Source organism: Gobio gobio (genome assembly GCF_949357685.1).
Source record: "Gobio gobio genome assembly, chromosome: 23".
Lineage (NCBI taxonomy): Eukaryota > Metazoa > Chordata > Actinopteri > Cypriniformes > Gobionidae > Gobio > Gobio gobio.
The window spans coordinates 39,953,149-40,066,964 of NC_137119.1; the positions used below are offsets into that span (position 1 = coordinate 39,953,149).

The 113,816-nt window shown below is 38.1% G+C and overlaps 2 protein-coding genes across 7 annotated transcripts; both read right to left on the reverse strand.

The window, feature by feature from the left end:
- Positions 1-10,566: 10,566 nt before the first annotated feature.
- On the reverse strand, positions 10,567-91,820 carry LOC307119796 (uncharacterized protein). Of its 6 annotated transcripts, none has more exons than XM_079806337.1 (27): positions 91,012-91,820; positions 80,183-80,260; positions 78,059-78,124; positions 61,689-61,840; positions 59,955-60,039; positions 58,811-58,864; positions 58,084-58,267; positions 54,412-55,132; positions 48,614-48,776; positions 48,231-48,338; positions 41,935-41,991; positions 41,739-41,807; positions 41,579-41,668; positions 32,500-32,609; positions 32,043-32,081; positions 29,072-29,813; positions 28,806-28,922; positions 24,374-28,069; positions 23,065-23,212; positions 22,339-22,444; positions 22,045-22,204; positions 20,915-21,022; positions 20,756-20,842; positions 20,498-20,663; positions 17,926-18,002; positions 17,370-17,425; positions 10,567-11,680 (listed from the first exon to the last, which is right to left on the reverse strand). In XM_079806337.1, the coding sequence occupies exons 1-27, from the start codon at positions 91,141-91,143 to the stop codon at positions 11,674-11,676; spliced, it is 7,578 nt and encodes a 2,525-aa protein (XP_079662463.1). In that variant the 5' UTR covers positions 91,144-91,820; the 3' UTR covers positions 10,567-11,673. The 6 variants fall into 6 exon arrangements, with proteins under 6 accessions (XP_079662463.1, XP_079662464.1, XP_079662467.1 ...); XM_079806338.1 differs by having other exon boundaries at positions 17,370-17,429; XM_079806341.1 differs by lacking the exon at positions 17,370-17,425 and having other exon boundaries at positions 54,940-55,132.
- Positions 91,821-93,596: 1,776 nt separating this feature from the next.
- LOC307119640 (lysosomal dipeptide transporter MFSD1-like) lies at positions 93,597-107,892 on the reverse strand. The gene is made up of 13 exons (XM_079806036.1): positions 107,670-107,892; positions 107,302-107,402; positions 106,096-106,217; positions 105,918-105,973; positions 105,369-105,512; positions 102,597-102,755; positions 102,393-102,508; positions 99,245-99,345; positions 99,047-99,158; positions 97,637-97,774; positions 97,082-97,221; positions 96,402-96,513; positions 93,597-94,184 (listed from the first exon to the last, which is right to left on the reverse strand). The coding sequence occupies exons 1-13, from the start codon at positions 107,689-107,691 to the stop codon at positions 94,056-94,058; spliced, it is 1,452 nt and encodes a 483-aa protein (XP_079662162.1). The 5' UTR covers positions 107,692-107,892; the 3' UTR covers positions 93,597-94,055.
- Between the last annotated feature and the right edge of the window lie 5,924 nt (positions 107,893-113,816).

Here is a 113,816-nt window from a genome sequence, read left to right on the forward strand (position 1 = left end):
TGTTTGACAGTTTTTAAAACTTACAGATATCAGATGCAGTTGGTCAATTCTGTAGTTTAGTGTAATGCACATATCTCTGAATGACGCCATTGACCAAGACTGGAGTATTCCTGAGAGATGTTTAATAAGTGAAGATGAGCCTGAATCAAACACACAACCAGCCTACAGGTAATGCTTCTGATCATTTACATACGCATTTATTATTAATACATACATCTACACCTCGTTATGGTCTGTCCTTCAGCAGGACGCTTCCCACTGGAGTTCAGCTCCGTCTCTGTTTCCATGGAAACGTGACAGGGCCTTCTCCTCACGGCATGGTTCCAGGTGTCCTGCATCGCCTTACTTGGGAAATGATCATTCAAGGAAAGGAAAGTATGGTGGAGGAAACGACAACATTAAGAATCTTCCCTGATTAGTTCATTACAGCAACCCTGCCACAAAACATCAACTTGTAATTATTTATATTTCTATAACAGCTCTTTAAATATCAAAATAATTAACTACAGTTAAGGCTAGACACCATACGGGTGAGCTAAAACAATCACTGTTGATTAATCACATTCAATATTTTGCATTACAAGTTTTCTGAAAAGTTACGTTTAAATATGCAAATGAGGCATTATTTAAATACGGACTCATTTGCATAAGATTCCAGAACAGAAATCTGAACACTCTTGTTTTGTTGACATATTGGAGCGGATTTTGGATATCTCTTATTATATCCATAAATCAGAACATACTGTCACAGCCAGTAAACAACTGCATGTTCAAGGAATAAAATGTAATATAAAGCAGTCAATGAATAATAAATCAACAGACCCTTCAGAATATAAAGTTTGCTGTATGAAAGTGATACTGAAACTTGAAATAAATGTATTGTAATTGAAATGTACAGACACAAATAAGAAAGTGTAATGAAATAAACACTTTAAAGTGTATTTTGGATGTTTTCTTTACACTATAGTCTGAATATTGTATTGAATATAAAGCATTAATTGTTGGAGATTTTAACATACACGTAGATAACACAAATTATGCGTTAGGGGCTGCGTTTACAGATCTATTAAATTCCTTTGGGGTCAAGCAAAACGTCACTGGTCCCACTCATCGTCTTAATCACACACTAGATTTAATTATATCACATGGAACCAACCCAACCGATATAGATATTATACCGCAAAGTGATGATGTCACTGACCATTACATGGTAACTTGCATACTGCGTACAGCTGAAATCTGTCATGTTGCGCCACGTTATCGTCCAGGCAGAACAATCCTTCCAAACACTATAGATAGATTCTCAAATAGCTTACCTGATCTGGCTCAGCTGCTCAGTGAACCCAAACAAACAGATGAACTAGAGGAAATGGCTAGCAGTATGAGCACGATTTTATCTAGCACATTAGAAATTGTGGCACCAATTAGATTAAAAAAGGTTAGAGAGAAAACTAAAGCACTATGGTACAACAGTGCTACACATGTTATCAAGAGAGAAACTCGTAACTTAGAGCGTAAATGGAAACAAACTAATTTAGAGGTCTTTAGAATCGCGTGGAAAGATAGCATGTCACGTTATAAAAAGGCCCTAAAAGCAGCCAGGGCTGAGCATCTCCGCAAACTAATAGAAAATAACCAAAATAATCCAAAGTTTTTATTTAACACCGTGGCTAGACTAACAAATAAACAAACATCGCCTGAGCAAAATATTCCGTTACAGTTTAGTAGTAATGATTTTATGAATTTCTTCACTGAGAAAATAGAAAGCATCAGAAACAAAATTGTAAATGTACAATCTTTAATGATGTCTTATGATTCAACCGCAATTATCGCCCCTCAAGAACTACTACACCGCTTTACAACCATAGGACAGGAAGAGCTAAATAAACTTATCATTGCATCTAAACCAACAACATGTTTATTAGATCCAATACCCACTAAACTACTGAAAGAGTTGTTACCTGTAGTGGAAGAGCCTCTTCTCAATATTATTAACTCGTCTGTATCTTTAGGTCATGTTCCAAGAATATTCAAGTTGGCAGTCATAAAACCTCTCATTAAGAAGCCACAATTAGATCATAATAACCTAGCAAATTACAGACCAATTTCAAATCTTCCATTTATGTCTAAAATACTAGAAAAAGTTGTGTCCGCTCAATTGTGCTCTTTCTTGCAAGAAAATGATATCTATGAAAAATTTCAATCAGGATTCAGGCCGCATCAGAGCACAGAAACCGCGCTCGTTAAAATCACAAATGATTTACTGCTAGCTTCTGACCAAGGCTGTATCTCAATACTAGTTCTACTCGATCTTAGTGCTGCGTTCGATACTATAGATCATAAAATACTATTAGATCGACTTTTTTTTCAAAAGTTTTTTTTTCAAAATTACACTGGTGTTCAGGGACAGGCATTAAACTGGTTTAGATCGTATTTATCAGACCGCTACCATTTTGTCTGTCTAAATGGGGAAAAATCAAAGATGACATCAGTAGACTATGGGGTGCCGCAAGGATCCGTGTTAGGCCCTCTGCTATTCTCAATATATATGCTGCCACTTGGTAATATTATAAGAAAACATGGAATTAATTTCCACTGTTATGCTGATGACACTCAATTATATATTTCATCACGACCAGATGAAAACGCTAAATTATCTAAACTGACAGCGTGTGTTGAAGATATTAAATACTGGATGACGTGTAATTTTCTGCTATTAAATTCAGATAAAACGGAGGTATTACCTATTGGTCCAAAAAACTGCCCACAAAACCTCTCACAATACAACTTTAACTTGGAAGGATGTCCTGTCGCTTTATCCACTACAGTAAAAGACCTGGGTGTTATATGAGACCGCAACTTGTCTTTCGAAAATCATATTTCATATGTTACAAGAACGGCATTTTTCCACCTTAGAAACATTGCTAAGCTACGTAACATGCTATCTATCTCTGATGCAGAAAAGTTAGTTCATGCATTCATGACCTCGAGACTAGATTACTGTAATGCTTTATTAGCTGGTTGTCCTGCATCATCGATAAACAAACTACAGTTAGTCCAAAACGCAGCTGCTAGAGTTCTTACTAGGTCAAGAAAATATGATCATATAACACCAATTTTATCATCTCTACACTGGTTACCTGTGAAGTTCCGTATCAATTACAAAGTATTGCTACTGACCTATAAAGCCCTAAATGGTTTAGCTCCAGTGTATTTAACGGATCTTCTATCGCCCTACAATCCATCGCGCTCTTTAAGATCACTAAACTCGAGGCTTCTGGTCATTCCTAGGATATCTAAGTCCACTAAAGGAGGGAGTATCCAGCCTCTCATGGAGACTTCAGATGCCCCAACACCTATGAAGAGACGACTCGACGCCTGTGAAGAGACGACTCAACGCCAGCTTTGTTATGGCCTAAATTAATACATGATTGTTAAACTTATTCTAACATTTTTCTTGAACATTCTCTTTCTAACATTTTTCAATGTACATTTATGAAATGCACTTTCTGTAAAGCTGCTTTGAAACGATGTGTATTGTGAAAAGCGCTATACAAATAAATTTGAATTGAATTGAATATGGAAGCAAACTCTCAAAACGTTCATGAAATAATGTTTTGCTCGTGTGTCTTGTCTTAAGGCTTAAGTTCACAATAATCAATAAATCAATAACAAACTGATATTTTGGGGTATTCCCAAAGTCCAGAGGACAGATTTGACACACACACACACACACACACACACACACACACACACACACACACACACACACACACACACACACACACACACACACACACACACACACACACACACACACACACACACACACACACACACACACACACACTCGCACACACACACACACGTCTATATTACGCACACACACACATACACACACTCACTCGCACACACACACACACACACACGCACACACGTTGTGTTTTCATGTTTTATGGGGACGTTCCATAGGCTTAATGTTTTTTTTTATACCGTACATAAATGGACTGCATTTATATAGCGCTTTTAACAGACCTATGGCCTTCCAAAGCGCTTTACATTTTGCCTCACATTCACCCATTCACACACCGACGGCGGTGTCAGCCATGCAAGGCGCCATCCAGCTCGTCAGGAGCAGCTGGGGTTAGGTGTCTTGCTCATGGACACCTCTGCACTTGGTCAGGTGGAACCGGGGATCGAACCACCAACCTTCCAGTTTGTAGACAACCTACATGAACCACTGAGCCACATACCGTATATTCTATCCCCCTACACTGCCCCTGCCCCTAAACCTCCCCATCACACACACACACACACACACACTCACTCGCACACACACTCACTTGCTCACTCACACACACTCACTCGCACACACACTAACTAGCTCACACACACACACACACACACACACACTCACACACACACACACACACACACACACACTCACACACACACACATTGGGTTTTCATGTTTTATGGGGACTTTCCATGGGCGTAATGGTTTTTATACTGTACCTACCATATTTTCTATCCCCCTACACTGCCCCTGCCCCTGAACCTGCCCATCACAGGAGACATTCTGCATTTTTAAAATGTCCTAAAATCCTAAAAATGTCCCCACAAGGACGAGGATTTCGGATATTGCCATCTTTGTGGGGAGATTTTGTCCCCATAACGTAAGGATTACCAGTCCACACACACACACTCTCTCACTCACACACACTCACTTGCTCACTCACACACACTCACTCGCACACACACACACACACACACTCGCTCACTCACACACTCACTCGAACACAATCACTTGCTCACTCACACACACACACACACACACACACACACACACACACACACACACACACACACACACACACACACTCACTTGCTCACACACACACACACACTCACTCGCACACACACACTCCCTTGCTCACACACACACTCCCTTGCTCACACACACACACACACACACACACACACACACACACACACACACACACACACACACACACACACACACACACACACACACACACACACACACACAAACACACTCGCTGGTTCTCAAAGAATATCTTACATATATGTGTTTGCAGTTATTATTATTATTATGTTAAAGTTCTGGTTGTCAGCCTTCAATCATAAAAATATGCTTAATTTCATAAGAAGTGAATAGTGTGTGTGGTTTGAATGGCAGCATGCAGTGCTGAGATGAGTGACAGACATGCATGATGATTTTACACACCAAACCCACACATGCACTTATATAACTGTGATTATAGAGCATTATAGCGGGAGACATGTTTGTATGGGCTCTGAATCCTCAGATGCTGGATCATTCTTCACTGCGGAGCAGCACAAGCGCTCTAACACACTTTCTCTCCCTCCATCTTCTCAAACAGGCCATACAAGGGGTTCCTTTCGAGATACAGATATAATGAATCATGGTTTAAATTATCTTTAACCTTTCATCAACACAAAGTTCTAACTGGTTTTATGTCTGAAATACAAGCATAAAGGAATAGTTCAGCCACAAATAAAAATGGTCATCCTCAATTCGCCCCATCATTAAAAAAACCTTTATTATTAAAATGCTGTGGCATTTTTGTGGCAGAAATCAAGCACTTTGTGTTCACAAAAGATGTAATTATCAAAATGTCAAAAATGCTACTTTTAATTCAACTAAACTACATAATAAATACCACTGGCTGTCAAAGACAATTGCAATGTGTATATTTTGTACTCTACAATGCCAATTCAGCTGAGAAAGAGTTATTACTGTTAACTAAAACTTAAACAAAAAACATTTTTAAAAAAATAATTATATTTAAAATAAAAATAAAATATATATTAAAAAAAATAATTTCAGCTAGTTGCCAAGATAACATTTTTCATTTTTGTTTAATGTACTAATATAACTCAAATTAAAACTGAATTAAAATACATATTTAAAAAATAATAATAACTACAAAACTCAAAAACACACAAAAACCAAGTCGAATATAAAAAACCATATCAATGATATTAAAAGTACACTGGACAGAAACGATCATGTATTTTCCATAACTCCACCTCATAATTCCACATGATCTTGCTCACTGGTTCCCCTGAGAAGGAAAAAAACACTATAAAGGAACATCCATGCAAATTAAAGCTGACCCGTGACTCCCCCTGCTGGACAGGGCCGGCATTACTTCTCAAACGCAATGTGTCTACACTTTTTTTGGGGGTAAATAACACAAATATTGATGTTATACATCTAAACACCATTTCAGTATTTCTACCTTCAAAATGTCACGTTTAAATCCATGTGTTTTATTCACCGCTTCATTAGCATAACTGCTAGCAATTTCTAAATGAAAACCGTTTCAAATCTTACACCAAATGCTTTTCAGTACAGATTTCTTAACTTTATTTATGCTACTACCACACCTTATAAATTATAATAGTTGGAATACTGTCTGAGTTAATGATGATGGCAGTGGTGGAGTATCAGATTACCTTCATACCGTATCATCTGCTCATCAGCTTCACCAACCACAGGCTTTATACAGGGAGTGCAGAATTATTAGGCACGTTGATTTTCTGATCATATTTTTTTTCCAGGCACATTTGACCAATTCCAAACCACAGTAATCCTAATAACTACTATTGATTTAGTATTTAATAATGTATAAGTGATATATAATTGTTCATGAAGGCTGGAAATGAAAATCACCTTATATTCAGGTGTGCAGAATTATTAGGCATGTTTTCTTTTACAGATAAATTGAGCCAAAAAAGAGATTTAACTCAGACTGAAAAGTCAAAAAGTATTAAATGCCCATGAGAAGGATGCAATACTAATGCAATACTAGACATTGCAGTTAAGGCGTGACCATTGGACAGTGAAATGCTCGTTGGGTCAGCAGGATCTGACAAAAACAGGTGGTGAAGAAAAGACACCTGTTAACTGCAAAAGAATGAAGAATTAAGGTGAAGAATTAAGGGTGAAACCATCAGGAACCCTTTAGTCTCCAGCGCCACCATTTTCCAGAGCTGCAACCTACCTGGAGTCTCCAGAAGTGAAGGTGTCAGGATCTCAGAGACTTCAGTTAGGTAAAGAATCCTAAAAAATGACCCCCACTAGATAAGAATCACAAGCTGAAGTGTTGTAAAATACATGAAGAAGGTTTTTTTATAGGCTTTATGGACAGATAGGTTGAGAATGACTCTTGAAGGACCAGCACCACATTCTCTAGTACCACTGTTTGAAGAATTCATCTTCCAGAATCTGGCAGTACGTTTTGGGAGTTCATTTTTAGTCCATCTCTGCAAAACGGACTTCAGGATGGACTAAAATGAACTCCCAAAACGTACTGCCAGATTCTGGAAGATGAATTCTTCAAACAGTGGTACTAGAGGATGTGGTGCTGGTCCTTCAAGAGTCACTCTCAACCTATCTGTCCATAAAGCCTATAAAAAAACCTTCTTCATGTATTTTACAACACTTCAGCTTGTGATTCTTATCTAGTGGGGGTCATTTTTTAGGATTCTTTACCTAACTGAAGTCTCTGAGATCCTGACACCTTCACTTCTGGAGACTCCAGGTAGGTTGCAGCTCTGGAAAATGGTGGCGCTGGAGACTAAAGGGTTCCTGATGGTTTCACCCTTAATTCTTCACCTTAATTCTTAATTCTTTTGCAGTTAACAGGTGTCTTTTCTTCACCACCTGTTTTTGTCAGATCCTGCTGACCCAACGAGCATTTCACTGTCCAATGGTCATGCCTTAACTGCAATGTCTAGTATTGCATTAGTATTGCATCCTTCTCATGGGCATTTAATACTTTTTGACTTTTCAGTCTGAGTTAAATCTCTTTTTTGGCTCAATTTATCTGTAAAAGAAAACATGCCTAATAATTCTGCACACCTGAATATAAGGTGTTTTTCATTTCCAGCCTTCATGAACAATAATATATCACTTATACATTATTAAATACTAAATCAATAGTAGTTATTAGGATTACTGTGGTTTGGAATTGGTCAAATGTGCCTGGAAAAAAAATATGATCAGAAAATCAACGTGCCTAATAATTCTGCACTCCCTGTATATTCGGCTAAAGTCTGGAGCCCTGCACTTAGATAAACACGGAAGCGACTGAACGCAGCTGCGGGTACCGAATATACTCAGGAGTCGCTACTACAGAAATGCTGGTATTGTCACATTTTTAAAATTTCAGTACCTACTTGGGACCGAAATACCGGTACTTGTGACATCCCTAGGAGAAAGTGCAGTGCCCAATATGGCGAATAAGCCCCGCCTTCTAAATTAAAGAGCCAATCGTAAAGTCACCTTCACTGCAGCTGCCGGTTGCTATAGAAACAGGCAGTGTTCTGAGACGTGGACTGTATGCACATTTAGGGTGAGTTCACACTTGTCATGTTTGGTTGGATTAAAACGAACCCTGGTGTGATTGCTCGGTTAGTGCAGTTCATTTGAACATATGTGAACGCTGCCATCCGAACCCTGGTGCGCACCAAACAAGAGGACCAAGACCGCTGAAAAGATGGGTCTCGGTCCGCTTCCAAACCAACTCTGGTGCGGTTCAATTGATATATGAGTGCAACACGGACCAAAGACATGTAAACGAACCAAAAACAGGACGTGATGTCCCAAGATGCGACACTACAAGTCAGCTGATTTGTCGACGCGGAAAGATCGGTGTATCCAAAATGAGTAGAGGACAAACGTGGAGCAACGAGGAGGTAAAGTGCCTCATCAATATATGCAGATCTTGGTTTCTGCACAACGGAGGAAATCCTGCTGCTGTTTTGAATGTTTTGAACATTTGATGAGCTCTTCGTGAGTTCTCAGCTGGTAAAAATAAAACCATATGTACACGCTTAAACTGATGGCGTTTAATCCAGCACACAGCATTGTTTTGAATGTTCGGTAAGCAGCTCCGTCGCGAAATATATGTCATAAAAGACGACCAATCAGGTTGTGACCGTATCTCTATGCCTTTGGTTCGGTAACTTTAGGTCCGCTGTTAAAAATGCCAGTGTGGACGCTAAGCGGACCAGGACTATATGTTTTGTTTTTGATTTTTGGTCCGGACCAAACGAACCGAACTACAAGTGTGAACGAAAGCCCCGTTCACACTGCCAGCGACAAAGCGACACGATCCCATTCATTTCAATGGAGTGCTGGCGACTTCCGGCGACACGAGCGACAGTGACCGTTGGCGACAGAATGTGGGCGTGTCAAGCGACAAAAGTTCAGAAATTTCAACTTTATGCAAATGGGAAGCGATTTTCGCGAGCGACAACCAATAGGAGTGAAGTCAGTGGAGTGCACGTGATCCGTCTGCTGTACTGCTACTGCGGTGTCGTGTTAAGATGGAGGAGATGTTGATTTTAGCTGTTAGCAATTTCCCTGTTCTTTACGATATGTCTCTTTGTACATACCTGTCTATGGTACATACACAGACACATTTAAAAAAAAAATGATGCATGGAAGGAGGAGGGTGATCTGCTAATGACGTTTATAGGCAACCCGTAGTGGGAACGCCCACTAGCGACATGAATCTCTGGCACTGGTGACATGCAGCGACATCATCGCTGGCGGTGTGAACGGGGCTTAAAGGGTTAGTTCACCCAAAAATGAAAATTCTGTCATTAATATCTTACCCTCATGTCGTTCGACACCCGTCAGACCTCCGTTCATCTTCGGAACAGAAATTAAGATATTTTAGTTGAAATCTGATGGCTCTGAAAGGCCTCCATTGGCTCAATGGCACTTTACACTCTCAAGACCCTTAAAAGGTACTAAAGACATCGTTACAAAGTCCATCTCACTACAGTGGTTCTAAAATAACTTAATGAAGCGATGAGAATAGTTTTTGTGCGCAAAAAAACTCTAAATAACGACTTATATAGTGATGACGATTTCAAAACAAGGCATCATGAAGCTTCGAAGCGTTATGAATCAGTGAGTCGAATCATGATTCGGATCGCGTGTCAAACGCCAAACTGCTGAAATTTGGCGATTCAAACCGCTGAATCGACTCACTGATTCATAACGCTTCGAAGCTTCATGATGCTTTGTTTTGAAATCGTCATCACTGTGTATCACTAAATATATGCAACAGTTGTTGTCAGATCTCATTGGTGATTTCAAATTTAATCGTAAACTTGGCAAACAGTTTTGGAGAATTTGATGTTTCCCCTTTCAAAGAGATAGGAGCTGCACACTTGCATTACAAAGATGGCCGCCAGGTGAAACATGTGAACAAGTGAGCTTCAGCGTCTGTTTATAATGTAGTGGGCGGGGCTTCAGATTCTAGAGAGCATTTGATTGGACAGAAAATCAGACGAGAAGCTGAAGTGCAGCGATGTCAACAAAATCATTGATCCTTAGTCCTTCACTAAGTTTGGAACACTTATATCTTCTAAATGCTAATTTTGTCATTGTTTTGGAGCATATAGATAACAGTAAGGCTAACATATTCATACGAAAACGCCAAAAAAAACCCCGTCAATTTTGATTTCATGAGGACTTTAAAGAACGAATTTATCAGTGGACTGATTCAAAAACATTTTTATTATTACAGATGCATCACATTCTCACACACACCAAAATAAAAATATTCATACAGATATGCAATTAGGTGTAGACATACCATGTATAGATAGATATAAAGATCTTTTTTTTTCCTCTATGCAGACCGAGAGTAAAGTCATTTCTCTAAAACCAAATATTTACAAAGCAAATGTTGAATATTATACAGTGAGTTTTCTTTGTTGTGTGTTCAATACTTTCTGACTTCTGGAGCAGAAGGAATATGGAATTACACGTTTCAAAACCAGAACACAAAAATCAACGACTCAAAAGTGCTTCATATTCATGCAAAGGCCAGTATTGAACATCTGAAACAACACCACCGAGGCATTCAGACGTCCCGTGTCCGGAGGGAATTACAGGAGAAGCTCACGATCAGTAGCCGAACGAACGCTTTACGCCGCAACACCCACAGCAGATATCACGTTTGGTTGCTCTATATATATATAAACCAAAGGCAACACAAAAGCAATTAAAACAGCAATCAGATTCTCCTCAGTAAACGACTGAAGCACATAATCACTCTACAAAACACACTCGCGCGAGCTCACGTTACCACGTCATCTCAAGGTTACAGTACTAGAAAGTCTGAAAAAGTGTTATCACGTACACGCACCACGTATTTACAATATCATTGGCAAAATAACATCTCTCTCTGTCAATATTCTCTCAGAATAATCCTAAAAACATCTCCCCGAAAAGACACAACAGCAGCCAGTTCTCCATTCAGAAGATGCTCAGACGAGACGTCTGTAGTGTTCAATACTGAGTGTGTTCATGTATACTGTGACGATGAAGAACAGCTTAGGGACCAACCAAAAGAGTACAAATATGAGGTTCATCAGAGTGGATGGTTGGCAAAACAACGTGTCAATATTAAAACGTAACTCCCTTAATTCACAATATTAAAACAATCAGAAAGATCTACCAACTGAGAAGATCTCAATGAAGACGAAACGAGTGTGAGAATACAAAGAGGAACGAGAGAGTGGAAGAAAGAAAGTGTTATATCTTTCTGGAGTCTTTAGTTTCGAAGAGCTTCATCCTCTCCTGTACGGTCAATCCCTCCTTCAAACTCTGTAAGAGAGAGAGAGAGAAAAGATGTTTAATTTCTATCATGTGCTCGTACATAAATGACACTTTTATGAGGAAAACTCAACTTTGATATCATTGTCAGCTGGTATGGGAAAATCGTTCTTAAAAAGCCTGGGTGAATGAACCATGTTTACCAAACAATGTCTCTGCTGTATATAATAGCCTGGATACAACTGTAAAAAAATTCTATAAATTATTAAAACTAAAATTCAATAATTTCATTGAAGAACTGAAGAGAAATGATTGAAATTCAATTTAGTTAAATTATATTCTCTACTGTATATAAGAGCCTGAATAAAACTGAGAAATAAATAAAAAAAATGCAATAAATTATTAAAATTAAATAATTTCACTAAATAAATTTCAAAAATTTCTCTTCAGTTCTTCAAATGTAATGGTCAACATACAGTTGACTTACAGTTAAATTATTTTCTCTGCTGTATATAATAGCCTGAATAAATAAATAAAAAAATGCAATAAATTATTAAAACTAAAATTCAATCATTTCATTGAAGAACTGAAGAGAAATTATTGTAATTTAAATTCAAAACTTGGTTAAATTATATTATCTACTGTATATACTAGCCTGAATAAAACTGTGATAAATAAATAAATAAAATCAATAATTTCATTAAATAAATTTCAGCAATTTCAACAAAGTTCTTCAAATTTAATGGTCAGCATAATTTAGATAAATTATATTCTCTACTGTATATAATAGCCTGAATAAAACTGAGAAATAATTAAAAATGCAATAAATTATTAAAATTCAGTAATTTCACTAAATAAATGTCAACAATTTCTCTTAAGTTCTTCAAAATTCAATGGCCAACATAACTTAAATTATATTCTCTGTTGTATATAATAACCTGAATAAAATTAAAAAATAAATAGAAATTAAATAAAATATTAAAGCTAAAATTAAATAAAATAAAATAAATGTCAACAATTTCTCTTCAGTTCTTCAAATTTAATGGCCAACATAATTTACAGTTAAATCATATTCCCTTCTGTATATAATTGCCTGAATAAAACTGGAAAAAACCCCTGCAATAAATTATTAAAACTAAAATTCAATGATTTCATGAAATAAATGTAAATAATTTCTCTCCAGTTCTTCAAATTCAATGGCCAACATAACTTAACTTATATTCTCTGTTGTACATAATAACTTGAATACAACTGTAAAATAATAAATAAAAAAAAGACAATAATTTTATTAAATAAATTTAAATAATTTCTCCTCAGTTCTTCAAATTGAATGGCCATCAATTTCATATAAATCATATTCTCTGCCGTATATAAAAGTCTGTCACATAAAAAATAAAAACCAACATATAAATAATGTTTAATGATCAATGCTAAAGAATTAGTGCTGGGGAAAAATTAACCGTGATTAATCGCATCCAAAATAAAAGTTTGTTTACATAATATATGGGTGTGTACTGTGTATAATTAGTATGTGTGTGTATACATATACACACACACACACATGCATGTATATATTTAAGATTTTTTTTTATATTTTTATTAAAAAATATATATTTATATATAAGATAAATTATATATACAGTATATACATGCAAATATTTCTTAAATGTATACATGCGTGTGTGTGTATTTATATACATACACATAATAATTATACACAGTACACACACATATATTATGTAAACAAACTTTTAATTTTATTAATCATGATTCATTTTTCCCCAGCACTAATATGATTACTTGTAACATTGCATATACATGTTTGCTTAAAACTTGTATGACTTCCCTTAAAGATATTTTCCAGACATGTTCATTCCGTTCATGTACTTTAAACTGCACTGTGGGAACATGCACATTCCTTAAAGGGACATTCAAGGGGTTTTAAACCAAAGCCTGTTTCTATATTCACTTGTTTTAGATCCATCTGTCATTGGCGGTCTGAGACTGTGGCTGCTTCATTGTGCAACATGACACCTGCACAAGACGTTCACATGAACACTCTGTACTAACTCTACACACACGGGTGTCCGCTTTCTTTATTATTACACTATTAGATGGGTCTCATTGCCTTCAAGAACTAAACGAGACACACGACACTTCATATCCTCGTGTCATTAAGTAATGAAGAATTTGAGATGTTATTTGGTGACAATTTACCCCAAGAGTACACAAAAACAGATACAAAAAACAATTCATGTTTCCCAAGAAAGCCAAAAAACGGGGTTTGAAGTAAAAAAAAATATCCTTAAACATCCCTTTAAGTTATCTAATATATTTAGGACAGAGGAACACACAAGAAAAATGACAACGACACACACACAAAGGTCTATTAAGATGGTAATTGTTTTACATGCGAGACAGGTAATGATTTTAAAATGATTATCATTATCATAAGCGTGATCTAATTCTCATCTGAATCAACGCATTTGAGTTATGGGTAACCGGCCGGTATCATCAGAGCCACGGCTGTACACATGAGGAGCACATAAGAGTGAAAATAAATGTGAACAGCTTGTAAAGTCAAGGCCGTTCAAGGGAGTCGTGCAAATATGCATTTACAAACAATTACCATCCAAACAGGGCTAAAGTCTACCTTTAAACACCGAAAAACACAAATCACACACACACAAAGCAAGAAAACTTCACCATAAAAACAGTAAGAACACGTAACATTCAGAAAAATGTGATCTGTGCTGGTTATGTGTGGACTTTATGTGACCTTCAGACTGTTGGGAAGGTGTAGGACTCATGCAGGATTCAAAGGCTGTGTTCAGGATGGAATACTAGCGTACTAAATACTGCACAGTATACAATGTACACCACCTAGCATTTAAAATAACTATATCATGAAACAGTGGGTTTTATCCCATGCTAAAACTCTCGTATGTTACATTGTTCATTTCACATTGCTTGGTGAGAGGATATCCATGATCTAAATTTGAATTTTAAAGTGCCCCATTATGCTTTTTCTGATATTACCCTCATGTAGTGTATAATATCACTGTCTGTGAATGTAACAGTTTCTGAGTTATTGAGTGCCGAAGTTATGACGTCACTTTGTAGGCCAAAACGCAGAAGTGAGTCAGCATTTTAGCCCTTCCGGTTCCCTCGCCCTAAAGTCTATGGGTTTTTTGAATGGGTTTTTGCTAAATCGCCTGAAATAAGGTCTGTGGTTAACAAAGCCTCTAAATATTTTCACGTTTTGATCTATGACATAAAACACATAAGTTAAAACCTGCTTGTGATTTTTTAAAACTTTATTGTGTCTTAAAAACGATGGTTGCTAACAAGTTGCTAAAAGGGACTACATCCTTTGGCGGGGACTTTAGACGTCATCGTGACAAACAGGCAATCTCTCACTAGCCCGCGTTTCAGCCTTATGAAGAACTTATGTGGCGTGAATAAATCGCGCTATTCGCGCAAAGTTGGATGCTTGAACATTTGGAGTTTACTCTCTTCACATGTTCGTCTCGTTGAGAAATGGCTGACATGGGCTGTGTTTACACGTCTTTTTGTGTTAAAATATACTGTTAATGTGTGACAAAACGTAGTTTTAAGACTTTTTCAGTCGATAATGTAGTTCTTTAAAGCTCAAATCTGTGGTTTATTTATAAGAAGAGTTCCTATTTGAACATTTTATCTGGTGTTTTCGGAGTTGTGAGCTCCAGTGAGTCAGCGGCGGTCCGCGCTTGTTTACCCGGCGAGAGTAAGTTAGACTTTCCTCGGCCAGTCCTTCTGACGTCTGCCGCTGGCTCTGATGTCTCTGTGGCGTCTCCAGCTATAATTCGTCTTGTGTAGATTTAACGGCCCATATTTGCTCTCATGGATCTATAATTTGTTCCCTGGCAAATCGTTTAGGCTGAGGGCAAAGTGAAGTTTCATTACTTGTTTATTTTTAGGCTATAACTGTACGTTACCGTTGTAAGTTAGCCGACTAGCACTGACTTTGAATGTTTGACTGAATTGTTTGCTTTATTTAATGTATAGCTTATTATACCTTTTACTTTTGTATTATTGATCATACATAAACTTGCATTTAACAAAAAGAGACTGGGTTGTGTTTCATGTCATTTAATGTTATCACAGTGATAATCATATTGTCTGAAAAAACATTAACAAAAGATAAATCTCATAAAGGCACGCATAAAATTAGTTTCTAACATTTTTGGAAAAAACGAATGGGCAATATTTCTCATGAAAAAGTGGATAAGTGTTCATACACAGCGCAGATCATAATTAGCAAGCGCGTTTTTTAAATAAAGTTTGAGGAAGCTTGATGATGACGTTGATCCGCGACCATGGTGTGCTGTAGTCCGTTTATAGCCTACCGTTAGCATTTTATATCTGACGGCTTTATTTAGGCTTCAAAATTTATACATTTTGGATTAATTTGTAAGGATTATCTTGATAGACAAAACGTGTAAGGGTCATAACTCTTTGTTGAACACAGATCTTATTTTTTGCAATTTTCCAAAAGTCTATGGGGAAAATGCATGGCTTTTCGATCGAGGGAACCCATGCGCCGCTAACTTCCGGGTTGGCCTACAAAGTGACGTCATAACTTCGGCACTCTATTGTCTCCTAAAAGCTGCCTTAAACGGGTCATCAGTGAATCCAGTCTCACTTCCTGCTTACGAACCAATGTAGGTTTGTCGTCTGACCACTCTGGGGGGTATTCCAGAAAGCAGGTTATGTTACAGGGTTAGTTTGCTGAAGAGGTATTCAGATGTGTTTTATATAAATAATATAGTTGTTAATATAACCAAATTTGTCTCAGTATTTTTTCATATTAATTCTAAAGAATTAGAATACATTTTTTTATTAAAAATAAGTTGAAATGTTAATTAAATTAAAATATATGTTATTTTATTGTCATATCACACATGGATCTGCATTCAATTAATTAGCATCAAACAAACAATATAATTTTTTAAAGATTACTTATTAAACGAAAAGATGATTGCACAACCACCAAATAAGTGGTTATGTAAATCTCCATTAAACAAAAGAAGAAGAGGAAGTAGAATGGCGCACTTTTTCTTAGTGTCTGTTTCCATGGTGTATCATCGATTCGTCGCTCAGTTGAGAATGTCTTGTGTGTTAACTGGGAACATACTCTGAGTTGTCTGAACTTACTCCCAGACTCGTTTTTGGAACCAGCATACCTTGAGTAAGCAAGGTTTGGGTTAATCAACCGAGAGTTCAAGGTAAATGTGACTTTAAGCTAACCTTGCCTTCTGGAATACCCCCAGAAGGCAAGGTTACCTACCAGAAGGCAGTTCTGGTAGACCAATCACAACCGACTGGGCCATCTGACCAATCAGAGCAGAGCAGGCTCACAGAAAGGCGGGGTTTAGAGAGACTGAATCCTTGAACCGTTTCAGACACTGAGAAAAGAGCTGATGCTGTAATGTATATCAAGTGTTTTTTTTACTTTGGATGCATGTAAACCTGTTGTAGGAGACTCCAAAACAAAAGTAAAAACCTTTAAAATAGCATAACAGGGGCACTTTAATTACATTTTGTGTAACAATATCAAATGTTAAAACCATGGCAGTAATTGCTTTCATGGCAGTAAAAAGTGGGATGCTTTGCATTGTGGGATACAGTATTCTGTGCAATATGCTCCATATTCCATGCTAACATAGCCGTACTCTCACAAGAGCGATAAATGCTTCACCTGTTGGACCTGATGGGGTCACAGCGGTCAGCTACCCCCGACAAACCCCTCACTCTCTGCCTGACAGGGCAACGTACACATGTGAGGACACACACACACACACACACACACACACACACACGGTTCCATACTTCATACACATAAATACTACGGCTGTCACTTTAAAAAGCGTAACAAATTAATATAAATTCTGTATTGAAGCTTAAAAAGTCACAATTACATTTTTCATTCCCTAGTGGAAAAAAGCTTCCATAATTCTGTAACATTTACTATTAAAAACTGCACATAAAATTCAAAATAAATAAATATTGCAGATGGAAAATAAGAATTTTGTCTGCCACATTTTTCACAATCTCGTGGAAAATGGATTGTAGTGGATCAATGATCCAAAATTAAACTATATATTGACTTTTTGTATAGTATAGTTTATATCAATTTTTATTTTTAATCTACTGACAGCACAAACACAAACAACATAATTTTCCACATAAATGTACAGTTGTCAATGGCTGACAAGAATGTTTATAACACAGACATACACACTTTGAACCCTCACCTTTGACCTGAGCCCACGCATCTGTCTGGATTTTTCTTTCTTCAGGAAATCTGGGTTACTCTTTGACTTCATAATGTCTGTATCAAACACAAATACACTTCAGCTCATACATACACACACAGACACAGTCAAATGTTTGTTCACACTCTAATTGTATCATTTGGCTGGAGTTTGGGCATGATCTGAGATGATCTAATATGAATTCACCGGCATCAGCCAGTAATGGAAACCGCTCGGGCGATTAACACTCTTTTGTATCAGTTGCAAAATCTTCAAATTTCAAATATTTTAGGTGCATTTTATGGAAGCTTGTTTCCGCCACAGAATAAAACAAGATAATTAAAAAAGATAACTGCGACTTTTTACCTCACAATTGTGAGTTTATATAACGCAATTCTGACTTATCTTCTCAAAATTGTGAAATATAAACTTACAATTGCAAGTTATTAAGTCCAAATCCGTTTTTTCTCAGAATTGCGAGTTTATATCTCACAATTTTTACTTTATATCGTGCAATTGCTTGAAAGAAGTCAGAATTGCAAGATTTATTGTTTATCCTGTGGCGGAAACAAGCTCCCATAGCATTTTCTGTAAAAAATTAGTAATTTAAAAAAAATATATTTTTAACAAATAATATTAACACAAAATAATCTATATAATTAAAGGGATAGTTCACCCAAAAAATGAAAATTAGCCCATGATTTACTCACCCTCAAGTCATCCTAGGTGTAACTGACATTCTTCTTTCAGACAAATACAATCAAATGTCCTGGCTCTTCCAAGCTTTATAATGGGTTGTTGGGTCATTTTTGTCCATAAAAGTGCATCTATCCATCATATAACTGCTCCACACAGCTCCGGGGGGTTAATAAAGGCCTTCTGAAGCGAAGCCATGCGTTTGTGTGAGAAAGTATCCATATTTAAAACTTTATAGACTAAAATAACTAACTACTGCCGTACGCATCGACTTATAGCGAAAGAGTAACCCTTGACCCTTGACGCCTGACGTATTGACGAACGCAGAAGCGCAGAGGAGAGAGCAAAACAAAACACCAGTCATGAATTAGAGTCTAAAACGAGAATTTTTAAAGAGAAATGGCAGAGAATTTTGATATAAGAGAAGAGGGGCTTGAGTTTGTTGCCCAGCACTATCCACGAGAGGCGTCAAAGCTTGAGATGCTCCTGTACATCGCTTCAAGGTTCACTCTTTTAGCGCAAGTCGACTTGCGTACGGCCAGGGTGACCACCATCAAACAAACCAAATGTGGGACGATTAACAAAGTTTGTGTGGGACAATGTGGGACATGTTACCGACACTAAAACATAACCTGAAACTGTTATATAATGTCTATCTAACTTAACATATGTAAAAACATTTGTATTCTGCCTTTCAGCTGATAAAAATACTTTGTTCTTTAGTCCCTCCCAGAAAACACCATTACATCACAATGTGACATAACATGTCTTTATTTTACATGTCATTTAAATTCAACATCACTGAGCCCAAAGGAAGCAGGCATCTATTTTTGAAACTGTTCTGACCAAGACCAACTAAAATCCAACAAAATAAATAATGAACAAAATGAAAAAATAAAACAACATGAAATTAGTTGATTGACAGTCTTGTATATTCATTTATATTATATATTAAGAATAGAACCAATTGACCTAATTATGCAGTAGTTTTCTGACAGGGAACACAATGAATCACCGCTCCACATTTTGATTGACAGCCGTCACAATCTACTAGTGACCGTATTTACTCCTTTCTTTTCAACCATTGGATAGGATTTAAAAAATGGCTGTACGTATTTGTGTAGGGCGGGATGTTACTTCTGACGAAACGCTGTTAAATATAGGTAAAAAACTACGGTGCTAAAATAAAATTCTTTCTTAAAAAGGCAAAAGAACGCATTCATGTTTTCTTAGTATGATAGTTAAAAACCAACAAACGGATGAAAACGCGGGACATTTTCTCAATATGCGACGTGCGGGACAAGGGGTGGTCACCCTATGTACAGCTGACCTCCGGAAGTTAGTTATTTTAGTCTATAAAGTTTAAAATATGTATATTTTTCTAACACAAACACATGGCTTCGCTTGAGAATGCCTTTATTAACCCCCCGGAGCCTAGTGGAGCAGTTATATGATGGATAGATGCACTTTTATGGACTTAAAAAATGACCCATCAAGTCACTGCCATTATAAAGCTTGGAAGAGCCAGGACTTTTTTAATATAACTCTGATTGTATTCGTCTGAAAGAAGAATGTAATTTACACTTAGGATGGCTTGAGGTGAGTAAATCATGGGCTCATTTTCATTTTTGGGTGAACTATCCCTTTAAGTTCAGTCTATATGTGCACTTCTTAATTGCTCTCTATTTATGAATATCAGCTTCAGCCACTGAAAAATCTATATTGATAACTACTAGTGCTTTTATGGTGCTTTTTTTGTCCTTCAAATCATTTTCCTTTAGTGCACTACGAAAGAGACCAATTCATGCGGATTTGAAACGCCATGAAGCTGACAGGGTTGCCATTTTCGTGTCCTTAAATCCTTGAAATGTCTCACCGTATCCAGCAGTAACGCCACTTCCTTCAGCGTCTAATTCCCCAAGAGCTTCTGTAGCAGCCAAAAGTTTCTCCCTCAGCTTGTTAATGTCACAGTCAGCTTTAGCCTTCACGATACTCAGCTCGGTGTAAATGTCCTTGTACTTATCTGAAGCATACTTCTTATCCTGCAACACACACACATGAACGACACACATCAGAACGCGCCGGCATGTGTACGTAGAGCTGTCGAAGAGAAACACGTGTGTGTGCATATTACTCGAAGTGCCGACTGCAGCTCGTCTTTGAGAGAGTTTATTTCCTGTTTGAGGTACTGGATCTCTGACTCCTTCACTCGCAGCAAAACCTGCAGCAAAACAGCATTTAGATGAAGTGCACGACACCTTTAATTGATGAAAAGGCAGAGTTTGTGCTGTACCTCCAGTTCATAGATGTCTTTGCCTTGTGTCAGAGGGGAAGCTGATTTGTCTCCACCGATGCAGGAGTGCATTCTGGTGATCTCCTCATTCAGACGATGATTTAGCTCCTAAAACACACACAAATTCATGTTTATAACATGGTGGGGAACTTTGACTTCTTAAGGCAAGACAATACAGACAAGAAACTTTGCCAGGCAAAGGCTATTTGGCTTTTCATAACGTGTTGTTTCAGATAAGTGGAAAGGAAACATCCAATATACATTTATTTTATCGCACTTTATCTATTTTATAGTCTGAAATAAGATTTTTGAGTCAAAATGAGTCAGGAATCTCCAATTTAGCAACACAAAACATTACGACTTTATTCCAATTTATATTCTGAAGGGTTTTACTGAGGGGTTTGCCTGATTTTATACATCATTTTATGAGTGAATTTTTGTTCTGACAATGTTGACAGAAAAAATATTTCTGACATATTTTCTGATTTAAGAAGTAATGAATAGAGATATCCAAAATGTACATGTATCGACTCTAATTTCAACTAAAAGAGATCTGGCTTTACCCAATGTTTAGATTTCTGTTCTGGAAATGTATGAAAATTAGTGCTTATTTAATTAGATAATGCCTCATTTGCATAATTAAACAACATTTCAGAACTTGAAATACACATTATTTAAGTATGTTAGGGCTGTCACTAACGGTTATTTTGGTAATCGAGTAATTAATCGATTTTGATGATTAATCGAATAATCTGACATTTAATCTGATGATCTGAGCAAACAATAGCCTTTAAAATGACTTAAAATACATATATAATAACAATGAGGCAATACCTTTTGGTTCAAATTAAGTATAAAAAGCAAGCCAAAATCATCTGGTTTTATAGAACAACACTGTTCAAATACACAATATAATATACATAATATAAACAATCAACTTATGTATTATGTATTATAACAAACCCATGCAGAGGGCGCCAACGGCCTGGTTTTGTTATGGTCCCACTTTACAGCAGATCAAACAATTATGATAATTTAATTATTTAACTTATAAATGTATATATATATTATATAAGATATTTTAAAATATCTTCAAGCGGCTTCAAAGTTTTCAGAAAGTTTTGTTTGACCTGGTTGTGTATATGCAGTTTCTGGTTCTCTCGCTGGCACTGCCCCAGCGCCTGTCTCTCTGCTTCCAGCGCTTGAGCCAAATGTGCGTTTTCCAAACACTTCTGTGAATACTGCTCAGACAAAACCTCCAGCTCGCGATGGATAGACTGCAACTCCTCTCTACATGGACACAATGTAAATCAAACTTCCAAACATCAAAACTTCCATTCGCTTGGTTAAAAGCATCAATGAATATATGTGAATCTTCTTAGGGACAACGATAAACGTGATTGGGTGAGGGTTTGGTGTCTTACTCATACTGTCTGTGCAGCTCCTGGATGTCTGCGCTCACACCACTCATCTGCGACCGTTGCGTTTTCTCCAGTTCTTCGCGATGAGCATTTTTCATGGCCTCAATCGCTGCACACAAAACAATCTACTGTGATGCTTCAACTCAGTGACTTAACTCATGCAGATGCCAGATAAATATCAACATTTTAATATCACATTACTATAATAAAAAGTGTGATTAATCTGATATTTACAACATGAATTAACTATAACATTATCAGGCAGCTATACACCGATCAGGCATAACATTATGATTATTGTGTTGGTCCCCCTTTTGCTACCAAAACAGCCCTGACACGTCGAGGCATGGACTCCACTAGACCCCTGAAGGTCTGCTGTGGTATCTGCAGTTTTGGAGATGCTCTGACCCAGTCCTCTAGCCATCACAATTTGGCCCTTGTCAAACTCACTCAAATCCTCACGCTTGCCCATTTTTCCTGCTTCTAACACATCAACTCTGAGGACAAAATGTTCACTTGCTGCCTAATATATCCCACCCACTAACAGGGGCCATGATGAAGAGATCATCAGTGTTATTCACTTCACCTGTCATAATGTTAAGCCTGATCGGTGTATATAATGCTACATTAAACATTACATTAAAAGACTTTTCACACTGACAGCAATTTTCAGCATCAAAGCAAACTGTAAGCAATTAATTGTCAATTAATTTTTTTTAAATTTATTACCAGCAATAGTGGCATTTGTTTCCTCCTCCAACAGTCGTTCTTTCTCCTCCAGAAGTTGCCGGATCTCCCGCTGATGCTGTCTCTGGATGTCCTCGATCACCTTCTGATGAGTCTCCTCCATTGCTGTAAATCCACGCTCACATGTCGCCTGAGATCCACAAACAACATCAGATCACAAACACAAACAAACACCAAACACAATCTCTCTATCATAGCAGGCTCTCTACTAGGGCTGGGTATCTATTGTCTTTATGGCTTGATGGTGGATAAAAAGTCTATATAATTTACTCAGCAAAGCCTATTTCTCATGTATTTGGCTGAGTCTTTGAAGAATTTTGTAATGCATAAGGCATACATTAAAATGATCATGAACTGCACATTTTACTATTACAGCTCTCAAGGTTAACTAATCGTGAAAAGTATTTATTATAGCATTATATATAGTTTTTAGACTAATGAGAAAGTTTTGAGTTCTGAAACTTAGACTTTTTATAGTACAATGACCTCTTATATGTCAAAAGATCAAGGGAATTTTGAGTTCTCAGTTCATGACCCCTTTAAATGATCAGTCTTGGGATTTTAAGATACAATATAATCTAATTATGCAAATGAATAACTTAATCAGAAAACCAATCTTTACCCAGCCCTACTCTCTACAGATCTATGGCAACTCTAACACTTCTCAAACAGAGACTACTAAAGGGTTGAGTGGCATCAAAGGGGATGGCTGAACTCATCATGTTCATCATTTAAACATTTGCTCATGAGATGAGAGATGACAGATAGCACAGGAGTGAAGCAAATCAGCATGACTGATAGGGGTTAGCTACAGCAAATTCATGCAATCAAGCTCTCACACTAACACAGTAGACAACAATGCTAACACAGCAAAAACACAAGGTATTTTGAACAGAGGAAGTCCTAAGGGAGCACAGTAAAAGTAAAGAGTAATTTGTGATAGGTCAATCAAGGTCATTGTGTGTGCTCAAGACTCCCAGTGCTGCTAATGTGCACTACAGCATAGAAAAAAAAGGGGAAAGCATCATGGTTATGAGGCTACAGGGTTGCAGTGGTCATCCCAGCTTTATTTCCAAAAACCCAACAGGCCATAAAAGACCCTGATATATATAATACATACTTCTTAATACAGAACTTTCTTAAACTTCTATAAACAAATACAATAAGCAATATTCCCAAAATGATTATCCTCTAAAACCGCTGCAACCCAAATTAGCAGCAACAGCCTAAAAACATGGCGCCATGGCAGTAAATGGGTGTGACATTATATTTGAAAGGTGAAAGGTTAAACCTTGAGGCTGTCCAAGTCTCGCTGGTACTTCTCCCTCAGGCTGGTCAGATCTCCATCCAGCGGTTTCTGTTCTAGCTCTTCTCTCATGCTGCTCAACTGCATTTCCAGCTCCCGGACTCGGAGCAGGGACTCTGAATCCCTGCACGTTACTTGATCAGATCCGTCCCCTTCCTCCATGGGACATGCGTCGACCTCAGCTTTGTTCTCCACTCTCTCGCTCATCTCCTCCAATGAGCAGATGGTCTGACTGTAGCATTCTTGTAGCTTGTGGAGCTCCTCCCTGTTGGCGTGTTCTAGTTTCTGGACCTTACCCTGAAATTCCTGCTCAAGTCTTCGGATGTGCTCTTTGTGCCTCAACTCGGCATCTTCCATTTCTAGCAGCAAGGTCTCCAGCCTGTGTTGGTTGTTTGCGGCACGCTCCATTAAGTCAAGCTCTCTGGTTATCTGCTCCTGCTCAGCCCTTCCCATCTCTTCCGCATGCCTGCTCTTCAGCTCCTCTTTCTCCTTGAGAAACGCCTCTTCAAGCTGGGTTAGGTTCTGCCGTTGCTCCTGCAGCTCCCTGAGCTTATAGGATAGTTCCCCTCGTAGCATGTCATTCTCCTCCTGCAAGGAACTTACAGTGCCAGTGAAGCTCAGATGCTCTTTCTCCACGCAGCTCTGGTAGTGCCTTTGGATGGCTGCAACACTCTCAGCGTGTTCCTGGACGAGCACTGCCATGTTGCGGCTAGTCTCCTGGCAAAGAGAAAGTTCCCTCGTGTGACCTGCTCGCAACCTACAAGCAACATATGCAACCTGCACCTGCATCAAGGCCTCGCGCATACAAACCGAGCTGGAGTCGCTACGCCATGAGCTCATTTGGATGGCATTCGCAAGTCCGGAGAGTGAATTTGTTTCCCCTTCCTCGCAGACCCTCTCAATTTCCTGAGAGAGATTGCGGAGGGCTTTTGAATGCTTCTTGAGCTCGGCAATGAGATTTTCCCAGCCCGTTTGCAGATGTGATTCTGATTCTGTTCTCTGGGATAGCGTGCCAAGTGCTAAGTGTCTATGGACAATCTCTGCCGCTAAACTTTGAGCTTCCTCCATCTCAATCTGCTCCATGTAGGGAGCAAGTTCAGGAGGAGTGACATCAGCGAGATGAGCAGTATTGCTTTGGGCCATGCTCTCAATGTGAGCATACTTTGATGCACTAACAGCATCTTTCAGAGCCATGTCCCTTTGTTTCAAGGTTTCATTTGCTTGGACCAAGTCTTTTTGAAGCTCATCAAATTTTTCCTGAAAATTCATTGTTAGATTTTGAAGTGAATAGGCAAGCTCGGCACTAATGCAGGCATTCTTGATGACATCCTGGGAAAAAGCACTATTTGCTAGTTTACCCATCTCAAGCTTGTCCACCTCTGCCACGAACATAGTCTCCAGCATAAGTTTTCTTGTAAGCACATCAGCATAAACAATTGAGAGATAGCCATTGCAGTCCTTCTTGATGTTTTCAGCATCCTTGTGAATGGAGTTTAGGGCCGACATAATATCAGAGTTCAGGTCCTGCAGAGAGAACCCCATCTTCTCCAGAACTTCAGCCTCAAAAGATAATGTTCTGGCAAACCGTTTTATATTTTCCTTCATTGATTGCACATCTGGTGCATCAAAGATCTGGCACGACTCATAGAATGTGCTGCCCTTCCTCAGGTACGTGGTGGCACAAACCAGCCGTTTCTCTACTTCTGCAAGGGTACAAATGAGAGATTCAGTCGAACTGGTCTCTTTCTGATTGCTGAGAATTTCTCTGACTTTTTCTGTGCAAGACTCTACCAGCGCCAATGCCTTCTCATATTCATCAGTGTCCTGCTCACCAAAAGTCTTGAGGGATTTCAGACTGGATTCATCCATTGGTAATTCATCACAGGTTTTAGTCGTGACGTCCTCCATGGTCGCTCTGGTGCTCAGGTGTTCCTGCAACGCTGAAAGATCAGGCTGGTCTCGTATCTTCTCAGTGAGGTGTCTGAGCTTCTCCTCTGTGGCCAATAGTTTGGTTTCCAAAGCATTTATGATAGAGATGAACTTCTCTGGATCTCTGCACTGCTGAAATGAGCTGTCACTGACTACACTGATATCTTGGGTCAGGCTCAGGTCATGCGTGTGGTCTAGGCTCAGATCTTGCGTCAGATCCAAAGACGTGTTCTCCATTTGAAATCTGTCTGCTCCCTGGGACCGGTGATAGGAATGGCACTGGATGGTGGAAAAGCGAATCCTCTGCCGCTTTACCAAGGACATTTCCGTCTCTGAGCTGCTTCTTGAAAGCATAAGTTGGGAGGGAATTGAAGATGAAGAAACATCATGTTTCATCTCTTTCAAACCCTCAAGCATGTCTTCCTGTGAGCGGCAACGCCGTATTCTGAGATCTGCAAGTCGCAGGGCATTGAGGTTTTCCTCCAGCTCAGCAATTCGATCCTCTGCAACCACCAGTTTTGCCTGCAGCTCCTGTTCTGCTCTTCGGGACTCTACCAGTCCTGGATAGTCATGCTTCATTTTAGAAAGAAGCTCCTCTTTTTGCTGCAAGCAAACTTCTGTTTCTTCTAGACTACTGCCTAAGGCAGCCATCTTTATGAGGGCCTCGCTCAAGTCCTGCTCCTTCTGTCTGATTAGTTGCTCATACATTTCCTTTGTCTGCTTCACCTCCTCTTCCTTCTCTCGTAGCACATGACTTATCCTAGCAAATTCTTCTGAGACACGCTCATACGAGCTCTCAAGGGAATGATAGTCTGTTTCCACCGTTGTTAAACATGCCTGTTGCTTTCCAACCTCTCGGTCGGCCTCAGAAATCTGATTGAGGAGTTCCTGACAGCGGCAATTAAGCTGATCACGTTCCTCCTCCAGCCTCCTCACACTCTCCCGCAGTATTTCCACCATATCTGTCTGTGCCTCCAACTCCTGCTGAAGACGATGCACTTCCTCACGGAGTCCCATAATTTGCAACCCACCACTCCCTCTCAGCAGCGCCTCCACCTGTTCTTGTGCCTCTTGCAGTTGTTCTTCTATTTCATGCCTCCTCTCTTCGGATTCTGCCAACCTCCATGTCAACCCCTGTCGCTCCCGCTCATGTTTCTCCTCCAGGCTCCGCTGTTCTTTTCTCTCCCGCTCATCTCGCATAGTCTGAGATTCTTCAATGGAAATCAGACGCCCAGTGGCCTCAGAGAGTCTCTCCTGTAACCTCTGCACCTCTCTGTGCTGGTCTCTCTGCAAAGCTTGCTGCTGTTCAAGCTGTCTCAACTCCTGGTTCTTCTCTAGCAAACTGGCTTCAACTTGACGTAGACGTTCCTCGCTCTCTCGCAGTTGTGACCGCAACGTCATCTCATTTCTGACCCATTCTTCCTCACGTTCTTGACAGCGAACCCGTTCAATTTTCAGTTCGCTGCGCATACGTGCCACAGCCTGCTCGCTCACTACAATCTCCGCCATGGCAGTCGTTAGCTTTTCCTCCAAGGCCTCGATCTCTGCCTCATGGTGTCCTATAATATCTTTCGCTTCGCTGTAGCTACGCCTCAAGCTGCTAACTTGTTGATTTGACTTATCGTGCTTCCGTCGCTGGGAATCCAGCTCGGACTTTAGATCCTGGTTCAGTTTGCTGAGGCGCTGCCATGGTGCTCGGTGAACAGAGGAAGACGCGGCATCAGACGAAGGCTTTGCAGCGGTCGTGTCACTCTTTAAGAGATTAAGAGGAAAGTACAATTAGTAACAGGAAGTCTTCTCTTTCATAGCCACATACATGATGCTCAACATCTTCTAGGCTGTGGCTGGGATCCCAGGAACGTTTGGAGTTCAATTTCCGAAGTTACATACTTACTCAAGCTTTCCACTGTGCTTTTTCAAGATAACATCAAAGATGGAGAAAATGGTGCTCAACAATGAGGGAAAAATGTGAACAACACAAAAAGGGAAATAAATGATCTAAAGAGGCTGTGGAACTACAGAATGAAACTATGAAATGCAACTGGGTCTTTGTGAATAATATAAATGGCATTGTACAGAGGAAACCGACGAAGGAAGAAACAAATGGAGTAACACTACACCAAATTATAAAACATCAACTAAAGGAAAATGAAGAACAGAGGAATGATAACACCACCATGCAAATTATGCAAAGGATGACAAGAGATGAAAGAGATAACAACAAACCACAGGTAGAAAAGCACAGCTGAAAGCTTGTCAAATGTTTACATTTGTTATCTTCAGGAAACTTGTGGTTTGGTTACAAGAATTTTAACCAAAACCCAGTCAGAGCCCAGGGAAAGAAAGACATTGCAGATCAGTTAGTACCACTCATGCTGAGAGTTTCATTAACACCCCAAAATTATATTAGTATTGAAAGAGCCACAAAAACTACAGAAGATTTTGATTTCTGTATCTTTTCTGGCTAGGCTCAGTTCTGTTTGGGTACCTGTAGTACGTATCCTTCCCGGGCATTCAGCTCTCTCCCACGCGCATCCTGAAGTTGCTCCTGTAAGACACTGTTCTGCTGCTGGAGTCTGGTTAGCTCCCTTTGTGCCTGACCCAACTTCAGAGGAAAGCAATCAGATTTGAATGAGGAAATTACACAAATATTCAGAACCGAAAAATCCGAAGAAGATAAGTAGTCGTCACATGCACATACTCATCATTTTATGATGGAAAATTAGGCAAGAAATAAATGCTGATGGTTCTTACCTCCTTTTCCAATATGTTGGTCATCTCTTGTGGAGGGACTCTTTCTCCAATAGGTACATTTGAGATGTTAGGGGAGCTGCCAGCGATCGGTATCTGCTTTTCCTCTCTGAGGGGCGTTGTTTCTACCTGATGCCACCTCTGCTCAATTTCCACTTGGACATCAGAGTTTCTGGGGGCCGCTCGGTGACCATCAACCTCCTGCGTGTCTCTAGGTTGGTCCACATCCATTCTCCCCTGTTCCTGTGGCACTTTATGGGGGAGCTTTGACGAGAGCTCAGTCATCGCATTGACTGCACTTGCTGTTGGTGCGTTCTGATGGTGGTGCACACATTCCTGCACCACTTCTTCTTCATCTCTCTGTGGCAACTTGTCAGTATGGCTGGTGGTAGTGATGGAGGACGAGGTCTGATGAGAGGAGGTGCTAGAAATGGGAGAGGATGCTGCAGAGGAGGTGGAGGAGGAAGAAGATGAGATAATGATTGAAGTGTCTGCCCTCTTCATTGAGGGTTGTCTGCTCTCGTGTTCTTGTCCTGGGCGAAACTCGGACCAGTCAAAGGTTTTAGAGCGTCCCTCTCGCTTGTTGACCCGACTCTTTTGCTCGGGAGGCGGCGCAGAATCTGTGATGTCCTCATGTGACTTTTTAGCTTCAACCACAGAGCTGTTCGAGAGTTGCGTAGAGTTAGGAGGGGGTTGGATGAAGGTTTGCTCCCCATTTGATCTGGTTCGCTCTTCTGGAAGGGAACTGTGATAAGAGAAGATACTGAATCAATACACTGAGTATTTTTAATTATTAAAATTATAAAAATGGCCACTCTCTTAATATTTGTTTTATCACAAAGAACTGTTGCATATGGCATTGTGAGTCAATCTAAATGATTACCAAAGACACACAGAATTATTCCTTAAAGGGTTAGTTCACCCAAAAATGAAAATTCTGTCATTAATTACTTACCCTCATGTCGTTCGACACCCGTAAGACCTCCGTTCATCTTCAGAACACAAATTAAGATATTTTAGTTGAAATCTGATGGCTCTGAAAGGCCTCCATTGGCACAATGGCACTTTACACTCTCAAGACCCATAAAAGGTACTAAAGACGTTGTTACAAAGTCCATCTCACTACAGTGGTTCTAAAATAACTTTATGAATCGGCGAGAATAGTTTTTGTGCGCAAAAACCCCCTAAATAACGACTTATATAGTGATGACGATTTCAAAAAACGGCCTCATGAAGCTTCGAAGCGTTATGAATCAGTGAGTCGAATCAGCAGTTTAGATCGCCAAATTTCAGCAGTTTGGCGGTTTGACATGCGATCCGAATCATGATTCGACTCCCTGATTCATAACGCTTCGAAGCTTCATGAGGTTCATAAAGTTATTGTAGAACCACTGTAGTGAGATGGACTTTGTAACGACATCTTTAGTCCCTTTTAAGGGTCTTGAGAGTGAACCGTGCCATTGTGCCAATGGAGGCCTTTCAGAGCCATCAGATTTCAACTAAAATATCTTCATTTGTGTTACGGGTGTCGAACGACATGAGGGTTAGTAATTAATGACAGAATTTTCATTTTTGGGTGAACTAACCCTTTAATTGTGGACGTAACTATACCAATATGAAAATGTGTTGTGAAACATGCACAGTGTTAACAAAGAGAAATGTGCTACAGCTGTCTAAAAACACACACCAAAACCACTGAAGACAGGATGGTTTGATTAATGGTTAGTAGGATGAGGAAAACCATCTGGTCACTGCATGGCATTCAAGCACATCAGTAAACACTCATGTGTGTCTGTGAACGGCTGCACGCCGCAGGGCGCGTTCTAAAAGTGGGCACTGATGCAATGCTATTTTTTCATCTCCTTCAAAGAATGAGGTGGTGTAACATCACAACAAAAGATGTGAGCATAAAATGTGCTGTCCAGGCCAAACTAACTACCTGCCATCCTGTTTACCAAACTGTGAATAGATGAAACTTCAAATTCTGAATGTGTTTAAATATGCCTGTAAATATATATATGTATATATATATAAATAAATTACATTTAATGCATTTAATTAATTCTTTTAAGAAAAAAAAATATATATAAAAAATGCCTCAACAGTCTTTTATCATTTGTGGATATTTTTTAACTTGTTCTGCTAAAATAAGATAACAGATCATTGAATTCTCCATATGACAGCTTTGGAAAATGTCCCATATGGGTTAGATTTATAATTAAATTAGCAGTTTAGGTCGTTACCAATTCTTTACTGATACATGAAAGTTCAGTTGCATGTCTACATAATTTCTAATTGCCTTCAGAAATGACACAGAACAAAACCATTCCCTAACTAGGCATGAAATAATAGGCTTTTTATAATGTGTCTTTATATGTTTGCTTGTTTTTTAAGTGGCCTGTCCACAATGAAAAGGTTTAATATAGGTCTAGTGTGAAGCTGACAAAATGTCCTTCGGTCAGACAGGATTTCACACGTATCATGTTGCGTCTGGTTAGCATGTGGTGTGAAACAGCTGGAATTTCAAATGAGGTAAATTGTGTTAAGTGCATTATATAAATATAATACTCAAAATCTCAAACTAAAAGCTCAAACAAAATACTAACACCACGAGGATAAATAATCTGGCCGCACACACGCACACACACAGCCGTGATGTCACACAATACAAAATAACTAAGCATACATTTTTCAAGGGTTTTCTATTTCATTTATCTCCATTCTGTTTGTGCAGGAGAGGCTGATTTTTAACACGCTATTAAAAATGAAATTAATTGTACTAAATAAACATGTTTAATCAACAGCCCCATTATAAACAGAGCAAACAGGTAAACAACACAGGAGAAAGGGAACAGGAATTACTGACATAACAGATAGAAGCCAGAACATCATGAAAGCACATCGCTACACTCAGCTGACACAACACCAGCCACAAATACACACACAGGTTAGAAGAAGAACAGGAAATGCCAACCTGGGCATAAGAACTGAAAGTTTCAGAGACACATTTTTCCTGTGGTCAGATGAACGGAGCAGAAAAAAAACACAAGAAAGTAAATTATACAGGTAAGTTAGGAACAGAAGAAAAAATAAAAATAAATAAAAGTTGGCATCCTTCCTAAGAAGAGTCAATGTGCTCAAATGCCTAAGCATGTACTGTTTATATAAGGGTGTGGATGTTTAAAGGTAAAGTTTCTGCATCATAGCTGCACCAAACAGAGCATGTCTGCCGAACATTACTTTACGGCCCAGGTGAATAGACTGAAAAAACAACTGTTGCCACTAGAGGTGCAGAAATGACACACTTCACCTTTATTGCATAGATGAATATACATTTCTTTCCTATTTAAATTACAGAGGGAAGTCTAATTTGTAAATGTTTGATTTGATGTTCTCTCCTTTTTCAAACTAAACATGATGTGAAAGCTCACCGTGTGACATCAGGAGCGACGGTGGGCCGCATGTTCTTCAGAATGGCTTGAATCCAGTTTCTCCGTATCCCAGAGGTCATGGCAGACAGTGTGAACGCCCCTTCCTTACTCTGAGAGGAAGACAAGGACAGGAATAATGAGTCGATTGATCAGACGCAAGACAGCTGATCTAAAAGAGATAATTTCTGTTCGCTTCTGATATTGCTGTTCAATTTGACTATAAGAATATACTAGCCTGGATGCCAGCCAAACTTAGCCCCGCCCACAACATTCGCCCAAAAATTTCTCCTGCGTCCTATTCTACCATTATCCAGAATAGCAGCACAGCAGAGCAGCGCCCTCTACTGTTCATGCGTGAATTTGTTTTTTTTTAACCTCCGCCTGAGGCTTATTATTTCAATTTTGGTATGAAGAGGTCTTTACCTTTACACAAAAATATAACTTTTTTGTTATAAAAAAAAAAACAAGCCCAGCCCAGGTGAGAAAAAGTTACGCAAAAGTAACATAACACATAACTTTTTTTAAAAGTAACTAAGTAACTCAATTAGTTACTTTTTAAAGCTACACTGTGTGATATTTTCCCCCATCTAGTGGTGAAAAGCTATATGACCATCCAGTGAATTTTAGTTTCTGTTCCTCTCAATTCCGATTTCGTTTTAACTCCTACGGTGGCCGATTTAGTCCAAGATTAACATGGCTTCCAGTTCGACCTCGTCCACATTCGACACGGTGCAATCGAGTGTTAAAACGCGAAAGGCGAAGCTTGAATTCACGGGTATGTCCCTCTTTGGCTAATGTACTTTCAAGATGGAGGGGCAACATGGCGACCGGCATTCGAACCCCTCACCCGTATGTATTTTCAATAGCATATTATAAACTTACGAGAATACTTTATTGCTTGAAAGAAGTAAATATACATTAATGAGCACATATATTTTTGAAAGAACTAAGTGTTTTTAGCTAAGAATATACTAAAAAAGTTACACAGTGTAGCTTTAAGGGAGTAACGCAATATTGTAATGCATTACTTTTCAAAGTAACTTTCCCCAACACTGGCCATGGCTGTGGGAACCTTGCACAAAAGAAATGACTGAAAGCATGTCACAGCCCGGCATCTTTCTCTCAGCAACAAGATTACACCACAGGAAATGGTCCAATCACATACTGGAATAAAAGTTCACGATATACAGCTCAAGTGAAAACTTGACGGATCAGACGGCGAGAGGAGATTCAGATGGGAGTTTAGTATTACGTTAGTTTATCCGTGGCATTCTCTATCCCAGGCTTAAAGATAGCAGGCTGAAGTTATATTTACAGTTGTTATTCATTTCTTGACACTGACGCCCCGCTGTTCGTCTGTACACAGAGACGGCCAACGCTTTCTGCTATATCTGACATCTCTAAAATAACTTTAAAAACAGCGCCAGGGAACCTACAGTTATTCGCCACCTAGACGAACAACACAATATCAAGTACATCTCAGCAGCTTTATTAATAAAACACAGCATCGTGTAAAGCAAACATTGACTTTCTGCATCCACCAGATGAAATTGCTTGTTTGCTATTTTGTCATCTTAAGATTGAATTGCATCGAATTAGTGTTGCTTAAATTTTAAATGCTGACAACTTTGATATTAAAAACCAAATATTTGATATAAAAAAGAATCTATTTGCCCTTTAGTGAAGGCAAAAGAGCGTTAGACAAACGTCTGATGTGTGGCATTGGACCTGTGGGGTGTTATTTTAGAGGGAAGTGATGATGTCACAGCTGCTGACAGATCAGGTGACATTAGTGATGAAACAATGCTTAGTGAGGAACAGCGTTAGGGTTACAGCTAACATCACCAGGGCTTTATTTAGGTGTGAAGACATGCCACTGCAATCCTAGTAACATATTTGTCTAGCATCAATAACTCAAGAGCGCAGGGATGGACGGCATCAACAAAAACATATGAGTTAGATCATCGAGCAGTTCTGGTACATGGATAAACGTTTGGTACGGTTGGAAAAATTAAGATTACTTTATGTTTTATGCTCACCAAGGCTGCATTTATTTGATCAGCAACACATTAAAAACAGCAATATTGTGAAATATTATCATTTAAAATAAATGTTTTCTATTTAATTTTTATAATAATAATAATAATAATAAATCGTTATTTTCTATGGTGTCTTTAAATGTACATCTTTACAGAAACAAATAAAGTACATAAAAGAGAAAAATAAACAATAAGCATTAGAGTAAAATGAATAAAAGAGAAAAAGAATGTGCAATCAAAACCGTTAAAAAATAAAACGATATAAAATTGATACAAATGTTCAATTCAAAGCTACCCTAAAAAAATAAGTTTTAAGGGGAGATTTAAGAAATGCAGGGAGATTAGCTTGCCTTATCTCAATCGGTAAGGAATTCCATAGTTTTGGAGCTAATGAGGAAAAAGCCCCATCACCCATTCAACCGCGTGAAGCCATCAATGAAAACCATCAAGGTGTGGCCTGCGGGGGCAGACTCCACACTCCAGGAAAGGTTTCTAAACACAGACTGGAGTATGTTTGCTTCTCAAGCCACCAGTGGCGCTCACACGGACATTGACTCCTACACCTCCTCAGTATTGGATCATATCAATACCACCATCGACAGTGTTACAACCCAGAAACAGATCACCACATACCCAAATCAGAAGCCTTGGATGAACAGGGAAGTACGACTCCTGCTGAAGTCACGCAATACTGCCTTCAGATCAGGAGATGCACAAGCCTACAGCGCATCCAGGGCAAACCTGAAGAGGGGCATCAAAAAGGCCAAGCACTGCTACAAGCTTAAGATTGAGGGTCACTTTTCCAACTCTGACCCTCGACGCATGTGGCAGGGCATCCAGGCCATCAGTGACTACAAACCCCCCCACTCCACCCCCGCAGCCACTGATGTCAACTTCCTGAATGAGCTAAATTACTTTTATGCTCGTTTTGAAAGAGACAACAGAGAAACTGCCACCAAGCTCAAACCCTCAGCTGACCACCCACCAATCACACTCTCCACCACAGATGTCTGCAAGGCACTGAGCCGGATCAGCGCGCACAAGGCTGCTGGACCAGACAACATCCCTGGACGTGTGCTCAGGGCATGTGCGGAGCAGCTCGCTGGGGTTTTTACAGACATTTTCAACCTGTCTCTCGCCCAAGCAGCTGTACCATCATGCTTTAAACGCACTTCCATTGTGCCAGTGCCGAAACACTCCAGCCCGAGGTGCCCTAATGACTACCGCCCTGTAGCACTCACACCCATCATTATGAAGTGCTTTGAGCGGCTGGTCCTGGAACACCTAAAAGACTCTATACCATCCACATTGGACTCACACCAGTTTGCCTACCGCAGCAATAGGAGCACAGAGGATGCAGTTTCCATGGCACTGCACTCTGTGCTCACCCATCTGGACAGTAAAAACACTTATGCACGCATGCTGTTTGTTGACTTCAGCTCAGCATTCAACACTGTCATCCCATCCAAGTTAATTGCCAAACTTGGAGACCTGGGCATCAACACTTCAATGTGTAACTGGATTTTGGACTTCCTAACTGACAGACCCCAGAATGTTCGATCAGGATCCACCTGCTCCACATCCATCACTCTTAACACTGGTGTACCACAGGGCTGTGTGCTAAGTCCGTTTCTCTACTCCCTCTTCACCTCCGACTGCAAGCCTGTGTATGGAACTAATTCCATCGTCAAGTTTGCGGACGACACTACGGTGATTGGTCTCATCAGCAACAACGATGAGACTGCCTACAGGGAAGAGATCCAGCACCTGGCCACATGGTGCGCTGATAATAACCTGCTCCTCAACACCACCAAAACGAAGGAGCTCATTGTGGACTTCAGGAAGGAGTCAAGAGGCACACACGACACCATCCACATCAATGGAATGGCTGTTGAGCGTGTCTCCAGTTTCAAGTTCCTGGGGACCCACATCTCGGCGGACATGTCGTGGACGACCAACACCTCCAGCCTGGTCAAGAAGGCTCACCAGCGCCTCTTCTTCCTGAGGACACTGAGGAAGAATCAGCTCTCCTCGGCTATCCTGGTGAACTTCTACCGCTGCGCAATAGAAAGCATCCTGACCAACTGTGTGGCAGTGTGGTATGGGAGCTGCTCTGTTGCGGAGCGCAAGGCACTGCAGCGGGTGGTGAAAACTGCCCAGCGCATCACAGGAACTCCACTGCCTGCCATCGAACACATCCAGAGGAAACGCTGCCTGCATCGAGCTCGCAGCATCCTCAAGGACTCCTCTCACCCAGCCCACAGACTGTTTTCTCTCCTGCCCTCCGGCAGGCGTTTCAGGATCCACCGGACCAGGACCAGCAGACTTAAGAACAGTTTTTTCCCCAGAGCTGTCTCTTTATTGAACTCAAACCCCCGTTGATCCACTTCCCTCATAAACTGATAACTCTCCTACCTCACATCCACCTTCACTTTGTTATTTGCACTACTGACTGTTTATTACAGTAACAACTGTTTACTTATGCATTCTGCACCACCATACCGTAACTGGATTATGCTCATCTGCACTGCCGACTGTATTTACAGTAACAATGTTTACATTTGCATTTTGCACCGTACTTCTAACTGGAATATGCAACCACTTTCCACTGCACTTTTACACTTTCTTTCAGATAGCTCTGTCCATAATTTATTGTACTAACTTAATCCACTGCTATATTCCTCATATTAGCCTAACATATTATTGTATACCTCTAACTGTAAAATTCTGTTCAAGTAATAACCGTCTGTATATTTATTCATAGTACATATTCACCTGTAAATTCTGTTTATAGTAATAGCCATCTGTATATTTATTCACTGTATATATTCATCTGTAAATTCAGTTCTACTTATAGTAATAACCATCTCTCTACTTATACATATTTATATATATTCAGAACATTTTTATGTCCTGCACTTACGCAACCATTGTATATATCCTGCACTTGCTGCTATTGCACTTCTGGTTAGACCTAAACTGCATTTCGTTGCCTTGTACTTGTACTTGTGTAATGACAATAAAGTTGAATCTAATCTAATCTAATCTAATCTAATCTAGTCTTACGCCCGTTTCACACATACTCCATTTGCAGTGCGTATATTTTCCGTACACATGTTAAAGGATTGCAGCTTTCAAAAAACAAAAACAAAGGTCTTTATGACCTGCTTTTAAAAGGGTTTAAAAACGAAAGAAAAGACGAGAGTCGGCTGCTTTTGTATAGACAATTGTAAGTTTCTAATTTAAAATGTTTGTGATTTTAGGCTATAACCGATGTTTAAATGTTTTCCCACTTGTGTGAGCTAAATCTAAAGTGCTAGGCTATATAAATATAAAGTAATGAATTGAATAAAACGTTGGGTAACACTTTAGAATAATGGTCATTAGTTAACATTAGTTAATGTATTAACTAACATGAACTAACCATGAGCAGTTCATTTGTTACTGTTTTTGTTCATCTTTGTTAACGTTAGTTAATAATAAAACAGCTGTTCATGGTTTGTTCATGTTAGTTCACAGTGCATTAACTAATGTTAACAAGAATTTAATAATGCATTAGTAAATGTTGAAATTAACATTAACAAAGATAAATAAATGCTTTATAAGTGTAGTTCATTATTAGTTCATGTTAACTAATGTAGTTAACTAATGTTAACTAATGACCATTATTCTAAAGAGTTACCAAACGTTGTTTAAATGTACTACGTTAAAACGTGACATCTATGAAAGTGTAAACAAAGAGAACTGCAATTCTGACAAGCCATGTTCAGTAACAACTTTCGGATTTAAAAAAAAAAAGAAAAGAATAAATGCTGTGTTTGTGGTATACAACCGCGGATCAGTTGCGCGCTGCAAATGCAGCATATATGAAAGCACAACAGCACGTGCTGCTCCTGCACCACGGAGTATGTGTGAAACGGGCATTAGACGAGTTTTCAGAACAACTAAAAGACCAGTTTCAGATGAACGAAGGTTACGCGTAGGAGTATAGGTTCAGCTCAGACAAATATTGAGGTACCAACCCATGTAAAGCCTTGTACGTAAGCTTCAAAAATTTTAAATCAACCCTAAACTTAACCGGGAGCCGATGCAAAGACTCCAAAATAGGAGTAATATGATCTCTTATCCTAGTAGATTCTAGCAGCCGAATTTTGAACTACCTGCAATTTGTTTAGGGTAGCTTTTGACACCCCAGCCAACAAGGCATTACAATAATCAATACGTGTAAACACAAAAGTGTTAATCAGCAACAGAAAATGAAAGCTTTGGATGTAATCTGGCAATATTTCTAAGATGAAAATGAAATGTATTCCTGGGATGCAAGTACTCCAGTCCATGGAACCTTTCCATTGCATACAAAAGGTTTATAGAGGAAAAAGATTCTTCAGATAGAAGGTTCTTCATACTAAGAATACATACATCACTTTTGGAAACTTTATTTTTAAAGGGCAATTGACACTGCGCAGATAAACGCCAACAAACAAGTTGGCCATCGGGATGTAGAAGTTTATGAAAAATGAACGTCACGTTCACACTGCCCCAACAGACACTGCCAAACTCGAGCACCCACAGAAAATCACAAGATAATCTCCATTCATTTAAACCCATAAAATAAAAGATTGCAACTTTCAGACACGACTTTCTTCTCGTTTTATAGTTAATTTGAGGCCGTTTGTAATGTTGAGAGCGCATTATTGTAATGTGAGAGTGCATCCATGTAACGAATCTCTAGCCTCGCTCTACCCTCCTACGTACTTCTGCTCAATTTTCATTTTCCTTCAGTACTATTCCTTGCGGTATATTCTCTGGGTTCTCCAGTCAAATTTTAACAGGTCCAATCAGCGAACAGAGGGAGTGGCTGAGAACGATGACGTTGATGTCGTGCGCTAGTTTGAGATGACATACGTCATGACCAGACGTTAGCGATTGGTTATGGCCAGAGGTGGACAGTACCTAAGTACATTTACTTGAGTACTGTACTTAAGTACACTTTTTGAGTATCTGTACTTTACTGAAGTATTATTTTTTAGGGAAACTTTTACTTTAACTTCACTACATTTGAAAGACAAATATCGTACTTTTTACTCCACTACATTTCTATCAAGTTCCTCGAAGTCGAAAGTCGTTTCTGTAGCAGCTTTGCAAGTCAGTGGATACATTTTTTCTTTTTTTTTTCTCTCGACAGCCTATAAGTTAACACTTTTGTAGGGTCATATGAAGTTTCCCAACTTTTTTAAACACTGATCAGTTTATAGCAAAATGGAGGAAGAAGGCTCCTTGGCTAGTGTGTGCACCCATGGCCATATTAGAAAGTAAGTTTCAGTTTTCTGAAAAGATTAAAGATCAGTTTCGTTGACATACACTTGATGAATGTCTCATAAAATGTTCAAAAATGTAAATGATCTGGGAGAAAGAGAAGCATAGACGTATGGATGAATCTGAAAAAGCATGATGAAAGAGCTCAGTTCAGTCTGGTTTTTGTGCCTCTCAGATGCCAGAGCACGAGTACTGAATAGAACTTTCTTTCGCGTTTTTTTCCGCACTTAAACAGCCTGATACACACAAAATGTCAATTTTCATTTTGGAAAGTATTCACGTAAACAAAGTTGATTATGTCTTAAGTGAACGTAAACAGTTGGGGGAATATCGGATGTGTATCAGTGTATAGGATTTGTGCATTCTGCCTTAAAGTGACAGCAGCTTTGTAAAAAGCTTTGTAACTTTTATACAAGTATTTAAATTAGTTCAAGGTGGTCTTATGCAAGCATGTCGGATGGAGCATCACTGACTGGCTTAAACCACCATGATGGCTATAGCGTGCATTCATACAACAATGCAACAATAATAAAATAATGCATTGACATAAAAAAAGTAAATTTACTTCTGATACTTAAGTACTTTTATAAACAAGTACTTCTGTACTTTTACTTAAGTAAAAATAGTTTTTTACAACTTTTATTTGTAACGGAGTAATATTTGACCAGTAGTACTTCTACTTTCACTCGAGTAAATGCAGTTGTGTACTGTGTCCACCTCTGGCAGATCCAGTAGTTTTAAACAAGTTCCCACCTTTAAGGAAGTTAACGCTTGTCAATGGAGAGTGGCCAGACTCTCTGTACAAATATGAAATGTTCGAGAGTCTGGTAGGACCAGGCAAACAAATCTCTCCACTCGCAAGCGGATTTATTTCACTCTATAGCACATAACTTACTAGACGCGTGAATCTCTCGTGAATATCTTCTTGTTCTTTCTCTAGAATTGTCTTCTGATATGTCCAGAAACCTGACATTTTCACTACAAGGATAATTGACCGTTTGCAAAGCCCCGTCCCCTTTAGTAACTGTTGCTATGTCCGACAAGCCATGGCGCTCTCACACCACACATCATGTTCTCACGCAGGGAAACATCGCGGAGCAAAGAGGACGCTGACAGACAGGACAGAGCAGGTTACTTTTGATATGAAACTGTCTCAACTTTCAAATGTTGTCATTTTATAAAGAAATGTACACAATAAATACCGTCTTGTGGCTCTTTAATGTGTCATGACTGCTGTAGTGCCTCAGTTAACGATCATCTCTTCATTCTAGTTAATTGATAGCATCAAATAAACATGAATGAACACCAGAAGAAATGTTGTTTCAACCGCGGAAAGACAGTACACACCGTTTTTCAAGTTCAAGTCCACCGACGTTAAGCTACTAACTCTCCTAACTGCTTTGTCGTACAACACAGCAGAGTATGATTGGTCAGATCGCCTGTCAATCAAACTCGCTGCGAAGGGTGAATTTACTAAGCACACCCAGCACCTACACACAGTAGTCTTTGCATGGGACTTGTTCAGTCGGGAGAAAACAAACCCCACCAACATCAACAAACACAGAAGGGGTATCACATTGATCCAACAGACGTGTTTGTTGGCGTTTGTCTGTGCGTTGTGAATTGAGTATTAAGAGAGTATATAGTCATACTGCCCAGCCCTACAACACCACAGTCTTTATAGGGGTAAAATACAACCAAAACAAGAAAATAACATCACTCACGAGAATTTGGAAGCCATAGTTCCTCTGAACTGGGAATTCAGTCACATCGAAACATGTGGACAGATCGATCTCTCCGTCCAGATCAGCAGCCTGAGGAACATGAGGGACATTGTTAAGTTAGTTAACAGAGCCGTTTTAATCGCTGATGTTTGACACTCACCTCCTCGGCGATGGAGTCACGGTAGAACCTCAGGCTCTGGTCGGTCAGAACAAACCAGTGTTTCTTCCACTGAGACACCAAGAGAGACAGACGCAGAACAAACCTTTTGAATAATCTCCAGCTTAAACGTTCAGACATAACTAAAGCATTCATTCCTGAAAGGTGATAAGCTGTTTAAGACACATTTTAGACTCACCAATCCATCTTCGTACAGTTTGGTCATCCATCCTTTCTTAAAGTTCAGCAGGTCCGGCTGAAAAAAAAGACATGAGAACAAAAAATTTAATTAATAAACTTCCAACATTAACAGGGAACCACCAATTGTTAATAAACATGAATCAAGTTTTCATGACCACAAACTGACCCCAAACTAAAATTCATTCAGAATGGATTTATAAATGATTTACATGAACCTGTGTTTCATGAATGAATCCCAATTACTTCCTTTTTCTGATTTTAAATACTCCCCCCACTTTAAATACAGTTTATCTCACCTGAAGAGAAAATTAACACAACTTAATAAAAATACAATTTATATGCTTATAGATAAAGTGAAATGCAAATATATTTTTGCAACCCAGGCTATCTGAAAAGTGTATTGTCTATGCTGTGCTCAATAATATCGCTTGCTATATTTGTTCACAGTGATTGTTTTAAAGTACTTTACATGCAATCAGCAAACATGTAAACTCTTTAGAATAAGACATTAACAGTTAGGACTTCAGAAACAAACAATAATTAAATATGTTAATATCAATGTGTTAATTTCAATACAACAAAGCTAATAGAAGAGACTGCATTGAAAGTTTAAAAAAAAAGACTTCTGCATCATAAAACCACCACCAAACACAGTCATAAGTCAGAAGTGTGCGGAAGAAATACACTGTGAGATTTGAACAGGCAGTGGCACCACACAAAGCCATAAACAAACTAATCTACAACCTAAAATTACACAACCAATAATAATACAAACAGTATCTAATGCTGCAGTCCAGAGCAGATCTGGTCCAGTCGAGATCACACCCACCGGACATTTGCTAGTTCACCGTTCACAGTACCTTAGTCTTGTTAAGTTTCATCTGTGACCTGTTCTTCACACGCTTCTGACTCACATGCCGTCTTTCTGTGTGTATGAACATGAATCTGTGTTCTCATGTGTGCATGTGTGTGTGTGTGTGTTTGGGCATGTGTCGGTGTCTCTGGTCCTAACTCTCGGAGTGAATGCTATTTATAATCGCGGGTGGTGAAGCGGTTCTGGGTTGGGTTTGCATGAACGCAGTCTAACAGCTGAAACACACAGACACTCTCAGAGCCTTGAAGCCCCTTAGAAACAAACATGCCGTGTTCTTAAGAGCAATTCATTATATAAGTGCACACTTTAGTTTATACGGCTCATATTCGCTTTTGCATGCAATGCAAGATCATTCTAACCAACAGAGTAAAAGTTAACTATTGTGAGAATCAAACAGCCATAAGCCAGGTTTCCATCCAAGGATTTTTTTGCGATTTTTTTGTGAATATCAACACAATTTTTTTCCATTTAACCTTGTTGATACTTCAAAAGGTGGCGAAAAACTAGTTTGGAAACACTTTTTGTCGGAAATAGGGGTTTAACGCAAATAAATGTCCATATACAGCATCTTCGTTCATGGTGTTGCTCCCGAAAGAAGCGTTTCTCTGTAGTTCAAAGGCGCATTACATCTACATATTATATTCATGTTATTAAATTGCATATTGAATGATTGAATTATTAAGACGTGTTGCCTGTCAAACATCATTCATCCTTATTTTTGTAATTTTGTCTGTTTTCTACAATCTAATAAAAGTTAATCAGAAAAGTAATAGCTAGTTAGCACCCGTTTCTGAATATTGCTTGATCAAGTATTGATCTAAATAGTCTTTATCATGAAAAACCATGACACTTGTTAATAAAAATAGTTTTAAGTATAGAATTTAATATACAATAATGTTTTGTTACAAAATGGATGAGGAAAATATAGCATATGAAAATATAACCTTGAAAATCTTGGTGGCTTGTCAAAACTAAAAATGTGGCGTCTGTCAAACGAAGGAAGGCTGTTGGAGTTTCCAAAACGGACAAAAAGAAAAGTAAAATAAACAACGTGTTACGTCTGAATAAATGAAAGCCATAAAACCACGATTTCATGAGCAGGATCTGGCTACTTCACAAATGAAAAATCACAAACATGACACTTGTTCATAAAATAATTTTATAAATACCATTTATTAATATGTAGTATAATTTTATCTCAACCCTAATTATAAAAAATAAGGGGTTGAATTCAAAAAGCGTTGAATTGTTAAGACGGCAGCTCTATAGACCATTTAAAAAAGTTAAATATAGGCCTACACAAATAAAAATGTTGATGTTTTTGATCGATTTGATGTTACTGAAAACCAGAACAAATAACTTTTTTGGTTTGAATGATTTGAATACATGCGTTCTCGGCCACGTGTGTTTTTTTTAGGGATGACGTCAGTACGCACACCATTTTATAGGTAAAATGCCAATTGGATGGAAACCGGCTGGAGACAGTATATCTCACAAACTTAATTTTTTTACGTATATTCTCTTTGTCGATAGCAGTGTAAAAAGGAATGGATGGAAACTTGGCTATAGTCTTTTGCATCTTAATGAGCGACACAGAAAAGGAAAGTTGAGAGGTCAGATAGCAGTTAAGTCTTTGATCATGCACATCAGTCTTTGAAGGTCCCTTTTGAAACACTTACGCCGGTTGAACACTGCACGCGCATTTGTCGCACACAGCTGAACCGCGGCTTGTGTATTGCAAATACAGACGAGTATCGTCCATTCTGTCACCTTTTCCGGTGTTCTCCTCCGACCCCTGTCTGTCTTGTGCTTTGATTTATGATGGGCAGCATATATCTGCTGCAAATGCGACAGTGTACCCCTCTGTCCCAAACACATATGCATATAACATGCTGTATATAGGTAGTTTATAGGGGTGCACCGAAATTTCGGCCGCCGAAAATGGCATTATCGGTAAAAAAAAAACAAAAAAATAAAAAAAAAAAACAGCCGAAAACGTACACCGAAAATGAATGTCACCCGCACCTCCCATCCGTGCGCAAGCGCTTAGGTTTCACTCATGGTCGAGCTGTTATCACGCGACGCGTCTGCCTTTCAAAGATAAAGCATGTCAGCGGTATGAGAACATAAAGACGTATCTAACGTTAGCTGAACTACCCATTGACAGAAGCGTCAATCCCCTTGACTACTGGCGCGCGAACGAAGGCCGCTTTCCATTGCTTGCGCGGATTGCACGCAGGTATTTATCTGCCCCAAGAAGTGTTGCCAAGTCTGCGGTTTTCCAGTGGGATGTTTTTCCATGTCCGCGGGTTGAAGCGACCCCAATTATGTGATATTTAGACCCAGAAATGCAAATTTTAGCAGGCAACCCTGCAAAAAAAACACATATTTTACCCCCCAAATGCCATATTTCCCGAAGAACAGTGACAGACAATCAGAGACTATTCAGTGCAGCATCTCATAGAGACAGAGCATATTTAGGCCACGCCCACACCGGGGGGGAAAACAATCCAACGCTCTCCATTGACTTTGCATTGCGGGAGGCTGCATCCTTGTCATCTCGGACTTATAACAAAAAACAGAACAATGTCTAAAAGCTGATATGTGACAAAGTGTACAGCAAACAAGCTAAAAAACACAAAAATAAGTTTTTATAAGCTCTTGACCCAAAAAAACGAGAGTTTAAGGAGACAAAAGTGGATAATGGCAGTAAAACGTGACGCTTCAGCAGGAAGAATGGGTAAATTTTGGGATCCTGACACTCAGTATGTCTCAGTATGCCTATGTGTGCAGTAAATATGTTGTCACTGTTAAGTCAAATATCCAAATGTCAGTTTTATATATTATATTTCCTGTCGCTGGTTACGTTCCCCTGTAGTGGGTGTACTTCTCAGTGTAATATAACGTGTCGCGCTCTGTCTCAATGGCCTGTATCCACTTTTTTGTCTTTAAACGCTCGTTCTTTGGGTCAATAGCTTATAAAAACGTCTGGGTTTTTGGTTGTGGGTTTTGTTTAGCTTGTTTGCTGTACACTTTGTCACATATCCGCTTTTAGACATTGTTCTGTTTTTTGTTATAAGTCCGAAATGACAAGGAGGCAGCCTCACGCAATGCAAAGTCAATGGAGAGCGTTGGATTGTTTTCCCCCCGGTGGGCGTGGTCTTCAGATTATGACGTGTGTCGCTCTGTCTCTATGTTCTTAATGAGAACCATTCTGTGATTTTGTGTGCAGTTATTCAGATAATTGTGGATCTTTTTTTGCACAACTGTTAAAAAACTATTTTGTTTGATGAAACATAAAACTTGAAGAATAATATTACGCCTATTTGGTATTATTATTTATATTTATTGTTAAAAATATTTTAGGTTTTGTTATATAACTTAATATAAGTTTGAGTATTCTATTGGTTCCTGATTTTTTCATTTCAGATCCATTAAATTCAAGCAATTATCTATATATTAGACGTTTTTAAAAGAAGCCATTTTCGGCTTCAGTTTCGGTTCTCAGCCAAGTGCATCCAAAATTTTCGGTTTCGGCCCAGAATTTTCATTTCGGTGCATCACTAGTAGTTTATATGATAATAGTAACCTTAAAGTTAAGATATGCCTCTAGTTTTAATCATTTACGGGCCTTTGAGATTTGAGCAAAAACTTCTGGCAGTGATGTGTTTTTGTGAATTTCATTTTTTTGTGTCACAGCGCTGGATGTATGGTGATTGTAAAACACACGGAACACTTCAGTACATGATTTCAATCAATGTTAATCAGGTCAATTTTGTTCAAGAGCAATGCACTGTGGCTTTAATTCAACGTGAGCGGGTAGCAGCAAAAATAGACTCGCGTCGAAACGATCGCGGTGCTTCTGCTCTGCTCCTGCGGTGCGATGCCGCTCCGCCTCTGTGATCGGTGTGATTGCTCTAATCTATTAACATGGGCGCCGAAAAAATGTGCAGTGTGAAACCGGCCTTACAATGTAATTATAGTATATAGAATTCAGAATTCAGAAACCCTTGTTTTTAGCGACACCGGTGGCTGTTAAGTGAACTGCAGCTGGCAACTTTTTGCTCATGCTCACACTTGCGTACAAGAAACTGAATGTGATTCAAGGCCCCGATATACTCAAGGCAAGTTCTTTTTCGTCCTTCGCTTAGTAAAAAAGAACCTGGAAATACCGTTACAGCGATATACTGTTAAAGAACATCCTAACACCGCCCCGCTGCTGAGAGCGACATTTAGATAAATATGTAAATATGTGCTGTGCGCTTTCCTCTCAATAACAAAATAAACACAACAAAAATGACAGCCTTAAGGAAACAGCAGTTAAGAAAGCATCTGATCATAGAGATGTGGATATGTTTGTTCCTAATTAAAATTACACCTTTATGATAGTTTGATCATAAAGTATTTATTTTGAGACTATAGATTACATAGATCTGACGATGTGTGGTAGTTTGAATGAATCCCTTTTCTTTGCATGACACATTGACATTACAGTACAGAATGGCTCTTTTGCCATTACGAAGCGCAGACGACGTCGCAGAAAGGCAGCCCTGCGGCTCGGAGGTGAACTCGGTTCTTTCGAACATTGTATAAGCATTTGTTTCATGTGTCATTAAACGGAAGAGAGCCTCTTGGGAGAGTGTAAATGTCAAATCCTTTTGATTTTCCCAGAGTCCTTCACAAAAAAAAATCAGTCTAAGGGCTTTCACTGACAACCTATGAAGTCTGGGAAGGTCTCATTTTTTAAGTTTCGTTACAAGCTGTTCACACACTGGCAATAAAAAAGTGATTAATACATTAACATTTTTATATATAGCCCCTTTAAAAGATTCATAACATTCATAACAAGTGACACATCAGTCGAATTCAGACAAACAAAAGATTAATGCAGATGATACTGAATGATGTGGCAACATTTGAAATGAAACATGGGGGGAAAAAAATCTGTATTCACAAAATGTACAATAATGTTTTTTATTTATTTATTTATTTTATATAATTAATTAAAAAAATCTAAAAAATCTGTGTGTGTGTGTGTGTGTGTGTGTGTGTGTGTGTGTGTGTGTGTGTATATATATATATATATATATATATATATATATATATATATGTTTATATATGTTTATATATACAAAAATGTACTTAAAATTAAGTAATTAATGACAGAATTTTAATTTTTGGGTGATTAACCCTTTAATATTCACCAACATAAAGTTCTGTTTTGCTGTTTATAATTTCATTAAAAAAAACAACTAAGATTCTAAAACGTTCTACCTGTTATGTGTCATAAACATTAGATTACTACCAACACTATTTGATGTAATACATCACCATATATACAATACCTTAGTTAAAAGAATCTTGTTAATTATAGCCATAATTAATGAGGATTTGTGTGTTATTACAGTATGTGCTCTTACAGTCATGAGTGTCTCTGTGGCTCTGCGGTCCAGACTTTTGGCCCTCCGGTAACCAGCTAGTGAAGAAACTTCATCCGTCCGACCTTTCGTCGAATCCAATGAGAAATCCTGCAACGGTTTAAGAAAGAAATGAAAAATTAATGAATTCAAAGAAACACATTACTGATGATTTTGATGAGTTACTGCTACCAGGCCATCTGAAATCTGATTGGATGATCCAGATTGAACTGGCTTGAACGACACTCAGCAATTTACTGAACAATAGCAACAATGTTTAGTGCTGTACTGCAATTTACACACTATTGTCAACAGATGCAAAACAGTGATTTTTTTTTATTACAAAAACAAATAATCATTAATTAAACACCATGTTAAATGAGTACCTGTTTCTGGTTGGAGAGGCGTCGTTCATTGCGTCCTGCTCTCTGATTGGCTGTATTAGAATATGAAGGGAAGAATATTTCTGTTGAAGAATTCGTTGTGTCCATTTGCTCTGGAGTGTTGACAGCATCTTGACACTCAAATCTCTCAATGACCTGTGAACGTCTGCAGCAAAACACACAGAGGTCAGAACCGAAACAATGGAAAATATGGCCTAATCAGATGCTTTCCTTTCATCACAGATCTTCTCATACTCTATTTTGGACCTAAAATAATGGCTTACATGAACAGAGTTAAATGCGATGTATAATAAACTAATAAATGCATTAGAAAAATAAACTAATTTCAATATTTATACCAAACATTGCGGGATGTTTACATCTACAGAGGAAGGATGAAAAATCACTACCGGTGAGAGCTGAACCTGACCCCATAAATAACCTCAACATGGTCATAACTCAAACATAAAATGTGACTGGAAATTGTTTTATGACATTAAAGCAGTGACATTGACTCAAAACAGAATCTAAAAGCCGGTGTAATGTAATAAATAAAAAAAGGTAGCAACTTTAGGCATGTATTGCCATTACCTTTGCGTTTTGGAGCTAGCTAAAGCCCTATTCGGATGGTAATTGTTTCTCATGGGGTCGTAAGGTATTTTCATCATTGACAGGGGCTAGTCATTGATTTTATTGCCATCCGAATCCAGAATGTCAGTGTTTTTCTCACACCACCCGTGTAAAAATCCCCGGCCGAATGACCTACTGTTTTTGTTTTTAGACCAACACCAACGTCGTGTGGTGATTTAATTGCCGTCCGAATCCACATCTCTGAGTTTCCAAGAATATATCACTTCAAAATTCACTGTTTATATCCTTTTTGACCCCTGCGGAGCACCGTACGGTTGCGCTTCGCTGTAATTTGGATGCAGTTTAAAGATCTAAAGACTTTTATTACTGAAATGCTGGCAAGTATTTACAAGTGCAATATAATTCATCACCGCTCCAAAAATAAAAAGAAGAAAAGCACGTAAACATTTGAAATGGTTATGCATGTTAAAATAACCGCAGCATTATGTTTACCTCATTTAAATGAGAGGCTGTATTCACTTATTTCGGCTCATTTCCATGTGGAATAAAATGACATCCTTTATTTTGAGATAAAATACAAGACAGAAAACCATTTTAACTATAATGTGCGTCTATACATCTTCCTATTTTTAAACAGATTTAAATAATTAGGATATTATTTTCCGATTATTAAATTAAATATGCATTTTTTTCTTATTATGCCAAGCATATGACATTTTATTTACAGCATACAATCATGTTATTGACCACGTGAGTAGGTTCCCAGGATCACAAATCGCTCCTCCACCGTGAATAAATCACCATCCAAACGCACAAGTTTTATCACTGAGGTGGCATGCAAATTAATATTTACGGATTTCCACGTGAGAAACATTTACCATCCGAATAGGGGGTTAGTTCACCCAAAAATGAAAATTCTGTCATTAATTACTTACCCTCATGTCGTTGGACACCCGTCAGACCTCCGTTCATCTTCAGAACACAAATGAAGATATTTTAGTTGAAATCTGATGGCTCTGAAAGGCCTCCATCGTGCATTTTACACTCTCAAGACCCTTAAAAGGTACTAAAGACGTCGTTACAAAGTCCATCTCACTACAGTGGTTCTACAATAACTTTATGAATCGGCGAGAATAGTTTTTGTGCGCAAAAAAACCCTAAATAACGACTTATATAGTGATGACCATTTCAAAACACGGCATCATGAAGCTTCGAAGCGTTATGAATCAGTGAGTCGAATCATGATTCGGATCGCGTGTCAAACCGCCAAACTGCTGAAATTTGCAGATTCAAACTGCTGAATCGACTCACTGATTCATAACGCTTCGAAGCTTCATGATGCCGTGTTTTGAAATCGTCATCACTATATAAGTCGTTATTTAGGGTTTTTTTGCGCACAAAAACTATTCTCGCCGATTCATAAAGTTATTGTAGAACCACTGTAGTGAGATGGACTTTGTAACGACGTCTTTAGTACCTTTTATGGGTCTTGAGAGTGTAAAGTGCCATTGTGCCAATGGAGGCCTTTCAGAGCCATCAGATTTCAACTAAAATATCTTCATTTGTGTTCCGAAGATGAACGGAGGTCTGACGGGTGTCGAACAACATGAGGGTAAGATATTAATGACAGAATTTTCATTTTTGGGTGAACTAACCCTTTAACACAGACAAGCTTAATTTCCTCTGCAAGAATTTAGTGATTGAAGGCTTTTCTCAGCAGAGAGTACCTGAGATGTTAGCATGTGATTGATTTGTAGTATTTGTTTAACAAGATGAATTTCAGATGTCTTATACGAGCAGATGGCAGAGCAGAGGGACAGACACAGGAAACCAGCGACAACAGCCATGAGCAGAACCCCAGACAGCAGTCAGTCTTTGTCCCAGTGTACACCCATGTGTTAGTAGGAATAATTCATCTTTTACACCAGTTTCACACCGAACTGAAGCAGCGGCAGACGGCCAGCTTATGTAGCGTTTCTGATGCACAACTGATTTCTGGGGTACCACATTTAGCATTTCCTTTAATAACAGCCATCATTTTTCTAATTTATATAAAAATATTTGTATATTTCATATAAGTGGGCTAATAATGGAGCTTCATGTGGGCAGAAATCACATGACCAGATGAATATGAATCCTTTTTTTTAATCTCAGTTGCTAGTTGTGGAATAAATTGAACAATATTTCTACAATGGCACCAGCAACTGAAAACATTTGCTATTGTGTGAGCCATTTTAGCAAAGCATACACACAAAAAAATGAGTGAAACTTTAAATTCCACTCATTAAAGCAAAATTAAACTCAAACCCCATTGTGAAGCTGTTAACGAAATCGTTTGTGCCACATAGTTGTCAGTCTGAATTCACTGTTAATCTGCTCATTGAAATATGAGCTGCTTGCGGTGTGAAAAAGGCTTTCGTCTTTATGACTTTGATTCTGAGATGTGTGTGTGTGTGTGTGTGTTATAGTTTGGCCCCAGCAGGTGGAATGAAAGTAAGCAGTGGGTGTGTCAGTGGGCGTGGCAGGGCGTGGCACAGGGCAGGAAGTGCAGAGTTTCAGAAGACTGCCTGAAAAAGAGGAGAAACAGATCAAATAAAAAGCAAAAAAGACATAAAAAGCACGAGAGAAATGAAAAGAGAACAGCGCAGAAGTAAAGAAACATTTCAAATCACAGACACAGAACTGAGCAGATACAGCGTTCAGTTCTGCATCGAGATTTTAATCAAAATGGAAGAGAGATTAGATTGGAAGTTCAGTTGTACACAGTGTACACTAGGTGGCGCTAAAGCTGCAAGAATGAGATGAATGTCATGATTCTAAGTGCTAAAGGCACAGCATTAGCTCAGACAGATGTCAGCACATCCTCCCTGCGTCTCAGTTTCTGAACTTGCTCGCCCTGAGTGTCATTGACAGATAACCGGCTGGTTTTTCCTGCCGGCTCCAGCAGGTGGAGATATAACCTCCGCGCTCGCTCTGAGACGTAAACACAGCAGGCGTGTTGGCTGGGACTGAGCGAGCAGATTGTGTTTATACTGCAGGGGAAGTAGCTGCGTATCTTCAGTTCCCTATACAGAACTGTATCTGCTCAATTACGATCAGACTATAATGTCTAATGTGGCTATAAAATAATTTCTGTGATTTAAATGCATGTATATTGAACTAGAATGTGTGTGTCATTGGCTCTGGTACAAACTCTAGTGACTTGCCACCTAGACAGCATTTTTAGGCATCATAAGCACATAAAATCTATTGCAAACAGTACCAATACTAGATATTGTTGACATTTCAAAGGAAGTATCCTTTTGCATAACACCAGGACATGGTGATTATACACTTTAGTTAGGATTAGGGATAGAAAAGCAGCCAATAAAAATTAAAAAACGTTTCACCGAATATTTTTGTGCAACTTAGAGCATCAAGTAATTAACTTAACTTCACATTAGTATTAAAAGTGCAGTAATTTCTTTCTCTGTTAAAAACGAACAGCGCTTCAGAAGTTGAAAATAAATGCACATATACATGAGACTCCAGTCATTTAAGTGGGCTAATAATGGAGCCTCATGGGGGCGGAGATCACATGACCAGATGAATATGAATCTAGCTAGTTGAAATGTAACATTTCTGCAATGACATCAGTAACTGAAAACGGTCATTATTGCGCGAGACTGCATTCAAGACAAAAAATGACTTTAAAACTTTAAATTCTACTGGAATCACAGAAGGATATTTTATTCAGTTTTAATAAAAAAAGTTAAATAAAACTAAACTATTTCATCAAGTATTTCTGTATTATTTTTTAAATAATATTATTTGTTAATTAATTTATTATTATTTATTTTATATTATGTAATTTTTTATAATATTAATTGCTATATAATACAAGAATGTTATTTGTTAATATAATTATTTGCTATTATTAAACCTGCAAAGCCTTACATATGAAATAATAGCTCGAAAAATAAAATGTATTTGAAATGGAACCATTTATTTAACTCTTAGACATGTGATTTTTGTCAACTTTTATGACTCATACTTATTTAATTTTCATTCATACTTACTCATACATACTTAATTTTATTCAGAGCAAAAATATGCAATTTGGTGCAGTCCGAGGATATAACGCATGTGGAACACCGAGTACAATAGGTTAGTTTTGATCATTTAGAGGCCTTTTGTGTATTAAAAAAAATTATATAGTGGGGTTTATAGGGTTAAACGCTAAAAGGGTTAGTTCACCCAAAAATGAAAATTCTGTCATTAATTACTCACCCTCATGTCGTTCGACACCCGTAAGACCTCCGTTCATCTTCCGAACACAAATGAAGATATTTTTGTTGAAAGCTGATGCTGAGAAAGGCTTCAGATTGGCCTCCATTGGCATTCAGTACATTTACACTCCCAGGACCCATAAAAGGCACTTAAAACGTCATTACAAAGTCCATCTCACCACAGTGACTCTACAATAATTTTACGATGCGACGACAATAGTTTTTGTGCGAAAAAAAAATCAAAATAACACCTTTATCTAACTTGTTATTGTCTTCCGTGTGTGCCTCCACGACACATGCGCGAGAATATGACGCAGATCCGGCGTTCGGACACATGACCCAGAAGAGATTTGTTTACAAGCAGAGGAAGACGTGCGTTTCTAAGCTGTTGAATTCTACATTGATCGTGCTTTAGGTCTCGGCGTAGTTCTCAAAATGGGACTAAAGTGTGCATTTCATGGATTCCCGAACGCTGGCACTACGTCATATTCTCGCGCATGCGTCGTGGAGGCACACACGGAAGACAAGAACAAGGTGGATAAAGGTGTTATTTTGATTTTTTTTGCGCACAAAAACTATTGTCGTCGCATCGTAAAATTATTGTAGAGCCACTGTGGTGAGATGGACTTTGTAACGACGTTTTAAGTGCCTTTTATGGGTCTTGGGAGTGTAAATGTACTGAATGCCAATGGAGGCCTATCTGAAGCCTTCAACAAAAATATCTTCATTTGTGTCTGAAGATGAACGGAGGTCTTACAGGTGTCAAACGACATGAGGGTGAGTAATTAATGACAGAATTTTCATTTTTGGGTGAACTAACCCTTTAAGCTCTGCTGCCCATGTAGAGTGTTTCAAATCAGTTACTTATAAAGATGCTGTCTAAGAATATAGCTGCCTCACTTGGGTTTGAAACCGAGCCTTTGTGTGTGTATCGCTCATCACCTTCGATCACGTCCGAACAGTCGTTCCACTTCCTCCCTGCCTGGGCTCCTTGCGCGTGCTCGCAGCTCCTGCCGTTTTTGGCTGGATCGGTACGCTTCCCGATGACTGAGTCTCCGTGCCCGCGGCACGTCCGCCAGGGCGGCGTAACCCTGCCCACCTCGGCCCGCCCTGCCCACACGGCTCTCTAGACTCTGCTCAGAGTCCAAAGAGCTCTGAGAAGAGGACAGGGATGATGGGAGGATGTTTGTGTGGCATGTGTGTGAGTTTGGACTGGAGAGCGTGTCCGGGCTGGGAAGGGGACTGAGATTAGCATCCGACGAGGGCGGGAACTCCAGCGATGGGGCGTCCACTGAAAGATGCTCCTCTGATGTGCTGAGTCTTTGTGTGTTGTGTTTGTGAGTGCGGGCGTTATATGTAACGCGCACGCCACTGGAAGTCTGTGTGTTAGCAGCAGTGTGTGGGTTGTGTGACGTGTGTTTGTGTGAGTTGACTGGAGAGCTGAAGAGCTCAGGATCAAATGAGAGATACCTGGGGCGTGAGGAAGAGGAGGGCGAGGTGGAGGAGGAAGAAAGCAGAGGGGGCGGCTGCTGCTGCGGTAGTGGCTCTCGCTCCTGCTGGCATTGGTGCTGTCGTCCTTCGTCTTCTTCGGGTTTAGGTTTTTCCAGCGAAAAATATCCGCTCTCCACTCGTGGCTTACGACCAGCACTCAAGTTTCCCGAGTCTGAGCGTGAGAAAGACAGAAAAATCAGTCAGTATCCTTACAAAAATGTACCATGGTAACATTACAGCTGCCAAAATACCTAGTTACTACTGTAAAATCATACCAAATGAATCTGGGATCTCCTTCAAACAGTGTAAAACGCCTGTCATTTTGTTTAATCCTGTGTTTAATGACAGTGGTGGTGACTAACACCAAGTTACCACAGTTTTACTGAGGTCACAATCACTGTAGTATTTTGTAAGAAGTTATAGTTACTGTGGTTTTTGTGAGTAAGTGAACCTATTTAAATGTTCTTTTCATTTTGCCTGAAATTGGAGGTCCAGTGACTTTATTATGTGTGAAGTGGACGTCTTTCTTCTAAGACCAAAATAACTAATGGTTCCTGGTGGTGTAATTCAGTATTATAAATCACATGTACTGAACATGACGGCAATAGTAAACTGTGGCATAGTAGTCGCAGTCAAGAAAAGATATTTCTCTAGATTTTAATGGAGAAAATTTGACAAACCTCACTGTTGCTATGATGAGAGGCATTTGCAACAAAACTCACCACCCACAATAGAGTACAACAGTGTTCGCCCACCTTTAAAGAGGCCATGGCTTTGAAATTATTTTTCCCATTAATGATTTAAAAACACACAACTTTAACTGCTGGTGTCACTGCTGGTCAGGGTTGAATGATTTAAATGATAATTTCGTAAAATTTGCATTGTTTTATTTTTGTACTTTGGATTATTTTCTCATCCAATTTTTTAAGGAGGCACTGCCTCCCTTGCCTCCTCGGAGGAAGTGCCCCTGATATTTAAGTGATTTGAGAGCACAGGGAGACTGACTATTATGTAACTTGCAGTGCTTCATGGGCGGACGTAAAAGAGTTCCTTTGGCGAGATTAGATTGCGATTCCCTGATTGGTGGGAATTTCTTTTGCAGAATCATGGATCATGTAGTTTTCACTATGAATTCTGCTGTTAAAGGTGGGGTCTAATGCTATTTCATGCATTCTGACTTATTTACACTGTTAAACAGTTGGATTATTATGCTAAACATTGCCACAGAAATACTCCGTTTTGAAGTTTTGGCCAATACACTCCTTCAGGATTCAAATACGCTTTGGAAAGTTTTTTCCGAGTATGGCCCTGTATGACGTCCATCAACGAGCTTCGTTCGGGTTACGGGAGCCGTCGGCAGCGCTGCCATTTTGTTTTTTAGACCACGAAATCAACAATGTCACTAAAGAAGTGAGTTTCTGGTTGTGGGGGAAAGATAACCTTGTTCAGCTTCCCAAATAACCCAGCGTTAAGGAAACAGTGGAAGTTTGTTTTTCCGGAGCAGCAACGGAGTTCTGCAAGTGTGTTTGTTTGTTCCCGCTCATGAGTGGAAACCGCAGGCGGTGAGTGGAACTGCATCAAATGTCTGTGTTCTGTTGGCAGTCGTTGCTTAAGTGCATATAATGTGAACAACACAAACGTATAGTGAATTGAAAGTTATCCAGGGATAATGCCATGATGTATTTTGCGCGTGTGTGTGTGTGTGTGTGTGTGTGTGTGCTCATGACTCTTTAGCTCCGCCCACTGCACGCTTCCACAAGCTTGGCTGTTTTCGGAAAGAATCGGTACAGCGTATCTGTCTTTTATAAATCTGATAAAACTAAAGACTCTTCAGAGATATGAAGGATGCAACACTACTCTATAGTTACTCAAGATTAACATGAGACTGTGTGTGTTATGTACCCGACTACCCTTTAACAATTATTAAAACAAACAAAAAAATCTAAAGAAAGAGCAGAGCTCTCTGCTTTTAAACAACAACAAAAACTTTTATTCTAGCATCATCTATTTTTAAATAAATAAAGAATAGCAAATGTTAGTGTTAATGGAAGATGAATAAAAAGATGCGTCTTCAGACGTTTCCTGAAAATAGCTTAAGACTGAGTGTATAAAAAAGGAAGAATATACTAAATATATTTTATATGTGTAAAATATATATATGTTTTTTTTTTTTAAATCATAACATATTTAGGAATTAAAGGTTTACTTCACCCAAAAATTAAAATTCTGTCATTAATTACTCACCCTCATGTCGTTCGACACCCGTCAGACCTCCGTTCATCTTCGGAACAGAAATGAAGATATTTTAGTTGAAATCTGATGGCTCTGAAAGGCCTCCATTGGCACACGATTTCAAAACACGGCCTCATGAATCGACTCACTGATTCATAACGCTTCGAAGCTTCATGAGGCCGTGTTTTGAAATCGGTCATCACTATGTAAGTCGTTATTTAGGGTTTTTTTGCGCACAAAAACTATTCTCGCCGATTCATAAAGTTATTTTAGAACCACTGTAGTGAGATGGACTTTGTAACGACGTCTTTAGTACCTTTTAAGGGTCTTGAGAGTGAACATTGTGCCAATGGAGGCCTTTCAGAGCCATCAGATTTCAACTAAAATATCTTAATTTGTGTTCTGAAGATGAATGGAGGTCTTACGGGTGTCGAACGACATGAGGGTAAGTAATTAATGACAGAATTTTCATTTTTGGGTGAACTAACCCTTTAATAGATGTAACATTTTTAATATCTATATCTAGAAAACAAAAACTCAGAGTCGGGCAGGTCATTCCACCAGCTTAGAACAGTCAAGGTAAAGGTCCGTGAAAGTTGAATAAAAAAAGCAACATTTTGAACAAAAAGATGAGAACGACGATCAAAACATAAAGGGAGTAGATCGAGTCCATCAACACCCAATAATGACCTCTTTCTGTGTCGACATGTGATTCAGTAGCGTTATGAGGTTTTGGTTGTTTGCACATGCATACTTGTGTACGGCATGTCTCTGTTTTAAATGTCAAATTTAATATGTATTTTTGTGTCATTTTAATATTTCGTCAGCTGATTCCCAGGTTCACAACAGTATGTCATAACCTTGTTTTTGTTAGTTTCAAATGAATTGTACCCAGTTGACTCAGGCTGCCGGTGCTGCAGCTTGTTGGTATAGTGGCTCGACTCCATGTTCCCTCCTGCCACAGAGTGGCCCGGGTGGGCGGCACTCGCTCTGCCTGAGCTATAGTGCTGGGGAGACACACCATACTGCTGCTGCTGCTGGTACTGGTGACTGTCACCTTCGCAGGGCCTGGTTCCTGAACACACACAGAGAGAGAAAGAGAGAAATGTACAGACAAGCATAATATTTAACTAACCCGTAGTCAAGAACAAAGAGCTCTTTGATGTTAAAAACACCTGTGTGTGTGTGTGTGTGTGCAGACAGTCAGACACACGAATGTAACTGTCTAAACTTGCAGGCTGATAACAAATGAGCTATTGTGCCATGATTTCATACACACGCTGATTTGCGCTCAGCACCACACCCCACACTAAACACACACTCGCAGATTAACGTCTGTGTCTTTCCTGTTTCCACCTGACCGCCCAGTAATACCTTTTTGATTAAATCATAAAAAAAAAAAATCACTCAGTGCATTTTTCTGCATGAACCCAAACACACACACGCCTGCGTGAGCCACCCAGCATCCCAGCGGAAGCACACACACATGAGAATTATTTACTGGACAAAATATGCCACGGTCCGATCATATGTTCTCCAAAAACACCCATAATTCATGTATTGATTTGATCCCAGTGCTGTGCTATGATTGGTCGGATCATGCTGGTTTTGGACTTACAATAAACCCATTCATGTTGTGCTGGGAGCATCGACCTGTTAGAAGAGCAGCAGCCTGACAAAACACAGGTCAGGAGGTCAGAGCAAAGTAAATAAACCCTAACAATAACACAATCCGTTTAAAACACAAAATATGACCCAAAATAAAATGAGAAAATGGCTGAGATTTGTTCTAAAAAATATTTTAAAATATAAGAAAAAAAGAAATACCAAATTTTTTTTAAATAAGAATATGTTTGTTTAAATAAAATAATACTATATATATATATATATATATATATATATATATATATATATATATATATATATATATATATATATATATATATATATATATATATATATATATATATATATATATATATATATATATATATATATATAAAATCATTACATACACATATAGCTGATTTTAGGATTGTTTGTTCTAGAAAAAAAATAAGAATATACAAAATATAAATATATTTTATAGGTTTAAAATAGAAAAAATAATATATATAATATATTTTTTTAAATTATACAATATTTAGGAATTAATAGATTTAACATCTTTAAGATCTAGATCTATTTCTAAAAAAAAAATGATTAAAATCAAGTTTATTATAACAAACAAGACGGCTGTCCCCCTCATTTGTGTACTGGCTATCCAAGAAGATCTGGGTCACAAAATCCTGCTTGGTAAAATAAAATACTAGCCATTAAACCATCCCGACTAAGGAGGAAGGATTTTTATGAGCAAAGATAACAAAGAAACGTCTCTTCAGATTCCAGAGTAGATTCCTTTAGCTGTCATTCACCAAATGAGGTGACGTTGAAATGAGCTGAAATATTTGTGTGTAGGTGTGCGTGTAAGTTTGTAACTCTTTTCCAAGAATGAAGACACGCTCATGCTTACGTCAAAACAAACACACATTAGTTCCGTCCAGACGGAGATGGAATGCTGGTTAGTTTTGGTCTAGTGCTGGTTTAGCAGGAGGACTAACACAATCATATTGTTCACTAGTAAAATCTAGCTGGTGATACTGATCTGTAGGTTTATTGACTAAAGAACGCTTGCTGATTAAGCTAGTTAAAGGAATAGCTTATAACAACATTTTAAAATCTCACAAGTTGGTGTATCTGTGTGTGTGTCTGTGTGTGTGTACCTGTGGTGTTGGAGTTTCCACTTTCCGTTTCTTCTTCTGGTTTTGTTTGTTGGTTCGTGGGAACACCATCAGCGCCTCCTGCCACCTGAACACATATACAGTGTTTCGAGAATTATTTCAAAACAGCAATTAGTTAGTAATTGCTTATCTAATCGTACAGATTGAAATTAATGTATTTTACTAAATTACTATCATTGAGTTAGTCATTAGTCATTACTTCACTTATTAAAGGTGCACTATGTAACATTTCTGCAGTAAAATATCCAAAAACCACTCGGCCAGTGTTATATATTTTGTTCAGTTGAGTATTTACAATATCCCAAATGTTTCCAACTATTTGTAAATCGTGAGAAATTGCTATTTTACCCGAGGAACCGGGACGTGTGATGGAGTCGCCTGTTGATGGCGTCATATCTGCGTTAGACTCGGTTTCCGGTTTTATTTTGCAGAAACGCTTTACTCTCAATGCAGTGTGAACAAGTGTCATAGCAGCCGCTGAGAGAAGCACAGAGTAACGTCATAACATCATTTTCAACACACTCAGATGTGTCTAATATGATAAACTGAGCTGCGTTACCTCATACTCATGACCAGAAAAGCGGAAATGGTGACGTCAACTGTGTCATAATAAAACTCCCACTGCTCGTGAGGCTTGTGTTGTGTTCATCTTATTAACAATCATTCCTGCGGCCTTGCTTAGCTCCACAACACTTGTCCTGCTCTGCTTCACACTACAGTAACGTTAATAATCAAATCATGAACATGATTTCTGCCCGAGTCCTATCCCAATTCTTTCCCACCGGTTGAGGTGAAGACCACATGTCCCAAGATTCTGTGCTCAAACTTGGCGTCATCAAACTACGCCTTTGTTTTGAATAGGCGACCTCCAGCGGACGGAAAAGTAACATAGTGCAGCTTTATTGTCTAAAACCAAACCCATGTACCAGATGAACAATGAGGAATTTAACAAACAGTTAAAATCATTGCATCATTTGTAAAAAATAAAATCTTTATCTTTATTTGTTTCATGTTAGTTTCAACATCTCCTGCTTTCTAATATGGTTATTAGGTGTTTTTCCACCATAAATAATAGTTGTATTCTTATCTGTAAGACTTATAAATTAATGCATTTTTATGCTTCTAAATAGTGAGTCCTCTATGACAAATTTCTTGTGATATTCTCTGTTTGTAAGTAGCTGTTAAATGAGTAAATGTTAATGATTAAATACATCAAAGACACAATTAAACCTCAAATAGATCATGGAGTGAGTGTGCATGCATTACTGAAAATGAAAACAATTTGATGTGGGATGTTATATTTACATTTTAAATCATCATTGCAGTATTGTATTACCATCAGACAGTTGTCATTACGTCTTAAAGGGATAATTCACCCAAAAATGAAAATTATCCCATGATTTACTCACCCTCAAGCCATCCTAGATGTATATGACATTCTTCTTTCAGACGAATACAATCACTACCAGTCTCTCTTTTATGGACTTCAAACCAGAAACAGCCATTCACTGTCATTATAAAGCTTGGATTAGCCAGGATATTCTTTAATATAACTCTGATTGTATTCGTCTGAAAGAAGAATGTCATATACACCTAGAATGGCTTGAGGGTGAGTAAATCATGGGATAATTTTCATTTTTGGGTGAACTATCCCTTTGAGATCAACTGTGAGATATGAATTAATGCTCATTCTTCATCTGAGTGAGTGTAACTCACCCATGTATGATCTCTTTGCTCTCAGCACGTATGTAATGGTCTTTCTCCGGTGTGCAGATGCACAGTGAGTGTTTCTGACCCGTCCGGCTCTCACCGTCCACAACATCCACACACTGATTCAGGTTTATGGTGCCCTGTGGAAGAGTGCTGGCCTGAAACACACACACACACACACACACACACATTAGTAGCTTCATCAGCATTTCAATATTAAGCAGCACAACTGTTTTCAACATTGATAACAATTAGAAATGTTTCTTGAGCAAACCAGCATATTAGAAGGATCTGTGTACAAAAAAAACCCTTATCACCAACTTACCATTTGACAAAATCAGACAAGATGTGTGTGTCTCAGCTTTATACCATTTCCATTAGTTAACATTAATTAAAGCATTAATTAACACTGAGCAATGCATTTGTGATAGTATTTATTCATCTTTGATAACATTAGTTAAACAACCTAATGTTCATTGTTAGTTCATGTCAGCTCAGATCCATGAAAGAATATTAACAGTATTTTTAATTATTAGTTCATGTTAACTAATGTTAACAAATTTAACCTTATTGTTATGCGTAACAGGCATGATTTGTATAAATGATAAAAAAAATATAACTGCTCGATATAAAAACAAACAGAAGTCTATGGTACATCCTTATTTAGATAGTGAAGTAAACGTGCGTGTGTGTGTGTGTGTGTGTGTGTGTGTGTGTGTGTGTGTGTGTGTGTGTGTGTGTGTGTGTGTGTGTGTGTGAACATGTGGCACATGACCTCCCTCAAATACACATCACAAAAACACCACAAACCAGTTCATTCTCCCTGTATTTCCTCACAAACCTCCTCTGACATTCATCCAAGTTTCTCTTTCACAACATCTCTCGATATTTTACTTCTTGTTCTTGACGAGTCACAAAATTCCTTCTTTGTTTTGCAGCCAGCATTCACACACACACACACACACACACACACACACACACACACACACACACACACACACGCACACACACAATAACTCTTTCAACGGGAAAGACTGACACACAGAGAAACAGTGACCAAGCAACACACACACACTCATCAGAAATTTGGAAAGAGGAACAACACAAAACCCTGAAAAAAACAGGCCGTCACTAAACGCTTGCCTTTCAAAGTTGCATTTTCAGCTTCCTTTTAATCGCTTGTTTACGGTGATTCTCTTTGGTGCGGCTGTTGAACAAGTTTGCTTGTTTTAAAACCACTGATCACATGACGCTGACACGACGGAGTGATGACAGCTGAGGTGCAGATAAAGCCGCTGAGGCATCATGGGAGAAATTCAAGTTCCATAAAAGAGACATCATCCATTTTTAAAGGCCGGTGGGGGGGTTGTCATGTAATAAGCCCCGCAGGGTTCATTCGAAGCCAGAAACCTTAACCTCCCTTAACTTGTTGCTGAATTTGTTCCATATTTGATGAAGTTTGCATCATTGATTCTGTTTATTACTGTGAAGCTGCTTTGACACAATCTGTTTTGTATAAAGCACAATATAAATAAAGATGACTTGACTTAACTTGACTCCTAACCAGATGTAACATGACATTATGCAAGTTGCATGATTTCTATTTTGCAGAGTGATATCAACTGCTCCATGTAGTAAAATATGATTGAGCACTTCATAGTTGACACAGTTGATCATGACATCCTTTTAAAAAGACTTGTCATTGTTGTTCTCTCAGAAAATGCTATCAAATGGTTTGCCAACCGCCTTTCAGCCAGAACACAGTGTGTGTGTTTTTAAAGGATTGTACCTCATCTGTTTTGTCAGTCTCTAAAGGTGTCCCTCAGGGGTCTGTTCTGGGACCCATTTTATTTTCCTTGTATATAACTAATATTTTTTGTGATAACATTCCCAATGCTATGTACCATCTTTATTCACACAACACTGCTATTTATTGCTGTGCTTCATTGGCTTCACAAACTCTTCATTATTTACAGTCAGCATTTGATATTTTTAATATAACTATGATCGTATTCGTCTGAAAGAAGAATGTCATATACACCTAGGATGACTTGAGGGTGAGTAAATTATGGGATAATTAAAATTTGGGGGTGAATTATCCCTTTAAGCCACATATCGATAAACTACTTTCTAAACTTAAACTTAAATTGCGTTTTTATTTTAGAAACAAATCTTTATTTTCTTTTAGTGCAAGAAACCACTTTTTACCACTTTTGGATTAGAAAGATCTGCTTTTATATGAATTTACATTATTTTAAAAAACTTGATACCATTTATCATAGCGCTTTACACTTTTATTACTGGTTATAGCCATCAAGCACTGCATTTTGTATGATAAAGCTGATTTGCCATCTTTGTATACTCGAAGAAGTTTTATATAATAGTTTTCAGTCTTGGAAGGCGAAACCGCAATAGAAATCCATTGAACTTCAGCACAAGCCTGTCAAATTTCGATCTTAAAACAAAAATATGTGAACAAGATGCACGTTTTGGCCACTTATGATCCACATAGAGCACCTGCTGCTGTATTTCAATAGCTAAAAACAACGGGACATCCTAAAACATTAAATGTGAAAAACACTATAGGGCGAGTTGCCCCAATAAGGATTAAATTAAGAAAAGTTTAACACTAATCTAGGATTTGTTGATACGTGTTTTATTTTAAATCGAGTTGTTGCACCACTTGAACACAGATTAATTACGCAGTAAAACCGTTATATTATAGATCTGATCAAACAGCAGAAGGAGGGAGAACCGACGCCAGGCTAAAGAATCATTATTAGCGCAACCCACCCTTAAAGTGTCGTAATGTACTAAAAGAGTGATATCAAAAGATTAAATTCAGTTTACACCTTTTTGATGATGCATACTATATACAGGCGAGTAGATGAGCCAAGAATATGAACGCAACGCGTTTTCTTTATAATGGTTTTCGATGGGAAACACACTTAAAGTCCCTGTAAAGTCAAAACTAAACATGTGTTCTGAGTTTCTCACACCACAGATAAATGTGTTATTAACCACCCAGCCAAATTTGAATCATTAAAAAATCCGCCAAGTACATAAAATAGCTTATCAAAAACTTGAAAAAATGAGCAGCATTCTCTGCTCTCAAACGCTGGGGGTGTGTCCGCTGTCGGCGCCGAAACCACGCCCACTCGCGGGAAAGCGGCAGTAGCACACAAGACAACACTCACTGATCACGAGCGTCTATGATCACGACGCACCAGATGTCGGCGGGACGGGAGGATGAAGGCCTGGGCGGGGGATAGTCGGTTCTGCAGCGGATTATCAGTGAATCCCAGTTTTCTCCGGTGAAAGTTTGTAAAACTATCCGGTGTAAAGTCACTGCAGAGGCAGGCGTCGGTGGTGATCCTCAGCTCTCCATCAAGATGGCTGTTCACAAAATTAATCCACCTCTTCTTGATCATCGTGTTTGTTTTGAAAGCTGTTTTGTAAGTTGTAGACTATAGTAACTAACAGTACTGACAGTAACTCGCGATCGAGCGGGCAAACTGATGCGAATGTGCTCTAGTTATGATAGTGTTTGTTAGGGGAGGAGCCAGGCTCGGTGGCTCCAGTGCGTCATCGAGCCACCGTTTTAGCCCCGCCCAGAAAATCCTGAACACAGCAACGGTGAAAAACTGTTTAACGGTCTAACTGTGCGTTCACACCGCCGCCGGCGAGAGCGTCAAACTTCGCTCTGGCCGCCCAGCCATCGACGCTGTAGAAGATTCGTGGACGCGCTGCCGCTCTGACGTAGATCAAATGCTTGGTCTTTTTTGAAACAGCATTTAAAGGGGCTGCAAAGCAAACAATCATGTTGATCGGCGTTTGTGCTGACTGACCACAAGTAGGGTATAACCGTATAATATAACCTCATGAAATCATTTAAATGTGAAAGTTTAAAAAAAAAAGCAGATCGATGGAAAGAACTTAACAATTATAGTTACATGTTTGCTAACGAAATAAACCAATTAAAGGCCATTTGTGTGGTGTATAAATAATGTTGCGCATCTTCTTATCAAACCTGCCGCACCAGCAGTGATCAACCTCTCCTCTATTTTGCTTGGGAACTAATGTGGTCGGAACCAAAGTTTACAGCGCTGCGTTCTCTAGAATCATCTCAAGCGGAGCACTTCTACATTCCCATTGGTTGCCGCCGGCTGCCGCCGAAGCGCGTCGTAGCTCATTACCATAAAGTTGACCTGATTCCAACTCTCCTCGACGCCCAAATCGTCCAAGACGCGCCGCGCCGCTCTCGCCGGAGCTCGCCGCCGGGCTCCCATTGAGAATGAATGACTTCCGGCCACTTTGACGCTCTCGCCGGCGGCGGTGTGAACGCACAGTAACTTTTGAATTCAGTACTACATAGTTTACAGTCTTTGTAATTTGTTTCAGCAATACATTTCTAACATTTATAATGTGTTTAGAAAAAAATCTCAGAATTGCCTTTACAGCGACTTTAAAGGTGCACTATGTAAAATTTTTGCAGTAAAATATCCAAAAACCACTAGGCCAGTTTTGTATATTTTGTTCAGTAGAGTATTTACAATATCCCAAATGTTTCCAACTATTTTTAAAACGTGAGAAAATTGCTATTTTAACCAATGAACCGGGACATGTGAGGGAGTCGCCTGTCGATTGTGTCATATCTGCGTTCCCCCGGTTTCCAGAAACGCTTTACTCTCACTGCAGTGTGAACAAGTGTCATAGCAGCCGCCGAAAGAACGCAATAACATCATTATCAACACACTCAGATGTGTCTAATATGATAAACAAAGCTGCGTTACCTCATACTCATGACCAGAAAAGCGGATATGGTGCCGGCGACTGTGGCATAATAAAAGTCCCACTGCTCGTGAGGCATGTGTTGCGTTCATCTTATTAACAATCGCTCCAGCGGCCTTGCTCAGCTCCTGCTCTGCTTCAGACTACAGTAACGTTAATAATCACATCATCAACATGATTTCCCGATTCTTTTCCACCGGTTGAGGTGAAGACCACATGTCCCAAGATTCTGTGCTCAAACGTGGCGTCATCAAACTACGCCTTTATTTTGAACAGGCGACCTCTAGCAGACGGAAAAGTTACATAGTGCAGCTTTAACGAGAAACCTTGCATTAATATTCTGTGTTCATCTGCTTTCCTGTACAAAGTATGGATCATCAATAAATATTTTGAATTTGGTCTTTTAATATCACTGTCTTACTGCAATAATACTGACTACAAACCTGGTAAAAATGACAATGGAGGAAAGCCTCCAGGTGGGCGTTCCTATAAGCGTGTGACGTCATGTGAAAACTATGAATTGGTATTGTTTTATTTATAAGTGTATTTGTGGTCTAACTCCATCGTGTCACTCAGCTTTTACAAATACAAATAAAAATGTTTGCTACAATCTTCATTTAAATTATTTGTTATATCTTAAAGTTCCTTGGGGGAAAAAGCTTTAAATATAATGCTTCTTCCACTTGGAATAATTTACAAAACATCTCAAAGCTTACTATGCTTTCATCACAAAACGAGCTTAAATGGCTTTTAACAGATTATGCGTTTTATCCTTTAGTAAACTGCTGTTGTGATCCTTGATTGTGTTTTATTGTTTTGATGTGTATCTGTATGTTTATGTTATTTGGTCACTCTTGTGAAAGAGATTTTAATCTCAATGAGTTTTTAACCTGGTTAAATAAAGAATGAATTTTCATTTATACATTTAACTCACTATGTTCAACCACAGTCAAAAACAAGCTTTTAATTACAGACTGCTTTGTTTTCAGTGAATCATATTTGCAGATCAAAGTCCCTCAAGCTCAAATATTGTATTTGACTTCTGCCCTTTATTTACTGCCAGACTAGTTCCATCAAACTAACCACCACTGCACTCGTTTATCCACAACCTGTGCTCATTTTGGTCTGTTGACAAACTGAATGTAAAATTTTTGAACACCAAACATGTATATCAATATACAAGGGAAAGCATTTAGGGGACTAGTCAACATTGCACCATTTTTGTCCTGCAGAACATTTTACATTTACAGTTCATTACAACTTCATGTTTAAAATTCATGCAAAAAATGTATTAGATTAGTTACATTAAAAATTTACATATACTGTATGTTTCAAGGAAAGTTGTTAACTCTAACTAGTCACAATTTCACCATTTTGTTTTTGTCGTTTACTTACATGTAAAATTAATTTGTCCAACTGCAGGACCATTTAAATCCAGAAATGAGTTACAATTTTGTTTAATTATCATACAAACAGACAAAAGTTTGAAATTAGTTATCAGACTGATTAGAGAGACACTGATTTTCATATTTAAATTTCACAAAAATCCTTATTTAGACTAGGGATTCCCAAACTTTACCATCAGCCAAAGCAACTTTGACCTAAAATATTTATTTTCATGAGATTTTCAGCAAATAATTAAATTAATATTTTTACAACACATTCCCATGTTCATAGTTCACTGATGCTGGTTAATGGTCACATGAAATATATATATACATAGATTTAATCTTTTTTTATTGTTTTATTTGTTAAGATTTCATTTTATGGTTTTATTTTAATTGCTTTTATCTCAAGATTTTCTTTTAATTATTTAGCCTGTTGACTGTCAGTGACCCACAAGCGGGACACTTTGGGAATTTTTTTATTGCCTTTTTTCCCCATTACACATTTTAGTAATACACTCTCAGAAAAAAAGGTTTCTTGGGGAACAAAACGTATAACTGTACCTTTAAAAGGTACACAATTGGTCCTTAGGGTACAATTATACCATTGTTTTCCTCAACAGGGGTAGGCAAGTTTGGTCCTAGAGAGCCGCTATCCAGCAGAGTTTGGCTCCAACCCTGAAAGACGTCTATAGAAGCTCTTATTGAGATTTAACAGAGGTTTAGATGTAGAGGTTTTATTGAAAATGTTTGGTCACCGTTATGGTGATCAGGGTTTCCTTTAGATTGGCAGTTTGACTCTTGGCTTTTTATGCGAGTTTGTGGATTTTGTTACAGTGTTAACAAAACACATAATCTGTTCAAATCAAAAGAAGCCATACACAAAAATGTTTGATTGTTGTTATTAAAATTAAACGCATCACTGACTAAAAATATTGATATATACTTTCTTGCCACAGATTTGATTTTTAAATATATTCTAGGGGGAGAAAAGTTTATATCAGCATATGAATCTCAACAATGGTGACATACTTAATGCTGCAATGAATGCTGGGAGCCATGAGTTGTATACTGTGGTGGTATACTAAACTCTGCAGGACATCAGCTCTCTAGGACCAAACTTGCCTACCCCTAACTTAGAGGTACAAAAATGTACTCTTAAGGGTACCACCCCAGTGACGACCACTTGTACCTTAAAAGGCACAATTGTGTACTCTTATTTTTGAGAGTGTAGTAATGATCATTAATTAGGTATCGTTCAAATGCTTAAACACTCAAAAGGCATCCAGTGAAAACTGGTTTGAAATAGAAAGTTGTGTTATCATGGAAATTATAATTTAAATCCTTTTAGCGGGCTCAATTTTTGTGATATCAACTTCAAATTTGCAACACATCTTAGACATATGGCTTTGATTTTAGGGTCCAAATTACGTAATAAAAATATATATTTGGTATAAAATAAAAATGTTTAGTTCAGAATATTTGTTTTACATTTATTCACTTTTGCAATAATCTACTGGGTGATCAGTCTTAGTTCTGTATTACAAAGCATTCATGAATTATTTCATTTAAGGTCAGATCAATGCTCAGCAAGGAAAAGTGACTCCAAAATGGCTTTTCATCAACTTGTAAACTCCAGTTTGGGAATCCCTGAACAGTCTAAACAGTTGATAAACTCGAAAAGAAACACATCCGTGAATGGGACGATTGCAATAATGATAAATCACATTAAAACTCCTCTACTGCTGTCTTTAGAGAGGTGCCTCTGGGAACCCTGCCCAACTGACTGAGCGTTTTACACAACACAAAGAGACTGCTGAATCTGTGTCCAGAGCACCGCTTTAACCCTCGCCCGGCCCGCAGGTCAACATCGGGGCAGATTCACCAAGGACGTGCACTACAGCAAGACCGTGTTCAATAATCAAGGCTCACTGGGGATGCATTGATATGAAAATATTGTCCGATACCAATAACCGATAATTCTTGATATTTGAAAGCCGATAACCGATATACAGGCCAATAAATCTAAATCCAATTTTTTATATAATTTCTGAAAGCCTGATTACAAAAACAAAAGTCTCATCACCATTAAAGCCATGTCCCAAGCACACCCCATGTTCTCAATATAATTTTATGTAGCCTTTATGACAGACTCGGGCTGCACATGTTGCACTGAACTGTGTGAAAAGTGATTCCAATCATATTTCAAGCTATTCAAAACCATCATGGCGAACAGTACGCATCTGAAGTGTCTCAGCTGAAGGAAATAATCCATTATTCATCAGCTTTAAAGGGTTCATTTGACATATATGAGGTCATCATACTATAGAATATCCTATAGTTACAGAACCGAAAACTTCCTTGTTATTCCAAAAACAGTTTTTATTGTAACCAAGCCCAGAGAACGACTCATTGTGGAATGTGCTTATCTATGAGGTGAAAGATCAACGCCTACTTCATCATCGCATCTTTGGCCCCGCCCTCTGGCGTGTTAGTGAGATGACGAGGAGAGAAGAGCGATGCAGGATCACTGCACTAAAAATAACTTTACCTTCCAAAGATCTTAATGCTAGGAATGTGCTTATTTATTTTCAACAATGTGAATGTCTGAGCATTATTTATCTGTATTTGCTACATTTCTCTGTGGATTCTTTGGTAAATCAGTCGCAATTTTGGCGCAGGCTTTGCAAACAGACTTTTACAATATGGACTCGACATCATTCTAATGCCTGATCTGAGACCAGTGATTTCTGATATGATTCATGTACAGTCAGATGTTCTTTGTCTGTGTGTCAGTAAATCAAACCAGTGACTAAACACTCAAGCCTCAACTTCACATTGTTTCTCTTAATAGGATGAAAACAATCTGTGATTAAATGATATATATAAAAGCGATCAAAGAACGCTCCCTTTGCAATCACTGGAGCTGTCACAGCAGCCAATCACAGCAGTGGGCGTTTACACTGAAGTCTCACAGCAGCCAATCACAGCAATGGGCGTTTACACTGAAGTATCACAGCAGCCAATCACAGCAGTGGGCGTTTACACTGAAGTATCACAGCAGCCAATCACAGCAGTGGGCGTTTACACTGAAGTCTCACAGCAGCCAATCACAGCAGTGGGCGTTTACACTGAAGTCTCACAGCAGCCAATCACAGCAGTGGGCGTTTACACTGAAGTCTCACAGCAGCCAATCACAGCAGTGGGCGTTTACACTGAAGTCTCACAGCAGCCAATCACAGCAGTGGGCGTTTACACTGAAGTATCACAGCAGCCAATCACAGCAGTGGGCGTTTACACTGAAGTCTCACAGCAGCCAATCACAGCAGTGGGCGTTTACACTGAAGTATCACAGCAGCCAATCACAGCAGTGGGCGTTTACACTGAAGTATCACAGCAGCCAATCACAGCAGTGGGCGTTTACACTGAAGTCTCACAGCAGCCAATCACAGCAGTGGGTGTTTACAATGAAGTCTTACAGCAGCCAATCACAGCAGTGGGCGTTTACACTGAAGTATCACAGCAGCCAATCACAGCAGTGGGCGTTTACACTGAAGTCTCACAGCAGCCAATCACAGCAGTGGGCGTTTACACTGAAGTCTCACAGCAGCCAATCACAGCAGTGGGCGTTTACACTGAAGTCTCACAGCAGCCAATCACAGCAGTGGGCGTTTACACTGAAGTATCACAGCAGCCAATCACAGCAGTGGGCGTTTACACTGAAGTCTCACAGCAGCCAATCACAGCAGTGGGCGTTTACACTGAAGTCTCACAGCAGCCAATCACAGCAGTGGGCGTTTACAATGAAGTCTTACAGCAGCCAATCACAGCAGTGGGCGTTTACAATGAAGTCTTACAGCAGCCAATCACAGCAGTGGGTGTTTAGACTGAAGTCTTACAGCAGCCAATCACACCAGTGGCGTTAATACTGAAGTCTCACAGCAGACACACCTCTTCAAACAGAGGCTAAAATCAGGGTAGGAATAATGCCTTCTTTTCTAAATGATGGCCATTTTTGTAAGAATCATACTAACATCATAAGTACAACACAGGAAAAATTATAAACAATAAAACAATGCAGTTTATGACCCCTTTAATATATTGGCCAAATTTTCTTATCAAGCCGATAACGATTAGCCTGGCTAGCCTAGCCAGGACCAGGCTAGATAACAATAACATTAAAAATGAATATATATTGTCCGATATATTGTGCATCCCTAATTCATACAGAGATGCAACTGGTCTGAAAATAGCAGCCAGGCTTCTGTTGTAATCTTCCTCTCATCCTGTTCTTTCCTCCTACACATCTCTCTCTCTTTCTCACTCCAGTGGCTTAAGTCCAACGGGGAAGGAGAGGATGATGGTGAGAAGGACTGTCAATCGAGTTTAAAAATACCATCAAATTATGTAACTATGTAATACATGCTGATTAGTTCATGTAATCGATATAGAAGCCACAAAATAAGCCATTTTGTTTTTAAACATTACAAATTGTGTAATAAATGCCATTTCATGTTCACGTTGATGCTATTATCTGTCTATGAAGATTCATATTTTGGGTCTGTTTTCCAGGAAATTTTGGAAAATGGAAATTTCCATGCATATGTTAAATGTTTATTTGGTAAAACAATAAGGTTCCACTACATTACGTAATATGACCTAACAATGAAAATACTTATTTAAGTAAATTATTTATTAAGCATTTACTGTAGTGTTAACATTTATTTTGTCAACTTTTATATGTACACTAGCATAAATGCTAACCTCAAATCGAACACACATAGACTAAATGTTATATTGCGTTATAACAACAACAAAAAAAAGTTTCCAAAATTTTGGACCCCCTTGACTTTTACGGTGTACAAAAAATTCTCAAAATATCTTTTGTGTTCTGCAGAAGAAAAAAGGTCCTTAAAGGATTAGTTCAAGTTCAAGTCCAAGATGTCCATGTCTTTCTTTCTGCAGTCAAAAAGAAATTAAGGTTTTGTGTGAAAACATTCCAGGATTTTTCTCCATATAATGGACTTCAATGGGCTCCAAACGGTTCAAGGTCCAAATGACAGCTTCAGTGCAGCTTCAAAGGGCTTTAAACGATACCAGACGATGAATAAGGGTCTTATCGAACCCTTCACGAATGTGATCATCTCTGAGCTCAGCCATAACTTCCGCTGAGTGAGGTCAAAATACGAGCGTGGTCATAGATATATACGTATATGCCTCATTAGCACCTGCACGGATCCGTAGAATGAGGCATCTACGATTGATATATCTATGACCAGGCTCGTATTTTGACCTCACTTAGCGGAAGTTATGGCGGAGCTCAGAGATGATCACGTTAGTCTGATAAGAGGTAAAATAATATCATAAATACAGCTCGGTTTCTCGCAGAAACGGATCGTTTCACTAGATAAGACCCTTATTCATCATCTGGTGTCGTTTAAAGCCCTTTGAAGCTGCACTGAAACTGTCATTTGGACCTTGAACCGTTTGGAGCCCATTGAAGTCCATTATATGGAGAAAAATCCTGGAATGTTTTCATCAAAAACCTTAATTTCTTTTTGACTGCAGAAAGAAAGACATGGACATCTTGGATGACATGGGGGTGAGTAAATTATCAGCAAAAGTTTATTTAAAAGTTTGAACTAATCCTTTAATGATGACAATTTTTCCTATAAAAGTCCTGTAATAAGTTCCATAGTCATTGCAAAATATAACTCTTATTTTTCTGGTGATGTTGGGGTGTTCTTGACATGTTTCGTGAGATTCGCCGCTATACTACATTCTATATTGTAGGGTTTGAGTGGTCGTTATGGAAACAAATGCTGAAGAGCAGCTATAAATATAGCTTGAGACTCAGACTCACTCCAATGTGTTCTAGCTTTCTCCACACACTCACAAAGAGCGTCCAGTCAACACCAGACATCCTGACTTCTCACGACACGACACTTCAGCACCTGTTTCTGATGGCACTGACACAAAGAAAACCTGCTGATGACATCGACACACACACACACACACACACACGTCAAAATCATCTGTATTAGAAAAGGTTTTCAAGTGTGTTTGTGTGTGTAAAAACCAAACATGCTATTTCAGCATTATTTACATAATAATAAAGTATTAATTCATGTTTGAATTTAACTTTTATTTTAATATTTTTTAGCTTGAGTTTTAGTCATTTTGTTGTGTTCCTTTATCATTTTTTTGTTTATTAAATATTTCTTTCTAGCTTTAATTATTTTTTATTTTAGTTTAAGTTTTAGTCATTTTAGTACTTCACTTAAACCTTTTTCAGTTAGTTGCCCAGACAATATTTTCTCATTTTCAATTATGTTCAAATCTTTCATTTGAAAGAAAAGTTAATAGTTAAAAATGTTTGTTTTACTACACTATATTGCCAAAAGTATAGGGACACCCCTCTGAATCACTGAGTTCAGGTGTTCAATCACTTCACGGCCACAGGTGTATAAATCAAGCACTAGTGCAGACGCTTCTACACACATTAGTGAGAGAATGGGCCGCTCTCAGGAGCTCAGAGAACTCAAGTGTGGGGCCGTGATCGGTTTCCACCTGTGCAATAAGTCCATTCAGGACATTTCCTCACTACTAAATATTCCACGCTCAACTGTTAGTGGTGTTATAACAAAGTGGAAGAGATTGGGAACAACAACAACTCAGCCATGAAGTGTTTTAGGCCACGTATAATCACAGAGCGGGGTCAGCACATGCTGAGGGTCACAGTGCGCAGAAGTCGCTCCAGACCTTCAAACTTCTGTGGCCTTCAGATGAGCTCAAGAACAGTGTGTAGAGCTTCATGAAATGGGTTTCCATGGCCGAGCAGCTCATCCAAGCCGCACATCACCAAGTGCAATGCAAAGCGTGGGATGCAGTGGGGTAAAGCACGCCACCACTGGACTCTAGAGCAGTGGAGACGTGTTCTCTGGAGTGACCAATCACGCTTCTCTGTCTGGCAATCCCATGGACGAGTCTGGGTTTGGCGTTTGCCAGGAGAACGGGACTTGCCTCACTGCATTGTGCCAAGTGTAAAGTTTGGTGGAGGGGGGGATTATGGTGTAGGGTTGTTTTTCAGGGGTTGGCCTTGGCACCTTATTTCCAGTGAAAGGAACTCTTAATGCTTCAGCATACCAAGACATTTTGGACAATTTCATGCACCCAACTTTGTGGGAACAGTTTGGGGACGGCCCCTTCCTGTCCCAACATGACTGCACCAGTGCACAAAGCATCGGCCCATAAAGACATGGATGAGCGAGTTTGGTGTGGAGGAACTTGACTGGCCTGCACAGAGTCCTGACCTCAACCTGATAGAACACCTTTGGGATGAATTAGAGCGGAGACTCTCGTCCAACATCAGTGCCTGATCTCACAAATACGCTTCTAGAAGAATGCTCAAAAATTCCCATAAACACACTCCTAAACCTTGTGGAAAGCCTTCCCAGAAGAGTTGAAGCTGTTAGAGCTGTAAAGGGTGGGCCAACTCCATATTAAACCCTACGGATTAAGGGTGTTTTCACACTTTTCAGGGGTCTGAACGCGGTTTGCGTGATTTGCCCATATGTGAACACTCCAAGCGATCTAAGACTCCTTTAAAGCGAACCGAGGTGAGAGGTGATCTGGGTACGGTTCGATCTCCTTTTATGGTACGGTTCGCTAAAAACACGCAATATGACCACAAACCGCTCTGGGCTTACTTGATTTTTCTGTTTGCAAATTCCAATGTAGTTTGGCCATCAGATGCCTCGGTACAAATCGGCTGTTCATCATGGCTGCTTCTTCTGGCAAATCTCTACAAATTATTTGTTCACAACTTACACTTGTTTATTACAATTTCAACCACTTCCGAACAGTGTAAGAGAGACGCGACTGCACACCTTGCCAGTTTAAAATGGTGTTAAGAGCGCACACACCTAAAGCACATGCACAGAAGCCAGCTGTCACAGCGCGTGTACTAATCAGCATCTTTAGCGTATTATTGCATTCATTTTAAAGTGACAAAAACTTTACACATAAACAGGTGGTTTCGTCTTCACATCTGCATTACTAGCCTAATATAAGAACCAGTCGAGTACGTCATACAGTGAAGAATATGCAGTTTTATTTTTTCATGTGATTATTCAATTTCTTACTTGATTGCAGTTTTTAAGCATACCCAATTTACCTGGAAATTTTATTTAATTTGCATTTTTTTTATTATTGTATTGTTTATTTTTGGCCTTCTGCAATAAAATAAACACGATTCAAGGAAAACAAATAAAAATAAATGTTATTAATAAAGGTGGATGTGTGATACAGCTAGTGCAAGAATATGTAGTATTGCAAAAACTACTTTTTTCCAAAAGATAAACTTAATTCAACAACATTTGTAGCAATGTCATTTAAAAAAAAAAATCTTTACAAACAAATATCTTGGTTACTGAGGCATAAACAATGCAAGTGAACGGGATCAAATGTTGAAGGCCATAGGGTCAGCCATCAAACACTGAACTGGACTAGATCCAAAAAGCAACAGTATGAACACAAAGGCGTCTGAGACCACATTCCTACTAAAGTGGACCAAAAAAGGATCTGAGTCCTCTTTCAGGTACAGGGACAGTGTGAACGTGAAGAGAACTGGGTCCTTTTTCACTTGGTTCACCTCTTGGTCCACTTAAAGGAGTTTGAGTTCGGTTCTTTTAAAGAGGACCCAAGTGTGAAAACAGTGTAAAAATGCGATGTCATTAAAGTTCATGCGCATGTAAAGGCAGGCGTCCCAAAAATGAAAATGAAAATGAAAAATCTGTCCCTTGCGTGTCCTCTTTCAATGACTTTCTACCGTGGAACATGAATGGAGTTATTTATAGTTTAGGCCAATAATGTCCAGGTAAACGGTTGTCAGCTTGCTCCTCACACAACTGCTATTTAGTGTGCAAGTCATATGGACGGATATTTTGATGCTCTTATGTGGCGTTCACACCGGACGCGATTCGCGCGAATAATAACTTTAAATAGTTATCACAGTGATAATCATATTGTCTGAACCAGATATTAATATACAGATTTTCTCCTCATTGTTGTCACTACTAGAGCAAGCTCCTGATTGGTTAACGCGGCGCGAAATATCCGCCAAAGTTCAGATTTTTCAACTTGAGCGTTTCGCGCGAATCGCGCGTTCAAAACGCTCAATTCGCGTCCTTCGCGCCGCCTCAATCGCGCGAATCGCGCCGCAGAATGCCATTTCACGTCTCTGCATTGACTTAACATGTCAATCATTTCTCGAATCGCGCGAATCGCGTCCGGTGTGAACGCAGCATTATGGTGTAGTCGTGGAGTTTAACAGCCCCTGCTCACTTTCTTCTTTCCTCAAAACTAGACCTGCACCTTAAAACAGTCCAAACTACTGAACGCTTGTTAACAATCCCAGCCTCATTTCATTCGTGTCAATTGTAGAACACAGTCCATATCTACAAGAACATTATCCCTCCCTTGTTAAATACTACTTGCTTTTGTCCTTCTTTCTCTCTCCGCTGCGAGCGGTTCTACGGAACGAGAGTTAATTGTGTACATTTGTCTCTGTTCCTGGATGTCTGAGTGTGGGAGGGATGTGGGCACAGATGGATTGTGGGTAGTTTTACGGATGTAGCGCTGCTTCACCCACCCACACACATACAGATCATCATCACCCGGGCCGGGTCGAACCTTGCCTTCCTGCGTGCAGTAATGACGGACTTTAGGTTCATGTAGTTCCACACACACACACAAAAGCGCAGAGAAATGTTTATGCAAACAAACACGCACACAAAAGAACTCATGATCACGTGTGGGCCGAAGTGGTGCTTAATAGCAATCACAAACACGCATGAATGCAAATGATCCCAAACAGCTTTTTATCCTTTATGCTGCTCTTTATACGTCCATCACTCACTTCGAGAGAAAGAGAGATGAAAGAGAAGCAAACGCAAAGAGGCAGAGACAAAGAGGAGAGGACACAACTCAATTCAGCCATTATGCCAAGCAATGCATACACACAAACACAAACACACGCACAACATACAACAGGCAGGCAGCAACATAAACACCCTGAAGCTCTGTCCACATAGAGCCGCCCACAGACTGCAGACAGAACATGGCAACACGTATACAGTATGAGGAGCGGGAGCCCTTGCACACACACACTCACAACACACACTCACAACACACACTCACCATGTCATCCAGCGCGTAACGCAGGAGTCCGTGTTCATACAGAAGGAAAAACCGTCTCTGCCATTTCTGTAAAAGAAAAAGTGAGGACGTCTTAGATCTTGAAAGCATTTCAAGTGTGCTTTAAGTGTCTAAATACTTTTTAGCGCCACTGTATATGAATTATAATGTTTACGTAATCATGCGGCTTGATTGATACGGTGCCCGGTTTATCTGGGGCCTCATTAAATTGCATTAATTATAACCCTGCTCTTTGGATATCAGCAATAGCCATTTGGTTGACCACTACATCCTACATATACATACTTATATATACACTACATATGCTTTGGGTTATTTTTATCATATTTCCATCTCGTTTGTCAGTCTGTGATTTCCTGTTTGCTGTCGAATTGTTTCCCATCCCACAAACTCCCTCTCCTGCTGTTTCTCACGAGCTCAGCTTGAGAGACCGAGAGTGAGTCAGCGACTCCATGGCCCCCTCAAGCACACACACACACACACACACAACTTGTTAATTTCTTGACAAGCACATATACTGCGCACACACACACACACACACACATAGATACAGACACACTTAAATACACACAGAAGAACAGCAATCTATTCTCATACACAATGTGTGATAATAAAGAAAAAATACTAGTCCTTTGGTGAAATAAATATAATGCATGACAACTCGTATATTTTTTAATATGTTAAATTTCACCCTTGTGTTCTGTTGAGATGGACTTTTTATGATTAGGGTCCCAGAGACCCAATGGTACGCATATAAAAATAACCGCTATATATGAATTATAGAATTATTAAAACATACTTTATTAATTAAATAATTTACTAACAAATTATAATAAACAATGTTTATAAATTAATTATAAAATAATAAATCATATTATTTCATATTAATTATAGAATTATTAAAACATACTTTATTTAAATAATTTACTAACAAATGATAAAAAAACAATGTTTATAAAGTAATTATAAAATAATAATCATACTATTAATCTAATATTATTTCATATTTATTATAGAATTATTAAAACATACTTTATTAATGAAATAATTTACTAACAAATTATAAAAAAACACATTTATAAATTAATTATAAAATAATAAATCATATTATTAATCTAATATTATTTTATTTTAATTATAGAATTATTAAAACATACTTTTTCAATTAAAAGAAATTACTAACAAATTATAAAAAAACAACATTTATAAATTAATTATAAAATAATAATCATATTATTAATCTCATATTATTTTATATTAATTATAGAATTATTAAAACATGCTTTTTAATAAAATAATTTACTAACAAATTATTAAAAACAATGTTTATAAATTAATTATAAAATAATAATCATATTATTAATATCATATTTTTATATTAATTATAGAATTATTAAAACACACTTTTTTTTATTAAATAATTTATTAACAAATTATTAAAAAAACTATGTTTATAAATTAATTATAAAATAATAATCATAATCTCATTTTATTTCAATTATAGAATTATTAAACCATACTTTATTAATGAAATAATTTACTAACAAATTGTAAAAAAAAACAATGTTTATAAATAAATTATAAAATAATAATCATGTTATTAATCTCTTTTTTTTTTTCTTAAATCATTTTAATAATTTCATCTGACCCAAATCAAAGCCCAATGAATTTTACTTTCGTTTTAGAATTGTATTTATTTATTTTAAATTTTATTTATAATCACATCCAAATAGGTTATTAAAATAACCCCAAAGCAAACATGGGTGTTGAAAGGTCAACTTTAAACCAAAAAAAAGAAAAAGAAAATGAAGCATACACACACACACACACACACACATTCCTGATCCCCAAAAAATGGGGTGAAATATGACCTGGCCATTTCTTGCCAACATCCATGAGATTCACTCTATTAGTGCTGGTGAGAACAGCAGAACTTGACAGAACAGCACATTCTAGAACGTGTCTAAAAATAGTTTTTGTTAGACATTTTTGCCAAAAATGAACTCGCTAAGTAAAAAGTGCAGCACTGCATTATAATCCATATTCCGTGGCGAGTTCTTGGTGAAGTTTTCCCTGGGCTTTAAAGAGCCGTGCGGTCATACGAACCCGTGATCTGTGCAGAGGATTGTCAAAGTTAGTTCCTTCAGGTGCCAGGAGCAGCCATCCACCGTAGATGGGTTTTGCCTGAAACATGCAACACATGACGTTAGAACATTAAGACCATGACTCCAGGTCTTTTTAACACTGGTGTGGCATCAACTATGTCAGATAAACCTGCTCCTACCGGCCAAAACTGTGGTTGGGCGCTTTATTCGTCAATCAGATTGTCTGCCATGTGGAACACTTTATTCCGATGGTCACATGTCTCAATGCACATTAAACTGGGATTTAAGAAAGTACATACTTTTATGGAAACATGCCAAAGAAAAGTACCAAAACATCTCTGCACGTGACGCTCCTGTGACTGCACAACAAAGTGCCGACGGACGGAAACCCCAAAGAAAGCACACGTGAGAGAAACATTACTACTTCAAAGCTCAGCATACTTATTGGAGATCTCAGATATTTTTCATTTTAGTACATAAAACTTGTTTCTCCAAAAATGTGCAAATACAGTATTAAAAATAATTACATTTATCTCACCTAAATCAATGTATGCTCACTCTATGCATTTGTGTTGTAGCAACACACTTGATTTCAACCTTGAATTGAATTTACAAATCAAAGAAGAACAAATTACAACCAGAAGCACAAATAAATACAATATAATAAAAATACAAATGAAATAAAGAGTGCTTTAAGGTTTTCATAAACACTCTAAAAAATGCTGGGTTAAAAATAACCCAAGTTGGGTTTGAAAATGGACTAACCCATCAATTTGGTTGTTTTAACCCAGCGGTTGGGTTAAATATTTGCTTAAAACAACCCAATTGCTGGGTTAAAACAACCCAATCGCTGGGTTAGTCCATTTTCAAACCCAACTTGGGTTATTTTTAACCCAGCATTTTTTAGAGTGTAGGTCTAAAAGTGTTCAGGAATACTGCAGAAATTGAATGTTTCATTGTATAGTTTAAATTCAGATTAATTCTTCTCGCTTATCTTTTGTTCTTTGATTAACATGAATGACAGGCAGCAGCAGGAACATTATGCTGCTGTCACTTTAAGAGCTAATGCACGGATCCAATATCCTCCTGGGACCCAGGAATAGACTTTTGTTATATTTTAGCGAATTACACTAACATCATACATGTCACAGTCTGGATGTCCTGTAAAGAGATACCAAATGTTTGGAGGTTTCACCAGGACAACAACTTCTTCTTGGTCTTTACAAAACGGCTGATGTTAATGTTTAGCACTCTTATGGAAATATGATAATATTTTGTCATTATAATTTTCAAATTGTTTGTTATAAATCAACATCTCAGGAAAATGTTATGGGGTTTCTAATCAAAATATGACTTTCTGTTACAAAACAGGGCATTGATTTCATAAATGTCCACTGTAGTGGACGCCAGGACTTAAGTCATGTTTATCAGGCATTTTGGAGACATAACAAGTGAATAGGGAAAGAAATTACATATCAATATTCCTATGAAATATTAGATATTATTATGAAAATGTTGCCAATTATTCCTCCCATTATTACACTTCTATTTTCTGCCTTGGTTTCGAGGCTCTCTGAGAAACACTAGGATTTGATGGGCGTGCCACACTGAAGACTTGGAAGTTAACGCCCACGGCTAGGATTGGATAAGATTTGCATATTTAATGAGCTTCAGCTCCTCTCAGTACATGTGGGGATTGTTTTCAAAGCGTCTGGGGAATCGCTCACAGGACTCGCAAAATATCTTTATCAAACAAACACAAAGATTAATTTCTCATCCACTCGCGATTGATTGGAATGTTGTCGCCCGATCAGTGAATATAACCGCGAACCGTACACACACACACACGCGTGCGCGCGCAAGAAGGGAATGTCATTTCACTATTTAAGATAGCCCGTCGACAGGCTAAAAAACACATAGCCCTGGGGACGTTGGGCTTTAAAAAAGTCAAGTCCGAGCCCTGGCCCATAACCGAGTCTGATCACGAATGAAGCAATAACTCTTCAAATAGCGGATTCTCCAGCCTGTGACTGCGTGCTAAGGTATCGAATCAATAGATTTCAAACGATCTGTAACAATGCAATACTAACACATATAAAAAACATGTTTTACTCACATAAGTGTGTGTTGCACCGTTCCTGTCGAATCCAATTTAGAAGGCACAGCATTGCGTTTTTATCTCAATTTGTCTGCAAATCCAGTCTCGTCATTTTGACAATTTTGTGCGTTTCTGACCGTTTAAGCGCAACAAGCTGCGAAAAAGCACCCAGTTAGGTACTCACAAGCTGTTTTGCACTTGTCTGGCTATCACCAGACCAAGCTCAGTTTAAGATTGAACATTGGTCTAGGGAGTCTGCTCTGTATTTTCTCCTGCACAAGAGGCGTGATCAACGAGCTTAATTCAAATGACTCTGTACGCAATTGGATAGTCCTTTAACCAATCAGACCACAAGAGGCGTGATCAACGAGCATAATTCAAATGACTTTGTACGCAATTGGATAGTCCTTTAACCAATCAGACCACAAGAGGCGTGATCAACGAGCATTATTCAAATGACTCTGTACTCAATTGGATAGTCCTTCAACCAATCAGACCACAAGAGGCGTGATCAACGAGCATAATTCAAATGACTTTGTACGCGATTGGATAGTCCTTCAACCAATCAGACCACAAGAGGCGTGATCAACGAGCATTATTCAAATGACTCTGTACTCAATTGGATAGTCCTTCAACCAATCAGACCACAAGAGGCGTGATCAACGAGCATAATTCAAATGACTTTGTACGCGATTGGATAGTCCTTCAACCAATCAGACCACAAGAGGCGTGATCAACGAGCGTAATTCAAATGACTCTGTACGCAATTGGATAGTCCTTCAACCAATCAGACCACAAGAGGCGTGATCAACGAGCATTATTCAAATGACTCTGTACGCAATTGGATAGTCCTTCAACCAATCAGACCACAAGAGGCGTGATCAACGAGCATTATTCAAATGACTCTGTACGCAATTGGATAGTCCTTCAACCAATCAGACCACAAGAGGCGTGATCAACGAGCATAATTCAAATGACTCTGTACGCAATTGGATAGTCCTTCAACCAATCAGACCACAAGAGGCGTGATCAACGGGCAACGATCCATCGCTTCTCTATCCGTCATCGTGTTAAACCCGCCAATAGCGTGCTAGGTGGATAAGCCAGTCTGTGATTGGTTCCCGCAAAAGTGTAACAGAAGCAGTAGAAATGAATGTACGGGTTTACCCAGTCTAGTTTTGCACACTAGACTGTTTAAAATCGTTGAATGTTTAAATTGACAAGTTGTGCATATGATAAACTTTAGTAACGATGCAACACTAGCCCGCTTGGGCAAGTGACAATTTTGTCCCGAAACGCGAGCAAAAGTCTTGTATCGCATGTGGTGATATCAAATTATGTGATTTGCTCTTGGAGAAATGTTTGAGTTCACACTGAGATGTGACTTTTGATCGCAGACTTTAGTATTCTAGCAAATGTGAGCCCAGTTATTTGAGATCTCTTCTGAAACTCCAGAGGACTGGGGGAGATTACAGCCGTCTTTTTCTCATAGAAGAAACATCTGAGAAGCAGGAGACTTCAGCAAACGTCTCCATTTCATCTCTTGCTGTCTAGGAGACACATGCTGAGAATCTCATTGATTTTTCTCCGTTAAGGTACAAGAGTGAGCGAATGAATGCCAGTTTATCGTCTGGTTAAAGGAATGTCGCTTTGACAACTTGAACGATGGCCCGTGAAAAAGTCTGAGCAAAAGAAAAACGTTTGCCCAGTTCAAGCGCAGGATAAAAAACAAAAAAACAAATGCAAACTAATTCCTCTAGTTCTTGCACCTGGTTAGGGTCTTAATTCGGTAAACTCATCCCGTCCTATATCAATGACGCCATCATTTTTGCATACTGAATTGCATTAAGTTTAACACTATTCTTTTGCCGAACTTTTTTCCTTTAGGAAAATCTAGTTTCTCCTGATCTTCTGCTAATGGGAGACTCTGTGCTCTGGGAAATCAGTGATGAGGAGCGGACAAGGACGCAGAGAGAGGGGCTAATGTAGGCCAGATTTTCCTCTTCAATGGTTAAAGTTTGTTCTGTTTATTTTTACAGCCCCCCTTTTTCTCTCATAACAGCGGAACTGAGCGCCGACTGTCTCACAGAGTGTGTGTGTGTGTGTGTCAAGGGGGAGGGTGGATTCTAATAGCATGACAAAAAGCATGGACATAAATATGTGTGGAATGAACAACTCCGAAAAACCTGACCAACTGCAGCGAGAGAGCGAGAGAGAGAGAGAGAGAGAGAGAGAGAGAGAGAGAGAGAGAGAGAGATGGGTATATTGACGTCTGACCGAACGACGGCCCTGAGTCATTACGACGTCCGCCATACACCTGAACAACAACTAGATTTTTGCATTTTCTGATGACAATGTCAACGATGTTTGTCATGCAAAACTCACCTCCATGATGCTAGCATGTTGTTGTTGGCTAACAGGCTATTCACAATTATTTCCATCTGAATCAAACTGTCTATTTAAGTGAATTGATTCATAACTCTGATAATTATGGCAACACTCAAAACGTTCACTGAAGTAAAATATTAAGTAAATTAAGTAAAATAATATTGCTGTTTATCGTCATGTATAACTTGACCCAGAATATTTATGCCACGATAAAATCAAAAACACACACGTTACAACTGCGCTATAGTGCCAGGTAAAATAAATAAATCAATAAAAAATAAGATTATAAGAATAAAGCTGTAGCAATGCGAGAATGAAGTCGTAGAAATAACAGGATTAAAGCTGTAATCCTTTGAGAATTAAGTCAAAATTACAAAAATAAAGTCCTAATATTACACAAATAGTTTTAGCAAAACAGTATTGAAGTTTTATTGAGATGAAAATAATAATTTCAGATTCATGCTATTTCTAGCAATACTATTTTTTAGGGGTGTAACGATACACTCGTGTCACAATTCGATATGAATCGCGATACTGAACTCACGATACGATATGTATCCCGATATTTTAAGCCAAAATAAAGAGGGGTTTTTTTAATACTTTTTTATTATTATCAAAATAATATTATTATTAGTGTATTATTATCAGGACCCACAAATATTCCCCCATTGCATTATTATACATTATATATAGTCGTTTAATGTAATAATGTCACTAGAACTCCGTAAACGTACATTTTTTCCCCTCACGCATTACTCGCGCTTTCCATGTAAAATAATATTGCTGTTTATCGTCATGTATAACTTGACCCAGAATCTTTATGCCAAGATAAAATTCAAACCAAACACACACGTTACAACTGCGTTATAGTGCCAGGTAAAATAAATAAATCAATAAAAAATAAGATTATAAGAATAAAGCTGTAGCAATGCGAGAATGAAGTCGTAGAAATAACAGGATTAAAGCTGTAATCCTTTGAGAATGAAGTAAAAATTACAAGAATAAAGTCCTAATATTACACAAATAGTTGTAGCAAAACAGTATTGAAGTTTTATTGAGATGAAACTAATAATTTCAGATTCATGCTACTTCTAGCAATACTATTTTTTAGGGGTGTAACGATACACTTGTGTCACGATTTGATATGAATCGCGATACTTAACTCACGATACGATATGTATTCCGATATTTTAAGCCAAAATAAAGAGGTTTTTTTATTTTTTACTTTTTTATTATTCACAAAATAATATAATTATTATTGGTGTATTATTATCAGCACCCACAAATATTCCCCCATTGCATTATTTTAAATTATATTCAACATTATATATAGTCGTTTAATGTAATAATGTCACTGAAACTCCGTAAACGTAATTTTTTTCCCCTCACGCATTACTCGCGCTTTCAATGTAAAATAATATTGCTGTTTATCGTCATGTATAACTTGACCCAGAATATTTATGCCACGATAAAATCAAAACCACACACGTTACAACTGCGTTATAGTGCCAGGTAAAATAAATAAATCAATAAAAAATAAGATTATAAGAATAAAGCTGTAGCAATGCGAGAATGAAGTCGTAGAAATAACAGGATTAAAGCTGTAATCCTTTGAGAATGAAGTCAAAATTACAAAAATAAAGTCCTAATATTACACAAATAGTTTTAGCAAAACAGTACTGAAGTTTTATTGAGATGAAAATAATAATTTCAGATTCATGCTATTTCTAGCAATACTATTTTTTAGGGGTATAACGATACACTCGTGTCACGATTCGATATGAATCGCGATACTTAACTCACGATACGATATGTATCCCGATATTTTAAGCCAAAATGAGAAATCCTGTCCCCCTGTGAAATAGTGTCCGCTTAGGACCCCAGAGCGATTCTATTGGCTGAAAGAACTTTTAATGTGTAATCTGTTCAGAGCCTGATTACAAATCTTACAAAATCACGTTTTGATTTTTGTCGTTTAAATTGTGTTCAAATCATCAACTCATTTGGGAGTATATAACCAAAGCTATAAGTTGTGAAATCAAGCATATCTCGTTCTTAATGTTTTTTTAGTTAGCGTACAGCTACCCGATTAGCTTAGTTTATACACCACGGTTGCACTTACACTTCATTTTAAAAGCCATAGCCCCGCTTTAATGTTTATACAATTAAAAAAAATCCTGTTGTATTTATTTTGTGCACCTGTTCTGTATATTATTGTTATTCTTTATTATTTATATTATAGATACATTACTATGTTATGATATTGTATTCGTATTATTACTTAGTTTATCAATTGAAATAATTTACAATATGTTATTGCTCCCATTCTGATCAGGCATTACCACGTTGGGTCCTAAACAGACACTATTTCACAGGAGGACACTATTTTGCGCGCACACTTCAGATGATCAATGCAATCAATCACAGTTCTAATCGCAAAAAAACGTGACAAAATGACCAAACTGTAAATGTTTAGCTCATCCAAGAATTTTAATTCAGCGTTTACTCACTCTCATGATGTTTTCGCGTCCGTGTTTACTACCGTTGTGAATCTGTTCATCATAAACCATCGTTCGGGTCTCTTCAGAAGACTTGGATTTGGATTAGACCACTCGATTAGTTCTTTTTCGATGCCTTTATGACATTTATTGGATCTTTTAAGTTTGAGAGGAATGACTTTAAATGGAGGGACAGAAATCCCTCCGGTTTCATAAAGAATATCTTCATTTGTGTTTGGAAGTTAAACGAAAAACGACATGATGGTGAGGGTATGATGACAGAGTTTACATTTGTGGTAGCCTACATTTGTAAATTTGTGTTTGGGTGAATTATACCTTATAAATAGGCCTACTAAAACAACTATCAATATAGTAAAACAATAAAACACTATCGCAAATCATATCGTTTCCATCAACGGTACATATTGTCATATTTTTATATCGCGATATATCGTTACACCCCTACTATTTTTTCTCAAAATAATACATTTTATTCACATAATATACTTTTATTCTCAAAATATTGACTTCAATATTGTACTGCTTTGACTTTATTCTCGTAATGCTATGACTATCATTTTTACATTATTCTCGCTTGTATTGCTATTTTTTATGCGACACTAAAACACTGTCGTACATTTTTACCTTCACATTATTCTACAAAAAACAAAAACATAATGATTTTTCTTTTCGGCTGATGTCACCAAGTCCTTTTACTTTTTAAACACCTGTAATGTAGTGATTTTCCCCATCTAATCAGTTCTTGAGGGATAGAATTAAGCCATTAATGACAAATGTTATGACCACAAATCTAAAACTCAAACAAAATAAGAGGATACAACTCGATAAATGACTTAACAGGTACTAAAGACCCGATTCATTTCACTGTGTCAACTCAATTTCCAAAGTGCTTTCTAAAAAAAGACTTCAGTGCTGCTTTGAGGCTCATTTCTCTGGAAGCGCTCACTTGAGCGTCCAAATATTCAGTCTTTCTTTGCTTCATCACTTCATTCTTTGATAACAATCCAACCTATACAGTGAGACAGATGGCAAACGGAGGCCACGTCACCTCAGTAATATAGTCGAGACCCAGCTGTGGTAATTTTTAAGGATACAGTCTGGAAACCCCCTGTATCTGTGTGTGTGTGGCCTTACAGTAAAACCGTTCTGGAGCTGGAATCAGGGCTCGAAATAGCTCCGATATTAGACGCATCTTGGGTCTACAACTGGTGAAACGACACCAAACGGTTGCACTGATTAGTAAATTACCAGACAATTTTAGCCAAATTAAAAGGGTCAGTCGTCTTGAACTTGCTCAATGGTGATGGGTTTGAACCCACAATCTTTCCGTTACCAGCACGGATTTTTAATAAACAATGAATACAGACAAAATACTACTACTTGCTTGAGGCAGGTGGCTTATCTACCCCGTGCATCTGGTAAACTGCATCATTAATTACTACTAATCACTAATTAGTCATCTGCCTGACACCTTTACCCAAGCATCAGTTCATCAGAAATGGGTCAGTCCTCAAGGGGGTAACCTGAGGTTAAGTGTCTCAATCAAAGCCGTAATGGTAATTAGTATGGATTAACCTCTCTGGGGTTTGAACCTACAGCCTTTCAAGCAGCCCTGATTTTTAACCACTACACCAAAGCACATGCTATTGCGTGTTATTATTACAAACCTGTGGTCTTGATTTACAAACGAAAGTAAAAAAAAAAGGGGGGAACTGATTAATTTGGCCCCTTTTTGAGTCATTTTCAATTTCACCTTATATACCGTGGTAATGATCAATATGCATAATCAATTTACCTCCAACAATACCATGGCATTACCATGGTTGACAATGACATGCCAAAAAATATGGTATTATGTTAAGGCCAACTGCAATCCTCTGTATAGGCTGTGCTCAAAACATAATGGGCAGTCAACCTTGGCTTGGACCATGAAACCATGTCTAAAGACCATAGTATTACCATGGTACTTTATTGGTAGTGCTGTTATGAAGCAGTTTGGTGGTTTATCCAGTGTCCCAGATTGGCTTTAAAGCACTATATATACACAATATAGTATTGTTTTTCCATGATACTCCATTTATCTCCAACAATACCATGACATTACCATAGTACATGTCCAAAAAAAAAACATGTATTATTACTCATATTGTGCTAAATGTAATTCTCTAGAAAAGAAAAGTAGTATTAGAATAGAATAGAATAGAATTGAAAACGTTATTGTCATTGTATTGCTGTACAACAAAATTGTCTCATTTTGAAAGTGCATACACCATATTACCATGGTATTTTATTGGTAGTGTAATTTTGAAGCAGTTTGGTGGTTTATCCAGTGTCCCAGATAGGCTTTAAAGCACTACATATACACAATATATTATTGTTTTTCCATGATACTCCAATTATCTCCAACAATAACATGGCATTACCACGGTACATGTCCAAAAAAACACAGTATTATGATAATGCCAACTGCAATCCTCTAGAATCTAACCAAATGGGTAGTCAACCTTGGCTTGGACTATGAAACCATGTCTAAAGACCATAGTAATACCATGGTATTTTATTGGTAGTGTAATTTTGAAGCAGTTTGGTGGTTTATCCAGTGTCCTAGATTGGCTTTAAAGCACTATATATACACAATATAGTTCGATTTTTCCATGATACTCCAATTATCTCCAACAATAACATGGCATTACCACGGTACATGTGCAAAAAAACAAGGTATTATTACTCATATTGTGCTAAATGTCATTCTCTAGAACAGAAATGTAGTATTACCATGGTACTTTATTAGTAGTGTAGTTTTGAAGCAGTTTGGTGGTTTATCCAGTGTCCCAGATTGGCTTAAATGCACTATATATACACACAATATAGTATTGTTTTTCCATGATACTCCATTTATCTCCAACAATACCATGGCATTACCACGGTAAATGTAAAAAAAAACACGGTATTATGTTAAAGCCAACTGCAATCCTCTAGAATCTAACCAAATGGGTAGTCAACCTTGGCTTGGACTATGTAAACCATGTCTAAAAGACCATAGTAATACCATGGTACTTTATTGTTAGTGCAGTTTGGTGGTTTATCCAGTGCCCCAGATTGGCTTTAAAGCACTTTATACACAATATAGTATGATTTTTTTCCATGATACTCCATTTATCTCCAACAATACCATGGCATTACCACGGTACATGTCCAAAAAAACATGGTATTATTACTCATATTGTGCTAAATGTCATTCTCTAGAACAGAAATGTACTATTATCATGGTACTTTATTAGTAGTGTAGTTTTGAAGCAGTTTGGTGGTTTATCCAATGTCCCAGATTGGCTTTAATGCACTATATACACAATATAGTAGGACTTTTCCATGATACTCCATTTATCTCCAACAATACTATGACATAACCACAGTACATGTCCAAAAAAACATGGTATTATTACTCATATTGTGCTAAATGTCATTCTCTAGAACAGAAATGTAGTATTACCATGGTACTTTATTAGTAGTGTAGTTTTGAAGCAGTTTGGTGGTTTATCCAATGTCCCAGATCGGCTTTAATGCACTATATATACACACAATATAGTATTGTTTTTCCATGATACTCCAATTATCTCCAACAATACCATGGCATTACCACGGTAACTTACATGTCCAAAAAACATGGTAATATTACTCAAATTGTGCTAAATGTCATTCTCTAGAATAGAAATGTAGTATTACCATGATACTTTAGTGGTCAGTAGTTTGCTGGTCATTGACACCTTAAGTTATCAGACAGAGCTAATAAGCAGAAATGAGTATGTAGTTTAGTGGATATATTACCTGTGAGAAGTCTTCATCACTCAGCAGGTGCGCGTCTCGAGCCTTGAAGCAGTTCTGGCATTTACTCTTGTTGAAAATATTGGCCTGAAATTTTCGGCAGGCGTTATCTTTTGCTGACATACTCTGTGCCATGAGTGTGTGTTTGTGTTCCCGTTTTCCCGTTATTTTAAAAACTGCGCAATAATTTCACCGGAGAGTCCTCCCCCGCGCGATGCAGTCCGACCTCCGGTCCGCCTCATCACAAACTCACTGCGATAATGATTTATTTATGCACAATAATCATCTGACAGGACCCACACTGAGGGGACTATAATAATAATAACATCAACAACAATTAAAAATATAACAATAATAATAATAAAATTAATTTAGCCAAAAAGTTTTAATTTAGCCAAGCTCTCTTGGATTGATTTCTGAAGGGATTCAGTCCGGGACCTTCCGCGCTCTCGATCCATGCGCGTCCCCGCTCCCCCGCAGGCACACGGACGCGCGCTGATGCGTTACAGTGCGAGTTCCAAAATAATGTGGCAAACTTGTACAAACACTCAAAGTAAATGGTGATGGACAGGAGGTGTTTACTTTCCACTAGCTCACAGCTTCCGACGAACCTTTCAGCGATACGAGGAGACAACTGTCCCGAGACTCCATGATGTGGAACAATGTGGATTCTCTAGAGAGTTTCCGCTCCGAAGACGGATTTCTGCAGGTCTGGATGGGCACAGTGGGTCCGTTTCCCACGGTCACAGCTGATCACACGGGTCCGGCTGCGCGCTCCACACATACTACACACTCAATACACACGCAGGAATGAAGGAGGCGGGGCTCGAGTTAACTGACATGCGGCGTAAACCAATCACAAGAAGGGACACGCCTACTATTTGTAGTCAGAGGACGCCCGTGTCCAATCAGATCGTTCAATCACACTGATTTTTATGGGGAATAACAAGAATCAAGGTCGGTGGACTGTGCACGGTGTAAACTGAAGTTATTTAAACTTACAGACTGGATCTTATATGCATTTAAACTGTTTTAGTGAGTTTCGTGTGGTTGTACAGTGAAAAATGACTACACTAAATAATGCATGCGTTAAGATATTTGATAACTACCCTTGTAACGCCCCCAGATAGTGACCAATCCCACCTGAGCGGCTCTCCAGTGCCCCCGTTTGGCTTTAATGTAGTATATATTACAAAAATACATTATTTATTAAAATATTTGAAATGCCATTTCATTGTATAATAAAATAATACTGATTTTAATGCTATATATATAATGTCTATTTTAATGCTGTGATATATACATATATATAGCATTCAAATCAGTGTTATTATCATATAATATAATACAAAACCAAAGTATATATTATATAATACTGATTAATACTGATTTTAATGCTATATATATATATATATATATATATATATATATATATATATATATATATATATATATATATATATATATATATATATATATATATATATATATCATTAAAATCAGTATTATCATATAATACAAAACAAAACTGTTTATTATATTATACTGATTTTAATGCTATATATTTCTATTTTAATGCTATATATAGCATTAAAATAGACAATATATATAGCATTAAAATAGATATTATATATATAGCATTAAAATAGACATTATATATAGCATTAAAATAGACAATATATATAGCATTAAAATAGACATTATATATAGCATTAAAATAGACATTATATATAGCATTAAAATAGACATTATATTTAGCATTAAAATAGACATTATATATATAGCATTAAAATAGGCATTATATATATAGCATTAAAATAGACAATATATATAGCATTAAAATAAACATTATATATATAGCATTAAAATAGACATTATATATAGCATTAAAATAGACAATATATATAGCATTAAAATAGGCATTATATATATAGCATTAAAATAGACAATATATATAGCATTAAAATAAACATTATATATATATAGCATTAAAATAGACATTATATATATATCATTACAATTAGTATTATATAATATACAGTTGTGTTTTGATAATACTGATTTTAATGCTATATATATAATGTCTATTTTAATGCTATATATATATGTCAATTTTAATACTATATATAATGCTATATATATACATCATTAAAATTAAGTTTTATTATCATATAATAAAAAACACAACTATATATTATATAATACTAATTTTAATGCTATATATATAGCATAAAATTAGTTTTATTTTATTATACAATGAAATGGCATTTAAAATATTTTAATTAATAATTTAGTTTTTAAATATATATTATATATATATATTACTTTATAATTATTATTTTAATTATATATATATATATAGCATTACATGAATATTATTCTAATTATAATATATTTAAATAATTATTTAATTATATTATTGTATACCTTAAATATTTAAAAATATATTTTTACAAAATACCTATTCATAATTGAATTATAAATAGATTATTATTATTTTATTATATTTAAAATATATATATATATCAATTTTTGCTTGTGTATTTAGTAATTGTGTGATGAAATTTTTAAAAAGTAACAATATACATAAACTGGCACAAGACTTTATTTTTGTTTTGTAAAAAAAAAAATTAAAACTCAAAAATTTGCAAAATGCATATCATGCAATCATTTTGTAATCAGACATTAATAGAAGTTCACAGGCAGTATTAACAACTGAATCTGACCCATTTCATCATGTTTTTAAAATGACCAACAGTAAATGTTCAGATGAAACCCTCCTCAAATCAGTCAAACAATAACATTGTTCATGTGACAGAGCAGATGTTTGTTTGACATTATAAAACAGATGAGTTTCCTCAATAAAAAGATTATTTATCTCTCATTTCTGAAAGTATTTCAATAAACCTGGCAGTCAAGAATAGTTTAGGAATGGCCTAAACTTATGTAAGCATTAATACTGAACAGTATATGACACGCTTAGATCTGAGAGCTCATGTGTTTTCCCTTTAGTCCCAGAATAAGGGAGAATAGCGACAGGAGGTCTTCTAGCTCCTGTTGATGGAGGGAGCGTTTCTGATCTCCTCATTGTCCTCTTCATTCATCAGCGGCTCTCTGTCCGTCTGATCGGGACTCGGAGCCGTGGATCTCTTCGTTGTCTTATTGAGAATGCTTCCCTGTAAACACACACACACACAAGTCACATAACCTGAATATCTTAAAATCAACAAAAAATGCTTCATATGTACTGTACAACATGCACAATAAGATCAGGAATGCATATTACACAAGTAAACAGGGTTCATTTTCAGTTCATTTTCACTGCATTAGGTCATGAACAACACTGTCACAGCAGAACAATCCAATCCACCTCTATTAAAATGGACTGATATGTTTTCAAAGCCAAAAATAACCTCTGCTATTCCAAAGTACTGTTGACTCAAAACTCACAGTTCATGTGTCACGCGCCACGATCGGACTGTAAGACGCCGATATCAGTTTCTCTATCAGTGTTGCTCATTTCTAAGTAATGATGTAGTAGAAGACAGATAAAAAAAGCTGTAAAATGTCCGTGGCAAATACTGAAGAAGTTTGTAAATGGAAAACGCTTTGGTGCGTAAGCTCAAAAAGTTATAAAACCAAGTCCAACAAGAGAAGAAGCTTGTACACATAAGCATACCATTTCTTAAAAGTAGAATGGTTTTATAAGCATTTATTTTTAAATGCTATTTCATATATATATTATGTGTAGTTAAGTCCGACAAGAGACGGTTGCACACATGATCATAGAACATTTCTTACTAAACACTTCTTAAAGTGAATTTTTAGGCTTTTTTACAAATCAAAAATAGTTTTATACCACCAAGAGATTAGGAATATTGTTCCTTTTCGAAATTTCATTGAAAAATTACTGTATATACATAAGCAAAAAATGAAACTTTTATTTTAATATAGTATTATGAAATTATAAATTGATATTTTATTACAATTTATTTTAAAATATATATTTAAATATTTAAAAATTAAGATATACAATAATATATTTAAATAATTATTTTAATTAAATAAATAAATTTAATATTTATTCAATAAAGAAGTATTAATTAAATGAATATTTATGAACTAAGCAACTAAATATTTATTAAATAAATAAATATTAAATAAATAAGTATTTATTGAATAAATATTAAATACATCAATGTTTATTAAATATGTATTAATTAAATACATATTTATTAAATAAACAACTAAATAGTTATTAAATAAATAAGTATTTATTAAATAAATATTAAATAAATAAATAAATGTTTATTAAATAAATAAGTATTTATTAAATAAATAAATATTCATCAAATAAACAACCAAATATTTAATAAATAAACAACCAAATATGTATTAAATAAACAGCTAAATATGTATTAAATATGTATTAAATAAATAAACAAACAAATGTTTATTAAAAATTTATTGATTAAATAAAATTTTATAAAATAAACAACTAAATATGTATTAAATAAATAAATATTAAATAAATAAATAAGTATTTATTAAATAAACAACTAAATAAGTATTAAAGAAATAAGTATGTATTAAATAAATAAGTATTTATTAAATAAATATGTATTAAATAAATAAACAAACAAATGTTTATTAAATATTTATTAATTAAATAAATATTCATAAAATAAACAACTAAATATGTATTAAATAAAAATATTAAATAAATAAGTATTTATTAAATAAATAAGTATTTATTAAATAAACAACTAAATATGTATTAAATAAATAAGTATGTATTAAATAAATAAATATAAAATACATAAATAAACAAATATTAAATATATATATGTATATATGTATATATATATATATATATATATATATATATATATATATATATATATATATATATATATATATATATATGTATATGTATATGTATATGTATATGTATATGTATATATATATGTATATATATATATATATATATATATATATATATATATATATATATATATATATATATATATATATATATATATATTAAAACTTTAAGAATTGTTTTGTAAGAAATGTTCCATGATTATGTGTGCAAGCGTCTCTTGTCAGACTTAACTACACAATAAGGGGCAAATCAAGCTTTTCAGGCTCTGAGAAAACCCTGTAATCACGCTGGTCAAGGTTGCATGAAATCATACGTTCTTGAACATTAGACCAATGTGAAGTGTCACTCAACTCGTCCTGCTCCTCCTCGCTCCGTGTTCGACAAACTCTTCAGTTCTCGTCTGTTCATACTGTTGCTATGGTTACCTGAGGTTACCCATCTATGGGTGATTCAGAGAGATGTGGCGATAGTGGGTGGATATGTGTGTGTGTGTGTGTGTGTGTGTTACCTGTCTGTAGTCAACGATGTTGAGTATTGTAGAGGTGATTATGCAGCTGATGGTATTGGCCAGCATGAAGATCATCATATATTGCCATCTCCACAGCGGGATCTTAACATCACTGACACACAAAACACATACTATGGTATAGACATGGTACTATACATATACATATATTTAGTATAAACAAGTATACATCTTTCCTAAAGACTTCAATACACATATTTTAAAATAATAGGAGTGGTGCGGTAAAAGATCTTTAAATGAGATCAGGTATGTAATCTATACCTAGACACTAACGATATAGTTGATATAGAAAACTTGTATTTTTTCTCTTTTGTACTTTTATGGCCTCTGAATAAAGACTTTTGAAGATTTGAAGGACATTGTGTGTTTTTTTGTTGTTGTCACATTCAGGTTGCACTTTGTGTATGTGTAAGAAAGTACCTTACCTAAGAAAGTACTGGGTAATATAAGGTAACTACAAGGATTAAGGTTAGGTTTAGGTGTAAGTACCTAGTTATAACAATTACTATAAGTAGTACATGGGAACAGGACTGTAAAATATAGTGCTCCCCATATACATGTTACTTACATGGTCATTTTTTTTAGTATAATGCAATGTTAACATGAACTGAAATGCAATGTGCAATGAACATAAATGTCCATAAAGTGGCTATAAATGTCACCTGGACTTGGTGCCCAGTATCTGTCCCACCACCAGGTTGGAAATACCGATGCCAATCATCTGTATGGATGTGGCCAATCCCATCGCTGTGCCCAGAGTGGCTTGAGGAACCACCAGAGGGATAGAAGGCCACATGCTCGCCTACAGCCCACAAACGTAATAGAAAACATGCCAGTCAAGAATCAAACATGTACATTAACCTGCATTCAGAATACTGGCACTATATTTTCAAAGAAAATAAGATGAAACACTCTGAAATATAATTTGGTCTATTTCTCTGTTCTAGTTACCTAGAGGAAAACCTATGCAAAAGGTGGCACAGCTTACCCCACTCTGCCCTATTGAGCTAATCCTGCATGAACATCTCAAATTTCTTCAAAATGTCAGCATCGTCTTCAGTAATTGGAGAATGATGAATACTTGAACCAATCTCAAGCTCTCTTACAGTGTTTGCTGTCCACACAATTGAGCATGCTGCAATACTCCAGTTACATTGTATAGTTGGCGTCCATCCATAGTGTGTGTGTGTGTGTGTGTGTTCATGTTTGATACTCACAGCAGCAAATGAGTAAGTGATGCCGAGCCAGATGGTTGATACGAGAGGAGGGACGAACGTGAAGGCCAGCAGACCAAACACAGGAAGTGTCAACACGGCACAGAGCCCTGCGAACACACCACGCAGCCCCACATAGTCCTACAGCAAAGACACACACAATGTTTTAATTAAAAATACAGTAAAATCTGTAATATTGTGAAATATTATAACAATTCAAAATAACTATTTTCTATGTGAATATATAGTAAAATGTAATTTATTCCTGTGATGCAAAGCTGAATTTTCAGCATCCTTACTCCAGTCTTAAAGGGTTAGTTCACCCAAAAATGAAAATTCTGTCATTAATTACTTCCCCTCATGTCGTTCGACACCCGTCAGACCTCCGTTCATCTTCGGAACAGAAATGAAGATATTTTAGTTGAAATCTGATGGCTCTGAAAGGCCTCCATTGGCACAATGGCACTTTACACTCTCAAGACCCTTAAAAGGTACTAAAGACGTTGTTACAAAGTCCATCTCACTACAGTGGTTCTACAATAACTTTATGAATCGGCGACAATATTTTTTGTGCGCAAAAAAACCCTAAATAATGACTTACATAGTGATGACGATTTCAAAACACGGCCTCATGAAGCTTCGAAGCGTTATGAATCACTGAGTCGATTCAGCAGTTTGAATCGCCAAATTTCAGCAGTTTGGCGGTTTGACACGCGATCCGTATCATCATTCGACTCACTGATTCATAACGCTTCGAAGCTTCATGAGGCCGTGTTTTGAAATCGTCATCACTATGCAAGTCGTTATTTAGGGTTTTTTGCGCACAAAAAATAGTGTCGCCGATTCATAAAGTTATTGTAGAACCACTGTAGTGAGATGGACTTTGTAACGACGTCTTTAGTACCTTTTAAGGGTCTTGAGAGTGTAAAGTGCCATTGAGCCAATGGAGGCCTTTCAGAGCCATCAGATTTCAACTAAAATATCTTCATTTGTGTTCCGAAGATGAACGGAGGTCTGACGGGTGTCGAACAACATGAGGGTAAGATATTAATGACAGAATTTTAATTTTTGGGTGAACTAACCCTTTAAGTGCACATGATCCTTCAGAAATCATTCTAATATGATGATTTGCTGATTATTATCGATGTGGAAAACAGCCTAATATCTTTGAGAAAACCGTTCTTCGCTAAATATAATTTATTTGAATTATTCTGTAACATTATAAATGTCTTTACTATCCCTTTTGAGCAATTTAATGCATCCTTGCTGAATAAAAGTATTAATTTGTTTGAAAAGTAAAACGTCTGAACAGTAGTGTGTGTGTGTGTGTGTGTGTGTGTGTGTGTGTGTGTGTGTGTGTGTGTGTGTGTGTGTGTGTCATGTAATTGTGAGTTTAGTGTTTGTTTGACTCACGATGAGGATGCCGACAGCAGCCGACAGCACCAGTGAACTGTCATACACAGCGCCCGCGATGTAGGCCGCCTCCTTCTGACTGTACCCCTCGTATTTATCCTGGATAAACTTACTAAAAACACACATTCAGCAACACATATGAGCAATGTGTGCCAACCCATTTTAATCTAGAAACATCCATGTGCTTCATGACTGTACCTGGCATCAGCGATGAAGGGGAAGATGCCATTATAGAAGAACATGATGGTGAGAACCAGCAGCCAGTATCTGAGAGACAGATGCTTCACATCCTGAACTCTCTACACACACACACACAATACACATCAGCTGTATCACACCAATAAATCATTCAACTGAAACTGGCATTTTGTCAAAAAAGAAAACATTAAAATACTATATATACATATATATATATATATATACACACACACACACACACACATATACATATACATATACATATATATATATATACACACACACACACACACACACACACATATACATATATACACATTATATATATATATATATATATATATTACATACAACAGTTTTTGATCGATAAGATTTTTTTATGTTTTTAGATGAAGCTCACCAAGGCTGCATTTATTTGATTAAAAATACAGTAAAATCAGTAATATTGTGAAATATTATTACAATTCAAAATAACTGTTTTCTATGTGAATATATAGTAAAATATAATTTATTCCTGTGATCAAAACTGTATTTTCAGCATCATTACTCCAGTCTTCAGTGTCACATGATCCTTCAGAAATCATTCTAATATGATGATTTGCTGCTCATGAACATTTATGATTATTACCAATGTTGAAAGCAGTTGTGTAAAATTTTTTTTTAAGATTCTTTGATGAATAGCAAGTTCAAAAGAACAGTATTTATCTATCAATAGAAAGCTTTTTCAACATTGCACTACCGTTATATTAATACATTTATTCAGCAATGATGCAGTCAATTCATCAAAAATGACAGTATAGACATTTATGATGTTACAAAAGATTCTATTTAAAAAAAATGCTGTTCTTTTAAACTTTCTATTCAAATCTTAACGATCAAAAACTTTTGAATGGCAGTGAACATATGAATATAAATCAAGTTTATTATTATTATTATCAGGGCTTGACATTAACAAATTTGTGTGTATTTCAGCAGTGGTGTGTAACGGAGTAACTCCTACTAGCCACTTTGGCGAGTTGAATTTTATATACTGTATAATATATACATTTTTACATTGTAGGCTTTTAAAAAGGCATCTGAAATAAACTATGTACAATAGGGCTGCACAATTAATCGAATTTCTAATCGTGATTACAATTACGGATGCAACAATTACGTAATCGTTCAAGGCGCAATTACAAAAAACTAAATGTCCACTTACATTACTAAGTGTGCTTAAGATATTTTTTCTTTCTACAGGTAAAGGTTTTTTCAATTGTTTTATTTAAGTATAACATTATAATACCATGCATATTTATATTTTTATTTAAAAAAAATTTTTTTTTTTTTAAAGAAATCAAACCAATGTATAGTCGACATTTGAGGTTTAATGCTATAGAAAATGGTATAAAATGCAAACAATGGTATAAAGCTATTCAAAACATCATTCACGTAAATTGTGATATCGTAATTAATAACCGCAATTACAATTTCAAGGGAATAATCGACAATTATGATTTTTGTCATAAGCGTGCAGTCCTAATGTACAATGTAGTGCTATCGAAAATATAGATTTTTTTGATACCTAAATATCTGAAACGCTTCCAATACTCATTTTCCGCAGAACAGATCCACGATACCAGTGACACACAAACCCGCCTCCCCTCGCTCACTCGTTTCATTTTCTACAGATGAATATTGTTGCTGTTACAAGACATGAATCTCGGCGTGGGATTGCGTGTCATTTTACTCATTCCCACAGATTTTGTGCTCACACCCAATGCGCGTGCACATAAAGCCGCCTCTCAGTGCTAAATGATTCTTTTTCAGTTCTTTTTCACCGCTTATTGCACTTAAATAGTCAAATACACACAAATTAATGTCAAAATGCCGGTTAGTATTCACATAAACAGTTTTACGTGAATGTAAACAGTTGAGAAAGCGCATGTGTAACAGTGTAATGATCCGCGCGTCAGGTCTTAAAGGACAACTCTGGTGAAAAATGAACCTAGGGGTAATTAACACATGGTTACCGAGTAGATCGTTCTCTGGGATGCGTTTTCATGAAAATCTAATGTAAAGAGTTTTATCTCTAAAAACAGATTAGCTTATAACGCTAGTATATGGGGCATAGACTAAGTCAAATTAAATCGCTAGTTAATACCACTAACAAGGCTCAAAATAGCCTCACACTAACACGGTAGCATAATGAGGGTCCCTACATGCAAACCGAAGCATTGAGAACTTTGTAAGTGTACAAACAGTTTAATAAGAAGATACTTTATAAAGACAGTATATTACGCGTATACAGACAGGAGCCATCTTGGAAAACAGTCTCGACAAGTCGAGCCACGAACGCTGTGCTAAGTGATGAACTGTGACTTGGAATCTCATATGATCCGTTGTTTCCGGAAGAAAACACTGAACGCAACAGAGAAAATAAATAAATACAAATATTTTTTTAAAAACAGGGACTAGTGCTTCCAAAGGATACACACTAAAGAGATGGCGGATTATTCAACCGTGGCTCGACTCGTCGAGAATGTTTTCCAAGATGGCTCCTGTCTGTATACGCGTAATGTACTGTCTTTATAAAGTATCTTCTTATTAAACTGTTTGTACACTTACAAAGTTCTCAATGCTTCGGTTTGCATGTAGGGATCCTCATTATGCTACCGTGTTAGTGTGAGGCTATTTTGAGCCTTGTTAGTGGTATTAACTAGCGATTTAATTTTACTTATTCAATGCCCCATATACTAGCGTAATAAGCTAATCTGTTTTTAGAGATAAAACTCTTTACATTCAATTTTCATGAAAACGCATCCCAGAGAACGATCTACTCGGTAACCATGTTTTAATTACCCCTAGGTTCATTTTTCACCGGAGTTGTCCTTTAAAGTGACAGCAGCCTAATATTCCTGCAGCCAAATTATGAGATAATATTAAAAATATCTATACGGCAGTTTTTCCCCATGGTATCGATGTCAAAATTGTGGCCAGTGAAAATGCTGAGTTGCTAGTAACTTTGTAAAACCACTAGCCACAGTTAATGTTAAGCCCTGATTATAATGATCATCATTATTATATTATCCTGCAGCAATAGAAAAACGAGTATACTGTAGTAGTGCCAGTCTAAACATGACCTTTGCCATCTATATCGGTGTCTCACCACTTTGCGTGACGCCTCCTGAATCACTCCATCCAATCCCAACTGCTTCATGCCCATCTTATCCAGAACACTGACCATTACAGCCGACACGAACCCAAGAACACACAGGAACGTGCCTGTACACATAAAACAGATGCATGTGTATTTCCAATATTCAGAGGATGCCAAATCAACGGTTTAGTTGTTGTATGTTGTGTTTCTTACCTCCCCACAGCGTCCACTGCATACCGTACTGAGACTCAAACCTCTGCGTTAAGAAGAAGTTCAGAACCGAGCCCAATCGGGAGAAGGCCAGGGTCAGTCCGAACGCCAGAGCCAGCTCCTTCCCGCGGAACCAGAACGCCGTGATGCGGTTTTGGACAACTGAGAAATAAACAGAGACAGTGTAGCTTTCTCAATGGTGCTTTTTTTTAATGGGTGTGTTTGTAAAGGCTTAGGCAATGAAAATGAGAATGAGAATGAGAAAGTGCATTTGTGTGTTGTTGGATAGTTTAGGTACTTGAAAATTAATTTTGAAATGTTTTATATTTTGTGACATTTCTGAACTAGATAGAAGGAGAGTTTGTTAAAGAGATAGTACACCCAAAAATGTAAATGTTGTCATCATTTACTCACCCTCATGCCTGTATGAGTTTCTTCCTTCGGTTGAACACAAAAGAATATATTGTAAAATGTCCTATTATGGAAGTCAATGGGTGCCGTCAATTGTCTTTTTTTTTTTACAATATATTCTTTTGTTACAATATATATATTCTATTTTTTACAACATACCGGCAACTGTTTAGTTACAGACATTCTTTAAAATCTTCTTATCAACTCCTACAGGTTTGGAACAACATGAGGGTGAGTAAATGATGACAACATTTTCATTTTTGGGTGTACTCTCCCTTTAAAACATTTGACTAAATAACCAATAGACTAAATCAGTTTCCAATTTAATAACCCAGCAGTGACATCAGTGGAAAAGGAAAGTAATATTTAGAGAGAGCAAGCTTTTTAATTCCCAGTAAAGATTGAAAAAAATGTTTTCTTTTTCTTTGGAACAGCAAGCACATATGAATCATGCACAATAAGATCAGAAACATGTATTATGAAATTTAATATGGTCACTTTTGACTCTCATTAACCCTAACGTGCAGAAGCCACCATTCGTATGTAAAACGGGGGGTCACGATTCACCAGTGAGAGTGCCTGTGATTACCACCAGAGGGTGCTCCATCCCGGACTGTCACTCCATCTAGGACTACATTACCCATAATCCTTTGCCCGGACTCTTCAGCACTCATTGTTTACACCTGTGTCTAATTTACCTCTGCCTATATCTAGCCTGTTCACCCTGGTGGCATCCGAAAACTTAAGCAGCTGACTCGTCTTATCAAACAATGGCTTGTAAGGCAGCGTTTGTGCATGAAGGCACCTCACGAAACTGATTTCGGACAGACTTCTTAGGCAGTGTAACCGTTTAAGGATCTACAGCAAAATAGAGAGAGCTTTGGTGAGAACAAAACAAATATTTAACTACTACATTAGTAATTTCTCGCAAGAAATTACATCAGAAGTGGAAAATGTTGGGGGAAAAAAAACCTACATTTACACACAAACTGACCAGTAAACAGGAGGTGCCTCAGGAGACAGGAAGTGAAGCTAACATTAGATTCTGACATGCCTTGGTGCCCTCCTGCCTTGAAATGAGTCCTCTGAAGGCAGCATTTTCCAGGTTTCGGACACAGCCCGGTCATTAACTGCAAGGTTTTGTATGTGTTCCACTGAGCGTTTCCCTGGTTCTTGTCTCTTGGTTTTTGGATTTCTTGCCTGTTTTTTGGATTACCCTTTTGCCTCTGTCCCCAGCCTTGATTACTTGTTTGGATTGGCTGCCTGGATATTGACCTATTGTCTGTATTTTGGATTACGTTTCTGGATTGGCCCTCTAATAAAAGCTGCATTTGGATCTCCCACCCAAAGTCTCTGAGCAGTTACGCAACAACGGGTGGGGAAAAAAAGGGCAGTAATTAAATTAGTAATTAAAAATAAAATAAGTAATTTATAGTCTTTTTTGCAATTAATTTTGGTGGCACTGGTGGTGCAGTGATGACTTTGAAGTTAATTTGCTTTACAATAATTTACTGTATTTAGAGTTAAAGCTGCACTATGTAACTTTTCCGTCCGCTAGAGGTCGCCTGTTCAAAACAAAGGCGTAGTTTGATGACGCCACGTTTGAGCGCAGACTCTCGGGACATGTGGTCTTCACCTCAACCGGTGGAAAAGACTCGGGATAGAACTCGGGCAGAAATCATGTTCATGGATGTGATTATTAACGTTACTGTAGTCTGAAGCAGAGCAGGACAAGTGTTGTGGAGCTGAGCAAAGCCGCTGGAGTGACTGTTATTGAGAAGAGCGGTGGGACTTTTATTATGCCACAGTCACCGGCACCACTTCCGCTTTTCCGGTCATGAGTATGCGGTAAAGCAGCTCAGTTTATCATATTAGACACATCTGAGTGTGTTGAAAATTATGTTATGAGGTTACTCTTTGCGTTCTCTCGGCGGCTCCTATGACACTTGTTCACACTGCAGTGAGAGTAAAGTGCTTCTGCTAAATAAAACCGGAAAATGAGGGGAACGCAGATATGACGCCATCGACAGGCGACTCCCTTACATGTCCCGGTTCCTTGGCGAAAATAGAAATTTCTCACGATTAACAAATAGTTGGAAACATTTGGGATATTGTAAGTACTCAACTGAACAAAATATATAACACTGGCCTAGTGGTTTTTGGATATTTTACTCAATTTTTACATTGTGCACCTTTAATTTATGAATTTGTATTCTTTCTTTTGTAGTTCCTGAAAGCCACAACAAATTCCTATGAACACTTGGAGAATTACACTCATCTGAATCTAGAACTAAAGATGTGTCGTTTCTAGAGTTAAACAAGCACAATGTCAGTGGTGTAACAGGTGAATATCTGAAGTCATACTGGTCAGGGATCCGTTTCCAGATCCAAACAGAAGTCGTCCGGTCAACATGAGGGGCAACAGGTACGTCGTGCCCTTAAAATGAGACCCCAATGCAAAGATCGCTGAGCCCAACACAGTCAGGAAAGAGAACAGAAAAACGCCAACTGCAGGAGAGAACACACACACATGATTCAAGATAGTGAATATTGACAAAATTCAGATTTTTAAAAACAGCTTATTAAAGGGGCTATATGCGTTTTTCAGAAATTTAAACTCGCGACTGACACCTGTGGCCAAAAAACAGAACTGCTCTTATTTTCTGCTCGCTCTCGCAGCGGTGGTGACGTCACATCCGCAGACAGCGCGGGAAAAAACGACCCGCCAGAGAATAGGAAAAATAGGATACAGGCTTATAGGTGCACCCACTGTGAGCGGACAAGGTGTCAGTATGCTCATCAGGAGATGTTTGAGTCATAAATGGTCAAATAAAAAGGCTATTGTTACGTTTATTTTGGGGAAAAAGTTGCATATAGCCCCTTTAAAGAAAAAGAAAATCCATTTAAACTTACAGCGGTTTCCCAACTTATCAATGAGGAATCCCGCCATGATGACCACCACAGCATTCCTGGGAAAACAAAATAAGAGGCTGATTAATTAAATTCTGGATGGGTATGAGTATTAGATAAACATGAACTGAAATATGATAGTATGTCAGTGATACTAAAATAACAGTGGTGTGTGTCTCACGTCCAGGCGTAGATGGCGTAGAGCAGGTTATACTCCTGTGGCGTCATTCCCAAACCTTCCACACACGTTCCTGTGCCATTACCAGTGCTGTTACTCGCCGTCCCGTTTGGACATGTCAAATTCTGTAGGAAACAACACAGTCTGTGCATTCAGGGCCTTACTTAACTGACCTAGAGCCTAAACCAGGTTTAAATGTGTTATTTGTTACTCTCATGATGTTAAAAGGGTCATATCATACATTATTGTATTATGTTAGTAAAGACTTTTTTCTGTAAAACTGTCAGAATTCAGTTTTTCATGGTAATTTGGCCATTTATGACAGGGCTTCAACAGGCTTCGTGCCATTTTACTCTTATTGTTAGTTCTTCTGCGGTTTGGAACAATTTTATCGATCCTGCTCGCTTCTCATTACCTCAGTGTGACTGGACGGGCCAAGTTTCTGGTCACTCAATAGGTTTCACTTAATGTAGGCGGCCAAATGTTCACATGTATTCATCTGGCAGCCACTGGCAATTTGCAGAAGTTTATGCAGCTCATTTTTAATAAATGCTCTGTTGTATACATTGTCGCATATACACCGATCAGGCATAACATTATGACTGGAGAAGTGAATATCACTGATTATCTCTTCATCACACCCCCTGTTAGTGGGTGGGATATATTAGGCAGCAAGTGAACATTTTGTCCTCAGAGTTGATGTGTTAGAAGCAGGAAAAATGGACAAGCGTAAGGATTTGAGCGAGTTTGATAAGGGCCAAATTGTGATGGCTAGACGACTGGGTCAAAGCATCTCCAAAACTGCAAAACTGGATGTTCCCGGTCTGCAGTGGTCAGTCTCTATCAAAAGTGCTCCAAGGAAGGAACAGTGGAGAACCGGCGACAGGGTCATGAAGGAACAGTGGAGAACCGGCCACAGGGTCATGGGCGGCCGAGGCTCATTGATGCCCGTGTGGAGCGAAGGCTGGCCCGTGTGGTCCGATCAAACAGACGAGCTACTGGAGCTCAAATTGCTCAAGAAGTTAATGCTGGTTCTGATAGAAAGGTGTCAGAATACACAGTGCATCACAGTTTGTTGCGACTATATATCAAAATATCAATGCAAATTTGATTTCTCATAATATGACCCCTTTAAAACTGCTAAAACTAGCCTAAACTAGGATTAAGCGATGTGAAAGTGAAGTCAGAGGTCAGTAAGTTACTCCTCACCCCCTGAAACTGATCCTGGAGGACACTGGGAATGTCAAAGCAGAAATAAGAGCCGAAAGTCAGCATACAGTTAAAAAACAGGACCACGAACCGGTAGTAGGCTGTAAATACACACATAAACACACCAAGACACACATACATTCACAGACAGAGAGAGTGAGAGAGAGAGAGGGGTATCAGGATACATCTATGCTAACAGAGAAAACATTGTGAGCTATGAATCTCTAATGAATTATTATATTTAATATTTTTAACACATGAAACTTAGTCAAATCAATCACATCTGCTTCTGTTTACAAACTGAGAGCTCATTTAAATGGCACTAAATTCACAAACATCCTGAAACCAGTGTGAAGTGATTAATTTACCTTGTTCTGCTGCTTTGGCCATCTCGACCCCAGTTAAATCTCCTCAGTCTTCCCATAAAACGACAATCTAGTGTGATTTATTTTTGTTTATGTGGCCCAGAAAGGAGGCGATCTTCAAAATGTGCAGCTTGTCCAGGAGCCGTCGCTGTTTGCTGATCTATAAACCATAATAAAATAGTGAACTCTCCAAACTGCAGGAACAGTCGATCCATGTTTTCTAACTGACTGACTTTTTCCTGGTTTGTCGTTACGTCATAGCCTGGGCGTCATGTGACTGAGCAGATGATGTTGTTTTTCTCAGCGCTGACGCAGCACTTTCAGTCATGATTGGGCAATCACGGAAAACGGCGGAGACCCATGATTAACTGATTAAATACTTAGATAATTAGATAATTTAATCATTTATGTTTAATCATGCTTTAAACAAAACAGTGCCCATTCTCATGACATGTTTACGGAAGGAAAACGTATTTATATAGGACATTTCATAGTCTGTGGCAGGCTTAAAAAGACAAAATTATATATAGCCTACACTTATATATACACTGAAATCAAAATAACACTATTTAAGAACGATTAAATATTTAAACGAATAATATCCAGCTATAAAATGTAAATAAAAACAATATTATTTAATAACATAATCTAATCGCAATTAAAGGCACAATATGTAATTTTTCGCTGCTAGATGTTGCTTATTTAAAACAAAGGCGTGGCTTGATGACGCCTGGATTTCGCAAAGCTTTTATTCTTCCGCAGACTAGCACTTCTGCTTCTTCCGCTCATGTGTGTGGGGTAACGCAGGGCTATTTATCATATTACACACATATCCTCCTGGGACCCAGGAATATACTTTTGTCCACTGTAGTGGACATTATATTTTAGTGAATTTCTCTGACATCATACATGTCACATGTCACAGTCTGGATATCCTGTAAAGAGCACATTCGGGGCTTTGCAAATGTTTGGAGGTTTCACCAGGACAACAACTTCTTCTTGGTCTTTAAAAACGGCTGACATTAATGTTTAGCACTCTTACGGAAATATGATAATATTTTGTCATTATAATTTTCAAATTGTTTGTTATAAATCAACATCTCAGGAAAATGTTATGGGGTTTCTAATCAAAATATGACTTTCTGTTACAAAACAGGGCATTGATTTCATAAATGTCCACTGTAGTGGTCGCCAGGACCTAAGTCATGTTTATCAGGCATTCTGGAGACATAACAAGTGAATAGGGAAAGAAATTACATATCAATATTCCTAGGAAATATTAGATATTATTATGAAAATGTTACCAATTATTTCTCCCATTATTAAACTTCTATTTTCCTTACATGTTGCACCAAGAACACATTAATAAGCAAAGTAGATGCAGTGTATAGATGCATTGTATTGGATGGGAAAATCCAAGTATGGCCATTTTACCCACACATTGCATAAAGTGAATGAAAAATAAATTCCATTGTTTTTGCCTATACATGGAATTTCATGTCATTTTATTCCTGCTACAGAGGACATATCATAACATATTAATAAAATATAATTTTTCAAAAATGTTTTTTCCCCATTTGTTTCTTATTCTCTAAACAATGTAATAACATGAAAAAATACTAAATTCAAAAAACTTGTTTTGTTCTGGGTCCCAGGAGGATATGAGTGTGTTGAAAGTGATGTTATAATGCTACTCTGTGCGTTCGCTCTGCGCTGCTATTAGACACATGTTCACACTGCAGTAAGATATCGATATTAGACATGGTAAAACATACAAACCATGAAATCCTAATGGAATATGCCCAAAACACACTACGTAATGGAAACCATTTGGTAATGGTTAATGGCTGATGGTTTGTAATGGTTTTGTAGTGGAAACAATTAGGATTTCTGTAATGGTTTCTATTGTTTTTTTCAGCAGGGCTCCGTTCAGTGCTCGTGAGCTTTTCTGTGTTACACAGAGAGCCGAGCCGTGTCTCTGACAGCTCGCGCCCTGAAGCCAGATCACTTTCACCCGAGTCCTCTCTAAGCTGTGGCATTTTTGGCACCTAAACTATGGAATAGCCTTCCAAATAATGTTCAGGGCTCAGACTCACTCCTCCAGTTTAAATCTAGATTAAAGACGCATCTTTAGCCAGGCATTCACATGATGCATCTCCTAACCGTGTACTCTATCGTTATATCAATGCACATGATTGTCTTTGCTTAATGCTTTGAACAGCAGCTACGCTAATTCTTTTTCTGTTCTGTTTAATCTCGGGACGCCCATCCCGAGGTAACTAGAGAGTCCGTCAGCTCCAGTCTGGATCCAGCTTCTCGTAAAAACTTCAGATGACCATCACCTGTGAAGAGACGACTCAACTCCTGCAGGACTTCAGATGACCATCACCTGTGAAGAGACGACTCAACTCCTGCAGGACTTCAGATGACCATCACCTGTGAAGAGACGACTCAACTCCTGGAGGACTTCAGATGACCATCACCTGTGAACTCCTGGAGGACTTCAGATGACCATCACCTGTGAAGAGACGACTCAACTCCTGGAGGACTTCAGATGACCATCACCTGTGAAGAGACGACTCAACTCCTGCAGGACTTCAGATGACCATCACCTGTGAAGAGACGACTCAACTCCTGGAGGACTTCAGATGACCATCACCAATGAAGAGACGACTCAACTCCTGGAGGACTTCAGATGACCATCACCTGTGAACTCCTGGAGGACTTCAGATGACCATCACCTGTGAAGAGACGACTCAACTCCTGGAGGACTTCAGATGACCATCACCTGTGAACTCCTGGAGGACTTCAGATGACCATCACCTGTGAAGAGACGACTCAACTCCTGCAGGACTTCAGATGACCATCACCTGTGAAGAGACGACTCAACTCCTGCAGGACTTCAGATGTCCATCACCTGTGAACTCCTGGAGGACTTCAGATGACCATCACCTGTGAAGAGACGACTTAACTCCTGGAGGACTTCAGATGACCAACACCTGTGAAGAGACGACTCAACTCCTGAAGGACTTCAGATGACCATCACCTGTGAAGAGACGACTCAACTCCTGGAGGACTTCAGATGACCATCACCTGTGAACTCCTGCAGGACTTCAGATGACCATCACCTGTGAACTCCTGGAGGACTTCAGATGACCATCACCTGTGAAGAGACGACTTAACTCCTGGAGGACTTCAGATGACCAACACTTGTGAAGAGACGACTCAACTCCTGGAGGACTTCAGATGACCATCACCTTTGAACTCCTGGAGGACTTCAGATGACCATCACCTGTGAAGAGACGACTCAACTCCTGCTGGACTTCAGATGACCATCACCTGTGAAGAGACGACTCAACTCCTGGAGGACTTCAGATGACCATCACCTGTGAAGAGACGACTCAACTCCTGGAGGACTTCAGATGACCATCACCTGTGAAGAGACGACTCAACTCCTGCAAGGACTTCAGATGACCATCACCTGTTAAGAGACGACTCAACTCCTGCGAGGACTTCAGATGACCATCACCTGTGAAGAGACGACTCAACTCCTGCAAGGACTTCAGATGACCATCACCTGTGAACTCCTGGAGGACTTCAGATGACCATCACCTGTGAAGAGACGACTCAACTCCTGCAAGGACTTCAGATGACCATCACCTGTGAAGAGACGACTCAACTCCTGCGAGGACTTCAGATGACCATCACCTGTGAAGAGACGACTCAACTCCTGCAAGGACTTCAGATGACCATCACCTGTGAACTCCTGGAGGACTTCAGATGACCATCACCTGTGAACTCCTGGAGGACTTCAGATGACCATCACCTGTGAAGAGACAACTTAACTCCTGGAGGACTTCAGATGACCATCACTTGTGAAGAGACGACTTAACTCCTGGAGGACTTCAGATGACCAACACCTGTGAAGAGACGACTCAACTCCTGCAGGACTTCAGATGACCATCACCTGTGAACTCCTGGAGGACTTCAGATGACCATCACCTGTGAAGAGACGACTTAACTCCTGGAGGACTTCAGATGACCAACACTTGTGAAGAGACGACTCAACTCCTGGAGTACTTCAGATGACCATCACCTGTGAACTCCTGGAGGACTTCAGATGACCATCACCTGTGAAGAGACGACTCAACTCCTGCAGGACTTCAGATGACCATCACCTGTGAAGAGACGACTCAACTCCTGGAGGACTTCAGATGACCATCACCTGTGAAGAGACGACTCAACTCCTGGAGGACTTCAGATGACCATCACCTGTGAACTCCTGGAGGACTTCAGATGACCATCACCTGTGAAGAGACGACTCAACTCCTGCAGGACTTCAGATGACCATCACCTGTGAACTCCTGCAGGACTTCAGATGACCATCACCTGTGAACTCCTGCAGGACTTCAGATGACCATCACCTGTGAACTCCTGCAGGACTTCAGATGACCATCACCTGTGAAGAGACGACTCAACTCCTGCAGGACTTCAGATGACCATCACCTGTGAAGAGACGACTCAACTCCTGCGAGGACTTCAGATGACCATCACCTGTGAAGAGACGACTCAACTCCTGCGAGGACTTCAGATGACCATCACCTGTGAACTCCTGGAGGACTTCAGATGACCATCACCTGTGAACTCCTGGAGGACTTCAGATGACCATCACCTGTGAAGAGACGACTTAACTCCTGGAGGAATTCAGATGACCATCACCTGTGAAGAGACGACTCAACTCCTGGAGGACTTCAGATGACCATCACCTGTGAAGAGACGACTTAACTCCTGGAGGACTTCAGATGACCAACACCTGTGAAGAGACGACTCAACTCCTGGAGGACTTCAGATGACCATCACCTGTGAAGAGACGACTTAACTCCTGGAGGACTTCAGATGACCAAAACTTGTGAAGAGACGACTCAACTCCTGGAGGACTTCAGATGACCATCACCTGTGAACTCCTGGAGGACTTCAGATGACCATCACCTGTGAAGAGACGACTTAACTCCTGGAGGACTTCAGATGACCATCACCTGTGAAGAGACGACTTAACTCCTGGAGGAATTCAGATGACCATCACCTGTGAAGAGACGACTCAACTCCTGGAGGACTTCAGATGACCAACACCTGTGAAGAGACGACTCAACTCCTGGAGGACTTCAGATGACCATCACCTGTGAAGAGACGACTTAACTCCTGGAGGACTTCAGATGACCAACACCTGTGAAGAGACGACTCAACTCCTGGAGGACTTCAGATGACCATCACCTGTGAAGAGACGACTTAACTCCTGGAGGACTTCAGATGACCAAAACTTGTGAAGAGACGACTCAACTCCTGGAGGACTTCAGATGACCATCACCTGTGAACTCCTGGAGGACTTCAGATGACCATCACCTGTGAAGAGACGACTTAACTCCTGGAGGACTTCAGATGACCATCACCTGTGAAGAGACGACTTAACTCCTGGAGGAATTCAGATGACCATCACCTGTGAAGAGACGACTCAACTCCTGGAGGACTTCAGATGACCATCACCTGTGAAGAGACGACTCAACTCCTGGAGGACTTCAGATGACCATCACCTGTGAAGAGACGACTCAACTCCTGGAGGACTTCAGATGACCAACACCTGTGAAGAGACGACTCAACTCCTGGAGGACTTCAGATGACCATCACCTGTGAACTCCTGGAGGACTTCAGATGACCATCACCTGTGAAGAGACGACTTAACTCCTGGAGGACTTCAGATGACCAACACTTGTGAAGAGACGACTCAACTCCTGGAGGACTTCAGATGACCATCACCTGTGAAGAGACGACTCAACTCCTGGAGGACTTCAGATGACCATCACCTGTGAACTCCTGGAGGACTTCAGATGACCATCACCTGTGAAGAGACGACTCAACTCCTGCAGGACTTCAGATGACCATCACCTGTGAAGAGACGACTCAACTCCTGCGAGGACTTCAGATGACCATCACCTGTGAAGCGACGACTTAACTCCTGGAGGACTTCAGATGACCATCACCTGTGAAGAGACGACTTAACTCCTGGAGGACTTCAGATGACCATCACCAATGAAGAGACGACTCAACTCCTGGAGGACTTCAGATGACCATCACCTGTGAAGAGACGACTCAACT

Bases quoted from the DNA above. Each gene is read 5' to 3' on its own strand.
- LOC307119640 (XM_079806036.1), bottom strand. From the start codon at position 107,691: ATGGCCAAAGCAGCAGAACAAG. The intron at 107,403-107,669 runs GTAAATTAATCA...GTGTATTTACAG, and splicing joins GGCCAAAGCAGCAGAACAAG to CCTACTACCGGTTCGTGGTC. The intron at 99,159-99,244 runs GTACAGTCATGA...GTGTGTTTTTAG, and splicing joins CCCTTCATCGCTGATGCCAG to TAAGTTTATCCAGGATAAAT.
- LOC307119796 (XM_079806336.1), bottom strand. From the start codon at position 91,143: ATGGCACAGAGTATGTCAGCAAAAGATAACGCCTGCCGAAAATTTCAG. The intron at 80,261-91,011 runs GTAATATATCCA...TGCATGTTTCAG, and splicing joins GTGATGAAGACTTCTCACAG to GCAAAACCCATCTACGGTGG. The intron at 32,082-32,499 runs GTGAGCTTTCAC...ATCTGACCACAG, and splicing joins GTCGCTCCTGATGTCACACG to GAAAAATGTGTCTCTGAAAC.